General features: G+C 45.3%; 1 protein-coding gene across 3 annotated transcripts; it reads right to left on the bottom strand.

Moving 5' to 3' along the window:
• Nucleotides 1-53,666: 53,666 nt before the first annotated feature.
• On the bottom strand, nucleotides 53,667-143,727 carry NOL10 (nucleolar protein 10). 3 transcript variants are annotated; one of them, XM_070799138.1, is made up of 22 exons: nucleotides 143,533-143,727; nucleotides 139,067-139,112; nucleotides 136,744-136,842; nucleotides 133,660-133,737; nucleotides 132,401-132,438; nucleotides 131,232-131,368; nucleotides 130,441-130,506; nucleotides 128,784-128,844; nucleotides 126,807-126,892; nucleotides 124,853-124,931; nucleotides 123,533-123,682; nucleotides 120,631-120,697; nucleotides 113,107-113,159; nucleotides 88,898-89,024; nucleotides 85,017-85,096; nucleotides 84,723-84,821; nucleotides 83,601-83,690; nucleotides 75,434-75,607; nucleotides 74,935-75,182; nucleotides 60,353-60,455; nucleotides 56,139-56,299; nucleotides 53,667-54,509 (listed from the first exon to the last, which is right to left on the bottom strand). In XM_070799138.1, exons 1-22 carry the CDS (start codon nucleotides 143,596-143,598, stop codon nucleotides 54,119-54,121), a joined length of 2,499 nt encoding a protein of 832 aa, XP_070655239.1. In that variant the 5' UTR covers nucleotides 143,599-143,727; the 3' UTR covers nucleotides 53,667-54,118. The 3 variants fall into 3 exon arrangements, with proteins under 3 accessions (XP_070655239.1, XP_070655240.1, XP_070655241.1); XM_070799140.1 differs by lacking the exon at nucleotides 56,139-56,299 and having other exon boundaries at nucleotides 54,219-54,509; XM_070799139.1 differs by lacking the exons at nucleotides 136,744-136,842; nucleotides 139,067-139,112; nucleotides 143,533-143,727 and adding an exon at nucleotides 134,601-134,749.
• Nucleotides 143,728-144,179: the final 452 nt, after the last annotated feature.

Genomic DNA, 144,179 nt, shown 5'->3' with positions numbered 1-144,179 from the left:
GCACATTCCCAGGGTATCTGGGGATGTACGTGCCTGTTGTCCACTCAATGCAGGTGTGCTTCATATAAGGCCATTGTCTGGTAGCTTGTGTGACGGTGGCATTTCACCCGTGTATCAGTCTGCATGGGCTGTTACGACAAAATACAGGAGACAGGGTGTCTTGAGCAACTGACACTGATTTCCCACAGTTCTGGAGGCTGGAAGTCTAAGATCCAGGTGCTAGCAGATTCAGTTCCTGGTGAGGGCCCACTTCCTGGCTTGTAGACGGCCACCTTCTTGCTGGCTTCACTGATGGAGACAGCATGATTGTCTGTCTTTTAATAAGGACCCCAATCCTATCGTGGGGGCTTTACATTCACCATCTCATCTAAACATAATTACTCCCAAAGGCCCCAGCTCCAATACTGTCCCTTTGTGGAGAAGCGCTTAGAGCTTCAACATAAGAATTTGGGTGGAGAGGTGACAGGACCTTGAGTCTGTTCAGTTTAGTTCAGTTCATTCGCTCAGTCGTGTCCGACTCTTTGCGACCCCATTAACCGCGTCACGCCAGGCCTCCCCGTCCATCACCAACTCCCGGAGTTCACCCAAACCTGTGTCCATTGAGTCAGTGATGCCATCCAGCCATCTCATCCTCTGTCGTCCCCTTCTCCTCCCGCCCCCAATCCCTCCCAGCATCAGAGTCTTTTCAAATGAGTCAGCAGTTCGCATCAGGTGGCCAAAATCTTGGAGCTTCAGCTTCAACATCAGTCCTTCCAATAAACACCCAGGACTGATTTCCTTTAGGATGGACTGGTTGGATCTCCTTGCAGGCCAAGGGACTCTCAAGCGTCTTCTCCAACACCACAGTTCAAAAGCATCAATTCCTCTGTAACAAACTGCATTCAAGCCTTCCTTCTATCACAAATTATACTGTTGCCCCCACCCCACTCCCCATGCCATGGGATGCCCCAAAGCACATTGCTTATACACTCCTTAATGTCTTCCTTCCTGCTCTCGCAGGGCACTTTCTTTGAATTGATTCACTCGTTGATTCAGTGAATAAACACAAACAGTACAGTGCAGAGCACAGTGGTCCTGGATTCTTCAGTCTCCAGGGCAGGGCCATGCCTAGGTCACAATTTACCCCTGCTTCAGAAACCAGTACTCGAGAAACCAAGCATCACACTCGGAGAGTTGGAGAACTCAGGTTTATTAAGCCGGCGGTCCCAGAGGAGTTAACACTCCAAGTTCTGAGCCCGAACAAAGGAATTACAGAGTTTTTATAGACAGATGGTAGTGGGCAATACTAGTTGTTAATAGGCTAGTTTAAACTAAGGGGTTTTGTGTGTGCGGGAGCAGCAGTCAAGATGGGGAAGGGGATGCCTGGCCTGAACAAGCATGATTAAGCAGGTTTGCAGGGGCTGGGAGATTGCAAAGAGCAGGACAAGGGTGAGGGAGATAAACTCCCGTTCCTAGTATTGCAAGTCCCCACTTTCTGAGGCTACGTGACCTACATGATCTAGACTTTGCAAGGGGCCAGCTGAGTTACAGAGACAGAAGGAGAAGGAGGTTATGTAAAATTTCAACTTTTCACCCCCACTGCCTACCCCAGGGCCAGGTGCCCAGTAGGGATGCCCCAGTGGACGGAGGAGCCAGACAGGGCACTCCTGGCAAGAGAAAACAGCCTGCGCAGCTGTGGCAGGGAGAGCGGAGGTAAGGCCCGCCTGAAGGGCCAGAACCGGATGATAAGGGCCCGAAAGCCAAGCCCTGGGCTTGGTGCCTGCAGAGTCGTGGACCATTCTTTCGAGCAGAAAATTTATGCCATCTGAAGGACTTTGGAAAGACCCCGCCCAGGTGAGGAAGGACTGGGAAGAAGGAGACCCACAGGTGGTCCAAGGATCCCTGGGTTATCACAGCCTTTGGGGTGGTTTTGGCAAATCCATCCCCTTGTGAGTTTAGAACCAGACATCACACAACGCTTGGCCCTGAATGGCACCCAGTGGACCTGGGGAGACTAAGACGGGCCGGCCCGCGTTGTACAGAGCCTGCCCAGTCCGAGCTCCCCGGCACTCTGCTTCCTGTTGAAGAACACAGCTGGCGTTACCCAGGAAGGCGGGAGGGTCGGTGAGAGAGGTGCTCCTGGTCCAAGGCAGAGTAGCTATCAGCCACGAGGAGGGAGGAGATGAAGGGCGTGTCGCTGGGGGGCTGCCTGAACAAAGGCGCAGGTGCGTGAACAATGTGACGGGGCAGGCAGCCAGGACCAGGCGTTCTTGTTGTGGGGAGGCCAGCTGAGGCTGGGGACGTGGACCGGCCCCTGTCAGGCAGCCGCACTCACCCTGGAGGGAGCAGGGGGCATGTCTGGGTGGTGCTGGGTACTGGCCTGAAGGGGGGCATTCCAGCAGGGTCCTGACTGATGCACGGGCAATGGGGACGGACCCGTGGGCAGTGGCATGGAGGGAGCCCTAAGGCAGGGAGCACAGAGGAGCCAAAGGGAAGAAGGAAATAGGAAGAGATCCCTCAAATTTAGGAGGCAAAATTGGGAGGGGAGGGTGATGGCCTGGGTGTTGCATGTGAGAGTCTGCGGGCAAGGAGACCGCCAGGGCCCTGGCTCAGAGGGTGTTAGTGGGAGGGCCTGGGGCAGGAGAAAATGTCAGGAGGCAGTCCTGGAAGAGATGTTTTTGTGGTGTGGGTGGGACGTCCACGTGGAGATGTCCAGCTGCCCAGGGGACGGACACCACTGTGGGGAACCGAGTAGCATCTGAACGTGGAAGTTCAGAAATCACCAGCAGGCAGGCAGGAGCCCCAGAGCCTGAGCAGAAATCAGGAGGACTCGTGGGCTCAAGACAGAGCCCCAGAGCTGGAATATTGAAGAGGACAAGGCGTAACAAGATAAAGCTGGAATGACCCAAGGAATAGGAAGGGGACGGGCAAGTCCTCCTCTCAGGAGAGTGTGTGGTCTGGGACTTCCATAGTAGTCCAGTGGTTAAGAATGTGCCTTGCAATGCAGGGAAAACAGGTTCACATCCCTGGCTGGTGAACTAAGCTCCCACATGCCTAGGGGTAACTAAGCTCTAGAATGAAAGCTGAGCACAGAAGAATCGATGCTTTGAACTGTGGTATCGGAGAAGACTCTTGGGAGTCCCTTGGACTGCAAGGAGATCCAACCAGTCAATCCTAAAGGAAATCAGTCCTGAATCTTCATTGGAAGGACTGATGCTGAAGCTGAAGCTCCAATATCTGATGCAAAGAACTGACTCATTGGAAAAGACCTTGATGCAGGCAAAGATTGAAGGCAGGAGGAGAAGGGGACGACAGAGGATGAGATGGTTGGATGGCATCACCAGCTAGATAGACATGAGTTTGAGCATGCTTTGGGAGCTGGTTCTGGACAGGGGAGCCTGGTACGCTGCAGTCCACAGGGTTTCAAAGAGTCATACACAACTGAGCGACTAAACTGAACTGAATTAAGCCCAAGTGCTGCAACTACCCGAGTCCCCCACTCCGAAACCCCGTGCCCCACAAGCAGAGAGCCCATGTGCCGCAACAAAAATCCTGCATGACACAGCCAAATACATAAATAAACAATTATTTTTTAAAAAGAAGAAGACAAAGAGAGCATGGTCCACACAGTCACATGTGATGCAGAGATCTGGGGGAAAAAAAAAAAGACTGCCATCCTGTGCCCTTGGGTTTGGGTTCCAGTTCTGCTTACCTGCTCTGTGATGCCGGCAGATTGGTCAACCTCTCTGTTCCTGTTTCCCATTCTCAAAAAGCATAAGACCTCGGGAAGTGTTGCTGTGAGGGTGCTGGCCTGGTGCAGGCCCTCTCTGAGCAACCCTCCTCCAGGGTTAGCCATTATTGTTGCTGGCTTGGAAAGAGGCCTGCAGATGAGTCAGGGCCTTACCTGTCCCCTCTCAGCTCCCTGACCACCCTTCCACACTAGGCTCTGATGATGCTGGAGTGGGAACCCTGCCAGCCGCTGTGCCTACACCCCCCACTCCCCGTACTCCCTCTGGCCCTGGGAGGCTGGAACACAGGAGAAGCGCAGAAGGGACCTCCTGTTTGTTTTCCACATGGGTCAGCGTCAATTCAGGAGCAGCAGGGGCTGCACAGCCTAGCCTATAACTTGTAGGCCCCCTGACTGCCCACGTGCCTCTCACCTGCCTCCTTCTGTCCTTCACACACACGGGCAGCCTTCAGGCCTTTGAATCATGCTCCTTCCTCCATGACAGTCCCCAGACACTGCCTTGGCTCACTTCCCCACCTCCCACCTCTGCTCTGCCGGGACCCCTGTTTCTCAATGCTGCCCCCCTCTCCCCAGCAGCTCTCCAAAGAAGGCAAGGGCAGAGAAAGAGAGAATGAGCCAGGCAGTCAGGCAAGAAAAGGGAAATCTATTAGAGGGAAAAGAGAGGGTGACTGGCTCTTAAGGAGAATCAATGTCCTCCCTTTCTGGTGGAGTCCTCCTTATACCCCACAATGAAGAATTCTCTGCAGGGATGGTCACCTAGCCAGAGGTCTGGAACCTGGATGTCGTACAGCTTTGAGAAGATAGGCACCAGTGAGATAACAGGATGCCATTTGGGCACTTTGATCAGTCTCACGGATCACTGTGATTTTATCCTTCATATGCAAGGTCGACGTAACGAGCCATCTTATCACTGAGACCCCATGTGGGCCCTGTCACCTCCCACCTGCTCTGGCCCCTCTATCTTCCACGGCCGGCTGTTCCTTGGGACTTTGCTACAGGTCTGCCCCAGCTAGAGCGGGACTCCCCTAGGGGAGGGGTCTTTCTCGTCATGCGCACAGATGTATCTGCAGCATGGAGACACTGTGGCTCAGGGGGGTGAGTGTTCAGGTAACATTATTGAGTGAAGAACCAGTGAACGAATGAAGGAGTGAGGGTGTGGGGCCCCCTACTCGAGCAGTCAAGAGTCCGTGCCCTGGAGGGACTGATGGTGCAGGAGAGAAGGGGGGTGGGCATGCGGAAGACGGGCATCTCCCTGGAATGAAGCGCTACATCCAGGGAGGCCGGGTAAGCCAGGAAGGGGCTTCCAGGCCCCAGCGTGGGCAGGGGAGGATGGAGGGAGTTAGCAGGGAGGAGGGGAGGCAAACACACAGGGAGAGGTGGGGGGAGCGGAGTTGGGGGGTCCAGAATGACCAGAGCGGAGGCCAGGAGGCTCAGGCAGGACCGCGGCCTGGGTGGAGAACTGAGGCCCCAGGGTGAGTGGCTGCTGATGCTGGGGTCATTGCTAAGGTCAAAGGCACCGTGCTGGAAGGGACAGACCCCCCTCACGGATGTCGTAAGGCCCCTCTTGCAGGGGCCCGTCTTGCCAGGTGCTGGTGGCTTCTCATGGCAAGTCCAGCCTGCTGGGAGTGTGCTGCAACTCGTGGGCTGCGCGTAGCAACTCCTGGGTCTGGGGAGTGGTGGCAGAGGGCGTGACCCCCGCAGGGGTGATGGGGGGGTGCACACTGACACAGGGTCAAGTCCCCACCCCAGCAGACTGACCTGTGGTCCCAGGGAGTCCACATCACCTCTGGATCAGTTTGCTCTCGCTGCAGTAAAAACTGACTCTGGATTCGAAGTAAAAGTGAAAGTCGCTCAGTCATGTCTGACTCTTTGCAACCCCATGGACTTATAATTCATGGAATTCTCCAGGCCAGAATTCTGGAGTGGGTAGCCTTTCCCTTCTCCAGCGGATCTTCCTGACCCAGGGATCGAACTGGGATCTCCTGCATTGCAGGCAGATTCTTTACCAACTGAACTACCCAGGTTATTCTCACAGGTCTGGAGGCCGGAGGTCCCAGACGAGCTTGGGGCTGAGATCAAAGTGTCAGCAGGGCCGGTTCCTGCCCTGCTCACCAGTCTCTCTGAATCCAGCAATGTTGCCCAACGCTACTCACAATAGGTCTTTTGTGGGGCGGGCCAGCCTGTGCCAGCCTGCATTTTATACAAGTGAATATTATTATCTGCAGTTTTTTCTGCAAGTGGAAAGTGGGTCTACGAGAAACTGAATGATTTGCCCAGAATAAATGGAGTGGCGGGATTCGAACTCAGGGCGGAGCACCCAGCCTTGCCAGAGCTCTGCAGGAGTCCCTTGGCTGTCTGGGAACCTTACACCTGAGAGCAGGCTGCCTCTCCTGATGGCCTAATGCCCCTGTGGCAGAACTGACTCTCGTTTATGTCTCTGTGGGCCCAGAAAACCGGCCTGTCCTAGTTTCCCTCTTTAGAGAGAGAGAAAAGCCTTGGAGTCCATAATAGAGACTCATATTTATGCAGCTCTTTCCTTAAGTGCTTTCCATGTTGAATCTCATTCGAGGGGACTTCCCTGGGGGTCTAGTGGTGGGGACTCAATGCTCCCAGTGTAGGAGGGGGCACAGGGTTCGATCCCTATCAGGGAACTATTAATAAATCTCACATGCCACAACGAGAAATCCCACATTCCGCAACTGAGATCTGGTGCAGCCAAATAAATAAATAAATAAAATAGAAATCATCTCACTTGAGCCTCATGACAACTATTGTCCACTCGGAAGATGGGGACACTGAGGCATCCAAAGGCCAAGCACTAGGTACCCGAGATCACAGCAGAGAGAGCACTGCACCCAGGCTTTCTTATTCCTCCTTCCAGTACACGGGGTGGGTCCCACAGAGGGGTTGTTTCACAGCAAGATGAGCTGCTAGCTCCCTGCTGGAGCCTGACCTTAGCCAGGCCATGGCCACACTGCTCTCCGACAAGCCCAGGGGGTTGTCCCACCAAGACTCATACCTGTGTGGAGACAAGCATGCAGAGAGACCAGCCCTTGGGCAGAACTGCTAGCACCATTCAAGGCGCAGGGGCTGGCTTGGATGTCAGGCTTGCTTCTTCAGCGGCAGCACCTCCGGCGCCTGGGTTCCCAACCTGGCCGTCAAAGTCAAATTTCAGCTCCAAGTAAAAATGTGTCTGCGTTATAAACCTTTGAAGATACAGGTTCTTAATGAAAATGCCAAGAGAAGCCAATTAGAGTGGCATGAACAGTAATCACTATAATAAGGGTAATTGAGTTGGATTTATTATAGCTGACGACGGGCTTTTTTTTCTTTTTTTCTCTCAAGTAGAGAAAGAAAATAATTTACCAATATTAAAACATGATTCAAGTTTTCCTTCAAACCCCTGAAATTTGGTTCAGTTTCTGCAACCTCATCTCAAATGTGAGGCTGGCAGAAAATAAGAAGATAAAGTCACCACTAGTGAACTTGACTTTTTTAGGTAGAGTTCTTATCAGAAGCAAAATTAAATGAATCCAGGAGAACTTAGCAGTAAGGGAGAGTGAGAAGAGAAATTGGAAGTCAGGCTCTGTCATTGTCTGTGTGATTTAGACAAGTTCCTCAGCTTCTCTGAATCTTAGTTTCTTCATCTCTAGAATACTTATATAATACTAACTCTGGAGGTTTGTTGGGAAAATTAAATTAAGCTAAATTACATTCAACTTAATTGAAGAAGGTATATAATATGCCTGGCGACATCAATAAATGTTAACAACATTCCCTAATACCAGGGAACTGTCTATGAAGAGGGCTCAGGGCTCCAAAAGTCTTGCCACTACTTTTTTAAAAAAGCAAGATAGAAATGTCTCTCTCATGTAAAATTCTACAGGTAAGTAGTCCCAGTCTGGCAGGGTGATTTCACAGCCTACAGGGACCCAGATCCCTTCTCTCTTGCTGTTCTGCCACCCTCAGCAAGATGTTTTCACCTCAAGGCCCAACATGGCTGCCAAGCTCCAGCCATCATGCCCTGTCTCTAGTTAGCGAGGAGTAAGGAGCACAGAGGGGCTCTCTGACTCTCATTGAAGGACACTTCCAGGAAGCCACACACAACACTTTAGCTTACAAACCTTTGGACAGAATTTGTCACATGCCTCACTTGGCAACAAGGGATTCTGAGGAACATAATCTTGATTGCAGCAACTGTGTGTCCAGATAAAATTAGGATCCTTATTCTTAAAAATAGTGAAGGACAGGGAAGCCTGATGTGCTGCAGCCCATGGGGTCAGAAAGAGCAACCAAACAACAACAATGCTAAGGAAGAAGGGGGACAAATACTGGGGAAATAGGCCATCTCTGATCTGTTGCCCCATATGACAGGCTGGCTGTGTGGGCTGATGGGATAATGCACATGCATCCCTAAATCAGTGTCTTCAGCCCCCCTCATTACACAAGAGCCTCCAAATCTCTCACATCTGACTTCCTTGGCCCTAGTCAGAGCCTGAGACCAGCTAGCTTTCAGAGGTGGAAGTTGTGGAATGCAGGGACCAAGTGGCATTTTTATGTAGGCATTTATCTGGCAATGGGAATTTACCATGTGCCAGGCACCACAGGTATCATAACCTCTCCAAAAATTTAGGATTTTTTTTTAAGTGAATGCTGCTTTTAGATAATGTTTATTGATGTGGGAAAATCCACAGAATAATATATTCAGTTACCAAAAACAAAACAACAAAAAAAACCCAGCATAAAAAACAGGAGGCAATGTGATTTCAGTATGACTATTTTTTCCTCTTTCCTTTTTATTTTTAAGTTGTAAAAGTATGATAACACATTTACAAGAGACTTGGAAAATACAGCACAAGGTTTCATAGAATTTTACTATATATTACAATTATTTTTAAGTAGATAAATTAAAATTTTTAGTTGGAGTTTCAGAAACAAACTCTCAAAAATTAATAGAATGAATATACAGAAAAGCAGAAGGATATGGCAGACCTAAAAAGCACCATGAACCAATTCGGCATGATTAAGATTTATACAAATTTTACACAACAGCAGGATACAAATTCTATTCAAGTTCCCATAGACTCTAAACTAGGAGACACGTATCCAAGGACATAAAACAAGGTGCAAAAATTCCATGGTCTAAAGGTATTGAAATCATAGAGAGTCTATTCTCTTATCACTGTGGAATTATGTCAGAAATCGATATCAGAAGTTATTTGAAAATAACCCAAATATTTTCAAATGCAATGTGACATTTACCAAGAGATGATTTTTTTAAAAGTGACCTTTATACACTGAAAAACAAAGAAACTGGAGGTAGACCCTACACCTCTACTGTGATTGCTCACATGTGCAATTATGAGTGATCTTTGTCTCCTTCATTCACTTTCTCTATTTTCCAAGTTTCTCATGAGCATGGATAACTCTCATAATCATAAAAGCACCTGAATTATAAACTTAGAGTGGTGCTCAGGGAATGGTACCCAGGAGACGGCCCAACAGGGCAGGTGGAGGCAGGAAGAGGAGGGGGGAGACCTGTGCTTCTTTGCCCCGGGCTGACTTTTGGGTTTGGGACAAACCCCTGGGGACCCAGCTACACCTCCTGCCAGTTGGAAGATGGACACTGCAGCTACAGGTCATGGGAGGCCATGGCCGGAAGGACATCTCGCTGTCAGTTTCTCACGAGAGTCCAGCACTTTGGGCTGTGCTGTCCATAAGCTAACTGAACCTCAAATCAGATGTTTAGTGAGTTCTGCGTTACTGCAATTCCTCCATTTTTCGAGAACTCTCACCAAAGGCTGCTCTCTGCTCTCTCTCTTGGGTGCAGGGCTTCTGATTTATTTTTTGCACAGAGGGCTTGTTGGTGGCTCAGATGGTAAAGAATCTGCCTGCAATTCTCCCTGCAATGCAGGAGACCCAGGTTTGATCTGGAGCTCGGGAAGATTCCCTGGAGAAGGATATGGCAACCCACTCCAGTATCTTGCCTGGAGAATTCCATAGACAGTGGAGCCTGGCTACAGTCTACAAGGTGGCAAAGAGTCGGACATTGTGCAAATGTCCAACTAGCCATAAACTGCGGCTAGTCTAGACTGAGCGACTAGCACTGGGGCTGCAGTGAAGGATGCAAGCTCCATGGGCAGCCTGAAACCCCAGGGGTGGGAGGTAAAAGTGTTCAGAAAGGTGAGCAAGGCCAAGAATACGCGCCAGGTTCAGGTCCCAGCTCTGGCCTCAGTGTGCCCACCTGTGCAGTGGGAGCACAGGGCTATGCTTCCCAGGTTCTTCCTGCTGGAACAGTGCAGACTCAGGCTGGCCCGTCCCTGGATTCAGAATGCCTGGCCTCAGAATCAGATCTATTGGAGGGTTCACTCTGGGGTGACCCCTGGCCTAATCAGAGCCGTTTCCTACATTCTCGCCTCGCTCCTTCCCCTTCTGGGTCTCCTCCCACCACGTTCCCGGTGTGTGGGTGGGCCATGCTCTCCCCTAGGACTCGGGGCACAGGGAAGGTGGAGAGAGTGTGGGGGGTGGTCTGGGGGGAGTGGAGTTGGGGTGCATACAGGTCAGAGGACCTCAAGTGTGGCCGAGGTGGCCACCCAGTCTGGAAATGAGAAAGAACTCCTGGGATGGGGCCACCTCTCACCAGCTCAGCCATGGAGGACACCTTTGCCCCCAGTGAAGAAAGGTGTCCTTCTCTGGGAGCAGCGCTGGGGGACCACTCGCAGTCCTCCTTCTATTATCCAGCCCTAGGAACCACTCCCAGCACTACCGCTGTGGCCTCTGATGCAGAGATTTTTTTTTTTTAAAGGGGCTGAAACGGGCAAAAGGCACTTTAGACAAACAAGCAGAAGGGCGTGAGCCCCGCTGTGGAGCTCCGAAAACAGCAGCTGCGGGGAGAGAAGCCGCATGACAGCTCTATGTTCTAGAGTTGGTTCCAAAGCATCTTTGACCTGCCAGTGCCTGGTCCTGTGAGCTGATGTCGCATCCTGAGGGATCATGGCTAATGGATGGGAGGGCCTGGTGAGGACAGATCTGCCGTCTCCTCCCCACTCTGTCTGGTGCCCCCTCCCCTTCCCCTGCAGATTCCTTGATCCCACACATGGAATTCCCTTCTCTCCCCTTGGCCCAGATGGCTGGGGCTGCCACCAGGCTCTGCCTACCCTCCCCCCCATCCTCCCCCCACCCACCCATCGGGTATAATAGCTGCATTCTACGGCCTGGGCCGGTGTCATCTCCTCATCACGCCCAGGGCAGCCGGGAGCCAGCCTCTCTGACTTCCTTCCTCACTGCGTCGCTTTCCCTTTAATTTACTCACCGTGTTCCTGCCAGAATCATTTTCTCCTGTAATCACTACGGCCGGCTGGCTCCCTCAGACCCGAGGCCCCCAGATCCGGCCCTTTCTGGCTGTCTCCTCCCCTCCCTGAGGGAAAGGTGAGTACCCAAGAGGGTCCAGCACCTCCGAGTGGTACGTGTGCGCGCGCGCGCACACACACACACACACACACACACACACACCAGCCCCTCTGCAGGCCTTCTCTGGGTCTTGTGGTCCCAGATGCGCTCCCCTGCCCCAAGGGTTGCGCCCTCAGTGTTCTGAGGGCTGCTGGTTGGACCTGACTTCTCACAGTTCTCTCTCCAGCTGCATTTCCCCCAGGGCTTTCTCCACTTTCCAGAACAAAGCCCACAATGTTGGGCTCAGTGTTCTGTGTTTAACTTCTTCTCAAGTAGGGCTTCCCAGATTGAGTATGATTCAAGCCCCAAGAAACCTGGATCTTGCCCATCTCCTGTGTGTGTGCAGCTACCAAGGAGCATGGCCTGGAGGAGATGGGTCCAGTGAGCAATATTTCAACTGGAATTCATGGCCTCTCATCGGCTAAGGCACCGAGGCTCGGAGAGGTTCAGAGAACCAGGCCAGTTCTAAATCCTGCATTTTCTCTCTCTTCCTCTCTCTGCAAATAGACGGCTTGGGTGAAAACAGGGCAGCCAATGTACAAATCGGCCCACAGACTGTTGTCCCCTTAGCGTTCTCCTTTACCTCCCCTATGATCCTCCTTCTGGCCTCAGCTCCCCTTAGGAAGCTCTTAGATGTATCTTTATTTATTTGTTTTTCCTCCAAAGGAGTACTTGTATCATGGGGTTCTTTGTCGCCGTAACACTGATTCTTCTTGCTAGTTCAAACACAAAGATATTCATCACAGGGCATTGGCTAGTTTAGTGGGTTTCTGGACAACCAGGGAACCTGGCTTGGATGGGTCTAGCCTCACAGTTGACGGGGACCGCCTGGTGTGCTGCTCAGCCTCCCTGCAGATGGGGTCCCCTGCCTTCAGGGCTTTGCCCACGGAAGTCTACAGTGCCAAGGACTCTACTCTGGCAAGTGCTGGCATCAGCTGGTCAGGCCGAGCCATCCTTAAACCAGGCTCAGACATCCCCTCTCAGTCCACCGGTGTCCTGGGCTGAACAGTGTCCACCCTCAAAAGGATACTGTAAAGTCCTAACCTCCAGAACGTCAGAATATGACTTGTCTAGAAATAAGTTAATTAACCCACATATTTAGTTTTGTGGTTATCACTAAGTCGTGTCCGATTCTTTTGCAAACCTGTGGACTGTACCCACCAGGCTCCTCTGTCCATGGGATTTCCCAGGTAAGAATACTGGAGTGGGTAGCCATTTCCTTCCCCAGGGATCGAACCTGCGTCTCTTGCTTGGCAGGCAGATTCTTTACCACTGAGCCACCAGGGAAGCCCGTATTCAGTTCAGGTGAGATTGTATTGGAAGAAGGTGGCCCTTCCTCCAATAATGACCGGGATCCTGATAAGAGGAGGAGAGACACAGGCACACGAGGAGACCACAAAGGCAGATGTTGGAGGCAGAGGTTGCCATCTCCAAGCCGAGGAAAGATGAGGATTGCCGAGCACCACCAGAAGCTGCAGGAGACTAGGAGGATTCTCCTCTGCAGTTTCAGAAGGAGCACTTTGATTCAGACTTCTGGCCTCCAGATCTGTGGGACAATAAATTTATGTTGTTTTGAGTCTCCTAGTTTGTGGTTTCTTTGTTACAGCCACCCTGGGAGAGGAACATGACTGGCCACAGGGACCCCCCAGCGGGACATGGGATGGGCCTGGGGTGAGGCTGTAGCGCTGCAGGAGCTGGTGCACTGGGAGGGTAGCCACCTGTCCATTCAACTTACCTGCGCCTCCGGGATCTTCTCAAGCCCAGTCGTGTACAACCACCTCCCTGATGATTAATTACTGCTGGGCACGCCCAACCTATAGCTCCATGGCTCAGACCACACTCAATTCAATATACTCGTGCTGGCTCATGGTTACTTGGCATCTCCAGTGGCTGACATTCAGCCTAGGACCTGTTTCTCAAACGAACAGTTACTTGCTGATGACAGATGAGAGCATTGCTTGGCTCTGAAATGCGGCATCTGTGCTGTGGTTCCTCCATCAGGGCTGGTCTAGGACCTTTCAAAGCCTTCTGGTGTCACACGGACACTTGGGCATCCCTGACTCTGCTGGACCATCAGGGCCAAACGGCAGAATTCCCTGCCTGGAGGCCTGAGTCATCCAGGAAGCCTTGTTTTACTCTGGCCACAACACTGAGAGCCTGTGGTTAAGGCTATTCAGTAAGTGGGATGGAGTAGCCCGTGGAAATGGAATATATGTTGTCTCCAAAATCCATGGGGATTCCCCATGCTCTGTGCCTCTTTCTCAGTGTGGAGTGGATGTGCCTACCAGTTTCAGAAACTTTGCTCAGATAGGAGGGCTTTGTCAAATCCTCTGGTACACACGTGTTTTCCTAAAGGATCTAGATGACACCTGATCCTTCCTGCCCACCAGGTCCCATCAATGTAATGGTCCAGCCTGATAATTTCTGGAACAATTCAAAACCTAAAACTGAGCAGGACTCTGTGAAGCCTTCCCAGGGACAGACTCCTCCTCCTCACTCCCCCCTCATTTCTGGCCTCTTGTTGGTAAAAAAGCTTTCGCCTTCTAGGTCTTCCCCAAATTCCAGACAGCAAAGTTAATCAGAGACATGAGAAAATGCAGAAACAAAGGAAAACAGTCAAGCAGGACAAAAGAACAATAGTTTAGCCATTAAGAAAAAGGCAAGGATTTTTAGTTCCTCCTCAAAGGCTGTAGATAATATCCTGAGCCATAGTCTTGAGTTGTTTTACAGATACTAACTCCCCTGGTGTCTTAGTATTAAAGAATCCACCTGCCATTTCAGGAGATGGGGTTCGATCCTTGGATTGGGGAGATCCCATGGAGAAGGAAATGGCCAACCCACTCCAGTATTCTTGCCTGGGGAATCCCGTGGACAAAGGAGCCTGGCAGGCTATAGTCCACAGAGTTGAAAAAAAGTCAAACACAACTTAGTGACTAAACCAGCAACCCTCGCATCAAGTGGAGAAATTAGCTACATGATGACCACCAACATGTAGCCCCAGACCAGTTGGAACCAGAAGGTTAAAGATTGAGAGTCCCAAGACGACACCACCCTTATGGCAGAAAGTGAAGAAGAACTAAAGATCCTCTTGATGAAAGTGAAAGAGAAGAGTGAAAAAGTTGGCTTAAACCTCAACATTCAGAAAACTAAGATCATGGCATCTGGTCCCATCACTTCTTGGCAAATAGATGGGGAAACAGTGGCTGACTTTATTTTTTTGGGCTCCAAAATCACTGCAGATGGTGAATGCAGCTATGAAATTAAAAGACACTTACTCCTTGGAAGAAAAGTTATGACCAACCTAGACAGCATATCAAAAAGCAGAGACTTTACTTTGTCAACAAAGATCATCTAGTAAAGGCTATGGTTTTTCCAGTGGTCATGTATGGATGTGAGAGTTGGACTGTGAAGAAAGCTGAGCACCGAAGAATTGATGCTTTTGAACTGTGGTGTTGGAGAAGACTCTTAAGAGTCCCTTGGACTGCAAGGAGATCCAACCAGTCCATCCTAAAGGAGATCAGTCCTGGGTGTTCATCGGAAGGACTGATGTTGAAGCTGAAACTCCAGTACTTTGGTCACCTGATGCAAAGAGCTGACTCATTTGAAAACACCCTGATGCTGGGAAAGATTGAGGATGGGAGGAGAAGGGGACAACAGAGGATGAGATGGTTGGATGGCATCACCAACTCAATGGACATGGGTTTGGGTGGATTCTGGGAGTTGGTGATGGACAGGGAGGCCTGGGATGCTGCAGTTCATGCGGTTGCAAAGAGTTGGACACTTCTGAGCAACTGAACTGAACTGAACTGAAACATCATCACCAACCAATCAAAGAATCTCCACGAGCTGATGAGGCACCCCAAGACCCTCTCTCTCACCTGACCTCTGCAAACCCTTCCCCAGAAGTCATCGGGTAACTCAGGTTTTTTGTGCATGAGTTGCCCATTCTCCTCATTTGGCCCCACCCTGAGCTCCTTGCTTTCAACACTGTACTTTCCTTCACAACAACCCATGTCAGCACGTTGGTTTTACTATGTGTTGGATGAGCAGACCCAAGTTTGGTTTGGTAACAGTCCCTGTGACCAAATCATGCAAGGACTCAGACAGCAGTCTCATGACAAAAGAACACTGTAGACCTTGCAGGTAACAGACCATCTCTGGGCCCTCTGCATATGTAAACAGAGAAAGGGCCTTTCCCAGGTCAATAATTGCCCACCGATGCCATAGCTGGAGAAGTTTACTTCATCAGAAGGAGCACAGTGAGAACAGAAGCTGTAGTTTAAGTAATCTGATTAAACTTCAAAAATCCACTGTCATCCTTCAGGATCCTGAGATCTCGTCAGTTCAGTTCAGTTCAGTTCAGTCACTCAGTTGTGTCCAACTCTTTGTCACCCCATGGACTGCAGCACGCCGGGCTTTCCTGTCCATCACCAACTCTCAGAGCTCACTCAAACTCATGTCCATTGAGTCGGGGATGCCATCCAACCATCTCATTCTCTGTTGTCCCCTTCTCTTCCCACCTTCAATCTTTCCCAGCATCAGGGTCTTTTCCAATGAATCAGCTCTTTGCATCAGGTGGCCAAAGGATTGGAATTTCAGCTTCAGCATCAGTCCTTCCAATGAACACCCAGGACTGATTTCCTTTAGGATGGACTGGTTGGATCTCCTTGCAGTCCAAGGGATTCTCAAGAGTCTTCTCCAACACCACAGTTCAAATGCATCAATTTTTAGCACTCAGCTTTCTTTATAGTCCAACTCTTACATCCATACATGACTACTGGAAAAACCATAGCTTTGACTAGATGGATCTTTGAGGACAAAGTAATGTCTCTGCTTTTTAATATGCTGTCTAGCTTGGTCATAGCTTTTCTTCCAAGGAGCAAGCATCTTTTGATTTCATGGCTGCAGTGATTTTGGAGCCCAAGAAAATAAAGTCTGTCACTGTTCCCACTGTTTCTCCATCTATTTGCCGTGGAGTGATGGGATCAGATGCCATGATCTTAGGGTATTGAATGTTGAGTTTTAAGCCAGCTTTTTCAATCTCCTCTTTCACTTTCATCAAGAGGTTCTTCAGTTCCTCTTCACTTTCTGCCATAAGGGCGGTGTCATCTGCCTATGTGAGGTTATTAATATTTTTTCTGGCAATCTTGATTCTAGCTTGTGCTTCATCCAGCCTGGCATTTCACATGATGTACTCTGCATATAAGTTAAATAAACAGGGTGACAATATACAGCCTTAATGTATTCCTTTCCCGATTTGGAACCAGGCTGTTGTTCCATGTCCATTTCTAACTGTTGCTTCTTGACCTGCATACAGATTTCTCAGGAGACAGGTAAAGTGGCCTGATATTCCTATTTCTTGAAGAATTTTCCACAGTTTGTTGTGATTGACACAGTCAAAGGCTTTGGCATAATTAATAAAGCAGTAGATGTTCATCTGGAACTCTCTTGCTTTTTCTATGATCCAATGGAATTTGGCAATTTGATGAGGTCTCTATAATTAATCTGCATCATTTGAGTCTTGGATGGTGAAAATTACCTCTCTGACTTGACCAGGGATGCAATCTTGCTTTGATACTTTTTGTAAGAAGAGGGAGCTTCAGCTACAGGCACTTAGCTGGTTGCTGGTGACCATCCTCATCCTGGGAGATGGGAAGCCAGTGGGGATTCCAACTGTCTATCCATGGGGTCCCAGATCCACAAGGCCCTTATGATGGAATCAGTCAAAAACCTGTTTTGTCACTTGACCCCCAGAAGCCAGTACTCTGACTGGAGGGCTGTAGTCACCAGATCCTACTAACTGGTCCTTAGTCCTGAAAGCTCAGAACTAGTGTCGGACAAACCCCTAGAATCTTGGTTCCAATCGCTCCCTCCACAGATCAGATCAGATCAGTCGCTCAGTCGTGTCCGACTCTTTGCGACCCCATGAATCGCAGCACGCCAGGCCTCCCTGTCCATCACCAACTCCCAGAGTTCACTCAGACTCACGTCCATCGAGTCAGTGATGCCATCCAGCCATCTCATCCTCTGTCGTCCCCTTCTCCTCCTGCCCCCAATCCCTCCCAGCATCAGAGTCTTTTCCAATGAGTCAGCTCTTCGCATGAGGTGGCCAAAGTACTGGAGTTTCAGCTTTAGCATCATTCCTTCCAAAGAAATCCCAGGGCTGATCTCCTTCAGAATGGACTGGTTAGATCTCCTTGAGCTCCCTCCACAATTCCCCTGTTAATGGCTATGGCCTCCTGGGTGATGTTTAGGCAGGTTTACCTCAAGGAGTTTCCTCTCTCTAAATTCAGGGGCTCTGTGGTGTGGGGGGGCTGGTGAAGTACTGTGAGTTTGCATATCGATGACTCAACCCCAGTCTCCACCTGTCAGGCTCGACATGTCCTCGGTCACACAGACCAAGGAGGGCTTCAGGGGCTGCTCATCTATTTGTGTCCCAGGCGTCCCAGGATGGCCGGAAGTCAGGTGTTGCTACTTGATATCCCATAATTTCCTTTGAAATCAGAGCTCATCTCAGCAACAGCAAATCCTACAGCTGCCCAAGCAGCTGGGGGAAGGCATTCATGACATCTCTCTTCAGGACGCTGGCACTGCCCAGACAGCAGGTAAAGGGAGGCTCCCCTACGTCCTCAGAGGGGACAGTGAGGGGTGGGGTGGGGGGCCTCAGAAGGCAGATTACCCACCGGGTATTCTCACATTAGTGCAAGGAATCTCCAAATGCTTGTCTCAGGCCAACACTGGGTCTAGTTCCCAGTCAACGACCCAGCCAACAGCATTGTTCCCAGTGCCCAGGCTAGCCCAGGGACTCCAAAATTTTGCTCAGTGCAACCACATTAATAAAAATCAGCAATCTAAAATTCTATTTCTTTCTTCCTAGTCTAATTTTCTCAAGTCCATTCTTATATATATTCCCCAAGTTTTTAACAAAACAAACTGGCAGAGGTTTTTGGTAGAAGAGGATGATGCTCTATTTCCTGAAGACCATGCTCATCTTCCTGTATCTTGCTGGGTTATTGGTCTAAAGGGACGAGCAGTGGGGTGAGAGAGGAAGGGTTTTTTCTAGCTGAAGCTTTCTCTGACCTCTAAGGAATTTTTTGTGCATGTGTAGTTGGGGATGGGGGGAGTGTCTCCTTGACCTGAAGAATGAGAAATATATGGTCTCTTTATCTTTCATCTAAGCAGGATTCAGTTCCTCCTTGCTCTTGCTAAGGGTATATCCATCTACAGGGGACAGATTCCAGCTTCTCAGCCAGGGTCCCATCTATCTCCTGCCTCACCTTGACCTGACCCCAGTCACCCAGTCAGTGTTGAGGTCCTAGGTCTGGACCCCTCAGCCCTAAGGACCCCTCTGGGGAGCCACTCGGGAGCACAGCCTGGAGGGACGTGGCCTGGAGGAGCCGGGGGTAGGGAGGGCACTTCCTATGGCCACTGGAGACTTGGCCCCTGGGCTGTTCCCTTCTTGAACTTCTGTCCCTAAAGGTTCAGTTTGCAACCATTCAGAGGGTGGCAGCATTGACACCTCTCCCAGGGACCCAGGCATCGTCATCTACTGTTCCTTAGACTCGCCTGACCTCTTTTTGGCATCCTATGTGATGTCTCACTTTCTGGTCCTGAAAAACGGAACTGACACCCCCTAGATGTCAGGGGCACAATGAGACGGTGGGCGTGAAACTGTCTTCCACAAGAAGGAATGGCAATGGGGTGATGAGGAGGCTACCGAACCCTTTCCCAACAATGCAGACTGAAGGCCAGAACTCGGGCCAGCCCAGCGCTGGGAGCAAACACCAGACACCTCTGTCATCTCTGACTCCAGACTTTGGTCCAAGACCAACCTCAGTTCAGCTCTTGGCTTTTAGCTCAGTCATCATGTGGCTTCAGAAAGTCCTCCATTCCCTCTGAGCTTCCACCTCTTGTCAGTAGAAGTGGGACAAGAATCTCTAGTTCAGAGGTTATTACAAAAAGCAGACCAGACAGTGGGTCTACAGAACCTTGGAAAATTCAACTCGGGGGCCACTGCCTCTGATCGGCTTAAGGCTGTATCAGTGCTGCCTATAGTACCATCCATCAGTTCTGAGGAGCTGCCTCTCCAGGAACTTTTGCTCTTTGCAGAAGGTAACTATCATCAAACCAGTCAATCCTAATGGAAATCAGTCCTGAATATTCACTGGAAGGACTGTGCTGAAGCTGAAGCTCCAATTCTTTGGCCACCTGATGCCAAGAGCTGACTTATTGGAAAAGACCCTGATGCCAGGAAAGATTGAGGGCAGGAGGAGAAGGGGACAGCAGCAGAGGATGAGATGGTTGGATGGCATCACCGACTCAATGGACATGAGTTTGAGTAAGATCCAGGAGATAGTGAAAGACAGGGAAGCCTGGTATGCTGCAGTCCAAGGGGTCGCAAAGATTTGGACATGACTGAGTGACTGAACAACAACTTTCAAAGTAGGAATATCCACACCGAGTCTGGTGAGGACACAGGGGTTTGCATCGGGGAGTGTCCAGATCTGGGGACCTGAAGGGGTGAGAATGATTCTCTCGAGGGGCTGTAAACTGCCCCTGGAAGGTGAACAGTGAGAAAATGATTCCGGGCCGTGCTCCGTCAGAGTGTGTGTCCAGAGGCGGCGTAATGTGTCTGTGCGGGAGACAGAGCGCTGCCCACGCGGCAGGGTGAGGGCCTCTCCAGGCGGGACTCGTTCCCTTCTCCTGCTCCCAGGCTCCCTTCCCAGGGTTCATGCCAGTGAATGAGTGAGGGAAGGGCTCAGGGAACTTCATGGAGACCCCACGAGTCAACTGACTCTTAACAGTTTTCTCTATACTTAAAGGCCCTAATAGTTGCCAAGACACCAACCTGCTCCCAAGGAGAGTAGGACCAGATCCTGGAAAGACACCAGGCGCCACCACTGAGTCTGGGTCTCAGAGAAATGAAAACATACGTCAGCACAAAAACCTGTACATGGATGTTCATAGCAGCATCACACCTAACAACCAAAAAATGTGGCTTCCTTGCCCCTTATTGTTTAAAATGATGTTTCTTTTAATATTGAAAGCACTTCCATCTGCAATGAACAAAATTCCCTCCAGGGTTTATTTCTACAATTGCCCATAGAATGCTCTGTAAGTTAGTGGCATAAGAATCCAGATAAGCAGATAAGAAAACTCTGGGACTGCTGCCTTATTTTAGAAGGGTTTTTACTAAAGGATTCAAAAGAGGCTATCTCCAAGTGGTGTCCTCAGCTGCTGCTTGTACAGAGGTGCAGAAGCTTTAGAATTATTTCCAGGGGTCCTTGCTTAGAGGAAAGAGCAAACCAAGGCGTGTGTGTGGGGTCCTGGGCGTCCACCCACTGGGACTCTGGGTAAGGGAGGGAGCCCAGCAATACAGTCTCAGGAGGAGGTCATTTCCAGGATTCTGGACTGGAAGGAGTCAGAGAGCAAGGGAGAGCAGAGAACCCTGATGTGGGGTCAGGGACCTGGTCAGGCTCCTTGCCCTCTGGGACCCCATCTCCTCACCTGTGCAGTGATGCGGCTGGGCCAACTCAGGGGGCCTGCCCTCTGTCACGTAGTGATGGAAACCTCTTTCACTGCACTCATCCCTGGCAGGAAGCAAAGCAGGGGTGGGGGCCAGAGCCTCTTTCTGACCCTGTCCCTGGCCTCCCAGCTCTTTCAGGCAGCGCTGCCTTGGGGCTGTCTCTCAGGCTCTGGATCCAGGAGGTCCTGAGAGCTTCAGGGGTCCCTGAGAGGCAGATTTCACGCTCTGAGCTGTGTAGAACTGATGGGAAACATGTTTGGGGACTAAGAAGGAAAATCAGGATAGGAGATGGGGGAAGAGAAGGGCCTTGAAGGAAGGCCACAGTCCAAGTCCTCTGCGGGCCCAGCAAGGCTTCAGGGCTGCAAACAAGCGTCTCCGTGTCTGTTCCACCTGAGTGTGTTCTGACATCCACACCTCCTTCTCAACTGTCCTGGGCCCTGGTGGCTCTGCTGGTATGTCCGGTTTCCCAGGAACATGGCGAGAGCCCTGAACAGACCCAAGTCCCAGAGTGTCCTCCCGTCTGGGGCAACTGGGTGGCCTTTCTTCAGGCCATCTCTGCTTCTCTCCCTGGCAAGTGATGAAAGCTTAGGTTCTGCTCTTACAAAGGTCAGAAAAAAGCTTGTTTGTGCCCAGGATGGGTGATGGGCTGAGCAGCAGCCTCCGGAGGAGAATGGGAGGCTTAGTGGACCCGCCCTGTTCAGAGGACAGAGGTCACTTCTCTGCCTACAGGTTGCTACAGCAGACAGGTTGCCCACCCTGTCCAGCCAAAGGAGCCTGACCTCTGTCCTCCAAGCAGGACATTGACAAGCTAGAGGGCATCCTTGAGGATTGGCCAGGATGGGCGCCCTGTGACCCTGCTCTGGTTTAATGCTCTGTTCCTGCCATCTGGTAGCTCAGGTGGTAAAGAATCTGCCTGAAATGCAAGAGACCCAGGTTCGATCCCTGGGTTGGGAAGATTCCCTCCTGGAGAAGAGAATGGCGACCCACTCCAGTATTCTTGCCTGGAGAACTACATGGACAGGCCATGGGGTTGCAAAGCGTCTGACGTGACTGAGCAGCCAACACCTTCACTTTCACTTTCCTGCCATCCTGAAATTCATAACAATGTTTTAATAAGGGCTTTACCTCTTTTATTTTTTGGACTGATGTGAGAGAGTAGGAAATATATATACTGATCTCTGCCCTGGCACAGAGCTCCTAAGACCTTTGAGATGGTGATAAGAGCTTTTCGAGAGTTTTTTGTTCCAATATTTGCCCTTTGATCCCGCTCTCCTGACACGACTTCTTAAATAGCTTAAAACTTCCTGGGTGATAACAGGCGTGTTTTGGTCGAAGGAGGTGACTCTTGGATGATTCCTTGGTGAGGGCTGGTCACCCCCCATCCAGAATGAATGAACAAGCCATGATTAGAAGCTTGGAATTTTCAGCCCCACCTCCCCAGCTCCTTCTCAAGAGAGGAAAGAGGCATTGGAGATGTTAATGATCAATCACGCCTGCACAATAAAAACTTCCATAAACATCTCAAAAGTACAGAGTTCAGAGGACTTCCGGGTTGAAGGACAGGTGGGGGTGCAGTGGGGAGGGGTGGCTTCTCATCCACCCCCCCACCGACACTCCTCACCCTAAACAGCTCCGGGATCTGGATGCTCCTCTGCGTCTTTGATCCCATCCCTTCATCATAAACCAGCAAACAGCAGGTGAACTGTTTCCCTGGGTTCTTCCAGCCACGCAAGTAAATTAATCAGAGGAGGGTGTCCATCAGAGGCACAAGTGACGCCCTGAACTCACAACTGGAGCCCAGGTGGGGAGTATGAGTCTGTCCTAAATACTGAAATCTACCTGCAGATTCTGTAGCAGGGCCTGAGCGCGTGGCGAGGAGGGGCATGGTCCAAAGCAAACCCCACCTCCATCCCCGACCCCAACCCAGAGCCAGGCCTGTCACCTCGGAGCACAGCTGTCAGAGGAAGGAAGGGACCAGCTTCTGCAGAGCAACCCTGAGGTGTGGAGGCTGGCAGTTGGAACCAAGGGAGGGGGCTGCAGAGCTCCAAGCTGCAAGGGCTTCACCCCAGGGATGGGACACCTGGCGGACTGATATCGGGATGTTGTGCACGGAACTGGGTCCTGGAACGGACACCTGGAATGGCCTTCCTGGACCTTGAACCCCAGTCAAAGGCCACCCGGGGGATGGAGAGACCGCCACCAGAACCCAGAGGCAGGGGTGGCAGTGATGAGGAATCCTCGCACGTACAGCGAGAGCCATCGCCCTGGCCTGCTTCACAGGCAGGAGGCCTGATCTTTCCCAGGCACCCTTCCTCACATAGGAAGCTGGCGAGCTCCCAGACCCGGCGTGGGCTGAGCCGAGCTGGGCTGCAGCGGCCAGGCCTCCCACACACCCTCCAGTCTCGTCATCGGCGGCCAGGCCGCTGCTTCAGATTTGGCATCGCTCCTTCCTGGCACTTAGATAGACAGGCGCCTCCTGTCTGACGGCTCCTCTGCTATTAAAGACGAACCCAGCTTTCCCCTCACCTCCCCAGTCAAGCCCCAGCTGTGGCACACCAACCAGTCCTCGTGTGCTGGCCACCGCCGCTGTCTGCTATTTGCTTAGCTGTTACCACCCATGGGCCAGCAAGAAAAGAAAGGGCTTTTCCTATCAGGACCTTCAAGATGCGAAAACCATCAGGCCTGGTGGTTTAGAAACTCCTTTCCTTGGAACCTAATATTCTTTTGACGTCTCGTCTTTGATCTTGTTTCTGGAAAATCTTTCTTTCTTGAACTGGTGAAGATGATTCCAGCATGCTTAGAGAAGGGAGGCTCTGCAGACAAACTGGAGTTGGGGGTTGGTGATTTCCAAAACAGAAGCAGACTCTTTCCTTCATTTCTAGGGGGTGAAGTGATGCTGACATAGGGGCAAGACGTCCAGGTTTGCCCAGGACTGTCCTAGCATGACTGTCCACAGTCACCCCAGGCCTCTGGCCTGGAGAGAGGGTCTGGGAGCCCTCAGAGGAAGTGGCAGGGAAGAGGGTACCTTGAGGACAGGGCTCAGCATCCTTGCCCCTCTCCCTCCCACCCCATCCGTCCCCCAGCACTGCAAGGCCATGCCAGGCAAAGCTGGCTTGGAGACACTGGCCCCGGAGCCAGTGATGGGTGAACAAAAACAGATTCTGCTTTCCCAGCCGCCACCCCCCACCGCCCCCTCTCCCCCATCTCTTCCCACTGATGCCTGCCCAGCAGTCCTTCCCACCACCATCACTCAGAAACCCTCCTCCAGCACTTCCTGTATCCTACTCTTCCCACTGGGTATTGTGTCTGCCCCGGGGGAGAGAACAGTGAAACTCTCGGGATTTCCCATGTGCCAGGGTGTCTTGCTATTCACGGTGGGCCCCTCGGACCATTCTGATGGTTTATGCAAACCAATGGCTCAGGACAGGGGCTGGTCACAGGAAGACAACCGCTGTGTGACTTGAGCCACAAGATACCAAATTCAAGCTGGGGCGTGGTGGTGGGAGGGGGTTGCAGAGGCTGAGTTGACCACACACCCATGGGTCAATCATGCCTAGGGAGTGGAATCCCCCCAGAATGCTGGACTCCGAAGCTCGGGTGAGAGTCAGAGTACTTTTGGACAATTGTCATACTCGGCTGCTGGAGGAACGTCATGACCCGAAGATAAAGGAAGCTCTGGGCTCAGAGCCCTTCTGAACTCACCCCCACACGCCTCTTCCTCTGGGCAGCTCTAATTCATATCTTGCTGTCATAAAACTGTAACCATAGAGTCTAGCACTTTCCTGAGTTCACTCAGCTACTCTGGGGATTATCAGACCTGAAAGAGTCTATGGGAACCCCCGAGTTTATAGCCAGCTGGTCTGAGCTTGCGGTTGGTCTAAAATGAGGTCTGTCTCGTGGAGTCGGGGCACTTAATCTTGAGTGTGGCTGAGCCCAGGGAGCACCCCTTCCTGAGGCTTTCTCTTTTCCACAGCACCCCACCAGTTAGAGCACCCCTCTCACTGGCTCCCTGACTTCTGTTTCATCTTTGCTCTGTGTCATCTTTCAACCTACTTCCAGAAACCCAAATGTTGGGACTTCCCTCGTGGTCCAGTGGCTAAGACTCAGTGTTCCCAATGCAGAGGGCCCAGGTTCAATCCCTGGTCAGAGAACTAGGTCCCACATGCCGCAACTAAGAGTTCACATGCCGCAACGAAAGATCCTGCATGCCGAAACTAGGACCTGGTGCAGCCAAGTAAATTGATAAAATGCTTTTAAAAGGAGAGGAGGCTTCAAATTAAAAATACATTAAAAAAACACAAACCCCAAACCGCAATGCTTACCAGGCCCCTTCCTTCTTCTGCCCCTTATCGGCCCCTGTTACCTTCTGGGTAAGGCCGAAACTCCTTAGCCTCGGCTCTTGCTGACTTCTTTTCCGCCCAACTCAGTCCCAGGAAACTTCCCTCTGGTTTCACTGCATTCCTTGCAGTTTCCTGAATCTTAATTGCCATGACAGATATCATAACTTCAGCCAGAACCTCACCTCCTCCTGGAAGTTTATCTTCGACTCTTTTCCCATGACTCATGACTGATGTAGGTGCCCGCTTGTACAGGTTCCAGCCCTCGTCATCAGCCAGTGGTACTTACACCAACACTGGGACTGTCTGTCATTTGGACTGATGGCTGCACCATGCACTTGCCCTTCTCAAAGGCGAGGACCACGCCTCGTGGCTTCAGCCTGTTCCCAGCATCTGGAACTCAGGAGGCTCCTAGCACATGCCTGTGGGATGAATGGGTGAATGAGTCACTCAACCTCGAGAATCTCCACTGGCTCGATCATCCAAAGAAAGTAAGATGTACAAATATTTATTGTTCTAGCTGACGCTGGTCCCACACAGCCTGCATGTCAGAAGGTTGTCCTGTGCATAGTATACAGGGAGCTCTCATCCACATTCTATCTCACATTTTGTCCCTTTTTAGCATCATGTGACATTTGCAAATCCCTGGTATCCAGGGAATTCATATGGATATCTGGATTACAGAATCTGATATTAACTGAAGTAACTGTGTTAAAATGCAGAAGTGGTTTTAAATATCCCAGAAAACAACCAAAAAAAAAAAAAACCACCAAAACCAAAACCCCCTGAAAAACCTCAAAGTGGAAATAATCCTGATATACAGCTCCAAGTGAATAGATACGGTATGAAAAAAATAAAGATTTGGTCTCTGTCCCAAGCTCCTGGCTTGGAACTCGTAAAGTGTTCCAAGTGTCCAGTATGATGCATATTTTGTATGCAAATGCGATAACTCTTACAGGGCCCGCTAGATCATTTCAGGATGGATCACCAGAAAGACTAAGCCATGATTAGGGAGTTGGAACTTTCAGCTGCAACCCCTGATCTACAAGCAGGGGAGAGGACTGGAGATTGAGTTCACCAGTCGGCCTCCAATGGCCAATGGTTTAATCAATTGTGCCTATGTAGTGGGACCCCCATTACAAACCCTTAACCAATGGGGTTTGGCAAACACATCCCTGTACCAGCAGGCGATGGACCCCCATTCCACAGGGAGGAGGCCCCTGTGTTCAGGCTATGCCAGACCTGGTCTATGCTGTTCATTTGTGCCCATTACCATGAACTGTGAGAGTAAGTAAAGCATTTCCTGAGTTCTGAATTTAATTATCAACCCCAGGCACTGTGGAGTGGGGAGGGGGTTGTGGGAAACACCTGAATTTTTATAGGCACTGGGGCCAATTCGTGGGCTACCTGGGGTCCCCGTATGTGACTGGCATCTGAAATGGGGCCCATCTAGGGATTCCCTGGTGGTCCAGTGGTTAGGACTCCACGTTCACTGCTGAGGCTGTAGGTTCAGTCCTTTGTTGGGAAACTAAGATCCTGGAAGCCGTTCAGCTTGGCCAAAAAAAAAAGGTACATCACGTCAAAATTGGACTGAATTGGTAGTGCCCTGCACCCTGTCTCTCCACTAGCACCAGAGAATTGGAGAGTTAGTTATTGGTATGGAAAAAAACAGCTTTTTGCCATCATTTTCCACAAATGATGGCAAAAAAACACTGCATAATAGGTGCAGAGCTGACAGACACCCAGCCAAAACAGTGCAGACCTAGTGATCTGAGAGAGGAAGTCAGCCATTTTTTAAAAACCATCGAGACCCTTTGAAATGTGGATTCATATCGATCACTCTTGCTGACAAGAAGCCTCCTTCCAAGTTCACGGTTATTATGGGACACTTCTTTAAGTAGCCACCCATTTGAAAACTAAGCCCCCAGAGCCCGACACACCTCAAACTTTTCTCTATAAACTTTTCTTTACTCAACCTAGTTCTTTGCAAACTCTTGCAAATGTAATGAAAAATATCTAGAAGCTCCTTTTGAGTTTTATTTTAGTAGAAAAAGCCTAAGAGACATTGTTTAGTTGCTCAGTCGTGTCCTACTCTGCAACTCCATGGACTGCAGCTCACCAGGCTCCTCTGTCCATGGGATTTCCCAGGTAAGAATACTGGAGTGGGTGGCCATTTCCTCCTCCAGGGGATCTTCCTGTCCCACGCATGGAACCTTCATCTCCTGCATTGGCAGGCAGATTGTTTACCACTGAGCCACCAGGGAAGCCCCTAGGAGGAATTCAGTTCAGTTCAGTTCAGACGCTCAGTCGTGTCTGACTCTTTGCGACCCCATGTATTGCAGCATGCCAGGCCTCCTTGTCCATCACCAACTCCCGGAGTTCACTCAGACTCACGTCCATCATGTCAGTGATGCCATCCAGCCATTTCATCCTCTGTCGTCCCCTTCTCCTCCTGCCCCCAATCCCTCCCAGCATCAGAGTCTTTTCCAATGAGTCAGCTCTTCACATGAGGTGCCCAAAGTACTGGAGTTTCAGCTTCAGCATCATTCCTTCCAAAGAAATCCCAGGGCTGATCTCCTTCAGAATGGACTGGTTGGATCTCCTTGCAGTCCGAGGGACTCTCAAGAGTCTTCTCCAACACCACAGTTCAAAAGCATCAATTCTTCGGCGCTCAGCCTTCTTCACAGTCCAACTCTCACATCCATACATGACCACAGGAAAAACCATAGCCTTGACTAGACAGATCTTTGTTGGCAAAGTAATGTCTCTGCTTTTGAATATGCTATCTAGGTTGGTCATAACTTTCCTTCCAAGGAGTAAGCGTCTTTTAATTTCATGGCTGCAGTCACCATCTGCAGTGATTTTGGAGCCCAGAAAAATAAAGTCTGACGCTGTTTCCTCTGTTTCCCCATCTATTACCAGTGTGCAAATGCTTAAATGGCTAAAATAATGGAATACAAGATGGTAACAAACAAAAATACATCCCTTTGTCAACAAATACCATCGGAAAATGCCTAGAAAACATGAGTGGAAATTCGAACAGACAATCATTAGAACAAATTACTCAGTGGTAAGCTTGCTGTATACAATTGGATAAAACTATGGATATTGCTTATGTCTCTGGAAAAGGTCATGTTTCAAGAACGAGGTGCACAAACAGCTACTATTTTCTCCTGAGCCTTCAAAGAAAGACTACCCGGGAAGGTATTTTCTCAACCCTAAATGACCTCTTCAAAACAATGTGCTATTGAAAAACTCTGTGAGCAATTGGAGTTGCATTTTATTTGGAATTTAAAAAAAAAACAGAATTCAGAATCAGGTTACAAAGATAGGAAAGCAGGGAACTCACTGCCCTTATCGTTAAGGAAGGCAGAGAGTGACACCAAAGAGCAAGGCAGCCAAAAGTGGTTAATTTTGTTAAAAAAAAAACAAAAACCTTTTAAACGTAGCAGGAGATTTTCAATAATTTGCAATGAGATAAGAGTGAACAAAATCTTCCATTCCACAGATATCCAAAAGTGATCAGGTGACAGAACACTTAAAAGACCCACTGAACTGAGAACAGACAAAAAGCGAGTGTCCAAAATGTGGAGGCTTTCTCTGCTCACATGACGATCACTGAGCAGATACTTCAGGCCTAGACACATGTGTGCACACAATGCGTCCCTTCAGGAAAAAACGTGCTGTCCTGATGATTCTAAGAAAGGACTTGCTTTAGTTTGTGCATTTGAGCATTTGAAAATGGAAAATGTTCCCATTGCTTTGTGATTTTTGAGAGGGATAACTGATGATCAAGTCATCAATAAAAAAAAACTTCCATATCTGCACACTCCAAAAAGTGGAGTTGGGAACAACAGCAAAGACACTTGGGAACACAATTCTCTGTTTTAAAACCATCCCTATAAAGAGCCCTAGTGGGTTTTGAGTATATTTATTAAAAGTGTAACCAAAAGCCTCTGGTTAGTTTGCCACAACAACAGATATACAACAGGGAAGATGGAAAGTTGTTCACTAGTTTTTAATGACAAAAAAAGGGTCTTTATGTAATTGGTGGATTTATTTACTCATTTATTTGGCCTCACTGCAAAGCCTGTGAGATCTTAGTTCCATGACCAGGAATTTAACCCACGTCCTCAGCAGTGAAACCGCAGAGTCCTGACCCCTGGACCAAGGAAGTCCTTGTAAGTGGTGGATTTAGAAGAGAAGCATGAATTTAGAAAGTGCAGCCCTTATTTGTTTGTTTGTACTCTACTGTTATTTATTTATTTCACTTCGCATAATGTCTCCTCATTGTACCAGGTGTCAGAACTGAAACTTTCAAACTTGTCTCCCTCTAGACACCACCACGCCCTTGACTGTTGCAGCCAGGCTAACCTATTGTTGCCCAAAATGCCTTTCACATATGTGCCTCTGACCCACTGCTCATCCTATTTCTCCCTTCTGGAATGTTCTTCCCTTGTTCCCACCAACTCAAGCCCTGCTCATCCTTGGAGCTCAGCTTGACCCTTCCCTTCAGGAAGCATTCTTGGATCATACCCCAGAGGGGGCTTTCTCTTTCCTGGGGTCCCTCAGCACTTGTAATCTGCATGCAGCATGCTGGGCTGTCCCCTGTGTGTGCACCCTGCTTCTCAGTCTCCAGGGCCTGCTCTTGAAGGAAGACTTGGCCTTGTGTGTCCCTGAAACCCCTGTGAGCTCTACCCTAGACCACCTGCACAGCAGGGGCCTGAAAAGGAAATCCAGAAATGCATAAACAGGGGCTTCCCTGGTGGTCCAGTGGCTAAGACTTCACGCTCCCAATTCAGGAGGCCTGGATTCGATCCCTGGTCAGGGAACTAAGATCCCACATGCCACAGTTAAGATCCGGAGCAGAAAAAAAAAAATATGCATGAATCATGGTACATTTCCTAAGTACCGCTGCCTTTGTAAGCCAGTTAAGGAGACACTTTCTGTGTCTGTCAGCCCAGTCAGCAGTCAGGGGCTCCCAGGCCTGGAGCAGACACACCTCAGCCTTGAAGACTAGGAAGCCCCGAGTCACACTCCAGCTGGGCCCCTCCATGGCTGTGTGACCTTGGTGGGTCAGCCTTGATTTTTTCATCTACAAAATGGGCAGCTGCTGTAGGCTTTCTGGGGTCATTGGGCACAGCAGTTGGACACCACATGTGAAGCATGCCCCACGGTCTGCAGCGCTTAAAGGCGCGAAGTCTACAGTGGGCGGGGGACTTGGACACAATCCGCGGTGACGGTGCGCCTCCGCTGCCCACCCAACCCAGGGCTCTGGCCACGATGCCCACCCCAGAGCTCCGCTGTCCCTGGCTTTCTGTGACGGGAGCCCCACTCAGGGGCTGCAGGAACAAACTGAGTGTGGAAAACAAGAAAGAGTCTGTGGGGTCCTTTCACTGTGGACGCCATGTGACGGTCATAAGACCCTGGCCTCACCCCAACCCAAGCCACATGCCCACCACTGCTGACTGGCTCTTTTTTTCCCAGGAAGAAAAGAACTGGAAAAAAACTAAAGTGTGAGGCTGGGCTCCGGGTCAAGGGACTACAGGGAGGTGCTGGGATCCGAAGCCCCCTGGTGCCCAGAGGCAGGGACGTCAACATCCCTGTGGTCTGAGACTGCGGCTTCCACTCTGACCTTTCTCCCCAAAGCCAAGTTCTTGTAGCAACTGGAATTCCCAAAGCTCTTCTCATCAGTGGCCCTTTTAGTTGACCCCATGGTTGGAAACAAGCCTCATTGTCAGAGAAGCCTTCGAGAGATCGTCCCGGGGTTTTCTCTCTAATTGTTAAAGGTTTCTTATTTATCTATTTATTTTTATTGAAGTTTAGTTGATTAACAATGTTATGTTAATTTCTACTGAACAACAAATTGACTCAGTTATGCATATATATATTCTTTTTTATGTTCTTTCCCTTACGGTTTATCCCAGGTTATAGAATATAATTCCCTGTGCTAGTACTGTAGGACCTTGTTGTTTATGCATTCTATATATAATAGGTTTATTTATTTATTTTTATTGAAACATAGTTGATTTATAAGGTTGTGTTAATTTCTGCTGTACAGCAAAGTGACTCAGCTATACACATATATACGCTTTTTTTAAAAAATATTCTTTTCTATCAGGGTTTATCACAGGATATTGAAAACAACAGTTTCTTTTTAAAGAATCTATCTAAAATGTTTCTTTCTCAATGGCAGAAGTAGGCAAACTGGCTTTGAAGAACTAGAAACAATAGGAATGTGTACAGAGGAAAATATAAAATTCCTCCCCTCCGCCTACCCCAAGCCAGAAGGACTGCCTGTGTTAAAAAGAGCGGCTGCCTTTCCCTGCAAAGGCAGCTGGCCTCGCAGCCCTGACGCCCTGCCCTACACGAGACGTTTCTTCCCCCAGGCTGGCTGTGGGCCGGCCTGGCCCTCCAGCTCCAGCTCCTCCCCTGTGTTGGCAGCGTGTGCTCCCTTCACCTGGTGGCCCCTTTCCCCTGTCCCCAGGGCACCACAGCCACCGGACCAGGAGCCCTGCCCAGGCCCGGACAGCTGACCCCAGACCTTCCTTCCTGGAGGCCCTTCCTCACCGGGATGCTGACCCGCACATGGCTGGGGCCAAAGGCTTCACTCAGCAGCCTCTGGAGGAAACTTGCCATCTGGAAAGACTAGTGCTAAGAAGTGAGGTCATCCGGATCTGCCATCAGCAGAAACTGGGTCAAAAGTGAGCTTGACATCCCTCAAAGGGCCTGTCTGGAACTTAAAATAGGGAGCTTTCAGAAAGAAAAAAAGAGAAGGGTTATTGGACACAGCAGGAAGTCACGGTATAGATTTTGTTACTCCCTAAGGAACAGGATTTTAAAAGGTTGGATGAAATAAAATCAAAACACTAACTGCTACATACTAATAACGGATACCATTTACAATAGTATCAAAAATATATAATGTGATAAATATTGCTATAACAGCAACCATACTATAATATATAAATGTGCCAAAGTAGCATGTTGTACACCTTAAATTTGCAGTTATATGTCAAATATATTCAATAATCTTTTTTAAAAATATGAGACACTTGGGATATTTCTGACAAAAACTATAAAAAAAAAAACCCTAATATCTACAAAACATTGTGAAAGAAATGAAAGATAATCTAAATAAATGGAGAGTTATATTGTGGGAAAAAAACAAACACTTATTATGTGCTAGCTGGATTGCCCAAGTGGCACAGCTGGTAAAGAACCCAACTGCCAGTGCAGGAGTTAATAAGAGATACAGATTCAATCTCTGGATCTGGAAGATCCCCTGGAGGAAGTCATGGCAACCCACTCCAGGCACTTCTTGTTGCCATATTCCCTTGTCTAGAACTTAGTGACATGGTTATACCTAGCTCCAGGAAGTCTGGGAAGGGTAGTCTTTATTCCAGAAGGGCATGTGCTGGCTAGCGTTTGGGATTTCTATTGGCCAATGGGAAGAGGCGGTCTTGGAGCTGTGGTTACTATGTTGTGATAGCAGAAGGAAGTGCGAAGGTCTGGGAGACTGACCTGGGAGAAGCTGGGCCGTCAGGCCCCTTGACACCATGCCTAGCACACACAGACCACTAAGCTCTGCTTAGTTATACAGATTCTGAGACCCTTGGGCCGAAACGCCTGGAGGACACTTGTTCCCACTTCAGACCTCCTAGTGACATCGGTGGCCCCTCATGTGGCTGCCCCTCTTCTGTTTGAGCAGACCTGTGACATGTTGTCATCTCCTCCCAAGGCAGTTCTCACTTCTTTGACTTCAGTGGTCCTTCTGTAGCTTGAACTTAAGCAGGCCCACATTTTCTCAGTTCAGTTCAGTCACTCAGTTGTGTCTGAAGCTTTGCGACCCCATGGACTGCAGCACGCCAGGCCTCCCTGTCCATCACCAACTCCCGGAGTTTATTCAGACTCATGTCCATTGAGTCAGTGATGCTATCCAATCATCTCATCCTCTGCTGTCCCCTTCTCCTGCCTTCAATCTTTCCCAGCATCAGGGGGTTTTCCAATTTCTACCCAGGAATAATTAGGTTAAATTAAGACCCAAATGGGGGTATGGGTGTCATGCCAGGTGGGGGATGAAGAGACCATGAGAGGGGACTCCTCAGTGTGCACAGAGACCTCCGGGCACTCGGGGCTTAGTGTGTGTCCTGTGGGTGTCAGGAAGGGTCTCCCCTCCCACTTAGAAGTGAGAGGAGGCAAGGAGGGGGCTGCCCAGATGAGGGGGGAGAGACAGGCTTGGGGTGGGCTTTACCCCAGGGTCGCTGGTCTGTGAGCATCTTTAGTAATGGGATACACCTGAGTGCAAGCCCCATGTGGTGGCTCCACTGAGGTGAGCCAGATGGGCGGGGTGTCCCCTGCCCAGCTTCCCAGATCCCCACGCTGCTGCAGGCAGTGGGGAGCCCCCGAGCACCCCTGAAATGATGCTCCCCTTGTCCCATCAGACCCAGCAGCCCTACAGATCATCTGACAAAAGGCCCAGAGCAGGGAGACAGCCCAGCCCTATGGCCACTTCCTGGGGGACCAGCCAGGCCTCAGGGGTCAGGCGGCTGCCTGCACAAGCCAGCTTTTTCCACGTTGACCCCTGAGAGTTCCTCCGCACAACCGAGAGGAAATACTCTCAACGCCAGCTGTCCGGGATACACGTGTCTGCAGCCTTTTTCCAGGGAGGGAGCTGCGGCTCACAGGAAGGAAGCCCAGCCCGCAGGAAGCAATACTGTGGCATCACTGATTTCTCAGTGGCTGAGTCCTCCAGTCCGTGAAAAGGACTTCACAGCGCATCTGTCCCCAAACATGGGCTTCGCAGCGGTCCCCAGGGGACTACTGCCCTGCTCCTCCAGCAAACAAGATGCAATGGAGGTCTGCAGGCCGGCCACATGCGTCTCCCCTCCTGCACACACGCAGCCTTGCTGCAGCCCTCTCTCACCCAGGGACCCCTACCTTCTGACCGGAATTACAAGGCAAGCTCCATCAGCCACACATGGTCTTTCTGTCCGCTCTCCCTGAGGACCACAGGAAAGATCACGGATACCACCTGACCCTGCAGTGCATCCTGTCGAGGCCTGGGCCCGGGAGGGTGGAGATGGGTCCAGCCCCCTGCCCCGGGCCCTCCTAGGTACATTTTTTCAAACCAAGTGACTCTGTGTCGGCTGTTTGGTTGCCTAGGGACTACCGTAACAAAGCACCACAAACCGAATGCCTTAAATGACAGAAATTCATCAGCTCATGAGTCTGGGGCTGGAGGACCAAGATCAGTGTGTCAGCAGGTTCCTCTGGAGGCTGTGAGGGAGAATTCTTTCAGGCCTCCCACCCCCTGCTGCTGGTGGCTTGCTGGCCATTTCTGGCATTCCTTGCCTGGGAGAAGCAACACTGGGATTCGGCCTCCATCTTCTCACTTCCTCTCCTTGGGTCTGCATGTGTCCAAAGTTCACCCTTTGTAAGAACACAGTCATCTTGGATTAGGATCCACCCTAAGGACCCCATTTTAACTTGATCCTCTGAATGACCCCATCTCCAAATAAGGTCACATTCATGGGTCACACTCATGGGTCTTGCAGGTTATAACTTAAACATGTGGATTTGGCGGGGAGAGGGGGGACAATTTAACCCACAATAGCAGATAAACTGGGCTTTTCTGGTGGCTCAGGGAGGAAAGAATCTGCCTGCCATGCAGGAGATGTAAGAAATGCCAGTTCGATCTCTGGGTCGAGGAGATCCCCTGGAGGAGGGCATGGCAACCCACTCCAGTATTCTTGCCTGGAGAATCCCACGGACGGAGGAGCCTGGTGGGCTACAGTCCATGGGGTCGCAAAGAGTTGGACACGACTGAGGGATTCAGCACACATAGCAGATAGGCCCCCTAGCCACTTAGACTATCAGGCCCACCAGGGTGCAGGCTGCAGTTTCAGTCCTGGGCTACAGGCAGTTATCCAGGAAGAACAAGAGGGAGACAAATGTGAACTCCATGGCCAGGTAACAACAGGGAGCCCGAGGGACACAGAGAGTCTGGTGAGTAAGGGCAGGGGAAGTGCTGAAGTCCCCACATCGAACCTGGGCCTGGGTCCCTTCGGGGAAGTGAACCCCTCCATCCTCAAGGTGAGAGGCTGGCATGGGAGGCTGGTGTGGGAGGCTGGCGGGCTGGAGGCTCCCTTCACTCGAGGGGCACCCGCAGGTTCCCCCAGCCCTGGCCACACAGCCAGCTGCCCCGTCTCGAAGATGCAGGCGGCCTGGCCATGGGCCACCAGCGTTCGGAACTTTCTCCACTCAGTGAAAGCTGGAGCACACCGCTCTATCCAGTGTTCTAGAAATACAGATTTTCCACTGTGGTGAGCAGCTCCCCAGGGATGATAATAGGAAAGTTGTTCAAACAGATGACAACAGTTGTGGTTCGAACTCCTTCAAGTTCTTCTGTACCGAGGGGCTGAGCTCCACCGTAGCTGAGGAGACGGTGAATCACGATGTGATTATATAAGGGGCAGTTATTAGGGCCAAGCAGAAGCTTTGGGAGACGGGGGTCCTTGCATCTCTGCCCAGTGGCTCAGGGCTTTCTCAGCCCCATCCTGGTGGCATGGCCAGGCTGAGCAGAGGGATCGAGCTGGCACTCACTCCTGGCAGCCACAGAGACCCCAGCAGCCCCTTAAGTGGCATGAAGCATCCGGTTCCAGTCCAGGACCTGGATCCATCATGTCTGGCTTGCATCTTCCCTCGGACGTGCTGCTCACCGCTGCTTCAGAGTTTCTGCAGAGTCTACAGGTGTGTTCACTCGTTGAAAACCCCAAGTGGTGACAAGGAGCCTAATCTATGGAGCCTAACTGTGGGTGACAAACACCCACGAGATGAAGAATTGGGATGTCTGCACGGTTGGAGGAATCTGACAAATAGACGGGCTGTGGCTCCGATGGGAAGGTCTACCATGTCCCTTGAATACACCACACCTTGTGCAATAACACTGGTTTGGGTTTTGCTCTTTTTCCATAACTGGTATTTAACATCCATACTCATTGTTTCCCTGAATGATGAAACTGGATCCACAGAGATCCATCAAGCACTGCAGACAAAATTCCTCCCAGAGAGGGGAGATGGGTGCAGGTGGGTGCAGGGAGGCACATGCAGTGCAGGAAGAGAAGGAGGCAACGTGGGTCTGCGGGGGCACGGTGGGGCTGAGGGGGTTCATGAGACGCATGTGCATGGTGGGCAAAGCAAAGCAGGAGCACAGTGTTCTGGGCCAGAGGGGCCATGGTGGCCCCCAGCTCACTCCACCTCGGCAATCTCACAACAGCTCACATCCTTCAGTCAAGCCAACAAAGTGAGGTCAACTTCAAGTTCTCAAGACTGAGGACGTTGGCCCCGAGTTATCAGAGCTTCCAGATAACAGGAATTGGTCTTCTGCCCTCAGTTCTCAGTAGAAAACGGTCCAGAACAACTAGGAGAGCCTCCGCACTTTCACTTCTGCAAAACGGTGGGATCTGACCCTGGGGTTTCCACAAGTGGAAAAGCACTGGCACCGTGTCTGGAATATTCTAGGTGCCCTGCCAGCAACAGGCCTCATTATCAAGTTTGCTATTTATGCTCACAACCTCCCAAATGATCTGGTCAGTGGCACTGAATTAAGATAGTTCAGTTCAGTTGAGTCGCACAGTCGTGTTTGACTCTTTGCAACTCCATGCACTGCAGCACGCCAGGCCTCCCTGTCTATCACCAACTTCCAGAGTTTATTCAAACTCATATCCATTGAGTCGGTGATGCCATCCAACCATCTCTTCCTCTGTCATCCCCTTCTCCTCCTGCCTTCAATCCTTCCCAGCATCAGAGTCTTTTCCAATGAGTCAGCTCTTCACATCGGGTGGCCAAAGTATTGGAGTTTCAGCTTCAGCATCAGTCCTTCCAATGAACATTAAGGACTGATCTCCTTTAGGATGGACTGGTTGGATCTCCTTGCAGTCCAAGGACTCTCAAGAGTCTTCTCCAACACCACAGTTCAAATGCATCAGTTCTTCAGCGCTCAGCTTTCTTTATAGTCCAACTCTCACATACATACATTACTACTGGAAAAACCATAGCCTTGACTAGATAGACCTTTGTTGGCAAAGTAATGTCTCTGCTTTTTAATAGGCCATCTAAGTTGATAAGATATGCTGCATGCAAATTATTGCATAAAGACAATGGTGCTCAGAATCCGAGGATCATTTTCGAGCCCACAGCAGAGCTAGAAAGTTGAATGTGGAAGCAAGCAGACAGATCTGTGGTCATGTGATTACAAGTTCCTTTACACACTGCAGTGCATGGACTCTCTAATCACTGTTCACCCCATGTTCTCCTCTTTTAGGAGAAGGAAACAGGCTCCCATCTGAGGGGACTCTCTCTGAGAATTGTGGTCCCCTTCACTTAGAAGCTTTGGTCCTGTGGTATGAAAAGCCACCGTGACCTCAGCTGGTGCACAGGGGCATGGAGCAGAGGGCAGGGTTCTGCCTGGAGCCAGCCTGAGGCCACAGTGGGCGAGGTGGGCTTCCTACTTACTGGGATGCCTCTGTTTTTACAATCAAGTCTTTTGATTTAACTGGGGTAACAAGAAAGGGGCTTCTCTGGTGGCTCAGACAGTAGAGAATCTGCCTGAAATGCAGAAAACCCAGGTTCAATCTGTGGGTTGGGAAGATCCCTTGGAGGAAGGTGTGGCAACCCACTCCAGTATGCATGCTTGCCTGGGAAATCCCATGGACAGAGAAGCCTGGCAGACTAACAAGAAAAGTCCTGTGAGTAGAGTTTCCTTGGCTGGTGTGAAGGGTGTCGAGACCAGACTGCCCAAAGATGTATTTATTGGTTTTACTGGACGTGCAGTTACCTTCAATAGGACTGGGGTGGAGGGGCAGTGGTCATGGTATTGCACGGGCTCCACTCCAAGTGAAGAATCACAAATTCACCTGTGTGTGAAGAGCCCTCCAGATACTGCTATGCAGAGATCAGCGACTGGAGGCTGGAGCTGTAAGCCACCCTGGATGGAGAGCCCCAGCTCTGGTCTCCAGTTTTCTCTCCTTTCCTCCTGTTCCCAGTCCGGCACCGTGAGACACCTGGGTAACCCAGATCCCCTTTCCTGGAGCATGAAATGCCTAAGAATAATGGCAACCTACTCCAGTACTCTTGCCTCGAAAATCCCTTGGATGGAGAAGCCTGGTAAGCTGCAGTCCATGGGGTCGCTAAGAGTCGGACATGACTGAGTGACTTCATTTTCACTTTTCACTTTCATGCACTGGAGAAGGAAATGGCAACCCACTCCAGTGTTCTTGCCTGGAGAATCCCAGGGACCGGGGAGCCTGGTGGGCTGCCGTCTATGGGGTCGCACAGAGTCGGACACGACTGAAGTGACTTAGCAGCAGCAGCAGCAGCAGTCAGCAGAGGTATGTGCACACCTTGATTTCTGCTCCCAGGTATGTGTGTACAGACAGATACAAATCAAATAGAATAAGGGGTAGATATCCAGTATAAAGAAAGCTGAGCGCCAAAGAATTGATGCTTTTGAACTGTGGTGTTGGAGAAGACTCTTGAGAGTCCCTTGGACTGCAAGGAGATCCAATCAGTCCATCCTAAAGGAGATCAGTTCTGGGTGTTCACTGGAAGGACTGATGTTGAAGCTGAAACTCCAATACTTTGGCCACCTGACGTGAAGAGCTGACTCATTTGAAAAGACTCTGATGCTGGGAAAGATTGAGGATGGGAGAAGAAGGGGACAACAGAGGATGAGATGGTTGGATGGCATCACCAACTCGATGGACATGGGTTTGGGTAGACTCCGGGAGTAGGTGATGGACAGGGAGGCCTGGCGTGCTGCGGTTCATGGGGTCGCAAAGAGTCAGACACGACTGAGCGACTGAACTGACCTGATCCAGTATATTGGGGACTTCCCAGGTGGTGCTAGTGGTAAAGAATCCACCTGCAGTGCAGGAGATGTAAGAGATGCGGGTTTGATCCTTGGGTTGGGAAGATCCCCTGGAGGAAGGCATGGCAACCCACTCCAGTGTTCTTGCCCGGAGAATCCCATAGACAGAGGAGCGTGGAGTCACAAAGAGTCAGAAACAACTGAAGCAAATTAGTATTCAGACATGCATCGAGTATATAAAACTACAACTTAACAACAACAACAAAAAAACCCAAACTACCCAATTTAAAAATGGGCAAAGGACCACGGTGGGAAGCCTGCACAGCAACAAAGAATAAAACAGAGCAGAGTAATTTTCCCCGTGAACAGCACAGGACGTTGTCGCCTGTACTGAGAATGGCATCTTCAGTGAGCCTTTGGCAGAGCAAGCCTTGCCGCGCACCAGGGCCTGAGCCTGGGCTGGGGAAGAGTGGGTGCTGTGACAGAGTAGGAGGCTGGCTCGGGGCCCCCGCTGGGCTGCGGGCTCCCTCAGGTCCCGGCTGCGCTAGTGCATGCCAAGAGTGGGAAGGACAGAGGGGAGCCTAGAGTTGAGTCATCAGCAGGATGTACACAGATCCACGGAGGGCCTCCAAACTTGGCAGCCGCCGAGGAAATGATTTTCAGTTTTTTTGTTTTTTTTTTTTGACTCTCATCTCACCTAGACACTCAGCTGGGACTCTGCTTCCTATTTCAAGATGTTTCCAAGCAGTTGCGTTTGCAGAGACCTTCATAAACACACGTCCAGGGGAAGGAACCAGAAGAAAGCAGGCTTTCTCCAGGCCTGCCGGTCAATTCCCTTGGCCCCAACATGCCTTGAGTGTTTTAACAGGAACATGGTGGTGGAGGCCAACCGAGGGGGTCAGGAAGCCGAGAGACTCTCTGCGCTGCTTTCTGGACTTGATCTCTGGCCATGAAACGACTGTAAACAGGAACAGGAATCAGAAGACTTACTGAGCATCTATTTACCAGCACCTGTAGGGCCTCCCTGAGAGGCTGGCAGAGGAGGAAGGAAGGCCAGCCTTCCCCCGCTGATGACAGTTAATTGTCCCCCTTCTCATGTGGCATTTCCAGGTTCTCAGGGGGAGGCTGAGGACTGGTGTCTGGATGGGGCCTCTGATTTCTCTCATGGGCCATCCAGCTCGCTTCCCCCCAGCCCCACCCTCCCCAACGTGGCTGGGAGGTGGTCCCCGAGCGAGAGCCCGTGTTGCTTCCAGCCTGCAGAGCCGAAATTCTTGAGCTTCCACCTCAAAAACCATTCACCACTTCGCCTGTTCTATGGCTTTGTTGTATTTTTTTTTTTAAATACACTTAGTGTTTTCTAATAGTTTCAGGTTTACCAAAAAATTGAGAATATGATACAGGGTGTTCCTGCACCGGTTTCTGCTCTTGGAAGCATCTTAGATCCACATGGCACATTTGTTATAGTTCATGCCCCAATGTGGGTACGTTATCTTTAAGTCCAAAGTTTACTCAGATTTCCTTGGTTTTATTTATTTATTGTCCCCGAGGCATGTGGGATCTTAGTTTCCCAACCAGAGACTGAACTCGCTCCCCATGCAGTGAAGGTGAGGAGTCTTAACCACTGGAACACCAGGGATGCCCCGGATTTCCTTGGTTTTAAATTGAAGTCCTTTCTCTGTGCCAGGACCCCAGCCAGGTCACCACACGACCTTTAGCATCATGTCTCCTTAGGTTCCTCTTGGCCTAAGTTTCACCTGGATTTTTGTCTCCCTCCTTAGACTGGAAGCTCCTTAATGGCAAAAAGTGCCTCCCAACCCCTCACAGTACCCCCAAATATGCTTTGCCCATCGAGAGGCCCAGAGACATGGAAGGGCTGTGCCTGGAACCTTGGCTGTGGGTTGTGGCTGTTTCCTCCCAGCAAACATCCAGACAATAAGATCAAGTGAGTAACAACAGCAGTCATTTCCGGAGAACCGGGGTTCTGGGGGAATTTCACTTTCCTTGTTACATTTCTATAACGTTTTGTTGTTGTTGTTCAGTCACTAAGTTGTGTCCGACACTTTGTGACCCCATGGACTGCAGCACACCAGGCTTCCCTGTCCTTCACCATCTCCTGGAGCTCGCTCAAAAACTCATGTCCATCCAGTTGGTGATGCCATCCAGCCATCTCATCCTCTGTCGTCCCCTTCTCCTCCTGCCTTCTATTTTTCCCAGCATCAGGGTTTTTTCCAATGAGTCAGCTCTTTGTGACCAAAATATTGGAGGTTCAGCTTCAACATTAGTCCTTCCAATGAATTGTCAGAGTTGATTTCCTTTAGGATTGACTGGTTTGATCTTCTTGCAGTCCAAGGGACTCTCAAGAGTCTTCTCCAGCACTGCAGTTGAAAAGCATCAATTCTTCAGCACTCGGCCTTCTTTATAATGTTTAAACCACTTTAAATAATCAGCATGTATTTCTCTCCTAATTAGAAAGAATAAGGTAAAGTCAGGTTGCAAGTTGGGGCCTGACAGTTTAAGAACACAGCCTGGGCAGGTTCTCTCAGCACTGGAGGTGCCCAGATGTCACCCCCTTGACAGACGAAGAGTCTGGTGCCCCAGATATGGGGCAGCTGCCTGGGGTGACCAGCGGGTCCAAGAGGAGCCCAGAGCACAGTGGGCTGGCTCCTTCCAGTCCTCACCCAAGCAAGGCACCTGGAAAGACAAAGACTTCAAAGCTGTTGGATATGAATGAAATCTGACACATGCCCATGACCGTTTCCTCCTGAAGCATTCCGGGTCCCCATATTCCATTTCTGAAAAGAAACCCTCGTTGGGATGAGCGAGGCGATGCGGTGATGGAGGAAGGAACGCTTGAGGTGGCCAAGTCACACTTGGGCTCAAGATGCTGCCAGGCCGCCCTTGCTCCAGAATCGAGGTACCCCCCCACCCCCACCCCACCGTGCCCCCAAAGAGGCCTTCCACCTCCCAGCACAGCTGCTGCCTGTCATTCATGTCTGTGCCTGGAGACTTCAGACTCTATTCCCCACTCTCCAGGGCGCCCTGGCACTCCTCACCCCAACCCTGCCCTGCATTGCCTAGCCCCATCCTGCTTTTCTTGGTTCACTTGTGTCCCCACGGAGGGAAGGACCTGGCCTTATCTGTCTCTTACATGTCCCCCGTCTCCCATCCACTGTCTGGGGCAATGCCAGGCACACACTTGAGGGCTCGAACACATCTTGCCTGTAGAGTTCAAAAAGTAAACTGATGGAACAAGTATTTTCAAGTATAATTGACAGAAACTCTGAAGCCTCAAGCCCTGTTTAGAGACCATGTCCTAATAAGGGAAGCCGGCAAAATAAGCCAGGTCTCTAGGGCCAGATTGCCCTCAGCTTCGGGGGCTTCTCCTCCAACCCAACACAGCCACGCCCACCTGGCTGCCGTCCGCATTAGCCCTGACCTGGTGACCATCTGCCCAGCCAGGGCCCTCGGGGAGAAGTGGGCGAACAATGAGGTTTTTCCACCAGACATTCTGCAGCGTAGATATGATGGAAATATTTTTGAAAACTGCTGAGCTGCAAGTCCGATTTATTGATAAGCATTGTGTGTCATTCTTTAAACTGCAAATATGCTTTTAGAAAGAAATTGGGATTCTGAAATCCAAATGAGAAAGGACAGAGATGAATGTGTGCAGGAAAGATTTTCAAATTCACCCAAAACTTAGGCTTTATTCTCATCAAGAAAACCACACAGAAAGGAACAGAAGGCATTTTCCTATTCGGGGTCTTGGCAACATCCCAAGCAAGGGAAGGGAGACCCCAGTGACTACCAGGCAGAGGGAAGAAAGAGATTCAGGAAGTGAGTTCTTGGGTCTTTATCCAGAGCCTTCTCTGAGATGGCCCTTCAAAAACGGAGGCGGGGGCACTAGTGGCAAAGAACCCACCTATCAGTGCTGAAGACGCCAGAGAGGTGGATTCAACCTTCGGGTTGGGAAGATCCCCTGGAGGAGAAAATGGCAACCCACTCCAGTGTTCTTGCCTGGGAAATCCCATGGGCAGAGGAGCCTGGCGGGCTACAGTCCATGCGGCTGCAAAGAGTAGGACATGACTGAGCGCACAGGGGACTCATGAGGAAGAGGGAGTGAGCATCTGGTGAGGACTTGGCTCTTGCCGATGAAACAGTGGTGGCACAAATGGGGTCAGGCAGTGGGGAGTGAAGCCTAGGACTCCATCAACTGTTTCCATGGTGATGGAGCCTGTGACCCAGGCGTGGATCCCACTTCACTAACATTTGAGGCCGAGTCTCCACCGTGGTGCCACCTTGTCACACAGTCAGGTGGCTGTCCTGTGGGCAGAACCCACCGGAAGGTCGCTCCTACAGTGTTGCTCCTTCACGTCACCTACCTGGTCCACACTGGGCCAACTGTGCTGGCCAGACTGGCGAGGGGAGAGGGGAGGGCAGGGAAGCAGGGAGAGTGTTTGTTGTTGTTTACTCACTAAGGTGTGTCCGACTCTTTACAACCCCATGGACTGTACCCTGCCAGGCTCCTCTGTCCACGGAATTCTCTAGGCAAGAATACTGGAGTAGGTTGACATTTCCTTCTCCAGGGGATCTTCCCAACCCAGGGATTGAACCTGCATCTCTTGCATTGGCAGGCGGATTCTTTATCACTGAGCCACCAAGGAAACCCCGTGGGTGTTTAACATCCACCAGATCCTATCATTTTCTAGGCAGTGTCTGCTTCTTTGGGCTTCCCTTGTGGCTCAGCTGGTAAAGAATCTGCCTGCGATGCAGGAGACCTGGGTTCAATCCCTGGGTTGGGAAGATCCCCTGGAGAAGGGAAAGGCTACCCACTCCAGTATTTTGGTCTGGAGAATTCCATGGATTGTATAGTCCATGGGGTCACAACAGAAGTCTGGTTCTTTATGCACTTTATCTCATTAAATGGCCTTGGGAGGTAGAAACATGTATGTCCATTTGACAGAGAAAAAAATCCAGCACATTTCTAGATGTGGTAACCTGCAAACCCAGCTGTTTCCTTAGCTGGTAGTACCTGGGGACCCGAAAGTGGGAGGCACCGCTGTGGGCAAAGTCCATGCCCAGGAAGGTGTTGCTATGGTTAACAGTAGCAGGAAGGAGCTCAACCCACGTGTTTGATAAAGCTTGCTAATCTCCAGGCTAATCTGATGGCCTTTTTGCACAGGTGCCCCCCCCAACCCCTGGCCTTACCTGAGGTCACCACTGTCTCTAGAGGGTCCAACAGGAGCCAGAACAGGGGGAGACGTGCAGTGTGTTCTGTCCAGCTCCCTTTCCCTTTGTCAGCATCAGTTAAGACAGGGCTGCTCGGGGTGGACACAGCCCATCTCCTGGGCTGCCAGAGCTGGGTGAGTTAATTGGAGGGTTTAGGGTGGAGACGATAGATGGCCCTGTGAATGGACACGCCAAGGTTTAGAAAATAATAACATGAATTCCTTGGTGACCAGTGGTTAGGACTCTGTGCTTCCAATGCCAAGTGTTTGGGTTTGATCCCTGGTCAGGGAACTAAGATACCACATACCATGCTGCAGGGCCAAAAACAGTAAATGAAAATTTAAAAAAGGATATTGCTAAATTTAAAACACAACCAAAAAGAAGAAGAAAAGTAATAATAAAAGCTGAGGAAGAACAGAAAGTGAGGAGACACGAACAGAAGCCTCAGATGGTGTGGCCCCTGGGGACTTACCCTTAGGGTGAGCGGGTGGGTCTGAGCCCCCGACCTGAGGTTTTTCATATAGTTTCATGGAGGGTCTGTTACTCAGCTCTCCTTGAAGAAAGGAGAACATGCTGGCTTCCCTTCATGTGGGGCTACATTTGACTACATGAAAGGCAAAGACCCTACTTCCAGGCCAAACCCTCAGGGGAAATAATTATTTTCCAGCAGACGTTTCTTAAATGACTCTTCAAAGATCCATGCCCCATTTCCCACTGGTAGCAGGAATGCCCCCCCCACCCCCGCCATCCTGGTGGCTGAAGAGAGAGGCCCACGGATCTGGAACCATCTACCATTACCGAGGGCCACCATGTCTGCCAACCGGGAGCTCTCATTAGGGAGGAGAGCTGAGTGTCAGCTTGGCTGGGCCGCAGGTACCAACCTTCGGTCAGGTGTGTATGTGCGCGCGCGTTCGAATGGGGTAGACCGGGTGAAGCAGCTGGGCCTCCCCAGGGCGAGTGGGCCTCATCCGGTCATCTGGAGCCTGAACCTAACAAGAGGGCAGAACTAGAGGGAACTCCTCACGCCCGACTGCGAGCTCGGACACTGGTCTTTTTCTGACCTTTGGACTCAGACTGAAAAACTGGCTCTTCTTGGGAAAGACCCAAGCCAGCTTGCTGGCTGTATGGCTTGGGACTTGTCAGCCTCCATCATCACATGGGCCAATTAACTGCTAATAGTAAATCTCTTTATGTAGATGTAAAATCTCCTATTGGTTCTGTTCTCTGGGGAACCCTGACTAATAGAGTCAGCGTGGTTAATAGCGTGACCATGTCTCCAATTTATGCAGCCCAACAAACACCCAGAGCCTGTGGAGCTCATTAACTCAGAATCATTAATTAAGTGCCTGCTGTGTGCATGGGAGAATAACCACACAGGTCTCGCCACAGATGCAGAAGTTAACAGTCACAGCGGTGGCTGGCTGTCCACAGAAGACCACTAAGGCAAGTAAGGAGTCGGGAGCTTCTTGGTTACAACAGAAACCAGCGAAATAGAGTTCAATTATTATTGTGAGTTATAGCCACGCCTCTTCTACGTGTGTTTTTCAAACAAACTTGTTGTCATGGTAACTCTCTTAAAACAAGATGCAACAAGGTTTAAAGAGCCTGAGAGCTAATTACAATAGTGCTTTATATTTAGTTACACCTTTCTTCTGAGGAGTTTAATGGACCTCATTCATTAAGCTCCATCCTCTGAAGTCTTTAGGGGACAGATATTATTAAACCATTTAACAGACATAGACACCAAGGCACGGATGGGTTAAGTGACTTGGCCACTGACGGGCAGCTTAAACAGGAGCAAGCCTGGGCCAGACCCACGTCTCCTCTTGTTTCCTTCTGTTTTCTCTACTCATCCGTCTCCAACGGGGGTTTTGTAAGCCCTTCATCATGAAAGGCTCAGTTTCCCAGAGCGTGATTGGGGGACCCCAGATTCTGCCACCATCCCTGTGCAGAAAAATCTGCCCAGCCCAGGAGGCTCAAGGATGGCAGGGATGGGGGGTGGGGGGAGGAGAGGCAGGGCTGTTGGGGGCCTGCGGGAGGTGCTGCTACCCGGACTCTCAGCCCGTGGAGCCAACATCCAGAGGCATGGGGGGCTCACACACTTGGCCAGGGCGCTGGGGCCTCAGGGCACGCCTGACACCAAGCGGCTCCCGCTTCAGTCACAAGAGTCTGGCATTGCCAGCCACGCTGGCCAACACGCTGTACCGTCAACATCCCAGAGAAACCCTGTTCTGGGGCCTCTGCTCAGCAGCTCTTGGAGGGGGCCCAGATCAGAGGAGCAGCTATGATGTCAGAAACCAAGGGGCTCTGCTCATCTCAGAGCCGCCAAAAGACAATCTGATTCTCAAGCTCTCTGAGGGCTTCTCCAGCCTCTCTGCCTGGAATGTTCTTCCCCTCCTTCAAGCCTTTTTCAGATCTCACCTTCTCAACAGGGGCTATCCTGACCAAGCCTCGTCAGCCCAGTGACGGCCCCTTCTCACTCCCTGCCTCTCCCTGAGCCGGCCCTCATGGCTCTCATCACCTTCACAAAGCTTGTGAGGTATTGTCTGTTCCCTCCATGAAAATGCAAGTTCTGCAAGAAGGTAACCCTTGCACAGTGTCATCAATAGATACTGATAGGAACCATGATTTCTGACTCAGGCTATTGGATGAGCAACAAGGAGGAGGAACAAGGGCCAGGGGGTCCCTGCCATGTTCTGGGCGTGTTGACTTGAGACTCCAGCAGGCACACAGATGAAGGGTGAGAAGCTGTTGGTAGGGAACGTGGTCCTGAGAAAGGAGGAGGAAACCTGGGCGCGCCTGCACCTGCACAGGTGGGTGAAGACGAGCCAAGGGCCAGACGGCGCCCAACACGCAAAGGAGTCAAGCAGCAGGAGGAGAGGGTCTAAGATGCGGAAAAATTGAGAGAGGAGCCCCTCTGGTCTACAGGGCTTCAGTAGAGGAGTGGGGCAGGGCCTCAGGGGAAGGGAGGCAGGGAGGGGGACCTTCAACTCGCCTTTCAGAAACCCAGGCTGGGTAGGAGGAAAAGGGGAGGAGGGGGAGGGAGGTTTCCACTCAAATTTTAACTCACAATTGGAGCATCTGAAACAGGAGGAAGGCCCCTCGTCAGCCGGGTGTGTCAGCAGAAGCTGGACCTTGAGTTCAAAGGGACAGGACAGGGGAAATCCAATCAGGCAGGTGTGAGGGCCTGCTGAACATGAAGGTCGGTCCCGTCAAATCCCGAGAGCCTAGGATTCGTGATGCTGTCCTGAGTCTGAAAGAAACCCAAGGCTACTAGGAAAATACAGTTGGCCTTCCTCCCACCCAACAGGAAAGTGTATGGCCCTCCAACTTTGAAGTACCATCTGGGTTTCCATAATAGGCTCGGGTCTGGATTCCAGCACCGTCAGAAAATAACAACTTCCTGCCCAATTAAGACGTGTGTATGGAAGGGTGGAGGGGAGGGGTTGGGGGGCAGTGGGGGTTGGTAGGCAGGAAGGCCTGGAGCCCATGGGTGATTTCCAGCCTCTGCAGGAGTCTGAGCAGCAGGACACCCCTCAAACACCCTGAGATGTGTCCCTCCCAAAACCTGGCTCCAGGACATTGTACCCCCAAGGGCAAGGGCTGAATGTTTTCTAATGAATTTCCATTCACCCAGGATGTGCTCATGATGAAGGTTAAGTCTTAAGTAGGAGGCAGGACCCTAATTCCCAAAAGAATTCTTTCAAATCTGTTAGACTTTTATTGCACTAATTTCAGAAAATTTACATGTGGATAAAAAAAATGAATTTCAAGAATAAAAACTATTAGGAATGGGGACATCCCTGGTGGTCCAGTGATCAGGAATTTGCCTTCCAATGCAGGAGACGCAGGTTTGATCCCTGGTTGGGGAACTAGGATCTCACATGCTAGAGAAAACTGCATGCTGCAACAAAGATCCAGTGCAGCCAAAAAAAAAAAATCAAAACTGTTAAGACTGGAATTTTCCTTACATGTACAAAAAGGTGTGCAGTATTTGGGCTTCTGAGGTGTGGTAAAGAACCTGCCTGCCACTGCAGGAGACACAAGAGATGTGGGTTTGATCTCTGGGTTGGGAAGATCCCCTGGAGGAGGGCATGGCAACCCACTGCAGTGTTCTTGCCTGGAGAATCCCATGGACAGAGGAGCCTGGGGCTACAGTCCATGGGGTCACAAACAGTAGGACACGACTGTGGGACTGAGTAGATTCTAAATCAAGCCACTGTATCAGCCTAATTAAAAGGCAACTCCAAATATAAGGCAGCACCATATTTTGCCAAGGAAAAGAAAAAAAAAAAATTCTGCTCATTTGGACAGGGATGTTGAAGAAACAATCAAGGGTCAACTTATAGTATTTATACATATTTGCTATTGTTTAGTCACTAAATCGTCTCAGACTCTTTTGCAACCCCATGGACTGTTGCCTGCCAGTCTCCTCTGTCCATGGGATTCTCCAGGCAAGAATACTGTCCATTTCCTTCTCCAGGGCCAAATGTATTTCTTACTATGGGACACAGTGAAAAAAACATTTGAAAAACACTGAGGTAGAATTATGGAAATTCAGAGGGGTAATAAAATCAGAGGAAAAGCAAAAGCCCAGGATTCTCAACTCAACTCGATGTCCTGTGTTTCATTAGTCCGAACAAGCGATGAGTGTTCTCCAAAGGTGCTCATGGGGGTGGAGGGGTAGGAAGGAGACAGAGGAAACCGATGGACAGTTCCTGGGGATTAAGAGATTCACGGAGAACAAAGGCTCTGAAATCAAGGGTGAGCTTGGTCATAAGCACAGAAGTTCAGGGCACGGTCAGCGGGGAAAGAAACTCACCTCAGCCCAGTGAGAAAACAAGCAATTAGAACACCCACCTGCTTCCCTGCCGCCTGCCGATCTGAACTGCCTGCATCCTCTGACCCGTGTCGTCTAGGTGAGGTCCGTGCCTCTGTGCACTCCAACCTATCCCTCTTTGGCTAGTGAGGTCTTGCTAAAATATGTCTACAGATGCTTCCCAGGGTAGCCAAATCTAGCAGATAAGAATACAGGCCACCCATTACATGTGATTTTCAGATAAATGATTTTTTAAGGTAAATATGCCCCATGCAAATTTGGGACATATGTATACCGAGTTATGTTTGCCTGAAATTTAAATGTAACTATATTTTATCCAGCAACCCTACTTGATACTCCATCCTCTCAAAAGATGGTACCTAATTTCTCTTCCACTTTGTGTGCACCGTACTTAGTGACTTACCAGCCACGGATCAGAGAAAAGGTAAGTGATGACGTGCCAGCCCTGCTGCTGCTGCTGCTGCTAAGTTGCTTCAGTCGTGTCCGACTCTGTGTGACCCCATAGATGGCAGCCCACCAGGCTCCCCCATCCCTGGAATTCTCCAGGCAAGAACACTGGAGTGGTTTGCCATTTCCTTCTCCAATGCATGAAAGTGAAAAGTGAAAGTGAAGTCACTCAGTCATGTCCGACTCTTAGCGACCTCTTGGACTGCAGCCTACCAGGCTCCTCCGTCCATGGGATCTTCCAGGCAAGAGTACTGGAGTGGGCTGCCATTGCCTTCTCCATGCCAGCCCTAAACCAGATCTAAAAAGGACTGTGGCCTTGGTCTCGGTCTCTTTTGCTGTCTTGGATCCCTGGCTCTGGGTGAGGGGAGGACACCCATGTGGCCCTATGGAGAGGCCCGTGTGGCACAGAGCTGAGGCTTCCTGCCCGTTGCCACGTGTGTGAACTTGGAAAGGGGCTCCCCTGGCCCCAGTCAAGCCTTTAGCTGATTGTGGAGACCAGCAGTCAGAACCACCCCACGAAGCTGCTCCTGAGTTCCTGATCCCTTGATGCTGTTGGACAGCTGTTACTTTAAGCTACTATGCTTTGAGATAATCTGTTACACAGCAGTAGGAACCGCCTACTGATGGATCTCAGGCCAATGACCATCCCCTGTCCGACACCACTGTCTCCTTTTCTGGATTATCCCCAGAGGTGTATAGTCATGCTGGAATCTCTTTTTCAGAAACTCTTGATCTCACGTTTTTTATTCTTCTGTACACTGAAATTCCTACTAACGGTTCTATAGTCACTATTTCTGATTCCCTTTCCCCTCTTTTTTCCAGAGCTATTCAAATAGGCATTTCAGCCTGAAAAAGCTCTTGTCAAGTAAGAATCACTCCTTTTATTTAATCCAAAATCCAACCTACAGTCCCCATCTAACTTGATACAACTATTCATTTGATAAATATCTATTAAGTAGCTACTGTGTAACAGGCATTGTACTAGATGACTGACAGATCAGATCAGTCGCTCAGTCGTGTCCGACTCTTTGCGACCCCATGAATCGCAGCATGCCAGGCCTCCCTGTCCATCACCAACTCCCGGAGTTCACTCAGACTCACGTCCATCGAGTCAGTGATGCCATCCAGCCATCTCATCCTCCGTCGTCCCCTTCTCCTCCTGCCCCCAATCCCTCCCAGCATCAGAGTCTTTTCCAGTGAGTCAACTCTTCACATGAGGTGGCCAAAGTACTGGAGTTTCAGCTTCAGCATCATTCCTTCCAAAGAAATCCCAGGGCTGATCTCCTTCAGAATGGACTGGTTGGATCTCCTTGCAGTCCAAGGGACTCTCAAGAGTCTTCTCCAACACCACAGTTCAAAAGCATCAATTCTTTGGCGCTCAGCCTTCTTCACAGTCCAACTCTCAACATCCATACATGACCACAGGAAAAACCATAGCCTTGACTAGACGAACCTTTGTTGGCATATAGCAGTAAACAAAACAGACCAGAAAAGGGGGAAAAAAAAAACCCACTCCTATCTTTCCTTATGGAGTTTACATTCTGGTATGTGTTGGTGGGGGGGGGGGCAATGGGACACACAATAAGTTAGTAAAGCATTATGCATATTTCTGGTAAAATGACATGATGTCTGGGATAAAATAGTTCAAAATAAAAGGCCAATGGATAGGAGCAGAGTGGAAAATAGACGAGCTTGTGTCATTGTTATTAATCACTTTCTAAACTTTAAAAAAAATTGTTTTTATTAATTTGTTTTTGGTTGCACTGGGTCTCTGTTGCTGTGAGCCAGCATTCTCTAGTTGTGGCAAGCAGGGGCTACTCCTTGTTGCGGTGGACGGGTTTCTCATTGCGGTGACTTGTCTTATTGCAGGGCCCGGGCTTTAGCTGCAGTACGGGGGCTCCGTAACTGTGGTGTGTGGGCTTAATTTCTCTGTGGCATGTGCAATCTTCCTGAGCCAGGGCTCAAACCTGTGTCTCCATGTCCGCTACATTGGCAGGTGGATTCCTATCCACTGTACCACCAGGGGGAGTCTATGTTGTTAATTATTGAAGCTGGACAATGATAGGTGCACGGAAGCTCTTTATGCTCTCTTTGGCTTTGGTTTGGGTTTGAAATTTTCCATAAGGAGAAGGGGGCAACAGAGAATGAGATGGTTGGATGGCATCACTGACTCAGTGGACATAAGTTTGAGCAAGCTCCAGGAGACAGTGAAGGACAGGGAAGCCTGGCATGCTGCAGTCCATGGGGTTGCAGAGTCACACATGACTGAGTGACTGAACAACAACCCCAGGATGGTCCTGATGGTAAAACCCAGGCCCCCAGCTTCAGGCTGGGCCTCTGGCTCGTGGACACCCTGCCAGCACCTTCTAGGTGGAAGCCCAGGAGAAGCGCGGTCATGTTCTCAGGCTTGTGAGGAAGCGATCAGAAATCATGGAGCACAAAACTCATGTGACATTTTAAAAACACAAGGTACTTCGAAGATAACATGGGGTTTATAGCAGGTGCTCCAGGAACAGCCACTCTGAAGAGGAGGGGCTGTTTCAAGGGGTCCCTAGGGGAACAGTAGGGCCCGGAGGATGCGTTCTGCAGCTTTCTATCTACTCGGCAAGTTGTCTTAAACGTCCCTCACAGGTTCAGCTCAGGCTTCCATCTGCCCTTTCAGGAATCCCCCAGAGCGAACGCTGAGGGACACCTCACCCTGGGAACACCTTGGTACTAAGGAACACGCTGAGTTCAAAGGGTGTGTGCAGCGTGGGGGCAGGACGGTGCTGACAGCACTTCACGGAGCATTGCAGAGCCTCACTGTGCCAGGTGCTCACGGACGCGCGGGCCCAATGCGCTCCTCACCGAAAGGAAGGATCGGGCCCACTTTCAGGAGGAAACAAGACCCAGAGAAGTTAAACAGCCAGTGGACGCCCAGGTGGTAGCAACAGGGCTGGGACTGCCCACCGGGTCACAGGCTGGCCCCGATGCCCCCGGCTCAGGCATCCTGGATGGGCCCGCACCATCGCCCTGAACCTGCTGAGGCTCCAGACTTAGACAAGCCCTCACTTCACAGGCGAGCGAAGCCCCTTGGCCAGAAGCAGCATTGCTTCTGCAAACTCCCCAAAAGGTGTACTGGCTCCCCAAACCACAGGGAGGACCCCAAAGAAAGAAGGAAAAGGTGGGGGCGGGGGCCCGGGAAGGCCAGGTATAGGTGCAGAAGAGCCTGACCCCAGGACACAGGTCTGGAAATAGGTCCCTCAACCCCAGGGAAACACGCCAGCCGGCAGCGTCCTTCTTTACCTTCTTCTCATCTTTACCTTCTTCTCAAACAATGTGGGAGACACAAGAGTCACAGGAAGCTGGAGCCCCGAGAAAAGACCAGGAGACGGGCCGAGAAAGGAATGGTGGGGGCCCTCTGGTACCACAACACAAGTCATGTTGGCTGCCCAGGTAACTGGAGGCTCTGTCTGGTGACGTGTCTGTGTGCATGCGCACACACACCCTCCAGGTAACAAGTCTTTCTGGTGATGGGTCTGTGTACACACACACTCCACCCTACCCCACCACACAGACATATATACTCTCTCTTCTTTTTTTTCCTGGAAACATCCTCTCCCTCTCAGACCACAGAGGACCCTCTGGGTAACAAGATCTCTTTCTGGTGACATGTCTGTACACACACACACCCCCCACCCCACCCCATCACACACACAGACACACACACTCCGTCTCTCTTTCCTTTTTTTCCCCTGGAAACATCCTCTCTCACACCACAGAGGGCCCTCCAGGTAACAAGAGTCTCTTTTTGGTGACGTGTCTGTACACACACACACACACACACTCTGTCTTTCTCTCTCTTTTTTTTCCTGGAAACATCTCTCCCTCTCAGACCACAGAGGTCACAGCCTGACCCGTGCTGTTCCCAGTCTGCAGGGCAGCAGAGACACGTGGTGGGGGCGGGGCTGTAGGAAGACAGGAGCGGAGACCGAGGAGTCGGAAGCAAGGTCCCAACAGGAGGGAGACGAGAAAGGAGGAGGCCAGCCTGGGTGCAGAGGCCTGGACCCCGGTGGCCTGAGGCGGTTACTCTCCAGCCTGGCTGTGTTCATTAGCGCCTTTGCCTTTTTGCTCCTGGCATCTCAACTTAGATTCTATCATTTACAACCCAAGAGTCACTATCTCAGGGACTCTTCACACATTCGCATACAAAGAAACCAAAGTCATTTTTCAAATTAACTCAAGGAATGGGTTTCTCTTCAAGAAACTGTTCAAATGAAAGCATTTATTTTTATACATGTTGTCTCCAGCCAGTGTATCTCTAATTGCACTTGAGACACTGGGGGAAAAAAACCTGTATTTAACCCTCTGCCAAGTTAAAAGAATATCCAGTAGCTTCCACTTTCTGTTTTAAATGGCTATTACCATTTAATTTACATTCCCTTGGTATAAAAATATGTTTAAAAAAATCCCAGACCAACACATAAACACACTTACCGGCACATTCTTAAAAACACAAACCTGACCGAAGCCCATAGTCGGGAGAGACGGGAGTGGCCTCTTGGGGTGGGGGTGGGAGCCCAGCGGAGTTGTGGGTGGCAGCGGGCAGGGCAGACAGTTCCAGAAAACCCCGGGCCCTGGTCTGCAGCCCAGGAGACCCTCTCAGTTCACGGGGCACATCTCACAGTATTAGAAGACAACCACCTCTCACACTGGATTAAAACCAGGGGGAAGGAATAATGTTCTCAGGGAGCCATACGGCACAGAGGTGCCCCGGAGCGCCACATGGCCAGCGGGCCCAGCCCCAGAGTCTGACCAGAGGCCTGGGGACCACGGCCCGGTCTGGACTTCTCTCTGCAAATGCGAGGGTTCCCAGGGACTTGAGGGCTGCCCAAACCCGGCTGTGGCTAACATGCACAAATGAACGACGATCCGGCAGGGGAGATGCACTGAGCTCCTCGGGGTCACACGCAGGGCCTGCTCCAGAATCAGTGGAATGGCCGCCCCCGCCTGGGCCGGGACCTGAGATGGCCTGCCGAACGGCGCACAGCCTTCCTCTCCTGCCGGTGCAGTTTCTCAGCCTCCTGCTGCTTCTTCTGCTGCTCCGACTGAGAAAGAAGAGTACATGAGGGGAAAGAAAGAGAAAGGACGTGCCAACACCCCTTTCCAAGGGGCCATCGGAATGCCAACGGCACGACCAGCACCCTCAGCCTGGTTCCGGCAGGGACAGTGCCAGCACCACGGTCACTGTGAGGCCCAGAGCCTTAAAACCCCGGGGCCGGGGCACGGCCTGAACCACGCAGCTCGAGGCTGGCTCCTCAGCCCACACGCCACACAGCCCCTCACGGGGGAGCCCGCCTGAGGAAGACGTGATGGCTTTCCAAACGCCCACGACTTCTCTTGTGGAACTGTTCTTCGTTGACAAGCCAGAGCCATTCATCAGTTTACTCACATTGTCTTAACGACAAAAAAAGTCCTTCTGTGCCCCCAAACTGTGTAATAACCCACCCATGATTAACAATGCAGTCCCCCGGAGCTGGTTCCAAAGAGAATCAAACTCCCTTGAAAGGGAGAGAGCTACCACTAAACACTGATAAAGGCTCGGCAGACACATCAGTCAATCGCAAGTTCACGGCCGGAAGGGGCACATGAGTTCTGGGACGGCTGCTTTGAAGGCACTGTTCTCAGCACTCAGGTGAGAAAACCAGACCTCCTCCAGATGGTGTCACTCGTCTCCAGACGGTGTCACTCGTCTCACAGAAGAGAGCCACATTAGTGCAGAACCTGCGCTGAAGGGAAGCGACGCTTTGGAGTTCTAAGAATACAGCTCCATTCCACCGAGTCTGGTTTGGAGAAAACTAACCCCTAACTGTGAAGCTCAAAATAAAAACCTTAGCTGGTGGAACTGAAAGAAGGTCCAACTTTGACAGCAGTGGCGGGGCAACCACTTTCAAAGTTGCAAAATGGCGCCTTAGAGACACCTGCACGGCCTGCCGGCCTGTGACCCGCCAGCTCCAGGCACCTGGGGGGTACTCATTCATATGTCTGCCTTGAAGAACAAGTCTCTGTGTTCACTTATTGCCGGATCATTCCACTTCTGTAAAGTGAAAGAGCTGGGAGGTGACGGAATCATGAGAAAAGAACATGATTTATAAGACCAAAAACTGATGACTCTTTCCTATTCGAGGAAACCCTTGGACTGAGATTCTGAAGCGTCGAGCACTTCTCCTATGTGCCATTTTTCAAAGCCTTTTCAAAGTGACCCGCCCAGTGTGCTCCTCTGTAGGTCACCCCGGGGCGCGGTCCTTCCTGCCTGAGGCCAGCCCTGATCTCTCACTACAGGATGAGGAACCTCTGTCAGCCCCCTTCAGTCTGCCTCTTCCTGCAACGGACCACAGTGACTCTAAAAATAGAAACGGTATGCCGGTCTCCTGCTAACTAGACCTTTTCAACCGCTTTCCACGGTTCTTAAGACCACGGTTAAAATTTAACCTTGGACACGGCCCTGTTGGACAGCTCTACGTGCCTCTCCAGCTACGTGTGAGGCCACAGTTGGCAGCCCCGTGATGGCTGTGCTTCTCACACGTAGGCTCACTCCCACCCCACAGTGAGGCTGGAGGCTGGAACCCTGCCCGCCCCTCAGGGCTCTGCCTGCCCCTCACCCAGCTGTCCCTCACTCCTCCACTGGGCCGGGCCCCTGACACTCCCAGCCCTGGGCCCCCAGGAGCATGTCCCACATTACGATGAGGTGACTGTATGTGATCTCCCTCCATCCACGGGACTGCGACACCCACGGCCACGTCTGTCTGTTCTGTGTGTCCCTAGCACGTGGCAGAGAGCAGGCTGAGGCTCCTTTGTGAATGAAGAACTCAGAAACCCGAGGGAAACTGCAGGCTCCCTAGCAGACCAGATAATGGTGTGTCAGCAAGCCCCTGAACACTGCTTATTTAATATTCTGTTTCTTCATATTAAGAAAAGTGAAGTGTCCGACTCTGTGCGACCCTGTGGACTGTAGCCTACCAGGCTCTTCCATCCATCGGATTCTCCAGGCAAGAATACTGGAGTGGGTTGCCATTTCCTTCTCCAGGGACTCTTCCGACCCAGGGATCTCCTGCATTGCAGGCAGACACTTAACCTCCTAAGCCACCAGGGAAGCTCTCATATTAAGAAGCATCCCTTTAAAAATGCCTCTGGTCCAAGTAACTTTGGGAAATGAGGTACTAAATAAAGATAAACAGGGAGTGCTGGGGCTTTTAAAGTCATGAGCTGCTCTGCGTCTTTGATACGGACATCTGTCGTGGATTTCCCTTGGGGGTGTGGTGGCAAAGCCAGCTTCCAGGAGCCCCACCTACATCTCCTGGAGCACACTCCACAAGTCCTGGCCCGTGGAGTCCCCACAAAGGCAGGTGTCTACGTGTGAGCTCAGAGGTAGCAGCGATCCCTGCAGAAAAACCTCTGTCCAGAAACATGTGTGTGTTCACTTGTGTCTGACTCTTTCGTGACCCCATGGGCAGTCCGCCAGGCTCCTCTGTCCATGGGATTCTCCAGGCAAGAAAACTAGAGTGGGTTGCCATTCCCTACTCCAGGGGATCTTCCTGACCCAGGAATCAAACCCAGGTCTCTTGCATCTCTTGCACTGGCAGGCTTTACTATTTTACCACTGCGCCACCTGGGAAGCCCCTGTCCAGAAAAAAACTGTCCTTATCCCCAATCTAGAGAAGAGCTGTATCTGCAAGATGCTGCCACTGCGTGACCGATTCGTTACGAGTTAAGAGCCAACCAGCTCCTTCTCCTCCCTGTTCCTGTCCTGACTCCTTCCCCACATCCATGGCAGTCCTATCTCGGGACACGGGGGAGGCTAAATGCAAAGCCCACACCTGCACCAGTACCCGGCTGGCCCAGGGCCCCTGAGGGAATGAACTACAGGGTATTTAAAAGTAGAATCTGGGACCTAATCCTAGTTTTGCCACTATGCAATTTTAAATAATATTAAAGCATAGGTTTTTCTCCTTCAATTTGATTCACATTTTAGAAAGTATATATGAAAATACTTGGAAAACTCGAGATTTTACCTGAATATATCACATACCTAGTATAAAAGAATTTGTATTTAAAAAAAACCCCACAACAATAATTCCATAAAAATTCTTAAATAAAACTAAGATTTAATAGTTGAAATTCTATTAGTCAAAGGATGAAACAGGCATAAGCCAAATGCCAACTGATGCATTCCCCAAACTAGTTTCAAAGCCTCTGCTAGACTCAACCGCAAGGCTGTTTTAAGTATTTTCACTTAAATGTTTCGTTTTTGTGTTGCAGTTTAGTCACTAAGTTGTATCCAACTCTTTGCAACCCCATGGACTGTAGCCCACCAGGCTTGTCTGTCCAAGGAGTTTCCCAGGCAAGAATACTGGAGTGGGTTGCCAATTCCTCCTCCAGGGGGTCTCCCAGGCCAAGGGATTGAACCCATGTCTCCTGCACTGCAGGCAGATTCTTTACGGCTGAGCCATCAGGGTAGCCCTCTATTGTTTTTTGGGGGGTGGGGATGGGGGAATCAGAGCCATCTTATTTCCAGTTTACCACAAATCATAAACTGATACTGACCTCAGTACCTTTCAACTGGGGAAACGTGGTGCGCTTGCGTCCTCCCAGCTCACCCCGTGTGGCAGAGGGAGCTCGGGGCCGGGCAGCTGGGAGCTTGCGAGGTCTTCCCACAGGAGACCTGCGCCTGCCGCCCCCTCAGCGTCGTGAACTTCAGAGGGAATTAGGAAACGTTCGAGGGTACACAGAGAATCTCTAAGAAACTAGGCACAACGAGTTAGTCTGAACACACAGCCAGTTTTGGCTTATTTAAATGAGAAATGTAAGATGCAAGTTTGCTGTAAATGGAGACAGTTAACTGAAAAGCTTCTTACACACAGAATAAAAAAGTTCTAATGGGAGGAGTGGGAAGAGGAGGATTTGGGAAAAGGTAATCAAAAGTACAAACTTCAGTCACGAGATAAAGGAGTATTAGGGGTGTGATGTACAGTGTGAAGACTACAGTCAAAACTGCTATATTACACACAGGAAAGCTGTTTAGAGGGTAAATCCTTAGAGTTCTCATCACAAAGAAAAAACAATATTTTTTCTTTTTCTGCTTTTTTTTTTTTATCTATATAAGATAATGAATGATAACTAAGTAAAAAATATCCTTATCATTTGGCAGGCCTTCTGACGACATCAGAAAGAACTGTCAACAACCAGAGATGAATGAGCGGACGTTGTGAACACATTTCTCCGAAGGAAATGTATGAATGGCCAATAAGCACATAAAAAAAATGCTCTACCATTGTTAGTCATCAGGAAAATGTCAATCAAAACCATAGTGAGATACCACTTCACACCCACAAGGATGACTACAATAAAGACCGACAGTAACAAGTATTGGCAAGGATGAGGAAAAAACAGAACCCTCACAGACTGCTGGTGGGAATGGGCAATGGTGCCATCGCTCTGGAAAACAGTCTGGTTGTTCCTTAAAAAGTTAAAACAACAAACAACCCTAATGTCCACCATCAGATTCAGGGATAAGCAAACTGTGGAAAGGGCTTCCCAGGTAGTTCAGTGGTGAAGAATCTGTTGCCACTGAAGGAGACATGGATTTGATCCCTGGGTCTGGAAGATCCCCTGGAGAAGGAAATGGCAACCCACTCCAGTATTCTTGCCCAGAGAATCTCATGGACAGAGGAACCTGGTGGACTACAGTCTATAATATCGCAAAAGAGTTGGACTCAACTTAGCGACTAAACAACAAAAAACTGTGGTATATTCACAGAATTAAATATTACTCAGTCACAAAAATGAATAAAGCTCTTGTACATGCTGCAACGTGGATTAGCCTTTAAAAACATGCTAAGGTAAAAGAGGCTAGTCACAAAAGAAAACATGTTGTGTGATTCTATATATATACACAATGTCCAGAACAGGCAAATCCATAGGCTGGGACATGAGAGGGTGGGGTTTCCTTCTGGAGTGATGAGGATGGTCCAGATTTAGATGGTGATAATCGAGCACAGCATTTGGTGACTACTAAAAACTCTGGGAGTTGATGATGGACAGGGAGGCCTGGTGTGCTGCGATTCATGGGGTCGCAAAGAGTCGGACACGACTGAGCTACTGAACTGAACTGAACTGAAAAACCCTGAACTGTATATTTTTAAAAGGGTGGATTTTAGATACTTGTATTATATCTCAATTTAAGAAAAGGATCAGAAGCGAAGTCTTTGTCATTCTTTTCCTCTTTGTGACAACACATATTAAGCGAGAGTGACTAAATGAGAAAAAAATTTTTTTGAAAACTAAAACCATGGAGCTTCTTCACTCATCTGTTCATAGCAAATATTTAAAGCAGCTTATTCCTCCTTCATTGTATGTCAGGTGTCATCAAAGGTGGATTAGAAATGACTGTGGTTAAGTCAGTTTAGAATGGGACCTACTGCGGATAAAGTAATTTACCTCCTGAAACTACCCACCCTGGGCAAGCTGACTGCACTGTGATGAACACATTAGAAATCACCAGTTCTTATCATCTTCAAGTCCATGTGAGCCTCAACTATTCTTTCACAGTGGTGGATGGTCAGGACTTCTGTTTTACAAGGTCCCACCTCAGGTGGCCCAGCAAGCCCGAAACCATGCTGCGGCTCTTCACCAACAGTACCGAGCCTGGGGTCACGGGGGGCCTGCCTCCCTCGGGACACCAGACGGATGCCTGGCTCTGCCAATGCTCTGCCCTGCAGTGTGCTTGCAACCCAGGAGGGGCTCCGGCTGCAGGCAAAACATGCCCAAACAGCACACACTCCCTCAACAGGGGGAAGCTTGGAAGGCAGCTCTCAGGTCAGACACACACAACACTGATGGAAGCCTCGTCTTCCTTCTGTGAATTAAAAAAGAACACGAGAAAGCAACTTACCTTCTTTAATGTAAATGTCAGTTGTTTGCTGCCAACCGTGGTGTCGGATACACTCAATGTTCCGTTTTTCGCTTCAAGTTTCAACCGGTCTTCAAGGGTTTTACTGCAGGAAATTTAAGAGAATGACACATTAATTAGGGTTATGTTTTGATTTCCCATTAGAAACAAGCTTTAATTAGAATCGATCACACAAAGAATGACCTTTTACACATGTGGTAAAGACAGAAAATGGCATTTGTTTAACACAATCAATGGACAGAATTGCAGACACTCAAACCGTCATTACTCAGACTCAGCAAATATACAGTAGAAACAATGGCTGTCCCAAACACCCATTAATTAAGTATTTTAAGTGGTGGTTCCAAATATTTCAGTGCTTGCTATTTATGTTACTAAATCACATTTCTGAAGCCAAAATGCAAAGGAGCCATATTTCTGAAGCATGTAATTTACTGTAACGGTCAGAGGCACTTAAGCTGCTAAAGCATTTTATATTAAATCCAGGCACCAGTTAGGTATGTGAGCATCTCAGCAACTCATTCACCTTCTACACAGCAGTGAACACAAGCAAAGCCTTTTGGGTCAAGCCACAGAGAAGTGCTAGGAGAACTCTGACTTTTCCTTCACTCGGTCTTAGCTTGTGGACCACACTCATTACCCAGAGTACAAGCAACTTGACACGTGAGATCATCTGATGACATGGAGAAAACAAAAGCAATCACACTGGGGATTTGACTCAGCCTGATTCAGGGCTACCTCTCCTTTCAACTTCGTACGTGACTTGCTTTCTGACACAATTTACCCCCAATTCAAATTTCATTTCTTGATCATGTTTCTAAAGTCTCTCTCTATAATCTTTGTCCTTGTTATGGTCTGCTGTGCCTGGCAACTCAGTGCATCTACGACAGTCAAGATGTTGATTCTGAATTTAAATTTAGTACCAGTTATATAATACTTCATTCGGACACGACTGAGCGACTTCACTTTCACGTGTTCTTTATAAAAGCAGATCAGCGTTAACTTGCTTTAGAGAGAAAAAACAGAACTAAGCCTAAAGATAGACATTTCTAGTAAGTTTTAATGTTAGCTCTAGCCCTTCTGCATGTGTGCGTGCTCATTCATTTCCAACTCTTTGTGACCCCATGCACTGAAGCCTACCAGGCTCCTCTGTGCATGGGATTCTCCAGGTTAAGAATACTGGAGTGATATGATTCAAGTGAGGAGATGCCCACGTCCAAGGTGAGAGAAACCCAAGTAGGACGGTAGGTGTTGCAGGAGGGCATCAGAGGGCAAACACACTGAAACCATACTCACAGAAAACTAGTCAATCTAATCACACTAGGAACACAGCCTTGTCTAACTCAATGAAACTAAGCCATGCCCGTGGGGCAACCCAAGACGGGCGGGTCATGGAGGAGAGATTTGACAGAATGTGGTCCACTGGAGAAGGGAATGGCAAACCACTTCAGTATTCTTGCCTTGAGAGCCCCATGAACAGTATGAAAAGGCAAAATGATAGGATACTGAAAGAGAAACTCCCCAGGTCAGTAGGTGCCCAATATGCTACTGGAGCTCAGTGGAGAAATAACTCCAGAAAGAATGAAGGGATGGAGCCAAAGCAAAAACAATACCCAGCTGTGGATGTGACTGGTGATAGAAGCAAGGTCCAATGCTGTAAAGAGCAATATTGCATAGGAACCTGGAATGTTAGGTCCATGAATCAAGGCAAATTGGAAGTGGTCAAACAAGAGATGGCAAGAGTGAATGTCGACATTCTAGGAATCAGCGAACTGAAATGGACTGGAATGGTTGAATTTAACTCAGATGACCATTATATCTACTACTGCGGGCAGGAATCCCTCAGAAGAAATGGAGTGGCCATCATGGTCAACAAAAGAGTATGAAATGCAGTACTTGGATGCCATCTCAAAAACGACAGAATGATCTCTGTTCATCTCCAAGGCAAACCATTCAATATCACAGTAATCCAAGTCTATGCCCCAACCAGTAACGCTGAAGAAGCTGAAGTTGAACGGCTCTATGAAGACCTACAAGATCTTTTAAAACTAACACCAAAAAAGATGTCCTTTTCATTATAGGGGACTGGAATGCAAAAGTAGGAACTCAAGAAACACCTGGAGTAACAGGCAAATTTGGCCTTGGAATATGGAATGAAGCAGGGTAAAGACTAATAGAGTTTTGCCAAGAAAATGCACTGGTCATAGCAAACACCCTCTTCCAACAACACAAGAGAAGACTCTATACATGGACATCACCAGATGGTCAATACCGAAATCAGATTGATTATATTCTTTGCAGCCAAAGATGGAGAAGCTCTATACAGTCAACCAAAACAAGACCAGGAGCTGACTGTGGCTCAGACCATGAACTCCTTATTGCCAAATTCAGACTGAAATTGAAGAAAGTGGAGAAAACCACTGGACCATTCAGGTATGACCTAAATCAAATCCCTTATGATTATACAGTGGAAGTGAGAAATAGATTTAAGGGCCTAGATCTGATAGAGTGCCTGATGAACTATGGAATGAGGTTCGTGACATTGTACAGGAGACAGGGATCAAGACCATCCCCATGGAAAAGAAATGCAAAAAAGCAAAATGGCTGTCTGGGGAGGCCTTACAAATAGCTGTGAAAAGAAGAGAAGTGAAAAGCAAAGGAGAAAAGGAAAAAATATAAACATCTGAATGCAGAGTTCCAAAGAATAGCAAGAAGAGATAAGAAAGCCTTCTTCAGCAATCAATGCAAAGAAATAGAGGAAAACAACAGAACGAGAAAGACTAGGGATCTCTTCAAGAAAATCAGAGATACCAAAGGAACGTTTCATGCAAAGATGAGCTTGATAAAGGACAGAAATGATATGGACCTAAAGAAGCAGAAGATATTAAGAAGAGATGGCAAGAATACACAGAAGAACTGTACAAAAAAGATCTTCACGACCCAGATAATCACAATGGTGTGATCATTGACCTAGAGCCAGACATCCTGGAATGTGAAGTCAAGTGGGCCTTTGAAAGCATCACTATGAACAAAGCTAGTGGAGGTGATGGAATTCCAGTTGAGCTATTCCAAATCCTGAAAGATGATGCTGTGAAAGTGCTGCACTCAATATGCTAGCAAATTTGGAAAACTCAGCAGTGGCCACAGGACTGGAAAAGGTCAGTTTTCATTCCAATCCCTAAGAAAGGCAATGCCAAAGAATGCTCAAACTACCGCACAATTGCACTCATCTCACACGCTAGTAAAGTAATGCTCAAAATTCTCCAAGCCAGGCTTCAGCAATATGTGAACCGTGAACTTCCCGATGTTCAAGCTGGTTTTAGAAAAGGCAGAGGAACCAGAGATCAAATTGCCAACATCCGCTGGATCATGGAAAGGGCAAGAGAGTTCCAGAAAAACATCTATTTCTGCTTTATTGACTATGCCAAAGCCTTTGACTGTGTGCATCACAATAAACTGTGGAAAATTCTGAAAGAGATGGGAATACCAGACCACCTGACCTGCCTCATGAGAAATTTGTATGCAAGTCAGGAAGCAACAGTTAGAACTGGACATGGAACAAGAGACTGGTTCCAAATAGGAAAAGGAGTACGTCAAGGCTGTATATTGTCACCCTGTTTATTTAACTTATATGCAGGGTACATCATGAGAAACGCTGGACTGGAAGAAACACAAACTGGAATCAAGATTGCCAGAAGAAATCTCAATAACCTCAGATATGCAGATGACACCACCCTTATGGCAGAAAGTGAAGAGGAACTCAAAAGCCTCTTGATGAAAGTCAAAGTGGAGAGTGAAAAAGTTGGCTTAAAGCTCAACATTCAGAAAACGAAGATCATGGCATTCGGTCCCACCACTTCATGGGAAATAGATGGGGAAACAGTGGAAACAGTGTCAGACTTTCTTTTTCTGGGCTCCAAAATCACTGCAGATGGTGACTGCAGCCATGAAATTAAAAGACGCTTACTCCTTGGAAGGAAGGTTATGACCAACCTAGATAGCATATTAAAAAGCAGAGACATTACTTTGCCAACAAAGGTTCGTCTAGTCAAGGCTATGGTTTTTCCTGTGGTCATGTATGGATGTGAGAGTTGGACTGTGAAGAAGGCTGAGCACCGAAGAATTGATGCTTTTGAACTCTGGTGTTGGAGAAGACTCTTGAGAGTCCATTGGACTGCAAGGAGATCCAACCAGTCCATTCTGAAGGAGATCAGCCCTGGGATTTCTTTGGAAGGAATGATGCTAAAGCTGAAACTCCAGTACTTTGGCCACCTCATGTGAAGAGTTGACTCACTGGAAAAGACTCTGATGCTGGGAGGGATTGGGGGCAGGAGGAGAAGGGGACGACAGAGGATGAGATGGCTGGATGGCATCACTGACTCGATGGACGTGAGTCTGAGTGAACTCCGGGAGTTGGTGATGGACAGGGAGGCCTGGCGTGCTGCGATTCATGGGGTCACAAAGAGTCGGACACGACTGAGCGACTGATCTGATCTGATGATTCACGTTGATGTATGGCAGAAACCAACACAATACTGTAAAGCAATTATTCTTCAATTAAAAAAAAAAAATATTGGAGTAGGTTGCCATTTCCTCCTCCAGGGAATTTTCCTGACCCAGGGATCGAACCCCCATCTCCTTTGGCAGGCGGATTTGGGAAGCCCTCTAGAAAAGGTTAAAGCAATACCCTCACATCCCTGGGATGAATCTGGGAGAGGAGAGGAGAGGGAACCAAAAAGAATAAGGTTATATCTTCTTTTCAGTTCCTTCCTCAAAAAAAAAAAAAAAAAGTAAAAACACTTTCCTTTCCAATACTCCTTGCACCAACTTAAAATGAATGCACCCTTTTGTAAGTTAAAAGCTTGGCTGAATTTTAAAGAGACTGGTGGTGGTGGTGGTACATTGTATGAAAGGGTCGTCTTTTTCCTGAAATATGATCTTTGGGACTAATTACTGAGAACACAGCTCCACGAGACAAAGTGATGCGCCTTTGAAATTCTGAAAGCCAGTGTTTGATGTTCACAGCTTTGAAAGCTCTACTCTAGTTTACGACTACTAGTTAGTACTAAATATACCTTCCTTATATAATTTGAGACACAAAGTGGTTAGCATAAAAGTGGCAACTCTTTTCTAAGCAATAATGCTATTAAGAAGCACTTTTAAAGTACTTTTCATCTTCAAAGTTCCTAACAGACTAACTAATTAATCCTTTCAACATCCCTGAGACAGAATATAGATGGCAAAAGGGAGGTAAGATATTCTATGACTTGCCCCAGGCCACAGAAGGATTGAGTCTAAAACCAGGATTCCAATTTAAGAATTTTTGGTTTCCAGGCATGTGTCAGACCATGCTTGATTTATAAAGTTTTGTTCAGGAAATGTGTCCATTAAATATTCTAAATGACAAGCTTCCACATGACAAACTGAGTGAAATGAAGGTTTGGTTTCGCCTTTTGTTTTTTTTTTAAAACCAGAATTCAAAAGTAAAGTGTAAACCGACTCCAGCATATGTGTGACTCATGTCAGCCTCAGCAAATGCCTTTGGTTGTTCATTTCATTTTTGTTCTTTCTTTTCAGGGCTATAAACGCTGAGATTTTACAGGTAACAGGAATTCTGAATAACTATGGAGCCACTGAGACAAGGTGGTACACAGAGAACACTAATTTGGGAAGAAAAAGACTTTTCAAGTCAATTGTGGGAAATTACTACTCTTCTCAGGATGACCTAGCTCCTCCATGACAGGGCAGAGCGGCTCTGGTCTCCTCTCTGGGTACCTGACCGTGCGCTTGTAGAGACTTGTCTGGTCTCGGCTCCCTGGAGAGACCTGAGCTTTGGAAGGAGCCGTGGCAGAGGATCAGACGCGGGGGCCAAGGGCAGAGGCTTCTGCAGTAAAGCAGGTCCCACTTTCCTCCCTTCAAAGTCAGCCTGCGAACGTGGCTGCGAACCAGCAGTCCCCGAGCCTGCTACCCAAGTGTGAATTCGGTCAGAGACGATGGAAGACCGGGCCAGACACCTGCAAACTGTCTACTGTGAACAAAGAGGAAAATGCAGGAGCCTCGGTGCTTGTCCTCCTCACACTCGCCCAGGACGGCTGGCCCTCCCAGTCCCACGCCCCTCCCTGTCTAGGCTTCAGGTCAGCTGGCTTCTGGCTACTTTGTAATTGATGGTCAAGTTAAGAATTTCAGGAGGAAAAAAAAAAGCTTTTTTCATGAGATGACTGCGGGGACTGCCAAGAAGACAGATACGACATGGGCTATAGCAGGTGGAAAGTGAGAGAAGTACTCAGCACAGGATGGAGTGGACATGGGGTCAAGAACCTACATGATCAGTACGGCTGTATAAGAAGAAAGAAGAGTGGGTATAAACTCCAGGGGGAAATACTAAGGTATTTATTAGATGCTCCAGGATAGCTGAATGATTTACTTCTTTGAGGCTCTAAAACACACATGCACTGATATTTAATTACAAATAATGCTCCTTCTTGGAGTTCTTAAAATCATTTTGTGAGGAAAGGGAGGGAGAGAGTGGAAGAAATCCATAAAGGCACAGAGAAGAGGTAAGTTCAGTTCAGTTGCTCAGTCGTGTCCAACTATTTGCGACCCCATAAATTGCAGCATGCCAGGCCTCCCTGTCCATCACCAACTCCCGGAGTTCAACCAAACTCATGTCCATCGAGTCGGTGATGCCATCCAGCCATCTCATCCTCTGTAGTTCCCTTCTCCTCCTGCCCCCAATCCCTCCCAGCATCCGAGTTGAGTCTTTTCCAATGAGTCAACTCTTCGCATCAGGTAGCCAAAGTACTGGAGTTTCAGCTTTAGCATCATTCCTTCCAAAGAACACCCAGGACTGATCTCCTTTAGAATGGACTGGTTGGATCTCCTTGCAGTCCAAGGGACTCTCAAGAGTCTTCTCCAACACCACAGTTCAAAAGCATCAATTCTTTGGTGCTCAGCTTTCTTCACAGTCCAACTCTCACATCCATACATGACCACTGGAAAAACCACAGCCTTGACTAGACGGACCTTTGTTGGCAAAGTAATGTCTCTGCTTTTTAATATGCTATCTAGGTTGATCATAACTTTCCTTCCAAGAAGTGTCTTTTAATTTCATAGCTGCAATCACCATCTACAATGATTTTGGAGCCCCCAAAATAAAGTCTGACACTGTTTCCACTGTTTCCCCATCTATTTCCCATGAAGTGATGGGACCAGATGCCATGATCTTCGTTTTCTGATTGTTGAGCTTTAAGCCAACTTTTTCACTCTCCACTTTCACTTTCATCAAGAGGCTTTTTAGTTCCTCTTTACTTTCTGCCATAAGGGTGGTGTCATCTGCATATCTGAGGTTATTGAGATTTCTCCCAGCAATCTTGATTCCAGCTTGTGCTTCTTACAGCCCAGTGTTTCTCATGATGTACTCTGCATAGAAGTTAAATAAGCAGGGTGACAATATACAGCCTTGACGTACTCCTTTTCCTATTTGGAACCAGTCTCTTGTTCCAAGTCCATTTCTAACTGTTGATTCCTGACCTGCATATAAGTTTCTCAAGAGGCAGGTCAGGTGGTCTGGTATTCCCATCTCTTTCAGAATTTTCCACAGTTTATTGTGATCCACACAGTCAAGGGCTTTGGCATAGTCAATAAAGCAGAAATAGATGTTTTTCTGGAACTCTCTTGCTTTTCCCCTGATTCAGCGGATGTTGGCAATTTGATCTCTGGTTCCTCTGCCTTTTCTAAAACCAGCTTGAACATCTGGAAGTTCACGGTTCACATATTGCTGAAGCCTGGCTTGGAGAATTTTGATGCAAAAGTAGGAAGTCAAGAAACACCTGGGGTAACAGGCAAATTTGGCCTTGGAATACGGAATGAAGCAGGGCAAGGCTAATAGAGTTTTGCCAAGAGAAGGCACTGGTCATAACAAACACCCTCTTCCAACAACACAAGAGAAGACTTTACACGTGGACATCACCAGATGGTCAACACTGAAATCAGATTGATTATATTCTTTGCAGCCAAAGATGGAGAAGCTCTATACAGTCAGCAAAAACAAGACCATTCAGGTATGACCTAAATCAAATCCCTTATGATTATACAGTGGAAGTGAGAAATAGATTTAAGGGACTAGATCTGACAGATAGAGTGCCTGATGAACTATGGATGGAGGTTCGTGACAATGTACAGGAGACAAGGATGAAGACCATCCCCATGGAAAAGAAATGCAAAAAAGCAAAATGGCTGTCTGGGGAGGCCTTACAAATAGCTGTGAAAAGAACAAAAAGCAAAGGAGAAAAGGAAAGATATAAGCATCTGAATGCAGAGTTCCAACGAATAGCAAGGACAGATAAGAAAGCCTTCCTCAGCGATCAATGAAAAGAAATAGAGGAAAACAACAAAATGGGAAAGACGAGAGATCTCTTCAAGAAAATTAGAGATACCAAGGGAACATTTCATGCAAAGATGGGCTCGATAAAGGACAGAAATGGTATGGACCTAACAGAAGCAGAAGATATTAAGAAGAGGTGGCAAGAATACACAGAAGAGAAGAGGTAAACTGATGGAAAATAAAGGGATCACTCCTTCATAGTCTGCATTAAAGGGGATACAAAGAGAATAGAGGGATAAATCGGCAGATAAACGGTGAATTTTAAGGACTTTGTTTTAAACATGTAACTTTGTATCACATAAAGGTCACTGAAAACTCTGAGTCCTCCCAGTGTGCACACATCGCTTCCCAGTCTCCAATGCAGCAGGTGTAAGCTCAGGCAGCCACCAGGTGTCAGCCCAACCTTCGCTCAGTTAAAGTCTGAGAAGGGTCCACTGTTGTTGCCAGTGTAGGGGAGACAGGCACATGAGGCCTTTCTGGAGGACAACCTGGCCACACTGATCACACACACCTATTATGACCCAGCAAATGCCATCGTCAGGTAATATGGTCTAAAGATTCTTGCACGTGGAGACATATTTATAACTGTGAAAATGGGAGAAAAAATCAAGAAACAATCTAAACACTCAAAATTAGGTATTATGGCCCATCCACCTTATGAAATACTTATGCAGCCATAAGGCAAACCTGCATGCACTTACAAAGAAAACATTTCAAAAACTTGTTTCTCAATGAAAAGAGCATGTGACTTGGCAATGAGATTAGTGCAATCCACAAGTGTACACATGAGTGTGTGCATACCTGGGAGTGACCAGGAGGTCACTCAGGACCTCAGGGAGGGAGTGTCGGGGGAGAGAGGACTGTTACCTTCCATCCTACCTTTGTATTTCAGCGATAGCATGCTTGTGATAATAAAGTCACACATACAGCGATGATAACATGCTTGTGTATCAGTGGAGTACCGATTACTGGAGTAATAAAAGATTCTCTTTTTTAAAAAAAGAGGAAGTTTGAAATGAAACTTCTTTCAGAATTAGACTTGTAGTTCTTATCCACTATCAGTAAGAAGGAAATTAGCTGACGAGGAAAAGCTGGCCACAGTTGTTTGATTCAAAGAGGATAGCAAACATGATAAGCAACTCACCACGAGATACCAAAGTACCTGATGAAGATGAGTTCCTTGAAGGCAGAAAATCTCTTCGCAAAGAGTTGGACACAATTTAGTGACTGAACAACAACTACAACGACCACAGAGTAGGTGCTTCAAAGAATGTTTTCATGAATTGAGCTGAACGGGCCTCCCAGCATGTAGTATTTATCACCTAAGAAGAGGAGCTATTCTCTGTTACCAAAATCTGGAAAGCTATCCTAAGGACTCTTTCTCCTGGGTTTACCTACAGACACCTCCAGCATGTACATCAGGTGCCCCAGACCAAGGCTACCCCGGTAACTGAAGGGGGTCACATGCCCCAATTCCCAACAGAGGCCAGTGTGAACATCCTCTCTTTCTACCTAGAAACAGAGTCACTCCCACCCATCCTGACTTGTCTCCCTGGTTTCTGAAGATGGACCATCTCTCTAACTGGTGGCTCCTGGCCCCATTGACTCCTGACTGCTCACCCAGTACAGCGCTGCCAATTCAGTCCAGTCATTTCTCCACCCTGCCCTTTCCATGATTAATTCCTCTCTGCATATTAATAAGACATCTCTCAAGCCTAAAAACCCTTTCCTGTCAAGCTATTGGCCTTGGTTCCTTCCTTTCACTGCCAGTACCCTGAAGGAACCATCTACACTAACTGTTCACAATGTTCTTTTTTCTCCCATTCCTTCCTTGATCTTGACACTCTTCCTACGGCCAAGCTTCCATGTTGGGGACCCCCCTCTACCCGACATCGGTACCATGCCCTTCTCTGTGACATCCTCTCCATGCTCGGCTCTTTCCAGATTCCCCCCCCACCTTTTGGGCAACTCCTTAGTACTGTTTACTGCCCACCTTCTCCTTCAGCCCTCTAAATCAGACCTCTTAGCCCCAGGCTAGCAATATATTCCTGACACCTCTAAAACCGCATCTATTACTTTGCATGCACTTGTATGCTTTTAGAGAAGTCTATGGTTTTCACCATAGACTTAAAAAAAAAACATTTGTTGTTCCCAAGGGCTTTATTCTGAGCCCTTGTTTTCCTGTACGTGCTTCTGCAAAATCTTTTTATGCCAGGGTCTCAACCCCACAGGGAGGCTGGTATCTCTTAAACCAGGGTCTCTGGCCTACCTCCTACATTCCCATTTGTCAGCTGAACATGACCAGGAGGACACTTGGGTCTTGGGGACTCAATGTGCTGAATACCCAGCTCAATACGTTGAGCCTTAAATTTGTTTTTCATTCTGTATCCTTTATCTCAGTGGCAATACTGCTAGACATTTCAACATCGCCCCAACTCCTTTGATATTAAATTAGTAATCAAACGGTGTTGTAGTGTGCGTCTTATTCTTAGACACGCTCAGGAGTAATCCGGTTCAACGTCTGTCTGCTCCTCTCCACCCCATGTCGGGCATTCATCACTTGCCCCTCGGACTGCTTTATTACAGTTGGCTAGCTGATCTCATGGGCCCAGTTTCTCCCTGCATTTTCTCTCTAAAACTTCAGTATTTCACTAACAGTTTCTGGGAAATAGGGCTTTGTTAAGCCTATCCTTTTATTGTCTACAACAAACATGTACCGCTTTTACTGTGTTAAATATTTACATAATTGGGAGGAGGGACTGAACAGATCTGATCACGATAATCTTAGCCCCAACCACCCCTGGCTCGCCCGTACCTCAGCCAGGGCCAGGGCCTCACGCGCCTGCCTCCCTGGCTCCCAGGCTGCGCTCCCTGACGCTCACTTTGTGCTCTCGCAGCACAACCACAGCTCTTCCCTCGCCTCCAAACAGCAGTCCTGTTCATACGGCCCCTTCGGCCAAGAAAGCCAGCTTTCCCACCCTGCTCTCCATGTTCATCCTTTTTCTTTCAAAAGACCAGTTTCAATATGACTTCTAATTAAGACTTCAGTGAACCTCTAAAAATCCACCCCCTTTCTTCCTCACACACATTCCCAGGGCCTCCAGACGGCTCACAGAGCCCCGGAGAGAACAGCGGTGCTTCCGGCATGTGAGCCGGGCCCTTCCTTCCCACCCCCGGGGCCCAGGACGGCACTCTGCTCACCCGGGGCACGAGACAACTGTCTGACTGATGGATGGGTGGGTGGAGAGGCTGACAGGTGGATGAATAAACTCAGGAGGAAAGCACAGCGCACTGGAAGGCACATAAGAATGTGCTGACAGACATATGTGTTTACGTGAAGCTCTTGTTACCAGGCTAAGCAATGGAGAGAACTTGCTCTGGTTTTAAAAACTGAAGTGGTTTTAAAGCTGAACAAGTCCAAGTGAACTTTCAAACATAACCCACCTGACTCCAAAGCTGCGTTTTGCTGATTGCCTTGTGGTAACTCCAAGAATAAACATAAAGAGTCACTTTAGCTCTCTGAAGGATAATGGTGCAATGCTTCATTAAATAATATTAGAACATTACAAGTTCGGGATTTGCCAAAATAATCCAGTCAAGACTAGAATTCAACAAGGAGTGTGCGCCCAAACGCCAGCAAACTGCGGGCTATTCCTACCACAGGGTGGTTACTTTAAGCAATGGGACTTTTAAGCCTGTGTAAGGATTATCACTCACACAGCTCTTCTTCTCAAAACAACTGCCTAACTTTTTGACACTTACCTTATTAAGAATGTGTAACTGCAGTGTATTAGCTTGGCTATCATTTATTGTTAAATACTAAATGTACATCCCTTTTGTTTTCTACATAAATATCCTACCAAAGCTCACAGGCAAAACAAGAATGTGAGACAGTTTGGTCATGTCTCCCACCCTCAAATTGCAGCTTTCTGTTACCATACACTGAAAACGACTGCTCCCGGATGGTCCTGGTCAGTGGTTTTCGGGTAAATGAGTTCTTTTTCAGCAGATCTTGGAAGAGTAACTTCCAGGGCTGCCTGACAAGGAGTCAGTGCATAGAAGATCCACACCCTCACAAGGATTTATCAAGTGCCTACTCGGGTCCAGATACAGATTCAGGAGCTAGCGGTAAAGTAAATAACGCAAGACAAAGACACGAGATAATCTAACAATGAAATTCACTCCATAGAAACAGAATACTGAAAACAAGCAGTCTTCCCTCTGCTTCTAACTAGGACTCCAGGTAAAAATCTAAGAATGACAGCTACATAAAAAGTGGGGTTGCACACACTGCTGATGGAGACATAAAGTGAAGCAGTCTTTTTGGAAAAAAGTTTGGCAGTTTCTCAGAAGGTCAGACATAACGTTACCATGTGACCAGCAGTCCCACTCCTAGGTATGCAGCCAGGAGAAATGAAAGCATATGTCCATGCTAACACATATACAAATGTTCACAGCAGCACTGAAAAGTTGAAACACCACGCATACCCATCAACTGATATATGGATAAATAAAATACAGTGTTACCCATACCCTGGAATAAAACTGAATGGAATACTCACACATGTTACCACATGGATGAACATTAAAGACATCATTCCAAGTAAAGGCAGTGGGACAAGATGCCACATATATGATAACACTCACATGAAATATCACAAAAGACAAACCTATAGAGCTAGAGAACAGGTCAGTGGTTGCCTGGGGTAAGATGAGGTGGAGTAAATGGGACTGACGGACGGGGTAAGGAACTCTGCTTGTGGGGCTGTGATGAAATGCTCTAAAACTGACTCTGGTGGTGGCTGTCCAACTCTGTGACTATACCAAAAACCAGTGGGCTATATGCTTTATGTATGTGACTGTTATGTAAATTATATTTAAAGAAACTTGTTACCAAAAAAAAAGTTAGGTTGGTAGGTAAAGAAAATCTCTTCATGAGATATTAAACCTATTACTAGGTTGTTCGTCTACTGATGTATCTTCTGTTAGGCAGAGCCAGAATTTCTAGATGCTCCTGGATCTAAGTTGAAGGATTCCCTCAACATTTCGTGTCTCAGACATTTGCTAGAAACTGGCAAAATAAAGATGAACGGGCATCTCTCTATTCCAGAAACAATTCAGTCTATCAATGTCCTCCCCACCTTTCCCCTCTTCTTCTGTCTGAAAAAGCACAATTTTTAAACCAGGAAGCTGGGGGTTAGAAAAGCACATGTACAGAACTGGTACAGCCTCCATCTGACGCCTCATCTGCCTTGCCTGGCTCCCCCTGCCCTTTCCCCGTGGCCCCCCAGACCTTTAGGCTCTTCTTACAAGACTGTCTACTCTATCACATCCAGATCCTGTATATCAACACTTGGCCAAGAAATTCTCAAAGCAGAGAATTTCATGTGACTCTCATGTGACTTAGAGCTTATAAACACTGGGGGCTTAAATACCTAACTCCTTACTTAGACACCTGACAACTGAGACTGTTCAAATAATACCATTTCTTTTTAATGATGACTTTTATTTTTTTATTTTTACTGTGGTAAAATATTTAACCATAAAACTTACCATTTTAACTATTCTTCAGTGAACATTCACACTGTTGTGCAACCATTACCACTATCCATTTCTAGAACTTTCTCATCATTCCAAATGCAAACCCCATAGCTCATTAAGTAGTGTCTCCCCAGCCCCCAACCCTGGCAACCACCATTCCACTTTCTGTCCCTGTGTACTCACCTATTCCAAAATACCACTCTTTCTGATCTCTTTGTTTTCCTACATAAAGCTAAAAAAATTCCTGGCAAATTTTCCAAATGACCTTTTAAATACTCAGATAACCTACAATGAGAGTAAACATAACTGAAATATTTTTAAAATAACTTTTTGTCAAAGAAGCTGTTACCTCTTTAATTGCTATCATCATTTTTAAGAGTGTGGGTTTTGCAGAATCAAAGTGCTCTAATGTACGTATTTACCAATGCTCCTGGGGTCACACCCTGCATCTTACTCTATGTAAACTAGGCCTCAAAAAGTTGTTCAGAATCACCACAGTAAGGACCAGTGCGTGTCCCCTCTGGCCTTGAGCTGTCACATGAACTCCAAAGATCAAGATGACCCCTTGAGGGCACAGGGCCAGCCAGGAAGAGCAAGGCTGGACATCCAGCAAGCCAACATCAGGGGCAGCATTACTCACTTCATCAGCTTCTGTTTTGTGGCCGAATCTTTGAAGCTTCTGAATTCCTCACCAGCTTTGATCTCATAGAACTGCGGCTTGAGGACCGTCTGCTGATCCTCCCGGAGCTGTTCCTGCCTCTTCACTTTTTCCTCCTGTTGGAGAAGCCGGCGCTGTTTCCTGACCTCTGCGACCCAGTCTTTTTCATCATCTGAACTCTCAGAACTTTCTGCATCACTTGGTTTTCCTTCCGGTTCTTCCTCCTCTTCCTGAAAATAAAAATAGTAAGAAGCAGCTCCTTTCCCTCTGCCAAAAACATCGACCCGTTATTTCCTTTTAAATAGCATTAGCCTATCAGAGTCTATCAGACACTGCATGCATTGGAAAAAAATGTCTTTAATAAAAGAAGGTATATTCCTAAGCTGAAGGTCAAACAAATTACAGCTTTATTCAATGACTCTTCTAACCTATACAGAAAACTAAATATTACACAAATTCTAAATGATAAACAGTACATTACTTTTCCATGAAGTTCCTGTTGTTCTAAGAGTCTCAGTTTCTTCTTCCTTTTTTCACTAATTTTGGAAACAAGTGGATTCAAAAGCCTAAATTCTTCACTCTCTTCGTCTACTTGGAAGTCAGGGTTCTCAAACATAATTTTAAATCGATCATCGGTGAGAATATTAGGAAGGCTCTGTAAGAAAAAGAATATCAAAATTTAAAGTTAATATTAGAATAAAATCTGCCCAGGAAGATAGCTTAAAAACATCTTACTCAACAATTTATTAAAAAGCTACATAAGGCACTATTAAATTATTATGAAATTGTTAAAAAACCAGTTTCCAGGCCTTCCTTCTTGCTTATTTCTTACCCACAATCAAATCCTATTAACCTATTTCACAGCAGATATGTATTACTTGGCTGCTGCACACAATGAGCTAAGAATGAGTCTTTTGGGCTAAATTTACGCTTAATATGTTGGAAAGAATTTTCCTTAGTTAACATTTTTTTGATGTAAAAACATTTCTCAAGGAAATACATGGTTTTGAAACATGGCTTTCTAAGCATGGCTACTACACTGAATGAGAATCAGTGAGTCTGTCAACTTCAGATTCCAAAACTGGGAGAGGAAGCATGAGCCAATAATAAGTTAAGAATTGACATGGGGTGGGAAGCTGATGGTGTCAGTTTACTGAGTCTGAGTTATTGGAAACATAATGGATATGTCCTTACCTTACAGGATAGCCTCATCAATTTTACCCTAGGCCATTGCATTGTTCTCAAAGATACAGTGTACGACTGAGATTTCAACATAATAAAGCTTTACGATTGAGACCCATTTGGATAGCTTAGGACTGACACTGAATTCCTTTTTATTTGTATCACTTCTGAACAGAACATGTTCTAGAAATGTACTATAAACTTAGTGAAGTGAAAAGTCGCTCAGTCATGTCCGACTCCTTGCAGTCCATGGAATTCCTATACAGTCCATGGAATTCTCCAGGCCAGAATACTGGAAGGGGTAGCCTTTCCCTTCTACAAGGGATCTTCCCAACTCAGGGATCGAACCCAGGTTTCTCACATTGCAGGAGGATTCTTTACCAGCTGAGCCACAAGGGAAGCCCAAGAATACGGAGTGGGTAGCCTATCCCTTCTCCAGAGGATCTTTCCGACCCAGGAATCGAACCAGGGTCTCCTGCATTGCAGGTGGGTTCTTTACCAACTGAGCTATCACTGTAGCCCAACTATAAACTTAAACAGATGATACTTGTATACACTCAGGGCTTCCTACTGTCCTTATCTGCAGTAGGCTTGGAAACAAGATAAACTAACCTACCTGACAGGGTTTGTAGACAGCCTAAGGAACAGGCTGGAAAAAATGAACCTGTCTGTGGTGACCCCTGGATCTACCTAACAGACTTTATCTTACTTCCTGCTTCTCCACTACTGAGTAAATATGGCTCTAAGTTGTTGAGTCAGAATGCTGTTTTTGTATAACAACTACACAAAAAATTGCCCAAGGGTCCGTCTAGTCAAAGCTATGGTTCTTCCAGTAGTCATGTATGGACATGAGAGTTGGACTATAAAGAAAGCTGAGCACCAAAGAATTGATGCTTTTAAACAGTGGTGTTGGAGAAGACTCTTGAGAGTCTCTTGGACTGCAAAGAGATCAAACTAGTCAATTCTAAAGGAAATCAGTCCTGAATATTCATTGGAAGGACTGATGTTGAAGCTGAAGCTCCAATACTTTGGCCACCTGATGCGAAGAACTGACTCACTGGAAAAGACCCTGGTGCTGGGAAAGATTCAAAGCAGGAGGAGAAGGGGTAACAGAGGATGAGATGGTTGGATGGCATCACTGACTAGACGGACATGATTTTAAGCAAGCTCCAGGAGCTGGTGATGGACAGGGAAGCCTGGTGTGCTGCAGTCCATGGGGTCACAAAGAGTTGGACACAACTGAGCAAGTGAACTGAACTACACAAAAAAATTGGCAAACCATGAGACACTAAGGAACTTGGGCTATTTATTACCTGTATGTACCTAAAATCTGACTAACCTTTACTAAAATTCTGTGATATGCTGAATTAATATTTGAGACACACTGAAGGCTCCTCTATTATCATTTCCAAGACAGATTTAGAAACAAAGAGATATGTCCAAGGCACTCACTCATTCACAACTTGACTAAAAAACAAACCAGACTCTATGCTACAAGGTACCTTATGAAGGATGCTAAGCAGACATGACAGTACTCTAGGAGTAGAGGGGTAAAAAGTAATTCCAACAATAGACATCTCAGTGGGAAGGGGGAGGGGAGAGAGGAGCACATCGGGGAGGAGGCTTGAAAGAAGGGTACTTTGCAACAGATAGGAATTTGGGAAGAGCATTTCCAGCCTCCTGAGGAGTGGTGAGCAGTTTGATAATGCTAGGATAGTGGCAAAATTTGAAAAAAACAATTTTTGATCAGGCCAGATTGTAAAAGATTTAAGATGCCGCGACCTCACTCTGCAGTAAGGGGAAATGACTAGGGGAAAAGAGGGTAAGGAGGAGAAAGGTGACAAACAGAACAGTGAGTCAAGAATCTCACAACAGAGAAGCTGCTTTGTGATTCTGCAGCCGATGGTACACGCTGGGCTAATGAGACAGAACTCAGACGCGAGCAAGACACGAGAGGCCACTTGAGGAAATGGGAACAAGGACAGGGCCTGAATCAGGGCAACTGGAACCCAAGGTCAAGATACACGAGTAAGCCAGAATTGACAGATATCTCTATGGAGGAGATGGGAGGAGGAATACTGAAAAATACCGTTAAAAATTTATACCAAATGTCTAGTTAAAGTGACTAGAAAGCTGGGGAATACCGTTAAGTTAGGATCTATCATTGGAGATGATCAGACAAAAAAGACATAGGGTGGAATAAAGGGCAAGAAATTATGTACCCAAGAAACCAAGACGTCCCCCAGTGGCTATAAGTATACCATGATACATTCAGACAACAGAGTATTATTTAGCGCTAAAAAGAAATAGGGTATCAAGCTACAAAAAGACAGAGAGAGACCCTTTCTAAGCAAAAGAAGCCAATCTGAAAAGCTACGATCTCAACTAAATGACACTGAAGAAAAGGTAAAACAATGGACTCAGGCAAAAGCTCAGTGGGTGCTAGGGGTCCAGGGAAGGGATGAAAAGGTGGAGCTCAGAGGGTGTGGGGAAGCGAAAATATCCTTACCTTCTAATAGTGGACACGTGTCTCAAACCACAGCATGAACAACACCAAGGGTGAACCCTAATGTAAACTGTGGGCTTCAGGGGATTATCACGTATTAAGGTAGGTTCATCAGCTGTAACAAACATCCTCCCTTGGTGGAGGATATTAACAGCGAGGTGGGTTGGGGCTGGACGTAACACACGTGTGGGGGGCAGGGGGTATGTGGGAAATCTCTGTACCTTCCTCTCCCTTTTGCTGTGAATGTAAAACTGTTATTAAGAAGTGTCTTTAGAAAAATCCAGTGAATGAGAGAAGTTAAACAGAGAAAAAAAACAAAATTATGTTCCATTTAAGACTGGTTAACTCAGTGTATGCCTGGATTCTGATGGATGCCATCAGGTGTCTGAAACCACGCACCAGGGCTCAGGAGAGAAGAGAGGGCTACACTGGATACATTTTGGAGTTACCTGTAAACACAGAGCAGGTGATACTGCCCAAGACTAGAAGAACAGCTATTTGCTAAGTATATATTTTCAGGTTTTATAGTTACATATTGTCAGGTTTTATATAGATACAAAATGTAATGTATATGTATATAAAATGTATATTTAGATATAAAATGTATAACATATGTATGTGAAGTTGCTCAGTCACGTACGACTCTTTGTGATTCTACTGACTGTAGCCTACCAGGCACCTCCGTCAATGGAATTTTCCAGGCAACAGTACTAGAGTGGGTTGCCATTTCCTTCTCCTGGAGATCTTCCCAATCCAGATATCAAACCCAGGTCTCCTGCATTGCAGGCAGACAGATGCTTTACTGTCTGAACCACCAGGGAAGCCAATATGGACTGGAAGAAACACAAGCTGGAATCAAGATTGCCGGGAGAAATCTCAATAACCTCAGATATGCAGATGACACCACCCTTATGGCAGAAAGTGAAGAGGAACTCAAAAGCCTCTTGATGAAAGTGAAAGCGGAGAGTGAAAAAGTTGGCTTAAAGCTCAACATTCAGAAAACGAAGATCATGGCATCCGGTCCCACCACTTCATGGGAAATAGATGGGGAAACAGTGGAAACAGTGTCAGACTTTCTTTTTCTGGGCTCCAAAATCACTACAGATGGTGACTGCAGCCATGAAATTAAAAGACGCTTACTCCTTGGAAGGAAGGTTATGACCAACCTAGACAGCATATTGAAAAGCAGAGACATTACTTTGCCAACAAAGGTTCGTCTAGTCAAGGCTATGGTTTTTCCTGTGGTCATGTATGGATGTGAGAGTTGGACTGTGAAGAAGGCTGAGCGCCGAAGAATTGATGCTTTTGAACTGTGGTGTTGGAGAAGACTCTTGAGAGTCCCTTGGACTGCAAGGAGATCCAACCAGGCCATTCTGAAGGAGATCAGCCCTGGGATTTCTTTGGAAGGAATGATGCTAAAGCTGAAACTCCAGTATTTGGCCACCTTACGCGAAGAGTTGACTCACTGGAAAAGACTCTGATGCTGGGAGGGATTGGGGGCAGGAGGAGAAGGGGACGACAGAGGATGAGATGGCTGGATGGCATCACTGACTCATGATTGCTCTCTTATTCAGCATTTACTTTGTTACAAATATGCAGATACTCTTTACATCTCCTCCTCCTCTCCCTGAGTGCTCTCTTGTGTTTGACTCTTTGCAACCCTCTGGACCGTTGCCTGCCAGACTCTTCTGTCCATAGAATTTCCCAGGCAAGAATACTGGAATGGGTTGCCATTTCCTTCTCCAGGGGACCTTCCTGACCCAGGGATTGATCTGATCCAACCCAGGGTCTATGCATAATTATGTCTTTTCCCTGGGGAGATAAATAATTACTTAACATCTAAGCTGATGCTGGTATGGAAGAATCCTTAAGTAGGACACTTCTCCCACAGTCTCTGAACCACAGAACATACCCTGCCTACGGATGTCATGCATGACAGTGCCTGGCTGGGCTGCTGCAGAATTCGAGAGAAGTACCTTCATACAAGACTTTAAGGCAATGGTGAAAATTTGGCAGAAAAGGCCAACGGGCAAGAAATGGCCCTTGTAAGAAGGTGGCTTAGCTACAACACATACCCTTATAGATCAAATGGATCACCATTTGCTTGCCTCTCCCAAAGTGCTGTACCTACTGGGAGCGCAATATATAATAGCTGAAAGAATAAATGAATTGATTCTTAATTAGAATTAACACCATCACATTTCTAAGTTTGGATAAGGTCCAGATAATTGCTCCCCGACATTACGTGGTGGGTCACCTGCCACTGGAGATCTAACATGAAGTGAATGGGAAACATCTTTTTTAGAATTTAATTATGTTATCAGTGAGAGCAATATCTGGGAACACATTTCATTGTCTGCCTCCATGAAATTTCAGCTGGAGTCAAAGCAGGCCATAACTGCACCGTACTGACTTTTAAATCAGAAGTTACCAGAGCTATTAAGGCTCTTAAGAGTTTGAAAAGCTGAGTTCAAAGACAAGACTAATGAAGTGCTGATGGATTTAACAATTCTTTCAAGTATTCTTTACAGTTGTAATGAAGGACTTTTTTCTTAATTCAGGAACAGTTTTTAAGGTCTTTGTTTTTTGATTTTTGGCCTCACCTTGCTGGATCTGAATTCCCTGGGATGCAATCCAGGTGCCAGCAGTGAAAGCACCAAGTCCTAACCACCGGACCACTAGGGAAGTTCCAAGGCCATCTGAATCAGATACAACTGTTACACGACAAATTAGACACGCTCTCTAACAACAGACTTTTTGTTGTTGCTGTTGTTTAGTATTTAGTAGCTAAGCGGTGTCTGACTCTTTGCGATCCCATGGACTGTGGACTCTTTGCAATCCCATGGACTGTGGTCCGCCAAGCTATTCTGTCCATGGGATTTCCCAGGCAAGAATACTAGAGTGGGTTGCCATTTCCTTCTCCAGGGGATCTTCCTAAATTAAATATTTCTGGAAAGAAACTGAACTCCAATAATGAGACCTGACTTGGGTCAGCAAGCCACTGAAAAGTCAATGACAAACACCCCTTTCTAGCAGTATTCTAGAGTTCACACCACTATAAACACCATGCTTCCAGCTTCTAACAGCTAAAGGGAAACTGATGGAAGAAGAGAGGGATTTCTCAGGTTCTTCCTCTTTGCACTTGCAGTATGAACAGCACGTAGCTGGATGCTTCTTTATAGGATAACCCTATAAATTGTTTTAAAGGCACAGACAACCATGACTTTCCCATGGACTCCGCAGGTCACTCTGCATGTTTTCAGCTCTTGGGGTTGTTGCTACCATCCTGCACCCCTGGGCACAGCAAATGCCAACTGTGTTCTCCATCTCCTTCGGCCGTCTCTAACCTCAGCAAGACTGTGAAGAAGGGGGGGGCGGGCAGAGAGAAAGGGGACTTCTCCCACATCTTCATAATCATAAGACCTTTAAGAAAGGCTCCTGCACACTGTGTAAACCATGCTGCACAAAGTATCAAAATTAAACAGTAATTTGTGTCGTATTCTCTGTAACACTGAATGTCATACAGACTCAGATGCATAAACTGTAGATAGGAAAGAAGACCTCTGCGGTGTAAACCAGCTCCTCTCCCTTCGCACTGCAAATGAGTGTAAATCCAAAGATCGTATCCGTGAAACTTGGGGAATGACCTATAAAGCTGACAAGTTACCTCCCTAACCATCCTCGGGCTGCGTTAACAAGAAAATCACTGGAAGCATGCCAAAGAGAACGTCAAGGGAGCCGGAAGCACCTAGTTTTGAACACTTAAAGATCTACACATACGTGTGATACACTGATGAAATTAGGAAGGTACACAGCCACAAACACAATCACAGCACCAAGAAGGCCCCCCCGTCCCCACCGCAGTCCTACTTTTCATCTTAGAGAAGAACACGCTAGACCCAGTGAAGCTCAGGGTCACCCACAATGACACAATTGGTGAGCAAGGGGGACCAGACGCGAGACTCTTCAGTGGCAGCCCCCTGACACTCCTGAAGAAGAGTTGTACAAAAATAAATACACGAAGAGCTCACTTGTCTCCATTCACTTACCTGGTTAAAAAACTAGAGAGAGAACTGAGAAAGAATAAACACTAACAAAACTCTGGACAGCTCGACACAGCTGGCCCAGATACACAATTTGCCATCTACTCAGGCAAGTCCTGCAGGCTCTTAGGAGAGATGGGATCTTTACAACTCAGTCCAGAGAAGAGTCTGGCCCACTTATCTGCCTGCCTGATCTAAGCCGATGGGGAAACAGCACAGAGAGGAATGAGGAAGCTCTCACTTCTGTGGGAAAATGAGAAAAAATCCGCCTCCTGTCTTGACACCACCAGCTGACCCTTACTTAATTTATGACTGACCTTTGTCCATTTTACATTAGGGATAGAAGGTAGAAAGCAGTTATTCCTTAGAGTGCATGCGCCCAGTAATGCCAAGTCTAAACAAAAGCTGGTTAGTTTTTCAGTTATAAACAAACCTAGTGACTACAAAGAAAAACAATAAACAAACTATTTAACAATAAAAGGGTTATTTAAAATATATCCACAAGATAAAATATGCAGCTCTCAAAATATTTATAAAGACTGTTTAGTAAAATGGGAAGCCACGTGTTATTTTACAGACCCAAGATAAATATTTTATATATATATATATGGTAGTATCTTATTACAGTTTATAATTTTAAGATAAATAAGACAGGAAGGAAATTCACTAAACTATTAATGATGCCTTTCTCTGGATAGAAGTACATGAGTGAAAAAAAAAAAAAAGAAGTACATGAGTGACTTTCTTCTTTATACTCTTTATCTGTTTTACAAACTTTCCATATTGAGCATATACTATCTAATAAGCAGAGGGAACAAGGAAAACCAAACACATTTTCAAAGTAAAAGGATATAATCTACTATCAAGAAAACAGAGAAATAACTTATCAGTATTTTCTTTGCCTTGTAAAATCTTACCTTAACTTTCTTTTTCCAGGTAGATTTTTGTTTCTCCTCCTCTTCCTCAATTAATTTAAGTGCCAACTCTTTGTTAACTTTTGGCAATTTCTAGTGGAGAAGAAAAAAATAAAAAGTTGTACTGCAATACCTACAATTGAGCTTTGAAGGTTAAAGCAAAGAGCAGCGACAAAGGGACTCTATGTCCTAACCTGCCCTGGCCAATACACACACACATATTCACTCCTTGCACCTAATAATCTGGAAAAAGGAAAAGCTTGCTACTAGTCTCTGCACTGAAAGTGTGTGTGTGTGTTTTACAAAATGTTCAGTTGGAAATGATCATATCCCTTGGTGGTCGATCTCGATCAGGCCGGGAAGGCAGGAGGAGACGGGGCTTCCGCTTCCCCTCTGCTGGCTGCAGGGCTGGTGTCGTGCGTCAGTGGTTCTGTCTCCTGGCAGCAATGACGTGGCTCCAGCAGAGCAGGGAGTCCAGTCTGTGGCTCCCCCACACTCCCGGGAACAGCCTCGTCCTACCTTGAGGGCCCCACCACCAGCTGTCAACCCTCCTCCGAGGTCCGAGTCTAGGCCCGCCTGTCTCCTACTGCCCGGTCCTGGCGAGTTAGCTGCTCCCTGCAGCCGCCGCCTCCTTTATGAGTACCGCAGTGGTTTTGCCTCTTCACCTCTCTAATACCCGGGTAACAGTTCTTTTACATTAAATTCTCTCTGATAATAGAACTAGTGTGGCCTGATTCTTGTCTGGGCCCTGGCATAGTCTGATGACCGTTTCCCATGATCCAAGCAGCTAGCCTAAGACACTCCCACGTGTCACCAAGAAATGGGGATTAGCAAAGCCCCAGCACTCCAAACTAAAAACATCTGTTTGAAAGCAGCATCATATTTTCTTGGTAGGACCGACAGTATCAGCTCACCTGGCATTACTTGCCACAACACCGTTACCTTTACCATAAGGATGAAACTAGAACGTCCACCCTCACGACACATAAAACATGTCAAAAATATTAGTAAATGATGTAAACTAAGAATGGGAAAAGTAAGAAAGGGATGGCAAGCTTCTCCGAATAATAAAATAAAAATGCAGAGCCTTTCTCTAGTAGCTTCAATGCTGACTCTAGTATTTACCTTTAGTTGCACTCTTTGTGCTCGTGTTTCTTCTATCTTCTGCCGGATCTTATCTTTCCTATATTCTTCATAAGCAAATGGATTTACCATCAATTTCACCTTTTTGAAGTAGAAGAAAATGAAACACAAGAGAACTAGATTCAGTAGCATGTCTCATATACAGCATGAATATTATGCCAAAGGATAGATATTTTACAAATCTTAAGTATGTTTTATAAAAATATACGTAAGTAGAGAAGAAATGGCCACAAAGTGACTGTCAGTCACCTTAAATAACCGTAGCTTTATACTTACCTTGTGGTAGAGCCTTATATCCACGAAAAATCCATGCATATATGCCCGAAGAAAAGGTGATCCAATGAGATGTGTGAGCCCTGGGGGAAGTTAACCAGAAGAGGGCAGACCTTTATGAAATCCTGATTAAAACTCAGCAGTTTTTCATGGACTACAATTTGATTATAATTTCACTTCTAAGTAAAAATGTAAGGATTAGAACCACTAATCTTCTTTAATAACTGCAAAGAAAAGTTTAATCTACTTCAGCAACATTATCTTACTTATTTTTAACGTAACATTGTACTAAGCATAAAAATGATGGAAAGGTATTCATGAGCTATAACAGACTAGTAAAGAAGGGCTTCCCATACTACTGGTTCTCAGGTTTTTTTCATTTCATGAAAGTGAAGTCACTCAGTCGTGTCACTCTTTGCGACCCCGTGGACTGTAGCCCACCAGGCTCCTCCGTCCATGGGATTCTCCCGGCAAGAATACTGGAGTGGGTTGCCATTTCCTTCTCCAGGGAATCTTCCTGACCCAGGGATCAAACCAGGTCTCCTGCATTGCAGGCAGACGCTTTACCCTCTGAGCCACCAGGGAAGCCTTTTATTCCATAAGCCAGTTTTAAATCTAAAAATAATACTGAGATTCAACACTAGGTTGTCAACTTTCATATTGCCAAGCAAGAACAGGGCCGGGGTAGGGGCGGGAGTGAGGTGGGGGAAGGAGATGGCCCGTAATTTCCAAAAACAAAAGAAAAACTGTGTCACAACAATAATGTAGGAAGGGTATGTGTTCCCCCGAAACAGAATAACTGGCAAATGTATACCAACACATGTACTATATACACACATACTGCATTATGGATGAATGAAAAGTCCAATGCCAGTGAGTGTCTAGCAGCCCTGCTTTAAAGAGTATCTTTCACAGGGTTCCCAAGATTTAGTAGATTTCATTTACAATTAGTGGTGCTGGGGGTCACCTAAGGATGCCCTGCCTATGTCATAGAAATTATTAACTGCAAATATTTACACAGAGAAAGGTTACGAGAATATTCATCTTCAGAATAAGATCACCTATGAAATAATTCACATGAACAGCAGCTTTAGTTGGTATAATACTAAGTGACTAAAGTTCCAAGGAAAGCGTTACCCTGAGATCCAAATTTTAGAAATAAACAACCCTCCAGGGCTACAAATAATGTCTAGGTAAAAATCACATAGGTGTACAAAACCTAAATAGAACAACATGAAAAGGTAAACCTAAATTTAGGATAATTTCATAAGGTAATTATAAGCCTTGGTCAGAAAAGTACTTTCCTAGAATGTTAGGTCAATAAAACTCCATTGTTTGAATTAGCACAGTGGAAACTTAAAGGGGCAGTGGGGCTGGCTGAGCCTTAATGAAATGTCCAAACGCACAACAATCTGCATTGAGGTTCCTGCACATGTGTTTTTATAGTTTTTTATTTCCTCTATTAAGTATACAGAACTTATATTTGTGGCCCAGGATTACTCCCATTCCAAGTTAGGTCATGAATAAAATCCAGCAGGAAGTTTTTCATATTAAAACAATTCTAAGGAGAGATCTGGCATCAGGTTTTCTCATCCTTAGCTCCAGAGAACACTAGTCCCAACAGATCTTGGAGGAAGACAAGGTTCTGTGACTAAGTAAGTTTCCTCCCTCCTGGTGATTTACAGTGTATAATGACATTAAAGGCTCAAAGTCCACAGTAGAGAAACTGAATTAACTTGGTTAAACTGAACATTCCTCAAACTTATTTGCCCCAAATCTCTTAAAATGATAGGTAACATTATGGATTGTTTAAATACTGTACTGAGTAATTTTCAGGCATGATCTGATTCATTCTCTAAGCAACTTGATGGGTAGGTGTCATTATTATTATTATTTTGTAGATGAGGAAACCAAGGCACAATGTAGTTAAGTAAACTGGTCAAGTCACAGAGCTATTACGCGGTAGAGGTGGGGTGTGAGCCCATGTCAACCTCTCTAAAGCCTGTATTAGCCACTAAGCTGCCCACCTAGCACTTCTTACAGAAGCAGGGATCCACGAAACACATTTTAGGAAATGGCATGGTACGGGACATGCTAAAGGCCATAGCTAGGAAATGACAGAACTTACAAGTTTTCAAATGCTATAATCTTAAGAAATAAGAGAAGTCAGTTACATGGCCTTATTTTTACTTTAACACAAGCTACTTATGTTAAACCAATATAACCAATGGCTAATTTATATTAAAAGATAATAATCTACATGAAGATGATTTCTAGTATAATTTATTTTGTTGATTATTATATCTATTTCCATAGTCTTAAAAACAGGCAGTGTGGGGACTTCCCTGATGGTCCAGTGGCTAAGACTACATGCTCCCAATGCAGGGGACCCAGATGTGAACCCTGGCTGGGGAACAAGATCCCACATGCTGCAACTAAGAGTTCACATGCCACAACTAAAGATCCTGTGTGCTGCAACTGAGACTCTGTGTAGTCAAATAAATGCATAAAAAAATTAGCATCTGAAGAAAAAAACTGGCAGCATGAATGTATTTTAACAAAACGTATTTAAATCTTTGTAACTGCCTTCCTCACCCAAAACAAACATAGTCAAGAGATTGAAAAAGCACCCAAAATATACTAAACACAGTAGTTTTTAAAAATTCACAAAATAAAAATGTCTTTTTATTCTCCAGTATAAGAATGTAGGTGAGTGTCACACAACCATACTGTAAAAATTATGCTGGAGATATTTAAGAAGGCATTTCCACAGAAAGATCTATTTTACCTTATTTCATCCATAAGTCACTTTTCTAAAGGCTAAACACAACTCTTTTCTTTTTAAACACATTAAAATTTAAGGAATTATTTTGGTGGTAGCTGGCAGAAAATAATTTTTCCTGAATTAATTGTGCTAAATTATATGGTTTAAATATAAAGTTTAAGACTCTGGTCTAATCTGTTACATGATTCTATTTTCTTTTAACTTTCAACTGCTATTGTATATCTCTCTGTTCTAAAGACAACTAAGCTGCCTAGGCTTGCAGAGAATGGATCCTCTTTTCCTATTCTCAATAATTTTCTATGCAGCCTTTTCCCAAGAGAACAAGATTAACAAAACCTACTCTCATCCTGCAAACTAGTGCTAGTCAACTAAGACAAGTATGGTCTTCAGGGTATCAGAGTATGGCTGAGGCTAGTTAAGAGCACAGACTCTAGGTTTAAATTCTAACCCTCACATTTACCACCACTAAAGCCTTTGGGAAGTTACTTTAATCTTTCCATGCCTCAGTTTCTTTGCCTATAAAATGAAATCATAATAATATCCACTCCACAGGTATGAGGATTAAATAAAATGTATATATAACATTCAGAATACTGCCTGGGCACATGTAAGCCCTATTTTAATGTTGGCCATTATTAAGAAGCATTTTTGGTTTGTATTCTTTAAACCCAAATAACAGTTAAGGTTCTACATATTTGAGGATTCATCTCATGGTTTCTAAGTTGTGGATTAGGTCTATTAATAAGCAAACCTACAAGAGAGACAAAAATCATTTACGTGCAGTCTCTGAGATTTCTCACAATCTTATTATATTCAAATAGTACTTGAAAGAAAGTCACTGCTTCCTGGACTGGTATTTTCCTATACACAGGTGGTAGGCTAAAAAAATTGTTCCTCACTTAACATACAAAAACACTTCAGTAGATTGAACTTATCTGAATCTTCTAAGTAGACACTATATGTTCCATGTTTAATACCTGATTTGTCAGAAAGAGAAGATCTGCAACATCAGATAAATGTGACTCCATCACTTTTGATGTTCAAAATTCAAAACAAGTAGAAATAATTTTATAAACATTTCATCATAATTTTCTTTTACCTAAATTTTCAAGGTCTTTCTTGGTGACAAATTTGTAATCATCATAAACTGTGCTTTCTGGGTTCTCTTCTAATTCCTCTGTCAAGTTGTCCAAGAAGGAGCACCACCTGGGAGCAGGACCCAAAACCTGCCGGGTTGACGAAAAGTTAGCAGGTGTACACCCTCATCATATCAACTAAGAGCCAGTTATTTTACAACCAGTTTCCGTAAATATACTTTTAAAATCCTTGATTCCATCAGAAGTACTGAGAGATAAGTGCAAAATGCATCATCAAGTCTGTAATGGAAGAGAATAAACAAAGCAGGAAGAAGCTTAGGCTTACAAGGGAAAAAAAATCTCAGTCTGGGATACAATGATATAAATGAATATTCTTACATGAGAACTATGAAAAATAAATAATAATTCAGGTACTAAGAATAACATCCATCTATATAGTTCCACCACCTCTCTCATTCAAAACATAAATAGAATTTACAAAGGCATACACTTGGCATAGCAGATTTTTTAAGTTTGTCATGCATGACAAACAAAAGTCTAAACAAAAGGAGAATCATCCTTTCTTAAAGAGTTTTCAACTAATGACTTGATAATTACATTCTATCTTGTATGGTACATTTCATTTAATTGATGAAAAAATTAAAATCCTGTGTATAGAATTCTTCAGATTTAACCTAAAACGGGTGGCCAAGATCCACAATTAGTCCCAACGAAAGGCTGAGAAACAAAGGATTAAAGAGGATTTATAACCAAGTAATAAAATATGGATACTTCAATTTGTAACCCAATTACTTCCATAAAATAATGATTGTTTTTCACTTTTTTGCCCTTGATACAAATCTTTCCCACCAGATGCCTCACCCACTGAGGTCAACATTTATCCCAAAGGAAATAACACTCAGCAGGAAAGCCAAGCTCATGGTAGAGGCTTTCAGAAGAGAGAACTCTGGGCTCTTACAAAATGGATCTACCTGCCTGTGTATTCTGTAATCAATTAAACAGGGGGGAAAAAAACCAAAACTCATAGTGGAAATTATTAAATCTAGCTTAAACTTTTTAGAGAAAGGAAGGCAGGAGGAAGAGAGTTAACATCAAAGAAAAATGGCCCCTAATATTCTCTTCAACCATTAAAAAAAAGAAAAAAGCAGATGTTAGATATAGCCATACTAATTTAGTTTTATTATTTTGCCTGATTAGAAAGAGAGTGATCCCACCACTCCTGCCAAAGGCTATGGGGCTCATGAACAAGAAAAACAACTCTTAATGACCATTAAAAAGTACCACTGAGAATTTTCTTACTAGCATAATCTATATAATTCTTAAAAACAGAAGGAAAGGTCTTGATATACTAAGTGGTTTGACTAACCATAAAAGACAAATCTTCAAGAAATGCAAGGCATTAAAAAAAAAAAATCAATGTAGACCACTTTAAAGAAACTGTTCTAAAATTAAGCAATTTTAGGACAGTTGCTTGAAGTCAACAAATACTGATATTAATTACTACTAGATATAAAACACTGTGCTAAACCAAAGTCCCCGACCATGGTCTTATCCCCCAAGGAGTTAAAAAACCTAACTGGAGCAGACAGTGTGTATGAGTGTGCACACGCATGCACATGCACACACACTCAGCTGCTTAAAGCAACGGACTGAGATTGCACTCAGTCCATGTGGAAGACAAATGAGGGCCAGATGAAACAGGCTGGGCTGGGATAAGTATATCTGAAAGGACTTCCGGATGGAATGAACATGTGAGCAAGCTGGGAAAACTACGGGGCATCTTCTGAGAGTGCGAGTTTAGGCACCGGAGCTACAGAGGAATCTGCTTTCCATCAGTCACAAATCTGCAAAGTGCCGCTCTACCACGTGCTGCTGTATGACCCAGGTCAGCAGTCTCCTCTTTCAGAGAGGAACAAGGTGTATTCACTATTAGCACTTTTCCAGGACGTAAGATCCAAGGTAGGTTCTCACGGGAGGGTCCAAACTTCACCTGTTTTAAGTGCTTAATTTCCAGTACCTAGAACATTGCCTGCCAAGTAGCAGGTCTTAAGTGTTTCATAAATAAATCGATTCATACATAAAACACATATGAATGCATTTAAGATTTCCAAACAAGACTTAAAGGGTCTTGTCTGGCAAAAGTATTTTTTTAAATACACAATAGTTTCACATTTAAACCTTAAATCAGTCATAAACATGGGGTTCAAAGACAATGAAAAGATAGTACTCTGTTTACTGACTATTCTTGGGGGAGGAGATGTAGGAGTATCAAAATATCAGACCAGATCTGAACTTACTTTCACGTGGTTCTTTTTTATTATGTTTCTTGATCGTTATCTGGATTCTAATGGAATTGTTTCAGATTGCCTCTCTAGGGACAAGTCTGGCTAGGTAAATAATCTCTGCCATCAAATTCACGACCATCAAATTTTACAGGAGGAAATAGTTCCATCAAAAACAAGAAAGTCTAATGGGCTGATTTTATTAATCACGTTTCCCTACTTCCTACTCAGAGAAAAAAACATCAAAATGATGATAACAAAGTTGAAATTACTGATTTAGCTGGCATTAACTAGAGGTTTTATCCACATAAGAGCTTTCCGCAAAGGTCTACCCCCAATTAATTGCAAAAACAGTGGTCAGCTTAACCAACAAAGAGGGTTTAACCACATCATGCACAGCTCTGATGTATCTGTAATGACCACAGTATTCATTCATGTGTAAAAACTCCTCACCGTCCTTACTCATAAAATGTTAATCCTTCAACTAAGATTTTAAAATAAATCAACTTATTCTTAAAATTCATGCTTCACAACTTGAAGAAAACATCTTTTTTTTTTTTTAACAACAGACGTACTATTACTACTATCTCAAAAGTTTCTAGGTTTTCTGTAGTATCATATTGTTATATTCTCTACTGCGGTCAAAACTGATTATTCTTTGATGATCTACATTTTTATGCACTGTAAGAGTTTGTTTCAGAAACTTGGTGAAGATTCTTCTATTTTAAACTTCAGTGATCTGTCAATGATCTTCCACTGTTTATTCATAAAGAATTTTCTAAAGTCACAGGTCAGTAAAAGTACAGAATTGGAAACTGACTCAACAAACTGCTATAAAGGATACTGAGGTGTTTCTCGGCAATTTTAATGACAACCAATTTAAACAGAAATACCAGTCCTCCAAAAGAGGAGAGAATCTTTATCGGCCTGCTATGGGACGCCCTTGACTCAAATGCAGCCAAGTATCTGCTTGCTCTAATCCAATTGGGCAGAAGAACCAATTTGAAGGTACATGAAAATACATGCCACGTGCCCAAGATTATCTGTCTGCATGATTACAAGCTACCTGTAAGAGGTTAACCATATACTCCTAGTTTAAAACCGCAAAATTCTCATATATTCTGGAAATGGACAAAAATGATGAAGAGTGGGGAGGAAAGGCAATGAATAGTAAAATTCTCAGAGAGTTGACAGAAAACAGTATCCCTTCCCTTCTTCTTCTTTTGAAAAACCACTGTGAAGCACCTAAAGCTGGGCTAAGGCAGAACTAAGCATTGAGGATTACTGGATGGATGGTTTTAATAGATCGAGGGTGATTAACAATTATTGACAATATTAGAGACAAAGAACCAACTGTACTAACTCAATATAGATGACAGTTTTTTCCATTTACTTATAACAACACTGAGAGTATTTCCTACTATTAATCTAAAAGTCACTAACAATATAGAACAGCAATTAAATATGAAATTGTTATCTTGAGTTTTAAACTAATTATCTACAAAACAGTTTAAAAAACTTTAGTTTACTCCATTTAGTAGAACTATATCAGCATACAATAAATAACTTCTTTCTTTTTTCACAGTAACTCTGAATCAAAATGGGAAACTAACTGTATGTAAAATACCCAAGTGGTCTAATACATGTATCAGTTAAAGTTTTCCCCTACTAGAATTTTAACCCATATCTAATGTGGACTCTGTTACTCTCACTGTAAGGCAAATATTCTTTATTAGAAACAGCTGGGGCCAAAAAGCATCTGAAACTCACTCAGAACCTTAGGCTTTTCAAAAGGTAACAGAGTATGTATACTGCATTTATATAAAGTCTTCAGTGGTGTCTGGGTCAGTGGTCCATAACTAAACACATTAAAAGTTTTCTGAGGCAAAATCCATACATCTTCATGCTAGTGATCTGGATAAACAGACTAGAAAGACTCTTGCCATTACATGTCAGATTTGAGTCCTAATGAAGCATTTCTGATTTTGCCGCCAATGAGTTATAATAAAACAAAACAAAACAAAAAAACAACTAAGAGCTTTTTGGACTTCAGAATGGCAGATCAGAGATGATGGAGTATACTGTACTGTAAATATCATTAACCACTATTAATGATAATTTTTCTAAATGGAAAGCCTGTACCTTCAGAAGGGGAATGGATTTTGCCAACTAAGACGACCAACCCTGCATACATAAACTCAAAGGCAAGCTTCCTTTTCAAACTTTCCCTCCATTATTAGCTGAATGACACCACTAGCACCAGCATGTATTTTCAAATTCTGACAGCTGGGGATTACTAATAACCGATCATAAATAAGCCTAAGACAAGAGAGACAGCTGGGTGAGCCAAGGGAGTGACCATGAATTTGAGCATGTAATTGCATTTGCAACATAATGAGCTGCCTAATTGCATATCCAAGTTTACATGCATTTGTGTGAGTAATTATGAGTCATTTAAAGGTACCTTACTTGTAGTGCTTTGTTCTCTCATTCCTAAAAATCAGATTAGCAAAAGAGCGATTTAATTTTAATATTTAAAAATATTAATTTTAAAAAAGAGAAAAATTATTATCTGCCATGGTTTCAATTCTCATTCCGTTTTTGAAAAGTAGGTTTAGCCACTGAGATAAAATGATAATAAAATAAAATAATTGTTGTTTAGTTGCTAAGTCGTGTCCGACTACAACCTGCCAGGCTCCTCTGTCCATGGGATTTCCCAGGCAAGAACACTGGAGTAGGTTGCCATTTCCTTCTCCAGGGCATCTTCCCCACCCAAGGATTGAACCCACGTCTCCTGCATTGGCAGGTAGATTCTTTACCCCTGGGCCACCAGGGAAGCTCGATCATAAAATAAGGCCAGGTGAAAAGGAAAAAGTAAGATCACTTACGCCACCCTACCACCATCAGCCGACAAACACTTTAGTGGCACACTAACTATATATTACCTCCTCTCCCTCCCAAGCCTAGTTAAAATGACAGTAAATCAATATAAAAGATAATAACCCGCAAGGACAAAAAGAACAAAAGAAGAAAATACAGTGGTTAACAGATTTAACACAGTATAAATTACAGAGGTAATAACAAAGAGGAGACTAGATTCTTTCCTTAGAGTCCTTGAGACCCAGCACTCCCAGGCTCCATGTATCTGGGAAGATGGGCCCAAACAGAGGGGAGATGACAGAGTTGATGAGGCCCCTTAAGAAACCAGAGGATCATTCCCTGGAGACAGTGAAGGAAAGCTGCTCCATGTGAGTGGATACCCGGCAGTGGTGACTTGAGCTGTAGGGCTGGAGTTGGCAAACTAACTGGCAGCCTACACAAACTCCTGGAAGGCTAGGAGCCACACTCGTGCTGCTGGGCTTCCATCCCTGCCAGTCGAGACCCCCAACACTCCTGGTGAGAAACTGGTGGATTCTCTATAGAAAACTAAAGATCCCCAAAGAGAGCCTTCCCGATGTCCCTATCTGGGAATTCTCCAATACAGGCACAGACCTCATTTTATTGCACTTTTATGATACTATATTCTTTAGAAATTGAAGGTATATGACAACCCTGCGTTGTCAGATGACAAGCTGTTGATCCCTGGGATCAAGAAGATCCCCTGGAGAAGGAAAGGGCAACCCACTCCATTTTTCTTGCCTGGGAAATCACATGAACAAGAAGCCTGGCAAGGCTACAGTCCGTGGGGGTCACAAAGAGTCAGACACAACTTAGCAACTAAGTACAAATGTGCGTGCTCAGTTGCTTTCTTGGCATCTCATGGACTGTAGCCTCGCCAGGCCCCTCTATCCACAGGATTTCCTGGGCAATAAAATTGGAGTGGGTTGCCATTTCCTTCTCAAGGGGATTCTTCCTGACCCTGGGATCAAACCCTATCTCTGGCATTGGCAGGTGGATTCTTTACCACTGAGCCACCAGGAAAGCCCCCTCTTTTTCAGCAATAAAATATTTTAAAATTAAGATAAGTACATTTTTTAGACGTAATGCTCTTGCACACAATATAGTATAATGTAAACATATCTTTTATATGCACTGAAAACTAAATGCATATATCCACTGGAGATCTACTGACTTTGAGCTTGGTGATATTCAGAACATGCAAGCTTAGTGAACACCAAATAGTCCAGCTAAATTGAGGAAAAGGGCTTAAAAGAATTACTCTCAAGTGAACCACAGCCAATTCAAGAGAGCAAAAATCTTATTCAAAACCATGACATTCCTTCATAAACCAAATATCTTCAAGTTCTCTTTTAAGTATTCAAAGCTGTACTATATTTAACCTAAGTATTTCTAATTTGAGTTAGAATGAAAAACTGTTCATTTTTGCTTTTTCCAAAAATTGCAAACAGTCATTAAATAGTATGAAAAAGTCCTCAGCTTCCATCTCCCTTCAATGCTCAAGATAAAAGGAAGAATCTTAACATGGTCCCTCTTTTTCAAAGTCCATTGTTAAATGGGACAAACGTGCTCTCGTAGGGTCTCCTCTCCATTCTGTATGTGCTGCCCTCTTCATTCTACCCTAGACAGCCAGACTGTGGCTCTGCAGCAAATATCACTGGATGTTTATCAAGTTACACTTGAAATTCCACGCAGTTTCCTCAAGTTCACATCCAGAGTCTACAGCTCCAAAGACTCCAAGCAATGTTAAAATCCTCTGCTTCCAGTCTTTTCCGGTCCCAATTTCCTAACTATGCTAAAAATGCATAACCTTGACGGCTATGTCTGCACATAAGAATACACGCAACAGCCCCATGGGTGCTAAAGGCACTTGGCCAATTTAATCATTTGAGAATGTATTTATCTTTTTGATCACACACCTGGTAACACCCACTCTCCAAGATCTTGTTTTGTCATTTTATTCCTGCCAGGAGTTACACAGATGGTTTTAGTGTGCTATCCTGGTTACCACATCAGCAGTTTCCTGGTTCTATCCTACTTCCTTACAGGCAAAGGAATTTATTAAAAATTTTTCAGCATATTCTGATGCCTTCTAATTCTAAAGTCCATGTAAAATCTAAAGGTATCCTGAAGAAACTTGGCAGAGACATAGGAAGAGTAAAATGTTTTAAAATTAAGGTTACACTCCTCAACACTGATATTTTTTTTTTTTTTTGGAGGGGGGGAGTCCAAAAAATATTTTGCCCCAACATTTAGCAGTTAATATGTATCTACAAGGTGCAATGTGGAACTAGGAAATCCTGAAGAATGTACTTTAAATTCAAGCAAAAGAAGATTTTCCATATATTCCCAAAGAAAGCCAAAGTAGAGCATTATATTGACAGAGCAAAAGAGGGTAGAAGAACCCAAGTTCAATTCATAATTGAATAAAATGTAACAAACCATAATGCACTTAAGTAACTTTCTACAACCCAGGTGGAAAGTCTATTTCAGATTTTACATATGCATGTTCCCCACTATGATGACAGACCGGATTCCTACAGATGACAATATAACGGCCCTACTAGGATATATGGTATGTGTGTGTATGTACAAGGTTGTGGGAAGGATGTAGTATGTATATTGTATTAATCTTTTTTTTAGTGAAGTCTTAGGATAGATTTCAAAAACTTGACATAAATCTAATCATTTTCAAAAAGAGAAGCGCTTTACAAGGAAAAGCATACACATAATGACATCTTCAAACTCAGAATGAAAGGAAAGCTATGTCGTTTGGTGGGGGGAGTGATGAAAGGGAAAAGATCACCCCCTGTAGCAGAACCAAAAACTGGACTCCAAAAATCGGACTCCATGGCAACCAAGGCAAAAAGTGATGTATAATAAGGTAGAGGGACATTATTTACTTGATAAAAGAAGCATACTGAGATGTCTGGAAAGAGAAGCTCTCTTTTAGAACTAAACTTGAGAAGCATTTCATAGATCTCTCTCTAAGGAACTCTAACTGGACAGTATTTCTTTAAAACAGGTTTACAAAAGAAACTTCATATGACTGTTAAACATCAAAGAAGCATTAAACTATAATTTATGAAGGTCCAAGTAACATGATCCAAGCAAACAGCTTGATGACCTGACTTGACTCTGTGTTGTCCAACACAGGAGTCACTAGCTACATGTGGCTGCTTAGACTTAACTAAGATGGAATAAAATGTAAAATTCAGTTCCTTAGGCACACTGAGCACATTTTAAATGCTCAATAATCACACATGGCTATTTGCTGCCATGTTGGACAGAGCAGATCTTGGAACATCTCCATCAGAGAAAGTTTTTCTGAACAGCACTGGTTTAGAGAACTCAAAGAAATGAGTGGTGAATACCCATTAATAGGAAACTAGGCAAATAAATTATGACATGCTTATATAACGAAATATTGTGGAATCATTAGAAAGAATGGGTTTACTTTATATTTATCTGATCTGATCAGAATAATATTGATAATACCATTACATGACAAAAATCTCTCTCAGAACAGTATGCACCATGAGATCCCGATTCTGCAAAATCACAGCTGGTGTGCGGGCAGGGCTTGCAGGGCAGGCCTGGAGGGAAAGACAATGTGCTCCGTCTTGTTAACAACAGTGGTGGGAATGGCAGTTACAAAGGACTACTTCGGTTTATACGTTTGACTTTTTTCTTAATAGAGCATTTTTCCTAAAGTAAAATAACGTTCCCAAAAGGAGAGAGGCACACATACAGATGGAGTTACCAACTGATCAACAAGCCACACAACATCAAACTGAAACATCAATTGTTTCAGATGATCTTTACGAAGAAGCAGGGGTCCAGCCTATAATTCAGGGTTGAGGCCCTTAGTGAACTTAGTGTATTTGTGATATTGACTGAGAAGAGACCTTTATGAGAGACAAAAGCTCTTTTTTCTCTCCAGGAAATTCAAGAACTTAACTCACTCACAACTTTCATTGTGAGAAACGACCCCAGAAATGCAGATGGATACCACTCTAATGGCAGAAAACAAAGTGGTACTAAAAAGAGCCTTCTTGATGTAGGTGAAAGGAGAGAGTGAAAAAGCTGGGTTAAAATTCAATATTCAAAAAACTAAGATCATGGCATCTGGTCCCATCACTTCATGGCTAACAGATGGGGAAACAATGGAAACAGTGACAATTTTTATTTTCTTGGACTCAAATTACCGTGGACAGTGACAGCAGCCATGAAATTAAAAGACACTTGCTCCTTGGAAGGAAAGCTATGACAAGCCTAGCCAGTGTATTAAAAAGCAGAGGTATCACTTTGCTGACAAAGATCTGTACAATCAAAGCTATGGTTTTTCTAGTAGTCATGTACGGATGTTGTCGGACCATTAAGAAGGCTGAGTGCCATAGAATTGATGTTTTCGAATTGTGGTGCTGGAGAAGACTCTTGACAGTCCCTTGAACTGCAAGAAGATCCAACCAGTCAATCCTAAAGCTATGGTTTTTCTAGTAGCCATGAACAGATGTAAGAGTTAGACCATAAAGAAGGCTCAGTGTCTAAGAATTGATGCTTTTGAACTGCGGTGCTGGGGAAGACTCTTGAGAGTCCCTTGGACTGCAAGGACATCAAACCAGTCAGTCCTAAAGGAAATCAACCCTGAATACTCATTGGAAAGACTGATGCTGATGCTGAAGCTCCAATACTTTGGCCACCTGATGCAAAGAACTAACTCATTGGAAAAGACCCTGATGCTGGGAAAGATTGAGGGCAGGAGAAGAAGGGGGCAACAGAGGATGAGATGGCTGGATGGCATCACTGACACAATGGACATGAGTCTGAGCAACCTGCAGGTGACAGTGAAAGAGAGGGAAGCCTAGCGTGCTGCAGTTCATAAGGTCGCAAAAAGTCTGACATGACTTAGCCACTGAACAACGACCTAATGATCACCAAGCCCTAAGGATGTATTACCTCCTTATTGTCTCTTCTGTGTCTTCCTTCACCATGCATTGCCAGTATCTCAGAGGGAGCTCACAGAACTTTTCCTGATCAATTACAATCCTAACTCCTGCTTCCCTGGTGGCTCAGACGGTCAAGAATCTGCTTGCAAGGCAGGAGACCCGGGTTCGATCCCCGGGTCAGGAAGATCCCCTGGAGGGCTGCAGTCCGTGGGGTCGAAAAGAGTTGGACAGGACTGAGCAACTAACAGGCATAACCCCTGCTTCAAAGTCCCCCCTTCCTACAGGCAGAATAATCTTATCCCCATATCTGATCTCACACCCCTGAATAAAACCCATCAAAAGCATGCCACACCACTTTAAACTAAAACCAAAAACACTGTACAAAGGTTTAGATATAGGCCTTTTTATCTCTCCAGTTTTACTTATCTCTTGCCCCTCCCTACCCCTGGAAAACCTAAGCTCCTTCCCAGTGCACTGAACAGATCTGAGGCTCAAATTTCAATCCCTGTGTGCAGAAAGCTCTCTCTTTCTTTCTACCCCATTCACTGGTTAATTCCTACACATCCTTCAAGATTCAGTACAGGGACCTCCCTGGTGGTCCAGTGGTTAAGAATCTGCTGTGCAATGCAGGGAAGTCATGGGATCTTGGCTCCCCAACCAAGGAATGAACCTGGGCCCTTGGCAGTGAAAGCATGGAGTCCTAACCACTGGACCACCAAGGAATTCCCTCCATTTAGTAATTGTGGCCACATGATGCGAAGGGCCTACTCACTGGAAAAGACCCTGATGCTGGGAAAGACTGAAGCAGAAGAGGATGGCAGAGGATGAGATGATTGGATGGCATCACTGATTCATGCACATGAGTTTGAGCAAACTCCAGAAGATAGTGAAAGACAGGGAAGCCTGGCATGTTGCAGCCCATGGGGTCGCAAAGACACGACTGAGTGACTGAACAGCAACAACAACAATTTTCAAAACTACCTTCTAGAGCAATTTAAACTGCTAATAACACAAGTCAATCCCACAATCACCACCCAAAAGGGCATGGGGGAAAAGCAGATGACACTGAAGCAAGGAGATGGATAGATGGAGGCTCATTATATCCATCTTTCCTCTTATGCATATTTGAAACATATACATAACAAAATTTTTTAAATGAAGTGTCAATACTCATTCCTTCAAATCAGCACATGTTCAGTTAGAGCCCACAAAGTACCAGACACGGTTCTAGTCACCAGGGATACAGCAGAAAGTAAAACACACAGAAGTCATGCCCTGAGCGTGCTGACATCTGGGCACATGTGCACTGGAAGACAGACTTGCCTGGACTGTGAGAGGACACCAAACCCAAGTAAAAGGAAGTCCAAGTCTTAGAACTTTCTTCTTGTTTTCTGTATTAGCCTGGCCTTTTAAAAGAATGTAGCCCAAATTTCTTACCTGTTTGTATAACTTGTCTTCTATTTTTAAGGTTAAAAAAGAAAAAACAAAACACAACAACTCCACAGTAGGTAATAGGCGTATCTGTCAAAGAAAGTGCCAGAGGATTCAGACTATCAGGCAAACTCAGAAACTCAAAACCGACCCCTGGCTGTAAGCACTACCTTCTACCACCACCGTCTAGGTGACCATACCAACAGGCCCCTGGAGTACCACAGTGATTCCCATCTCTCTCTTGCCCGAAACAAGAATGGTAAAGAGATGAACCTGGTGAGCACCAAGATGGAAGGAATCACCAGAGCTGGAAAGGCATGATCTTTGGTCAATATTTGATTCAAAACTAAACCAGCATCTGAATAGGAAGCTTTCAAGCAAACAGGCATGCCAGATGTGCAACCGTTTTAGCAAAAACAAGTATCATCTAAAAACATATTAACAGAATAAAGTTAATGTCATACATGCGTCAAATATTTCCATATGGAAATTATGTTCATTTTTGCCTCGCCGGAACTGAAATTAACTTTTGAAAATGTGACAGGATGTTCAGAAAATTACTTCCTGAGTGTTACACATTAATGCTCTCTGTGTGTCTGCTATTCTGGTGACCCAATAAAATGTGATGGGAAATGGAGAGGATTTCCTTTGTTGAGAAAAATGCCAAAGATACTGTTACTGCCTGAAAGTGTTTAGATTAAAATAGGAAGTCCACATTTCCCCCTTGTAAAGACACAAACAACTTGTTTGTATTAGAACAGAATGCTTTATTAGCCACCTGACACTCATGCCTTACTTCCCATTTCACAATTTTGAACATATAACTGAAAGATTACAAATAGAACACAACACCTTATAAAGCAATTTCATGCATAAGAGAAAATTCAATTACAAGAGATCTGCTGTGAGGTTGGGTAAGTTAGAAAAGAAGCTCACTCTGCTTTTCATCCCTCTCTTTTTCTGTTAATTAGAAAAAGTAATGAAAATACACGGAGCTTGGAATTAACTGCCACTAACCTGCTGTTCTTATAAGTGCCTCACTTATTTTTCTCCATAAAGTTAGGTCTATCACCTTCCATAAGATGTCTTATCCCCGCAGATCTTTCCTATGGGCTTGGCTTTATCTTTTAAATGCTTTTCTTAGAGAACAAAATTAAATGTATGTTCCATCTACATTATCATGAATCAAGACATCTAAAAAATACCCATCTCTGAACTCAGAGTTAAACTCAATTTAAAATGCATCAGGTTTTTCATTCACATTTGTCTTCTCTTTCCTTTTCCACTGCCTCATGTATTCGGATAGCTCTTCCCACACACTCAGTAATGAAGTTTCTTCCTTAATCTAATGTGCCATCATTTTCTTTACCTCCCATGGGGTGCCTTTCTTTTATGAACTTATTCTTTTCCTAAATCCTATAAACATGCCTTCTCTAGATGGTGCCTGATAACATAATTTCTGAACTCTTTTTCTGAGCTTTCTCTAATCCTCTATCTGTGAAATATTTCTCAATGAACAAGCATATTAACAACCTCAAGAACACCCCTTCACTGTATCTCTTGTCCTTCCCCAGCCCCACTCACATGTGGAATCACTGCCAACATCCTGCTTAATTTATTCCTTTGAGTTAGAGCTAAACAAAACCCCCAACCCCTTTTTCACAGATACCATTGCAAAGCCCTATCTCACTCATTCTGAACTTGCTAACTATATTTAAAATTTCTTTCCTTTCTTCTACTCTGACCACTGTATTTAATACTTCTGAGCTGTAATTTCACTGGTTTAACTTCTTACATAGAGACCAGGTTCTAAAGTCAAGCAGCTAAGATTAACAAGATGGTGCGAAAGAATCTGCCTGCCAATGGAGAAGACCCAAGAGACTCAGCTTTGATCCCTGGGTCAGAAGATTCCCTGGAGGAGGAAACGGCAACCTACTCTAGACTTCTTGACTGGCGGGCTACAGTCCACAGGATCGCAAAGAGTTGGACACAAATGAGCAGAACACAGAACAGCAGCAATTAAAGTCAAACCTGAAAATCCTTCGGGTTGCCCTTCAGTAAGTCTAAAAAAGCACATGTGCCTCGGGTGTTGACCAGCATCAGATACAGTGGGCAACCTGCAGCCAGGGCCCTTGTCACCGAAAACTCTTATCTTAAATTACCAGAACCATCCTCAGTATGGCAATGCTATAAGAGATATTGGGAACAAATATCTTTTGAAGAAAACACTCAAGCAGTCCCTTTCAAATCGCATGCCTCATCTCAACCATATAATAAGTGATCTCTACGAGTTTATAATAACATAGAAAAACAGGAAGTGAGAAAAAAGCAAGATATTAGATTATTATCAATTTAAAACAATGGAAAAAATAGAGCAAAATGTTAAAATGTGTTTGCCCTTCCCTGACAGCTCAGTTGGCAAAGAATCCACCTGCAATGCAGGAGACCCCAGTTTGATTCCTGGGTCGGGAAGATCCATTGGAGAAGGGATAGGCTACCCACGCCAGTATTCTTGGGCTTCCCTTGCGGCTCAGCTGGTAAAGAATCCGCCTGCAATGTGGGAGACCTGGGTTCAATCCCTGGGTTGGGAAGACCCCCTGGAGAAGGGAAAGGCTACCCACTCCAGTATTCTGGCCTGGAGAATTCCAGGGACTGTATAGTCATGGGGTCGCAAAGAGCTGGACACAACTGAGCGACTTTCACTTTCACTTTGGTTAATGGAATTGTGAGTTTTCTACTTGTCTTTATTGGCCATTTTCTATAGTGTGCTTTTGATAATAGAATGTGGGAAACGGACTTCAGTTTTAAAACTCAGATTTTTAATTTAAGCAACCAAATTTCATCACTGCTTTCTGTTTCAATAACAGCAAAACCAAAGGCATTCAGTAGTGCTCTCTCCACCTCTAGTTTACATGACTTGTAACAGACTGAACAGTATCAAATCATATTTTTCACATCATTTTCTTCACTCACACCTGTGATTTTGTCACAACCTTTTCAGTATATATTTATTTTGTTCAATATCACATTCTTCCTAAAAGCCCACATAAAAGCCCACATTCATATAATGCTAAATATAAAATATACTCTTTGCCACTGGACCCATCAAATTTTACTCAATGCAAAAACGTACAACAGCAATAATCAGCTGAACATCTGTCAGGCAGCAAGCACCATGATAAATGACTGTCTACTGCACACAGCTGTCTCACAAAATCATTCTTCCTTTGTAGCTCAAGAAACAGAGGCTCAGTCAGGATAAGTAACTTGTTCGAGGTCACCAAATTCGTGTAAGTGGCAATCCAGAAATTCAAACTCAGGTCAGATGAATTTTAAAATTCCTTCCATAACCAACAGGGAATGACGAAATGTCTTCACAATCCAGCTCTGGAACTAGCTTGTCATTTGACCTTGAACAAATGACTCGGTTTCTCAGCTATCAATTAAGGGGCTGGACTAGATGACCCCAAAGCTCCTGACCTGCTCTAGTGTTCTGTGCTTCAAAAGCTTCCCCTGTTCCTTTGCAGCATGTGGAGAAACCATTTATTGTGGAAAACATTTCAGCATTTATCTGTCCAGTTCATGCTCTGTCTTGTATGTCCTCTGATGCTAGAAAGTTCCCCAGATACATCTGGTACTGCCTCCTTAAACCAAGAAAATATGCTGCAATTGGCACTAGAAAATAGGAATTTCTCAATTAAAAAAAAAAAAGAATAGGAATTTCTAACAAAACTACTTCTGTCACTATCTCTAATATCTCTCTGCTTAAATGAGCATCTGAGAGGAAAACGTCATCCGTCACTTCTAGGATTCCATGTGAACATTAACATATTCAGGGCCATTTCAGCGTATACTAGTGGGTCAAAGAGATCTCACATCTGGGGAATCTCTGACATCAGATTAGTAAACATAAGAGCCGTCAGTCTTGGCTTTGAATTGTACTGGATCAATGGTCCATACTAGAAGCCAAATCTTAGAAAGCAGCAGGCACGGCACTTCCAGCAGCTCCAGCTAAAAGCACAGGAAGAAAAATGATGCATTTCCAATCATTATAATGCATAAGCCCATCCTATCCTAGATGGATCACAATAAACAGTGGAAAATTCTTCAAGAGATGGGAATACCAGACCACCTGATCTGCCTCTTGAGAAATGTGTATGCAGGTCAGGAAGCAACAGTTAGAACTGGACATGGAACAACAGACTGGTTCCAATTAGGAAAAGGAGTTTGTCAAGGCTGTATATTGTCACCCTGTTTATTTAACTTATATGCAGAGTACATCATGAGAAACGCTGGACTGGAAGAAACACAAGCTGGAATCAAGATTGCCGGGAGAAATCTCAATAACCTCAGATATGCAGATGACACCACCCTTATGGCAGCAAGTGAAGAGGAACTCAAAAGCCTCTTGATGAAAGTGAGAGGGGAAAGTGAAAAAGTTGGCTTAAAGCTCCACATTCAGAAAACGAAGATCATGGCATCCGGTCCCATCACTTCATGGGAAATAGATGGGGAAACAATGGAAACAGTGTCAGACTTTCTTTTTCTGGGCTCCAAAATCACTGCAGATGGTGACTGCAGCCATGAAATTAAAAGACGCTTACTCCTTGGAAGGAAAGTGATGACCAACCTAGATAGCATATTCAAAAGCAGAGACATTACTTTGCCAACAAAGGTTCGTCTAGTCAAGGCTATGGTTTTTCCTGTGGTCATGTATGGATGTGAGAGTTGGACTGTGAAGAAGGCTGAGCGCTGAAGAATTGATGCTTTTGAACTGTGGTGTTGGAGAAGACTCTTGAGAGTCCCTTGGACTGCAAGGAGATCCAACCAGTCCATTCTGAAGGAGATCAGCCCTGGGATTTCTTTGGAGGGAATGATGCTGAAGCCAAAACTCCAGTACTTTGGCCACCTCATGCGAAGAGTTGACTCACTGGAAAAGACTCTGATGCTGGGAGGGATTGGGGGCAGGAGGAGAAGGGGACAACAGAGGATGAGATGGCTGGATGGCATCACTGACTCGATGGACGTGAGTCTGAGTGAACTCCGGGAGTTGGTGATGGACAGGGAGGCCTGGTGTGCTGCGATTCATGGGGTCGCAAAGAGTCGGACACGACTGAGCGACTGATCTGATCTGATCCTAGATGCAAAGCCAAAGTTCCCCCACACATTTCAAAAGAGGTACAAAAGAAGCTCAATGTCCTTACTTTCATATTCTCCTTCTATATTTTTTTAGGAAAGAGTTTATCTCACAACAGCACCAGTCATACATCTTTTGGATGAGGCATTTCTTTTAGAAATCTGTCAGCCTTCACAAACATAATGATTGAAAGTGAAAGTGAAGTCGCTCAGTCATGTCCGACTCTTTGCAACCCCATGGACTGTAGCCTACCAGATTCCTCAATCCATTGGATTTTCCAGGCAAGAGTGGGTTGCCATTTCCTTCTCCAGGAGATCTTTGCGGCCCAGGGATTGAATCCAGATCTCCTGCACTGTAGGCAGACGCTTTATCATCTGAGCCACCAGGGAAGTTCAGAAATGCATAAGGACTGCATGATCCCAAGATTCTGTGATCGTTCTGATTAGAACATACTGTCAGAGCAAAGGAACTGATCCTTATCCTGTTGTATAAAAATTACAGTCTAGCACTTATGAGTCATGTTCTTAACTTTTTAACTTCACTAATGGTAGCAGAAAAAGGCAGATGCTAAATTCAAATGTGGTATAAGAAGAGCTAAAAATCACTGCAAAGCAGCCACTGTAAAACATATGACCATTATCTAAGATTCTTCAAATTACAGTTATCTGATTATCTCATATATGTTTTATTAATTTTTCAGCACATATTAATCGAATGCCTACAGCATAAAAGGCACTGCTTTTGGTGGTAGGAATATAACTGGGAAAAAAAGAAACAATATCCCTGTGTCCATGTTTTTTATATCATAATAAAGAAAAATACACATTCATTACATATTTATTCATGTTTTTTATTTATATAAATATATAAATAAGTAAGTAAATATAAGGAAGATTTTGTGCTTCAATGGAAAGTTATGTATAATCAAGAGTAGGGGGTCCACAAACTTTTTCTTAAAGATTTCGGGGCTTGCAGACCACGGGGTCTTTCTATCATAATTACTCAACTTTACCTCTTTGGTCAGAAAACTGCTGTAGACAACACATAATAAATGAATGGCTGCACTGTTCCAAGGCAGTAGGCATTTAGTTAGGTGTTTAGTTTGCCAAACTCCTGGTCTAAGAGCATGCCTTTCAAGATTACCTGATTCTGATTCCATGGGATACATTTTACAACTGTGTGAACTGTAAGTAACTGACAGCAATGCAAGATGAATTGCTAACAGTCATGCGAAAGAATTCTGTCATGGACAGATAACCCTCCATACCTTCGGAAAAGCCAATCTATTCATCTGTACATTCCCAACTCAGCATCACCTTATTCCACGTAAATCTGTGCTATTTTAGACTTCACCTTTGATGACACATGCCTGGTTCCTTTAATAAGTTAAATGAAATTTTTAACACGTTTTTTTGAGATCTATGTGAAAGTCATGACTTTCCTTTTTTCTGAAAATTATTCTTCAACAGTTTTTGCCATCTCAACATAAGACACACAATGGACTCACCTGAAAGTGTCAGAAAGACTTTAGCACCAAGAAGAACAGCCCAAGCACAGCTTGTTCCCTTGGCACCAGATGAATCCAAAGGAGAGCTGCATGGACTCTCTGTTTCTAACTTTAATTTTCTTCTCTACTAATTCTGTGTTTGGGATTAGTTTACGACCTGTAAGTTATTCCCTGATGCTGGCAGCGATGACGAGGGATTTGGTCTTTTGCTCTAACCACTTGTCGATCTCTGTAAACGGATAAACGTTTTCAGAGACCTGTTCTCTGATGGTTAGAGAAAACGGAGTTTCCTGTGTTTTAAACTTTTCCATTTTGTAGGGCATTCTAAGTTAATGATAGGAGCTAAGATGTTATTGAGCAAAATGACAAGCCCTTGGGGGCTGTCAAGGAGAAGACTGGTAGACTCTGACTGGCTGCTTTTATATTTTATCATCACTATTCTTGGCCACGTTAGGCTGCATACGGAATTCACTGACCAGGTGAGGAACCCCCTGCAGTGGAAGCATGGAGTCTTCACCACTAAACCACCAGGGAAGTCCTATTTTTATATTTTAAATTAACCTGGCTGTTGTATGAAAAACAGAATGCAAGAGAGACAAAGGGAAAGAGGAAGGACCCGGTAAGAGGCCATTAAGGTAACCCAGATGTGTGGCAGAAGCAGAAGTACTGAAAAATGGCTGGATTTGAACCAATACTGGAAAAAGAGTTGATGTGAGGTTTAGATGGACTGGACAAGGACACACGAAGAGGACAGGCGAGGAAACACAGCTGTGCCTGTGCTCTGGGCCGAGGAACTGAGTAAGCAACGAAGTGAGAAGAGGGGAGGGTGGGGAGCTGGGACCAGGAATTCTGCTGTGGACACATAACTAGAGGGCACCAATGAGACGTCTAGTGGAAAGGTCTCCACCTCCATGGCCCAGCAGACTGGTGGGTATGTGACTCTGCAGCTCCGAGGGGAAGGAAAGGCTGGAGACAGAAGTTTGGAAGTCCGTAGCACACAGGTGTCCCTATGGAGCCTGGGGGACAGGTGAGCTCCCTGAGGGGAAAACAAAGAGACAAGAACTAAGCCCCAGCACCAAAGGGAGAGCGCCGAGGCTCAATCACTGGGCCCGAGAGCAGGAAAAGCCACGAAAGCAGACTGACTGGAAGGGCTACCTGGGCGACAGGACGACAACCAGGAGAATGTGGCCTCCAGAAGCCAGCATGGCCTGGCCGAGAGGGCTAAACGCCGCCTAAGTGATCTGCAGATGAGATCTACTTTATGGGAGAAAGCACGTCTGCCTGCACAATGGACTCTGCACGAAAAGCAGAACCTTCTGTCGGCCAAAGTTCTCTCTACCGCCTGCCTCGTTTCCAGAGACTGTGGGAGAGAGACCAGTCTTTCACCATCTTGCCCCCAGAAGTGTGCTGCAATCATAAGACAAAATAAAAGACCAAGTCCCTAGCCCCAAACTTTAAAACGAGGAAGACAGTATCTATATAAAAAGGAGACACTAAATACTCTGTAAGGTACTGTCAAATCTAATGCTAAACTAAAATAATGTATTTGCCAAACGGACAGCTCATAAAAATGTTACCATCTTAAGAGGTGAAGGTAAGGAGTAACTGCAAGGAAGCACTATGTAACTATGTCCTTCAGCCTTCTGGAAAATCATGCCAAAACATCCCAAGCAGTAATGCCTTCCCTGGTGGCTCAGTGGGTGAAGAATCCTCCTGCAACGCAGGAGACACAGGAGATGCGGGTTCAATCCCTGGGTCAGGAAGATCCATCCCCTGGAGAAAGAAATGGTGATCCACTCCAGTTTTCCGGCCTGGAGAATCCCCATGACAGAGGAGTCTGGTGGGCTATACAGTCCATGGGGTCACACAGAGTTGGACACAACTGAGTGACCGAGCACTCCCATCCCAAGCAGCAATGACGTGTGCTTGTGTGTTACAACTAAGTGAAACAAGTGTCCTTGAGATTTTATGCTTCTTAATACACAATCATCTCTCTTTTCAAAGAGTTCTGTACATTTCATGCATTATGCTGAGTAAGTTCCAGTGTTATTTCTTAAAAAAAACCAGGAGCGCTGGTGTGAGTAAGTATAACTCTGTGTTCAACTCTGCCCTACATGCAGGTACTCTGGTTCCAGGAGTACTTTCCAAATTTAAAAAACTTATGTGTTTAAAAAAAAAATCATACATCCTCAATCAATTGACTTTTAGTCTTCTAATTCAAATAGCTTCCTAATAAACAAGTAATTATTCTTTTTCTCAAGTTTATGCATTCGTGTGTGTGTGTACACGCACTAAGTTGCTTCAGTCAGGTCCAACTCTTTTTGACCCCGTGGACTGTAGCCCTCCAGGCATTTCTGTCCACGGGATTCTCCAGGCAAGAATACTGGAGTGGGTTGCCATGCCTTCCTCCAAGGGATCTCCCAGACCCAGGGATAAAACCTGTGTCTCTTACATCTCCTACATTGACTGGCAGGTGAGTCCTTTATCACTAGCGCCACCTGGGAAGCCCTTACGCATCCATACACATTATCAAGCATGCCAGGCATCACGTGTCCGTCATGTGTGGTCTCGGAGCTCACTGACCCATGGGGCCTTGGAGCCCAGAAGCATTTCCAACAGGAACAGTACTCGGCACCCTGGCAGGTTTGGGCTGGGTGCCACAGGACTTGGATTCCCTCTGGAGCCCATGCAGTTGCCAAAGGTGTTAATTAGGAAGAACCTACGATTAAATTATATATCAGAGGAACCCAAACTTGAAAAACTGTTTCTGGCATTAGTCCTGAAAGCTTCAGCTGAATTAGGCCCTGGAATTTAAAAAGCAAACAAACAAAAGAACAGATCCTGGTCTCTCAGAGACAGAAAAAGAGAACACTGAGAAAATGGGGAAAGAGCTGGAGAAAACCCATTTGGTCATAAAAGACTAGCTAGCTATTGGGATAAGTAAGTGGCAGAGACCATATAAATCAGGAAGTGCATTTACTCTAAAAAGATTTCAAGTACTCAAGAAAGATGGTATAGAGTACACAGGCAAAAATTAACAAGCTGAAAGAACATTAAGCTGTCTTCATTTTCAGCACAGCCTCAAAGCGGGGGTGGGGGAAAAAGGGTTTTCGTAACTGGTTTATAAGACGTTAATACAAATCGTTGTCCAAACTGCCTATATTTGGCATGAATTGCATATTCAACACACACTTCTCTGGTTCTATAGGCCTCAAATAAATCTCTGTGAAAAATGTCAGCCTGGTGAGTTTGATAAAAATCTTAGCAAAGACGGCAGGCTTTCAGACCCCTGGGCTCTTTTGCTCTGAAGGAGTGTCACGGAGAACAGGTTCCAAGTAAAGACAAGTGGCACCATAAATCCTCACGGTGTACGAGGCAGCAGGGCAGAAAGATAGGTTAGGGAGGAACACTTAGGTACAAGCTGCCACACAATGCTCAGCTGAGCAAGAACAACTCTGCACTGACCGTCCCCATAAGCTCAGCCACTTGGGAGCAGTCTCTGGGTGGCTTTTTGACTTTGCTTGGTTACATCTGAGCTACAGAGTTGAAACTAAGAAGATCTTCTAAGATAAGCTAACGCTGATCAAAAAAGCTGCTTCTCACCACCTGGCCAGCAACGGGTCCCCTCTTGTGTGAAGCTCCCAGTGCTTGGAACAAAAAAAAACCCAGCCTGAGAAATGGATCCAGACAAACAGAAGTGAGCGGGGGTCTCCTCCAGTTCTATCATCCCCTTTCTCCTCCTGGTTCAAGCAGTCACCTCCGTGCCCACACATTCACCAGGGAGAAAGCGGCTGTCGCGTGTGGTCCTTTCCTCTCCCTTCCCCCCACGTCCAGGCAACGGCCAAGCCTATCTTACAACTGTTGTCAATTGTCCCAGTTCTCTCCACTGCCACCATCTTTGCACAAGCTGGTGAAATGGCCTTCCTGCAAAAACAGAACCGCCCCACCCCGCTCCACACAGAGGGATGCCCAGCCGGAGGCTCCTCATCAGCTGAGCAGACTCCTGATCCGGCCTCCACGCCCTGCTCAGTGCTCGTTTGCCCTCCCACTGGTGGATTCTACACACTTCTTACACGAAGAAGGGCTCTTCGACACGAGACATCAAGAACTTGTAGGCAGATGCTGAAGATCAAACCGCAGAACACCCTCCTGAGAGGAAGACAGAGTGAGACCTCTCCCAGGAGAAGTTCAGAGGGGGGCAAGCTGATTTAGTCGGCCTCTCCTGACATGCCCAGATGGGCTGACGCTGTGAGAAAACTCAGTGCTGGACTGAGGGAAGGCTCTTCTTGTGACAGACACAAGTCTTTATCGGTGGATGCCTCTGGACACGCTGCCTGGCTATTCAAGGAGGATAACCCCCTGGAATCACTGCCTGCCAGATCAGACTTCTCTGAGACTACCCTAGAACCTCCCAAGCCCCAGTTTCTAAAGGGGAGGTCTGGCAAAGGTAACACAGGGACCATGTCTCTCCTGCAGATCACCACAGCCTGTTCTTGCTGCTTCTGGGTTAGATCTGATCTAATCCCCTCTCCTGGTGGCAGCCAGAAGTTAATAATCCTTCAGAAATGCAGGTCTCATCCTATCACTCTTGCAGCTGCACCACCACACCCAGCCCACAGGATCATCGTACCCTGGCTGCAGAGCACCCCTTCAGCCTGAGCTACCCCGTCCCTCAAGGGCAAATGCCCAGCCATGTGTGTTACCTTCTTCTGGATCTTGGCAGACAATGTTCCCTTTACTTCCAAGACCCTTCTCCCATTCTGCACCCCACCCCCTTCATCTAGAACACAGAACCAGCCTTCCAGTCGTTCCTCGGAAATCAATTCCTCTGGAAGGTTTCTGCCAAGTATCTGCCATACTTCCCACTAGTTTCCAGTTCCAGGCTCCTTACTTCAGTTAAGAGTGTTCATCACGCTGACCGGAAACTGTCTACTTTCTTGTTTTACTTCCTAATAATGACCTCTGCAAGGAAAGGGGTGGTACCCTATCCACTGTTACACTGTCAACCCACAGCACTGGGCCTGACACAGCTGATACAGTCAATAACCAGTTACCGATTGAATGAAGACAAAGACACACAAACTAACAGGAAGACAGAAGCAGTATCTCTGAGAGGCTGGGGAGAAAAGGAACAAATGACAATTTAGGAAAATGGAAAAGCTGCTGTTTGAATGACCTTCTTCACCATCAACCAAAAGAAACACCCCAAAGTGCTTTCAACAACATAGCAGGTTCCTGAAGCCATAGAAAGGCAACATTAACAGAGTATCTTTTTTTGGGGCACGGAGAGGGGCGAAACATACCCATGGTTGAACTATTTCAAAAGAACCATCATAAATATGAAGAATCTTCATAACTGGAGGCTAACGTTGATCACAGAGCGTTTACTTCCCCAAATATCTGATCTTCCACACTCCCCATGCTCTTCTCCGCAAATCTCAGAAAAGGAGATGTGTGGTGACCAGAATCTAAGGCCAACTTTGCAGTACAGGCTTTTCTGTTTAGGTATAGGTAGGGAAGTGTCTGGCATATGTAATGGAAGAATGCTTTAAGGAAGGAGAAAAAAAAAAGGGACAAGATAATAAACTGCATGCCATCACGGATCATGGCAATCTAAGATGGTTTCTTATACACAGAACCCATTTTTAAAAGACAATGCGATGACCGAAAGAGTCCTAGACTTTTATTTTAGAGGATTAGGTCTCTTGATCACTAATAGCCGGAAGTTTCTGAAACATTCTAAAACAAAAAACAAATGTAAATCTGAAGAATAAAGATGAATTTCTACTGACGACTTTTAATGGGATGTTAAGTAGTTTCCCATAAAAGAATGGTTAAACATTCATTACTTTATTGGCTCCAGGAAGTACAGTGATTTGACAAGTGAGCCACTGTGTCTAATTTACACAGCCACATGCAGGCCCAAAGTCCCTCGACACAGCCAGCTTAAAAATACAGTGTCTTTCCTTGTTCTATTTTTACCGTAACTCCTTTTTGTATCACTTACCGGAATGTAATAGATGCCCATCTTGGGGGCTTCATTGGCGGTAAGAAGCATTCCTAAAAATAAACACAATGAAAAAGGTAAACATAAGGGAAAATAAAAATACTCTTCCTACTTGCTTTATATTTTGAAATGAGTGAAATGCTCAGAACACGATGAACAGCAGAAGAGTAAGACCAGCAGCCAGGCACCCTCGGAGTCAGGCTGTGGGCTATGGTCCCTGACCCTCCTGGATGGGGCATCTGAAGTATCAGAAAGACCAGCTTCCCCATCTGCAAAACACTCAGGCTGTATCAGCTAAGTGATTGAGTGGTTCCCACAGAGAAGGGCCACCATTTTTAAGAGTTAAGTTTTAAGCTTCAGATACACCAATAAAAGGTAGATTCGATGCACTATTATGTATTATGAAAGTTAAGAAAGGTATCTTTCTGTTAATCAGGAATCAAAGAACCAAAGTAAAGCATTTCCCACAAAATGTCAGAGCAAAGTAGTTCCTCATGTTTGAATTAAACTTTACACCTTAATAGAAAACAAAATGGCTTAAGAGGAATGCTACATGTAGCTACACTAGAAAAGACCCAGATAGAATCTGACAGCCTTTACCAAAATGATTCACCCAGAGAGTGGCTGATAATTTAGTCCAGGGATCAGTGCTCTCAGAAAGTGAGAATGGAGTGAGGGACAGCCTGTGGCATCCAGTGATGGCTCCCCTCAAACCCCAGGAACAACAGTAATGAATCCACTGCACTTCAGCACAGAACTGGGGCGCTCAGCCAGCTCAGCCCTGGGCTCAGGTCTCTGCCACACAGCCAATCCGCTGCCCCACCCCACCCTGCAGGGGCTCTCATGGCAGCTCTGACCCTCTCTGCCCTGTTCCAGAACGATGAACCGAAGCAAAACTAAAGTCAGTCCTTTGTAATTTACAAAACACTTCTGTGTACTTTATCTTGGTGAAGACGTGACAACTCTCTGACATAAGGACTATCGTACTTATTTACAGATCAAAAAATAAAGCTCATATGTACTGAGTTACAAGTGCTAAGCAGAACATTCAGAACATTACAAGCTACAGAACTTAAGAGCAAAATTTCAGACAAGAGCTCATTTTTTTAAATACCTTTACATATCAACTTACATTACCTTCATTTAAAAAATCTATTTGTAAAATACAACAGAAAAATCCACAGAAAGCACACATTTGGATTACCAGACCCTCGACCCAGGGATCAAACCCAGGTCTCCTGCAAGGCAGGCAGCTTCTTTACTGTCTGAGATGCCACGGAAGCTCACAATCCTAATTAAGTACACCAAACGCTAAGGATGGTGATGTAATTCTGTGATTTAAAAAGTACTTTTGTGCTGCTCTTCGGTTAGCACAAAAGCTTGCCAAAGCGATGCTCTTTAATGCTGTTAACAGAAATATGATGCTGAGGTAGAGGAAGTTCACTGATAGAGAGCAGGAGCTCAACGTTCTGCCGGCAAAGCCATGTTACACACATCAAGTCCAAAGGGGGAGTGAGTCCTGAGCTGCAACCAACCTTCCCTAGAACACACACACACACACCCTTCACCAGAACACACACACACACACACACACACACACACAACCTTCACAACACACAAACTTCACCACAACACACACCCTTCACCACAACACACACACATAGCCGAGGAAGCAAGAGACACACACGCGCATACAACCTTCACTACAACATATACACACAGCCGAGGAAGCAACACACACATACACACACACACAACCTTCACCACAACACAAACACACAGCCGAGGAAGCCACACACACACACACACACACTCACTCACTCACTCGAGGAAGCAAGAAATGTACGTCTAAATGAAAGTCAAGTAAAAATCAGACACTTTCTCATAGCTTGTAGCCTCCACAAACTCTTTCATGTGGGAACTTTTTCTGGCCTTGGAGACAACTGCTCACTGAAGTTCACACAGGAAGAAACCACCTCTAGTGACCTGCGCTTCCCAAGTCTAACAGCCCCATCAGAACTTCTCCAGGACCTTTAGACAGGGTTAAAGAAGAAGGTCTGGAAATTGAAGAGACATCTTACAATCAGAAAGAAGGCTCCCAACAAAGACATCCCCTAAGCCCAGCCTCCCTGGCTCAACCCTGAACACTCAACAGCAAACGCTTTACAGGGAAACACAGTACACCCACCAAACAGACCACAGGAAAGGCTCGGCGCTGATCACACAGGAGAATCCAGGCCGGATGCGGCAGACTGTCTCCTACAATGAGCAGGACCTCACCTGACCAAACATGGCCAACAACACAAGCTGACCTACCGAGAAACCAAAGTCGGGACAGTTAGGACCAAAACAAATTATAAAGGAGAAAGCAACCTCACACAGCCCAGGGAACACGAGGAGTTTCTAACAAGAGGGAAGCAGGAAAGTCAACCCAGGTATGGAGTTAGTTCAGCAGAAATTAAGACAATCACAGGTGAAAGGCGAGAAGAGGGTGAAGTACTGAGCCAGGCACTCTACCTCCACAGGTGAGAAGGTAGCTCAGGAAAGCAAGACCGTTTGCTCAAGGTCACCACCGAGCCAGCTGATACTGGACTGATTCCAAAGCCCGTGGAACATGGGACTCTAAAACTCCAACGACAACTAAGATAAAGTGAAAAGACTTCTTGCACGATCAAATAAATCATTAAAACACACAGATATAAACACCATATAGTAACATGACAAACGTATTTAATAACAATGTCAAACTGAAAAGCAAAAGACAATTACACATGGTGACAATTTAAAACACACGAACAAGTGATTTATAAGACAAGAATTTCTGGGAATTCCCCAGTGGTCCGGTGTTTAAGACTACACTCTTCCAAGGCAGGGAGTGCAGGTTCAATCCCTGGCTGGGAAACTAAGATGCCACAGGCCGCTCAGTGTGGCCCCCCAAAAAGAATTTCTCTAATGGAAGGAGTAATGACACTTGTGAAGAGATTGTGAGATTATGGCTTTTCCTTTAAATTTCCTTACAAGGGGGCGACAGAGGGTGAGATGGTTGGATGGCATCACCGACTCAGTGGACATGAGTTTGAGTAAACTCTCAGAGATAGTGAAGGATGGGGAAGCCTAGTGTGCTGCAGTCCACAGGCCCGCCAAGAGTCGGATACGACTGGGCAGCTGAACAACAGCACCAACAATAAAAATGGGAACCTTGGAAGAGAAGGCAGAGATCATCAGCACTGAGGAAGAGCCCACAGCTCCAGCGTGGACAGAGTGTAGGACACGACGTGCTCCTCAGAGACACGCAGAGAACAAATCTCATCTGTCCAGGCTTTGGGGGCGAAGGACTCAGGGAAGGTCACAGCTCTAAATCAGAAACATTGCTCAAGCCAGGACGAACTCAAAGCGTGCTTCCTGGGCCAGTTTGAAAACTGCCGTCAAGCTTGCCGGTGAGTGTAGAAACTGAAGAATTTAGAAACATGTATAGCAACTCGACCTTGCGGCGAGTTCCAAACGTGTAACCCTTTTTCTACTAATTCACCTTACTTGACAAAAGTATCCACCTGCAATGGATTGGAAATTTAAAAACAAAACAAAAAACATAAAAGGCTTGTACTTCATCAGATACATCTGAGAATCACTGCCTGGAAACGGAGGGCATCGGGTCATAGCTGGAGCGGCTCAGAGCAGACAAGCTGTGCGGAACTGCCCTGTGCTGGAAAGGACAGGACACGCCTTTTCGTGCGGTCAACTCCTACAGAAAGTGGGGAGCCTGCTGTTTTACTACACATGGCGCCAAGGTTAGTGATGGGCCACATCTTATTTCTAGGCAGGCTACTGGGAGGTTGCTGAGAGAATAAAAGGCGACTTCAGGTCTGATGATACAGACCGCCTCCAGCAGGCCTAAAAGCAGTGAAAAACAGCCTGGATCACTGGTACAATTCTGAAGCCTGAGTAGCCTTTCTGAGTGGACATCTCCTTCTCCTTCTCCCAGTGGTTCTGGATTCCACAGGTCGGGCTGGGGCTCAGCAAGCACTGCGGACCGGGGTCGTGGGGCCGCGACCTCAGTTTCCCAACCTGCAGGGCAGCACCTGACATGGAGACTCAGCACGAGCAACTAGAAGCTGAGGCCACTAAGACAGAACCGTTTCTCAACGTTCTGAGCAGTCTGAGTATCAGAAACACACGACAGAACAGCAAGCAATCATGATTCGGCTTTAATTACTCCAAAACGAGTAAGTGAGAAGATAAAGAATGCTTACGCTCATAGTGATGAAGCAAAAAAACCTAACCAGCAATGTGAATGGGACAGGAGAGTAAAGCGAGGGAAAGACAGCAAAACCTGTGAACCAATCACGCTCGGTCCGAACCCCAAGACAGCCATGGAGAGACTTGCCTTTCTGGGCTCACCAGCTTGTGAAATAAATTATCTGGCTAGTGTTTGTGTTTGATTAAGCTCTTATAAGCTACCTGACAATAAAGGCACTCTTCTGACCAAAACACCATCTTAAAGGTTCTACCTGCCAGGAAAGCATCATGTATAACAGAAAGAACTGCTGGCCATCAAGGCAGAGCCGTTACGCTTCTCCTTGCTCGTTCTGGGATGACCAACAGGATGGGAAATGACATGGAGAACCCGTCAGCCCTGAGCACCACCCTTGTCCCAAATATTTAACCCACAGTGCACTGGGCTGTTAGATTTCACTTCTATTTTAGAACAACAACAAAAAATACAGGGGCCGGAAGAACAAGTAAAGGACACGAAGAAAAATAATCACAGGAATCCAGGATGCAGAACATCTTACAAGACTACAGCCCTGATGGCAGAAAACTCAAGTGCCATGGAGGAAGGGGAAGAAAGGATGGGAGAGAATTCCTGATTGAAAGAAGCGGAAAACACAACTACTAAATGTAATCCACAACCTTGGTGATAGACTAGTTTCAGATAAATGGGCTTAAAAAGGCATTTGGTGGACAAGCAGGGGAATGTGAAAAATTAAAGGTATTATTAGGAAAGGACTGCTTTCTTACGTGGGGTAACGGTATTTTTGGTACCAGAAGAAGGTTTCTACTCTGGTGAGATTGCAGTCACATTCCATGCCTGCAGTTGACTCTGAACACCTTGCACCTTATCAGTATTCTATACTATCAAAGCCCTCCATGTCTGGACTAGCCCTGCCCAACAGAAATACCATGCAAGCCACGTAAGTGACTAAAAATCTTCTGGTAGACACATTAAAAAAAAATTTTTTTAACAGGTAAATTTGAGTATATTTTTATCAACCAGTAAGTCTAAAATATTTTCACTTTAATATGTTATCAATATAAAAATTAAAGATCTACTTCACATTCTTTCCTGTTTTTTGGTACATGTGAAGTCTGGTGTGTATTTTATGTTTAGAGCACATATTTCAGATTAGTTACTCCGCAAGTTCTCCGTGGCCACAGGTGAGCACAAATCAGTCAGCACAGGTCAACAACTTTCGTCACCATCTGCACCCTTCAAACCCCCACTCCTTCAATCCAACTAACCTCTTGTTCTAACTTCAGCTTCACCCGATTTTACTCACCTTTGTATCTAGCCCCAACCCCATTTTAGACCACTCAGCATCTCAACCTATGACCCAGCACCTTCATTAATTTCTGAATTCATCACAATTTGACTCACCCCTATTATAAGAAAATTCTCCCAACGATCACAGATGAAAAGCTAATTACAAAGGTTCAGGGTGTCTCATCTTTCTCAGGAGAGTACCCTGTAACTTAAGAAAGAGCACAGGCTCCAAGATCAGGGGAGGCTTGCTCCAATGGAGCCTCTGCCACACAGCGGCCGGGTGACCAACCCTGGGCACGTATCTCAGTTTCCTCACCTCCAAAGATGTAAAAGAGAAGGAAAGGAGAGGGGAAGGGAAGGGAAGGGGGAAAGGAATGGTAAGGGAGTCACTAACTCTCCCGCGTTATGAGAGGATTAAGTGACAAGCACGACGACATCCAGACCCACAGCACAGGGCCTTCCTGCCCCTTCCTGCCTCCACTTCTGTGATGCTCTGCTCACTGAGCAATGCCCGGGCAATCACTTCTCTCTACTTCAATAGCTGCCGGTTCCTTCACTGTCACTCTGTCGGCCTCTCCGCTGGCTCTTCCCTCTCATCTCCCTTTCCATACTCAGGTCCTGCTGTCTTGCGGTCTCTCCACTTTCCCCATCGTAATTGCCTCCACTGCCACTTCTTCTGCAATGACCTCTATTTACATGTCTTAAAATTTTATGTCTGCAGACCTGCTTTCCTTGGGCCACGCTACCTACTGTGCCCTGGATGTGGCTCCCAGGATGAGGCTGTAGGTCAGGGCGGGGCTCCACAACCACTTGGGAAGCAGGTGAAAAATAGCCCATTTCAGGGCTCTCCCCCAGATGCTCTGAGTCTGCACACCTGGTATGGGGCTGAGGAATTTGTACTTCTTAAAAAGCCCCCAGGTGATATTGGTGGGCAGGCAGGTTGGAGACCCTCTGCCAGACACCATCACTGCCTCACTGCCACCTCAGACTCAGATGCTCAAAGAAGACAACACCATCTTTCTCTCCGAGTCTGCCCTCTCTCCTGTGCAGCCGATCTCAGCTCTACGTATCTCTTCCTATTCATTTTAGCTCAAAACTGATCTACCTTCTGCCCAGTGGACAGAACCACCTTCTGTGAGCATGGTCTGCATCGGTCCTGACCACAGACAGCACCCAGGCACTCAGCGTGGTCACTCCAGGGCCCCCACCCCACGCACCACCTGCTTCCCACCCCACTCCTCCCACAGACCCCACACTCTGGCACACGGGGCTCCTCCTGCCCACCATGTCTCTCACCCAGCACCCACACTCGGAGCCAACGAGAACCTCCCCTCCGCCCTCCTCTCGCTGCTCTGCCTGGAGCCCCTCGCCCTCTGCCGTCACAGGGCCAGTGTGCACCTCCGGAGCAGAACTTCTCCTGTTTTGCCTGGTATCACACCATCAGAAATATCTGTGTGTGTCTGTCCTCAGGACACAACCCTGCGGGAGAGTGACAAGTGTTCTCATTTTCTCTCCTTCCCCAGAATTCTTCAGATTTGCTTGAAGGTGTTATTAAATCTCGAAATCTACCAGGTACTTTACAGAAGAGTCTGCAACGCAGAATATACTCGACATGTGGCTTCGCCAGCCTTGTGTATCATCAGGCAACTCCAGGCTCCTCCACATCCCTAACCTCAATCTACACAAAATTACTAATCCCATAAAAGAGCTAAAGTGCACACTAAAATAGCACCTCGCCTGCCACTGACCCACAGACTGCCACCAGCTTCTCCTAACAGCTAGGCTGGCTGAGGACTGAGTCACTGAGCATGTCACTTTCTGAAGCATCCACATCACTTCCTGTTCTTAATTTTTCAAGTAAATACAATACCTAAAAACTGTCTTAACTGAGCCAAACCCTGTCTTAAGAAATGAGTTTAAAACCCTGTAAAGCAAAGCCTAGATTCATCTCACAAAATGGCCTGCCGCTCCGTAGTGCATACCTGAGCTGGGGTAGAGGCAGACATCATTAAGGTCATGTTCTGGCTCCAAGGAAGTAAATATTTTTCCCTAAAAAAGAAAGCAAAAGTGAACTGTTAAAACAGTTAAAGGAAGACAACTTTTGGCAATGTATATACAGGAAGTAAGCTGGAGACATAACTCCATATATCCTGCTTATGTGAGAAAATAAAATCACCTAACAGAAATCACAGAATTAAGGTTAAAAAAAAAAATCTTAGAGAATTTCTTTTATCAATTTATCAAATCCTCTCATTTTATTTTTTATCTTTTTTCAAATCCTCTCATTTTAGAGAGGAAGAAACCGGGGCTCAGTAGGGAGAGCTGACTTTATTGGGAAAAGAAATATGAACTTTTAAAGATAATGTCTACACAACAGGCAAGGGTAAAGTTTAAAATAAAACTGTACGTCAACTTAAACACGTCCACAATCTGAAGACACATCCTAGTTAAACCTGCCCTCAAAGAAACAAAGAAGAGGTGGTCAATATGGTAAAATGAGGCTGGTATCTGCCATCCTGCGTTGCTAGGATTTGAGGAGGATCAAATAAGATAATGAATACAAGATAATTTAACAAAATGCTATAAATACATAAGGTGCTAGTTATTATACAGTGAAGGGTAAAATATTGTATTTTAAATGTAGGGAAAAATATGCCATATTTTAAAAAATTAACAAATTAAGTGAAAGAAAAAAGAAGATAATAGATGGGAGTGGGAAAGGATGATGAGAAAGATAAACAAGGAGAGTGAGTCAAGCAAAAGCAAGTAATCTGGGTGTTGGTCAAGAGGGCGTATTCAGTCATTACAACAACGCCAAGGTAAAACTTACTGTACAACTACAACATGACTTCAAGAACTGATGTTGAAAATGTCTGCCAGCTTTTGCATTTATTAACCCATTATTAGAGGCTCCATGGTGGTGGGGGGGGGGGGGTATTAAAAAACTAATTTCGTGCTCCATGAAAAACAGCAGCAAGGTTCTAATTCAAGACAGACAGTGAAGCTCACACAGTTACCTCCCTTTTGTCTCAAGTTTCCAATGAAACGAAAACGGAAAGAGAGGAGGAAAAAGGAAGGGGAAATCGGAATAACAATAGCACAGAACAAAAAAGAGAAATCGTGAAATCCACATTGGGGAAAACTATGCCCATTGGAGGGCTGGGAAGGGGGCATTCTGACTGGTTAGTCATCACCTTTAGGCAGAATGGGAGCCAGGCCATGGAAAACTTACTCTACCAGTGTGTTAGGAACTTTCAAACATGGAAAGTCTGCATTTGTAGAGGTAAAAAGAAATATTGTTTTAAAGTACACTAGTTTGGATTGTCAGAAAAGAGTAGAGAAAAATCCAGGCCTAAGACACCATGAATCTTCAAGAAAGCCCTCAAAACCCTCCCAACTCAAAGCGAGATAGTCGGCTCCTGGGCAATGAAGTGTCAGGGGAATTCTTCCAAGGACTGATGAGAGCCAGAGGCCCTTCCTTTTCTCTGTAAGGAAGTCTCAGGAGGGCCTGAGAAGGTGATGGGGCTTGAGAGACAGGACACGCCCCAGGGATAACTCAGTCTCCACAAAGATTCAGAGGAAAACACAGAGGGAGCAGAGTAAGGTCAGTACTTTGAGAGCTGACAAGCTGTCCCAGCAGCCAGGGATTCCCATCACCAGCTGACCTGTGATGAGGCTGCTGGTGGCCCCTCTGCCCTGTGTAGGGGAGCCCCACAGGAAGGACTCACGCTTGCCCTCCAGCAACTAATGCTGAGGCTCTAGGCCCCTCACACTCTTTACCTCAAAAATGAATCTTTCTATTTACAGTAACACTTTAAAGATGCTAAGTCTGAAATCAATAAATGCAAAGACTCTTAAAAGCGATTGCTACACTGAATAAATTTTGTCCCAGTAGATGAACTAACCTTTTACTACTCTCTCCAAACAGGAGAATCAACAACATAGGGTTTTGATACTTTTTAAACAACATTTAAAAGGGCACAGAATATCAAATATTCTTAAGAAAAAATTGCTTTTAAGAAAAACACTATATAAGAAATTGGGCTTCCCTGGTGGCTCAGATGGTGAAGAATCCGCCTGCAAAGCAGAAGACCTGGGTTTGACCCCTGGGTTGGGAAGATCCCCTGGAGAGGGTAACAGCTACCACTCCCCTATTCTTGCCTGGAGAATTCCATGGACAGAGGAACCTGGTGGGCTAAAGTCCATGGGGTTGCAAAGAGTCGGACACAACTGAGCGACTTTCACTTTTACTGTAAAGGTATCATATCTAAAATCTATTTGTTGACACAAGGAAAGGGTATGAAATTGAGATGCATAATAACACCGATATGGGAAGATTAGTGCGTGTGTGCTCAGCTGTGTCCCACTCTTGCGACCCCATGGACTATAGCCCACCAGGTTCCTCTGTCCATGGTATTTTCCAAGCAAGAATACTGGAGTGGGTTACCATTTCTATCTCCAGGGGATCTTCCCAACCCAGGAATTGAGCCTGCATCTCCTGTGTTAGCAGGCAGATTCTTTATCACTGAGCCACCAGGGAAGCCTGGAAATATTAGTAGTAGCTCATAAAAAGTTTCCTAAGGTTGTAAAAGAGCCCCAAAATCTAGGGGGTTTCTCATGGATCAAGTTTTTTTAAAATAATGATTTATATCTACCTAACTGAACATGTAAAAATGCGTGCCAGTTCTAGCAAATGAGGAAAAGTTCTTAACAGGAAAAAATGACCTTGAGGACCTGGAAATAACTAACTTCCAGGGAAGGGCCTGAATGGATACTTAGTATTTTTTTCTCAAGAACCCACATAACTCAAACAAGGCAACTGGAAAGAAAAGGAACATAAGGAAAATAGGCAAGTAAGTCATTTTAACAACAAAAAATACTTACTGAGTTCTTATTCCACATTTTGATAATTCGAGAGTCAGCGGACAAAATCAAATCTAAGGAATCCTGGAAGTGAACTGATTTAATGGGCAACCCATATTGGTGATCTTTAACTAGCAATGGCTTATCAGATCGAAGATCATACAATAAAACCTAAAAGAAAAAAAAAAGGTATTTCTGTTTAAATAAAATATTTCATCTTAAAAAGAAACTTTTAAAAATGAACATCCTCACTCAGAGTACAAAGACTCTAAAGTAAGTGTCAGCCAGCAAAAATACTCCAGAAAAATCTCTTCAATTACCCTTCCAGGGCATGGCTCTATGGATTCAACCCTAAGAGTAATTTTTAGGCACACTAAGATTGAGAACTACCTGGATATGTTAAGGAAGGAACCAAAAGGAAGAAGTGCACAAGAATTTGTGTCATTTATGAATTTAATAAACACTGAGGGCCCAGTATGTACCAGGCACTGTCCCAGTGGCTGAAAGAAACAAGAACAAGAATCATCATGAAGGCAGGGGTGGTAGATTAGAGTCAGACGCTGGTGGCAAGGCTATGACTTTGGGGGGTGGGTGGAGGGTAGTGTTCTTTTCTGAGCTCTATCCTGATAGGTGAGGGGCATGGGGAAGCTGGATCTCAGATCCAGGTGACAGATGACACAGGCACTCTGCTGGAAGCAGGGCTCCCGCCTGTGCTGAGGTCTGGACAGACTTAAGTGTGTGGGCTCTGCCTGGAAGGAAAGGGGGAAAGATGAATTTAAATCTCTGAAGCTATTTCATTCATACTCCTCAGACTAGTCAGCATTCGCTGAGGCATGTCCCACTGACCACTCCCTGCACAGGATGTGGGAGACAGTGCTGGGTGGGAAAAAAAAAGCTCCTTGGACAAATACCTTTTGGAAACACCGACTCAGCACATTTCTTGTCTACAGGGATTCTCAGAGCCTCCACTATATATTTCAATGCACTATAAACCTCAAAGATAGGAATCTGGAGAATCCCAAATTTTTGTTTTTCCATAGAACTCTGTTTCACACACTCGAGAAAACACTGTTCTAAACCAAAGTCAAGAGGACACCTGAGGCATAGCCCCACTGCAGCTTCTAGCTTGAGAATCTCTCAGACCCACCATTGGGGCCAGAAGCAGAGCTTCTCAAGGTCCTAACAGAACACGGCAATCTGAGTACCCTTCTCCGCGCTGGCCAAAACAGTAATGCCTCAGTATCTGGTCACACAGCGAACAGACGAGTGGGTGTTTCCCGTGATACACACACCTCTGAAACAGTAACTTAAAAGCGAAGTTTCCAACTGAAACATATTTACCTGCCCTGTGGATGTTCCAACGGCCATGGTCAAGGCACCATTAAATTTCAAAGCAGAGATCGTTGGCAAACTGTTTATTCTGAAAGGCAAAATATTTGTGTTCCATGCATATATGGTCAAATCTCCTTCCAAGGAACAAATTATTACTCTTCACTTCTAATGGAGAGGATCACATTTCTAGTTTCCTATTTAAAAGAACTGTATCCAAACTTTCCAAGTCCAAATGAAAACTAACCTTTATTTATAAATGTAACCTACCTGAAAAAATTTGCAGGTTATCTTCTTTTAAAACTGTAAGAAACATTCTTAAAGTAACAACAAGCAATAAAAGTTACTGAAAATATAAAACCAACTGAAAAGGACCAGTATGACAGTATCTTTCATTTTGATTAAGCCAGAATGAGGTATTTACAGAAATGTCCCTTTTTTGGCTTACGAGGAAACAGTTTTATATTCAAACATGGGTATACCCATTTTCACTTTTAAAGTCAATGATGTCAAGCTAAAAAAAAAAAAAGACTAGTCCCCAGATGAGAGCCTAGAATCTCTAAAAGTAACAGAACAATGGATGTTTACAGCTATTAATCTAGAATATACTTCTCACTCAGTAACCAAGAGTAACTCTGAGGTGGGAAGGATCCTAGATGACGAGTCAGAAGCGGGCCATAGTCCTGATTTCAACAGCTGTTGTCTCCATGACCTTGGACCAGAACCTAGAGTCCAGGCGGCTGACTGCTGGCATCCTCAGGCCGCTTACGCCACCTAGAGCCTCAGCCTGCAACTACGCTGAAGCATCAGGTCCTCTCGTTAGCATCGACTTCCGTCACTGACTTTTCAAACTGAACTCCAGAACCATTTCTTGGTGAGGTGATACTGTTTTTCCTCATTTATTCAAACCTGTTTGTTTCTTAATAAAATGTTGTCCTTTTCTTCAGATAGTTACTTATCAAGATTAACCCTTAATATTTTACAATTTTTGTTATAAATGAGAACTGGTTTTCACTGTATCTTTCTACATGGACTTTGCTGATAAACATCAAAGCCATTGATTTTGTACATTTATTTTGTAACCAATTTACTTAAATCTCATACTAGCTTTTATAGTTTTTCAGTTCATTCTACTGGGTTTCTCAGGCACACAATCACAAACATCACCTGTAAACAACAAAGCCTGTCCTCCCCTAGCCAATATTTAACTCATATTTCTTTGACTGTATTGGCTTCTCCTTCCAGAAGGTCACCTATGTCCAATAACAGAGGTGACAGCTTATAACACTTGTGTCGGAAAAAAATAAAGCTAAGCATAAAAAAGTAATAAATAAAATCACCCAAAACTAAATCGACAGGTAAAGCTACTTTCAACACTACAACATATCCAGATTTCTTCCCAGTATACATATAAGTTCACTGTTTTTCTTATGAAAATGTAATAACACTCAATAGGTAACTGTGTGGTTTCCCTGGATTCCACCACCAGATCCTACAGAATGGGAAATATAAATTCTTGCAGCGTATACATTTTAACTCAGTTCCACGGTAACTAAATGAAAAAGGAATTCCACTAGCTTCCCCACTTAGTGAGCTTCCACAGGAAAGGATTTTTCCATAAAACAATTACAAAACCACAACCTCGGAGAAATGTGTTTTAAGAGTGTCATCCTTCAGCAACTGCTTTTAATTTAGTATTGACACTGTTGTTGCTGTTCTTCTGTCGCTAAGTCATGATCCACTCTTTGCAACCCCATGGACTGCATGCAGCATGCCAGGCTCCTCTGTCCTCCACCATCTCCCAGAGTTTGCTCAAACTCGTATCCATTGAGTCAGTGCTGCTATCTGACCATCCTGTGCTCTGTGACCCCCTTCTCCTTTGGCCTTCAATCTTTCCCAACATCTCAGCATTGATACATCTGTTTAAATCAGAAGTTGGTGAGTATTTAAACTCACTTCCACTTACTCTGAATCAGCCGTGACGCTACTCAATGCACAGTCTAACACACCAACTCGGCCCCGAGTCCTCGGGTCCCAACACTCTACTCGGCCCTAAACAAACAGAACAATCGTTGTAAATTACTGTTGCTACTAGGAAATTTTCAGAAAAATACTCCCCAAAAAGAAAATGAAAAGCCTTACTGGTTATCATGTGCAGATTAAGAACTTAACATTTTTAACTTTTTACTTGTACCTTTGCATCAACTGCATTTCTTTTATAATTTAAAAAAGGAAAAATAAAAAATGATGGTTAAGGGAAAAAAAGGTCCAAAATGCAATGCATGATACCTGACTGGACCTTGATTTGGTTGGTGTGGTAGCGGGGAGAGGAGTTATGAAAGATATTTTGGTATAACGGGCAAAATTTAAATATAAATATTATTGTATCAATGATAAATATTTAATATATGTACCACAATAACTGTCACAGAAGAAATCAAAATCTAACATATAATATCAAAATTAATGTAAAAATGAATTTTAAAGTGGTCTGACTGTGCATCTCAAATATCAAATCCCTACAGGGTCACAAAGGGTTGAATATGACTGCATACACACACACACAGTAATCAAGGAACCCAAGGAATTTGGGCTGGGTGGTCTGCGCCTCCTTCAACAAGTCTCATGACTGGTCTTAAAACAGTTGGTGAAAGAGAAGCCTGCTCTAATTCACAACTTCTCTTACACAGCATGTTTCCTGATGTCTAGCCTAGCTTGCTCTGTAAGGACTCTATTCAAATAAACAAATTTTTCAAGGAAATGATTTTAAAATTTCCCCTTTGTAATCTCAAGGAAAGTAATTAGCGAGATAATGCTTCACTGGCCTAACTTTGGCATACTAGTTTTTATAACACAGTCAACATAGTTTTATATATTTCCATTAAATCAACCTTAGGCGATCCATTTCAAATCTTCATCTTTTAACCTAAAAATAATTTGAGTAAAGAAATCTACATTTCATCCATATGAATTGGTTTAATAAACTACAATACATCTACACAATGGAATCTTATCCACCAGTTTTAAACATTTACCTTAGTTTTACAAGTAATTACAAGCACCAGTGTATAAACATGTTCATTATATAGCATTACATTAAAAAAAAATAGGCAAATGAAGAACCACAGCATAATCTCAATTTTGTGAAAAACATTCAAAAACATGTTATTAACACATACGAATACCTGCATATACAAAGAAAAATAAAAACGAAAAAAGAATATTGCAAGCCATTAAAGAATCACCTGTGGTGTAGGACTTGATGACTGGAAGGTACAGAAGGGAATTTGTTAACAATACATTTTTGACATATTTACCTTTTTTATTTTTACTGTATTTAACAATATTGTAATTTAAAAAAGCAAATCTAGAAAAACTCCTAAATATGAAAGACACTGAATCAAAGGTGTTAACATAGTTTAAAATGAAAACGTAAAAAAAAATAAAATAAAATGAAAATGTGCATAATTGAGTGCTACTCTACAGGACGTCCAGATCACACTCCACGTCCCCTTAGTTTATAATGCTCTCATGTAGCACAGCGCCTCCACACAGCTAGCAAGGTAAGTTTTACCATCTCCATTTCACTGATGAGAAAAATAAGCCTCAGGGAAAGGAATACAGTCATAAAACTAACAAGGAGCAGAGAGCTGCTGAAGAGCAAGAGTGGTTGCCACACGAGCTGGGGACTATCAACTTCACCCTCAGTGATGACGGCCCCCCACCCCCAAGGCCAAATGCAGCCCCAAGCGGCACAGTCTGCAGCAAGAGCACAGCTGTGTCTCCCAGGAACATGACCCACCGTTCACATGAAAAGCAAACCAGGGGCTTGTCTCACCATCAGCACCCTGCTCTTAGGAACCAAGTAACCCTGTCTTTACATGAAACTCTGTTAGCAAATGCAGGGCAAATGTTTTTCAAAATGAAGTCAATGTATGCTTACCTCTATCGTTCCTGTGGCAAATAAGCCATGCACTGAATTTATGTCACAAACATTATTCTCCCTAAAACAGTAAAGTGATAAGGGAGAGAGTTTTAGCATCGGCTTTAGGGGGAGGGACACTCCCCTAAACTTCCTAAACAAACAGGAACCCACTGCCATGGAGAAGGCCGCAGCCAGCAGGTTCTCGATCATCTGCATATGAAAAGCACCGAGGCAGCACAAGGCCCAGTGCTGGGCACAAGGGCCCTGGAGTTTCAGACCTCGGGGTGACACTCCACCTGCCAGGGGGTGAGACACCAAAGGGCTCGCCCTGGATTGTCAGACCTCGGGGTGACACTCTACCTGCCAGGGGGTGAGACACCGAAGGGCTCGCCCTGGATTGTCAGACCGCGGGGAGACACTCTACCTGCCAGGGGGTGAGACACGGAAGGGCGCGCTTCAAAACCACTATCCTGCCACAAGATCAAATTTCTCAATAATCTTCCCCCAAAGCAAAATAACACAGGCTATCAAACACCAATCTGGAGGCTTGACCAGCCTGTTGAGTCCACCGTGCTAGGCTTGAATTTTCTTTTCTCTGCAAAACGGTGTTCACCAACTTCATATAGTCATCATGAGGATTAAATGAAAAAACTATAACATGCTCAGCACAGTGTCTAGAGTTTATAAGACACTCAATAAATATGTTGCTATTATAAACAGCAAATTCTGGAAGTAAAGAGCAGATAACTCTTTTATTATTCAAGGATGCATCATGGTGTTACAATTTAAGAAAATAAAATCGGTACTTCAAACCAATGTGAAAAAAAAAAAAAAAGATAATGAGAGTTTACTGGTTTTTATCATTACCTGTTCATCCAACCTTTAAAAATCCCTTTCAAAGCAATAAGGAAATTCTAGCAAGCTCTTTATATACCTAGATGAGAAGTAATCCAGCTTCCACTCCATACTAGCTGTGTGACCTTAAACAAGCTACTTACCCTCTCTGAGTCTCAGCTGTACTATTTGTAAAATGGTGGTAATAACAGTAGCTATACTGTAAAATTTTGCTATAAGCTTCAAATGAGTGAATATATATAAAATCCTGAATATAGCCTGGCACATAGTAAATGCATTCACTACTGTGTTGCTGTTGCTACTACTCAGCATTAATATTATGACAGATTCATTCCTAAAATATTTCTCTATGAATAAAACAAAAGTAAAGACTATAACACATGATAAAAAGAAAACATGAAAAAATCTTAAATGTCCACTAGCAAAAACATAAAAAATAAAATTTAAAAAAATGGTACTCTGAGTTAATTCAAAATTTCCCTACCAAAAAAAAAAATTTTTCCCTACAAGAGAAAATATCAGAAAATTAAATCATGAATGAAAATTTAAAGAACACAGCAAAAAACAATAACTGAATTTCTGGGCTGAGTTAAAACCTTTTTGGGTAGATAAAAAAAATTTTTTTTTTAATTTTAAGACATCACTAGGTCTTTCAGCGATTTTTTTTTGTGTGTAGGAGAAAATTCAATGTTACTCTTTTACCTAAGCTGCCCAGAGAGCTCTGATTAAATGCAACACAGGCTATGTGACAACAAATTGGGAGTCTGGCTCCACCTCCTGGCAGAAATAAATACAGCTGGATTCTTATAACAACACTCACGCAGCATCAGTCTGTAGAGGATTCAGGTACCGTCCTTGTTCCAAGTTTAATCTATAAACTTCAGAGCTGCCAAATAATAAAAGAGTTAAAAATCCAGTAAACTAAAGGAACTTTTCTTCAAGTAAGGATAAATTTTTAGAAACATATATCTGTCATAAGGCATTGCTTCCCTTTGTAACACTGATACAAAGATGTACTCTAAACCTAAAAGAAAATCACCTTATTTGTAAATTTGTTCATGCATAAGAGTGATTTCAACCATCCGTGTGCCAAGGAAAAATTATGAAGTTGTTAAGTAGAATATTATTTACAAATAACAGGAGGATACAAGATCCAAAATGCATCTGTAAGTGTATATAAGAACAAGACTACAATGAAATAACAGTAATATACTAATAAGGCCTTCCTCTGCGTGGCATAATTATAGGATAGGTGACTTTTCTCTTCTTTATTCTTTTTCATGTTTTCTCAATTTTCTAAAATGGATAATCATAAAGAAGGTAGCATCTAAGAATAAAATGCTTTACAACGCATGCATTGGGGCTAAGATACTGATTTCCCACCACCGTCGCCCCACTGGGTTACCATGTCTCTAGATTTAGAGCCCCGTGCCAATGAAAGTCAAGGATGTGACCCTTAAATGAGCCAGTCACTTTGGAACTACCCTCTTTGAGCAGCCAGAAGGCAGGGATAACGTCTTATCCTTCTTTTAATCCCTCTCCTCCATATTAAGAACAGAAACCGTTTGGGAATCTGGAAAGGAGAAAACAAAGGGTGATGAGACCCCGTACCTTGCGCCAACGAAGTACAAGTCACAGGACGGGTAGTGGTAAGAGAAGTCTCGCCCGAACTTTGGTATTCTGGTTTTGTAGTAGAAACCTGACTGTGAATGAAATTCGACGTATCTATCATTATGCAGGAAGACAATCTGAAAATGAAACAAGAAAATTAGTTTACTTAGATTTCTAGATAAAGTGCTTATTTCATCATCTCTGAAACTGGCAAAGCAAGAAAAACTCTCATTTTGTCTTTTCTTGCTCTCTGTAAACACATGTGTATAAACACAACTTACCATCAAGGCTAAGAAATAGGTTACGAATCAACCTCTCCATTAGTTACTTAATGCCTTCCTGCATTCTAGACAGGTTTTTTGGCAAACTTTACCTTGTAACTGAAAGACTTACAAGCAAACTTATCAGTATCTAGAGAAAATTTATCATAAAATTGAATATTCTGAAACATATGATAAATAGCTACCACAGGCTATGGAAACTGTATTCCATAGTTGCCAGAACTGAAGACTATATATAAAACACACCAGCTCTGAAATTTCGATTTTCCTTCACAGTAACACCTGACATCACTAAAAATTTTTCATTTTGAATTTAATAAGGCACTTCTACTGACAATCCTGTAACTGCTGAAAATGACCACAGAGCTGAAAGATGCATTAATGGCACCAAAAATTTAAAAAAGTGAATGTAAACATATAAGCTGTGTCTTGAACTGCTTCAGTGTATACCACAACCACTTACTTGCACAGTTAAGAATAGTAAACAAACAACCTGCTATTGTGCTTTTCACATATGAATAAGAAACTGAAAGCAACCCGGCAAACAATACTACTTTAAATGCAATAATGAAAATCACACATCTAGGATATAAGATGGTCTAAAAAGATGACAGCTACCAATTCTTAAAAATATAGGTCACATCTTATTCATACATGCTATGGAAAACTTATTTTGATACTAGACTTGCCAAAGACTATCTCCATCCCTGTTGTCACATTCACAAGACAAACTAAACAGATATTAATAGCAAAGAATAGGTCTTATTTTACTGCATAGCTACTTTAAATTTAACAATGGAAATACCATAAAAACACTTATCATAGAAATAAACTCCACTCATTCATTTCTTGAGCACAGGCAGTACAAACCAATGCTATAAAACATACCTTTGAATAGTCATCAGACAAAGTTTCAAAGGTGACAACTGAAAAATAAGAAGTAGTAAGAAAAATATAATTATCAATATTTTTAATAAAAATATACAATTGATGCAGATTCTAATTCAATACAAATATTATACACAAATGCTGGGTTTTGCTTCCTTTTTTGCCATCTACATAAAACAAGAACAAAGATGTCATACTATATTGCCCTCAAAACACCAAGTGGGGGGAAAAAAAAAACCACCAAGTGGAAAGTTAAACATTTTATAGTTTCTTAGTACAGATCAGCTACATTTTCTACAGAACTGAAGCAAATTAGATAATAAATTCACAAAATATAATGATTCGTAAATTTTGCCACAGTTTTTCTGAGATGTTCAAATAACAAACATTAAAAGCTCAAAAATGTTTGCTTGAAAAAAGGTAAGAGTAACTTTTTACTCATTCATAGCATACCTGTTAACAAAACTGAAGAGTGAAAACAGTTACTATTAGCAGCACATGGAGTTTGTATTGCCTTTTTTTAAATAAAAGAGTGAAACAAGTTAGGAGAATACAAATTCCATTAAGGTCTTTTCCCTCACCTCAAACATGGGGCCATCTCCATGTTGGAGATGAACTTTCCCATCTCAACCTGCCCCTCGTACCAGGCAGAATTCTAAGAACAACCCCACTGACCTTCCCCCGGGTACAGTCCCCTGCTCTGGAGAGTGTGGGTGGACCCTGTCAACATGAGGAGACACCACTCTTGTGAGTACATCACATTTTATGGCAAAGCTGAGATTTATAATTCTCCCAAGCCCTTTAAAAACAGTGAGTGTTTTCTCCAGCTGGAGGCAGAAGAGGCAGATTCAGGGCACAAGGAACTGCTGCTGGCTTGAAGGAGGCAGAGACCAGGTGAGGAGGCACACAGGGGCCTCCAGAAGCCGAGTGTGGCCCCCCGGCTCACAGCCAGCAGCACACGGGACCTCAGCCCAACAACCACAGCAAACTGCGTTCTGCCAACCACCTGGAAGTTTGAAGATAGATCCTGCCTAAGGCCTGTGGAAGAGTCCCATCCCGCTGACACCGTGAGGTCAGTCCTGAGCACAGAACACAGGCGAGCCTGCGTGGACTTCACCAACAGAGCTATGAGTAATGAAATGAACTTTTCAAAGCTGCCACATTTACTGTAACTAATACACAAGCAATGCCCAGCTTAAAAAGGAGAAAAGTACCCAAATATAAAAACTATTTTCGTGAATTCAAATATAATCTCTTACCTTCTGAATCCAAACACCTTTCAAACTTCAAGGATAATTGGTAGGTGTCATAACATCGAACTCGAGGTTTATATGTTCCTATAAAAAATTCGATGGGATGTAAAACCTAAAGGACATACTTTTTATTACCAATATCCTGCAAATATTTGATTATACTTTTCGTTTAGAGGTTAAGCAGGATAATTATAAGCTTACCAAACAAAAAGAATTTAAAGCAGCCCTTTCTAACATGTGAAGGGAAAAATGAGCAAAGGATATAAACAAGCAAGACACAGAAAATGAAATACAAATAACTAATAAACTTCACAAATACTTTAACAAAGTAGGTTTTTTAAAAACTAGTTTTTATCTATTAAATGGCCAAGATGAGAAATTGGTTAATATTTGCATTTAGGTGGATATTAAAAAAAAAATCTACTCTCATACTTTGGTAACAAGCATGAAAGTGAAAGTTTGAAAGTGTTAGTTGCTCAGTCATGTCCAACTCTTTGCAATCCCATGGACTGTAGCCCACCAGGCTCCTCTGTCCATGGAATTCTCTAGGCAAGAATACTAGAGTGGATTGCCATTCCCTTTTCCAGGGGATCTTGCCAACTCAGGGATCGAACCTGGGTCTTCTGCACTGCAGGCATATTCTTTACTGTTTGAGCCACCAGGAAAGTACAGTGACAAGTTTAAATTGTTACAAATTCTTTGAAGGACAATCTGGCAGTATTTGTAAAATATGTGATATTCTTACATCTTAAGTCTTTATTTCAATTTATACAAATTTATTCTACAGAAACACACCCATAAGTGTACCAAAGACATGAAGAATGTTCACTGAAGCATTATTTACAAATGGCCAAAAGACGAAAGCAAATTAAATGTCCACCTAGAGGGAAACAATTACGTAAATGATGGTAAATCATTATACGACTTATAAAGAGGATAACACAGACCTGTAACCACTGACATGGAAGCTGTCAAAACACAGCATGAAGTGAAACGCAGAGTGAGTGCAGCAAGAGAGGTGAGCCCTGCAGGGTGATGCTCGTAATATTAATACGATCCGGCTTCCGTAAAACCCGACTGTGACAGTGCTAGTCCTCTGCACAAAAAAACGATGGAGGAATAAGCACAGAGACACCTGGTATATTCTAATACAATTTTAGGGTCTTTCACATTTTCTCCTGTGTATTTGTTACATTTTTTATAAGATTATCACATTTGCAATCAGGAAAAGACTGATTTTTAAAACCAGTAAGGATATTTCTATATTTAAAAATTTCTTAGCCATGCCCTACTACATGTGGGATATTAGTTCCCAAGCTGGGATCAAACTCATGCCCCATGCAGTGGAAGCACAGAGACTTAACCACTGGACCATCAGGGAAGTTCATAAACCAATGAGGATACTTCTAAAAGAAAGCGATGAAGTAGTTCTGTATTTTCTGACATGGATCAAAGCCCAAGATCTCACTTAAAAATAGTACATAGCATAGCATGGGCTTCTCAGGTGGCACTAGTGGTAAAGAACCCACCTTCCAATGTAGGAGATGTGAGAGATAAGGGTTCGATCCCTGGGTCAGGAAGATCCCCTGGAGTAGGAAATGGCAACCCACTGCAGTATTCTTGCCTGGGAAATCCCATGGACCAAGGAGCCTGGGGGGCTCCAGTCCACAATGTCAGAGAGTCAGACATGACTGAGTGACTGAGCACACACATTATAGTACAATATATCTACACATACATACTCTCTACGTAACATATATGTTATATATGATCTACAACTGTAGTCTGTATCCGGAACATAGAACTGGAGGCTGAAACACATGGATAGTGTTAGTAATGAGACAACCACCAGCACAGAACAAAAGAGAATAGCATGGAGATGTATAAAAGCTGTCAAAGAAGAAAGTGGTTGGAAAAGAGATATAGATGAATGTTAAGACAAAAACAACAATAAAAAGTAAGTGGACAATACCTAGAATATATGGAGCAAAATCACAACCAAAAGTGGTTGAGTAATGTTGCTGTAAAGGACAATGCATTAAAAGTTCCCTATATTTTATGGCTTTTTCATACTGATGAATTATTGCTAACACAGGTCTTAGTAGCCTAAGAAATACTAGTACATGATAGAGAAAATCATTATGATAAAAATGATCTTTCCTGGGACTCTCACTCCTTGTTGGCGGGAGTATAAAATGATCTGACTACTCTGGAAAAATACCTAGCAGGTTCTCATCAAACTAAATACACACCTACCCTATGACCCAGCAAAGTCCTCAAAACAGACTTGTATGAGATGGTTTATAACGCTTTATCAATAATAGCCAAAGAATGAAAATAGCTCAGATGTCCATCAACTGAAGAATAAACAAAGTGTGGCCTATTCCTCGAAGGAAATATCACTTGGTAACAGCAACAAAAAAAGAACTATTCACACATATAATGACATGAATGAATCTGAAATACGAAGTCCTAGGTGAAATAAGTCTTACACAAAAAGAATACATAGTACATGATTGCATTTATATAAAAGAGTCTATTTAAAACAGGCTAAATTTGTCTGTGGGGAAAAAGTAAATCACAGAGAGGTGCCTGGCTACACATGAGTGGGGGCAGGGACTGACTGTGAGGAGCATAAGAGAATGTTCTAAGTGGAAGGAAAGTTCTGGATCTTGCTGGGGGTTTGGGCTACACAGGTATATACATTTGTTCAAACTCATCAAAATTATTTACTTATGCAAATTAAAAAAAAAGCCATAAACAAATATTGAACTCTAGTTAATGACATACACACTGAGGTATTTAGGGGTGAAAGATACTAACATCTGCAACTTACTCTGAAAAGCATCAAAACACAGGGTGGACGGATGGATGGCAGAAAGATGGATAACAGACAGGTGATAAAGCAAACACAGCGAACTATTGAAGCATCAAGGTGAGAGGTAAATGGCTGTTCACTGTACAATTTTTCCAGTATTTCTGTATGTTTGAAATTTTTTAATAATAAAATATTAGAATAATTTTGCCTTTTCCTCTAAAGCATTTCCTGGTATGAAACATATGTTAAATTATAACAAAAATGATACTTACCAGTTGCTAAAATATACTGCCCATCTTTTGATACCTTAATAGTGGTACAAACAGTAGGCATTTCAAAATCCTGAATAAGTTCAATTCTCCTACGGACATCTGCAAAGAAAGAAAATACATAACTGGTTTAATGGCCACATGCTTATTCTGTGTCGCAGGAAGACAGAGTGTGTGGAGCAGTCCCTATAAACAACAAAAACCCAGGGCCTCTCAGCCTTGGGAAGGCACCAACACAGCCGCACTACCAGCAAGATGTTCTCCCAGCTCCTGCCTTATTTTTCTACACCATTTTATTTGTACTTTTCAAAAAGCAAAGAGTATCACCGTTAATGGGGTTGGGGGTGGGGGGTGGGAAATGTCCGTAATAGCGCCATTAAGCATCCAGTTTCAAGCCCCGGATTAAAGGGGACAGAATAAACATTAAACCACTACTATTATTCTATCATGGATCATGGCTTAATAAGCTTAAACCTTTAAAATCTTTAAAAATTTATATAAGAAACTGGTACCAAGCTGCCTTTTGCCTCTCCTTGGCAGCACTGATCTGCAGCCAATAGGATTCAGGCTAGAGAAGACTTACAGCAATCTCTCTGGGTTAAAACGCTAAGATGGACTCTCAAAAACAGGTTCCCAAACACAAGGGGGTGTGGATTCTGGCTGGCTGCTGTATGTGCCCTCTGCAAGGACCGCGTATGACTGTCCGGCCCCTCATTGCCTCGGTCACTAAACCTGAACCTAAGATTCGAACCAGCTAAGGAAGAGTGGGCCACACAGCTTGGAAGACCGGGATAGTTTTGAGATGGGTTAGAAAGTAGTCAGTGAACTACATTTTTCCTCTAAATAATCTGAGTCTGTTTGCTTACACACTTGAACACTGGAGTGGCAAAGAGAGAAACAGAAGAAATCAGAATCAGTAAGCATTGTGAGAGCAGCAATTGCTCTCTTCCTTTGATTTAAAGTTTTAATTTTCTAATTATAAAAAAAATTAAATGATTTATCATTTTTGTTTGTGCTGGGTCTTCTTGCTGAGCACAGCTTTCTATAGTTGTGGCTAGAGAGGGCTACGCACTAGGGGCAGTGTGTAGGCTTCTCGTTGCTGTGACTTCTCTTGTGGAGAACGGGTTCTAGGTGCACGTGCTCAAGAGTTGTGGCGAAGGGGCTTAGTTGCTCCACTGCATGTGGGATCTTCCCGAACCAGGGATCGAACCCACGTTCTCTGCATTACAAGGCGGATTCTTAACCACTAGACCACCAGGGAGGTCCTTAATTTTCTAATTTTATAGATACTATATAAAGCCTACTTTTCCAAGATGCTTGCTTTGAGGTATTTATCTCACATCCAGAACCCCCTTCATTATCTTAGGTCTTTGATTTGTAGAAAATACCTTGAACAAAATATATGGGAAGTTAATCATTTTTCATACATGACAAGTTGTAACAGAGAAAATTTAATAAAAGTCTGTCTGAAATGATTTAAGTTAAAAACTGATCTTACAAGCCTATCTTCCCTGCTGTCATAACTTAAAGAATCAAAATCTTCTACAATGATCTTTCAGGGTTCATGTTTATATGTCCTGTATATAAAACTACTTTGTTCAAAAAAAAAGGTCCAACGTCTCTATATCTCAAAAACTGACAGATGGATTTAGCAAACGGAAAAAGATTTTAATATGCTGGAAAATAAAGCGATTACAGAACAGTTAGGACAGCTAGACCTTCTAGGACTGCTTCAGTGGGTATGGCAAGACTGTAAGGCCCTGGCTAGTCTGTTAACCTGAGTCATTTCTCAGCATTATTTATGCAGCTGGGGAGCTTTACGAGGGAGTCTCCTCTAGACAAAGAGCCAGCTGGCTTACCGCTTACTTTAAAGGCAGTGGACCCCTATATTCAGTGTCCTCAGCCGCAGCACAAACCTACTGCATGTGGAGCACCCATACAGGCCACCCGGAGTGCCCCCATGGGACTCTGGGCAGGGACGTGATGGAAGAATGCTGGTGTGCAGGCTATCTGCTGTGCCACACGACTCAAGGGGTCCTTGTCTCTGACCCAGGAGTCTTATGACTTCTGCCATCATCCATGAAACAGTAAGAGGCTTAACTGACTGCCGTGTGAGTTGGTGAAAATCAAACCCCAGGCCCACAGGTGACTGTATTTACCACAACAAAAGTTTTCTTCAGAGGGAAAGGGCAAGAATGTTTATTTCCCACCACACGAATTCCACTGTTTTTCTGAACCTTCACTTAAATATAATACGTGAGTAAAAGCATTATAATAGGGATCACAAATGTGGCTGAAATGGGAAAAAAAAATAAATTATACTCACCGACATCTTTCTTCTGAAGTGCCCTCTTCTTCCTGTCAGAAAGCCACTTAAAGAAAAGTGAAGAGACTTCATTTTAAAACACATTTACTTGAACGGTCTCTCTGCTTACAAAAAATAATACGTGCTCATATTTAAAAACTGAAACTTAAAGAAATATGTAACATAGAAAAGGAAAATACTCTGTAATCCTAACCCTACTGTTACATCCTGGAATACAGATTTTTCCTGGTATGCATTTTCCTATACTAGACAATATATTTTAAGAACCACCATATTTTTACACAAGAGAAAACTAGCTCATCTAATCAACCTAAGGGAAAGGAGTAAGCCTCAAATAGTATGGGTTATAACTAATATATGGAACCACCTGAAGTGAAATTTTAAAAAGCAAAACATTAAATGGAGAAACTGTCTCAAATAAATATATTTTTTACAAAACAAAAACCTAGATAAATAGCTGAGACTTGATGATAAATAAATGATACTTTTAAAACTCATATTCACAGACACCACATTTTGTTCTGTAATTACTATACCTTATTTTAGCTAGCAATATAATCCCACTGCATGAACAGGTCCAATGATGAAGCACCATAAAGTACAATTACCTTAAAGTCAAGTCTCCATTTTCAACTAGGGGCAATTCTTAAAGCGTATTTGGTTGGCACAATGGGACAGGGTGGGCACTCCTGGCATCTTGTGGGTAGAGGTCAGGGATGCTGCCAAACCTCCTACAATGCACAGGACAGCCTGTACGCTAAGCACTGTCCCTCCCAAAATGTCAATAATCACAAGGTTAAAAAAACATATGCTCAAGAAATCAAAGAAAACCAAGAGAAAGATTAACAGATACCACTTCTAAAAGCACAAACCCAATGTAGAGCCCATGTTAGACACCGGACATTATAATCTTTAGGGCTCTGTGGTCACGCAGACCCACTCCTAAAGACACTCGCTGTGATGTGTGATACCTGAGGAAGGGTGGACACTGCAACACGTGTCACTCTTTGAAGGGCCTGAGTCCGAGCCAGAGTTCTCCTCCTGTCTTTGTCTTCAGAGCACTGATTTGTGGGTTTATACTAGTCTTTGTGATTATATTGTTCTGATTTCATTTGAGGCAATAATGTTTCAACTAAAGGTGATGTTAAACTGTATTTCTGGGCACTCGATACGTTCTTTTACATCAAACTAACGCAAGCAAAGGGCTTCCCTGGTGGCTCAGTGGTAAAGAATCCACCTGCCAATGCAGGAGACTTGGGTTCGATCCCTGGGTCGGGAAGATCCCCTGGAGAAGGAAATGGCAACCCATTCCCACATTCTTGCTCTGGAAAATCCCATGGACAGAGGAGACTGGTGGGCTGCTGTCCACAGGGTTACAAAGAGTTGGAAACAACTGAGCAACTAAACAACAACAAAAGACAAGCAAAACAGAGGTGTATTACCAGGGCTTCTCCTTTAACAGGGTATTCAGGTTCCTCTTCTCAGAAGTTATGCTCAAGAAGAGGCCAGTTCACTCAACAGCTGGTCTCATACATCATGAAAAGTGAAGGTGAGGTCTCTCATTCGTGTCTGACTCTTTGTGACCCCATGGACTATACAGTCCATAATATTGGAGTGGGTAGCCTTTCCCTTCTCCAGGGAAAGGAGAAGGGAATCCCTTCCCGACCCAGGGATTGAACCCAGGTCTCCCACATTGAAGATTCTTTACCAGCTGAGTCACCAGGGAAGCCCAAGAATACTGAAGTGGGTAGCCTATCCCTTCTCTAGCGGATCTTCCCATCCCAGGAATCCAACAGGGGTCTCCTGCATTGCAGGCAGATTCTTTACCAACTGAGCTATGAGGGAAGCCCAATGCTATGATTCCCATGCTATGAGGGATGCTCATACATCATGACCATGGGGCAAAGAGAAGGGGATGGAGACTGCCTTCTAAATGGGAGCCTGGGACCTTAAAGGACCAGAAATTCTGTACCACAGGGATGACAAGAAGGAAAGACAATTTATGCTGGAGTTTCTGTACAAACTGACAGCACTCCAGGACAGCACACTAGACAGAGTCTGTCCGGTACAAGAATGAATCAGTCTAAGTTTTAAAAGTTCACCAAAGACCTGACAGTTGTCACTGATTCCGGGCATCCTCTTTGTGTTCTATAAAATCACTGCTAATAGACAATGGCACTTTACCAATGCCAAATAATTTAACCTGAAACCCAGCAAAAGAGCTCCGGAGATGCTGATGATCTAAATCTCCCACTAGACAGGCACCCTGCCATCACTGGGGGGAGAAAAAAAAACAAACCCTAGTGGATCTTACATTTGAAGTAGGTAGAGCAAAATAGTCAATTTGTTGATAAGTCAGATTTACTTTAAAAGAAGATTCAGAGATTCCATTGGCAGGATACACATACCTGTTTACTCAACATTTCCATCTGATGTTTATTAGAACGTCAAAACTTCAATATCAAGAAATAAAATCTTGATCTCTTTTGCCCACTACTTTCCCCCTGACCCACAACGTGCTCAATTCTCCATTTCAACTATCAGCAACACCGTGCCCCCAGTCATTCAGATCCAAACACTAAGAGTCCTCTCTGGATTCTTTCCTTCCCTTCACCTCAACTCCCTACTGCTATTCAACCCACTAGCAAGCGCCACTAGCCTATCTCCAAAACACCTCCTTTACCCCACCAAGTCTTAGTATCTCCTTTGCTACCATCCTAGCCCAAGCCACCAGTCTCTCAGCTGGACCATCTAACTCATCCCCACTTACTCTCCCCAGCTGCTGTAATCTGACACGGAGTAGCCAGTTTGAAACCCAACAATAGCTTCCATAGGCATTAAGAATAAAACCCTAACTTTCTACCTGAGCCTACAAGGCCCATCTCTTCAGTCTCATCTGCCCCGACTCTCCCACCCCACTGAGCATTCCACAGCCACCACCGTGATGCTTCTGTGTCTCCAATGTGCCAAGTGCATTCCATTGCGGGTCACTGACACCTGTTCTCTCAGCACAAAAAAACTCTTCCTTTCCCCTTATCTTCACAAGACTCCATCCTTTTCATTATCCAAGTTTCTGCTCAAAGGTTGCCTCTTATAGAGAAGACTGCCCTCAAGGCTTTAGTCCAAACCACTTTCTCTGAACACTTCATCCACAACAGCTCTCTTATAGACACTCAGCATTCAAAGCACTTATCGGTATCTGAAGTTGTTCTATTTGCTTACTTATTACCTTTTTCTCCAACAGGAAACCATATCCGACCGGTTCGTCACGTATCCCAACACTTAGCTCAGGGCTGCCTGCACGTACTCACGTCCCAGGAAATGCACGGAGGAAAAGAACAAACTGAGAGGGATCGTGCTGTGTGACAGCTGGAGGAATTATTTAACCTGAATTCTGAGACGAAACTGATCCTTGGCTTCAAACCTTTTAGGGTCGGACACAAGAAAAAGCTAAATTGATTCTGATTCCCAAGGGCAGAACTCAGACCAACAGCAGGATGTAGGAAGGGCCATGTCTAACAAGTAGTCTCAAGTGGAAAAGACCTTCTGCCAAATTTTCTTCTCACTGGTAGTGCTTCCACAGTGGCTTGACCATCACTCTTAAGAAATAACATCGATGTGTCAGAGCCTAGGTGTGTGACCCCTGGACAAGTCACTTTTCCCCTCCCTGGAACTTTGCATATTTCTAACATGAAAAGATTGGAAGAGAACCACTGACTTTCCAAGCCCCTTCCAGTTTTGACGTCTAAAGACTCAATGATATTAAGTTAACTTCAGCAAGGTTCAAAAATATGTCCATGTCATAAATTCTGCAGCTGCAAAGCCTGCATTTCCCTTCACTGCTGTATTTCTAGAACTTGGCATATAACAGAATTTCAAGAACAGCTGAAAAAAGTCAAAGTGTTAGTCGCTCAGTCCTATCCGGCTCTTTTGCGACCCCAGGGACTGTAGCCCACCAGGTTCCTCAGTTCGTGGGATTCCTCAGACAACAACACTGGAGTGGGTTACCCTTCCCTTCTCTAAGGGATCTTCCGGACCCAGGGATCAAACCTGGATCTCCCGCATTGTAGGCATATCCTTCACCGTCTGAGCCACCAGGGAAGCTGATGAGGGGCATTTAAACGGGGGAGAAATATCTGTCAACCAAACTGTCCACGTTTTCCTCCTTGGTTGTAGCAGCGATTCTGAACATCCATACAAGTCCAAAGGGACACTTCCTCTGTCTAGAGAACTTTCCCCCAAAATAGTTCAAGAAAAACTCATCCATCCTGATTACCCCGAGGCCCAATTTCTGGCGCGCTAACAGCGCGGTCGTCGTCTCCCAGCACCGATCAGCTTCCCCAGGTACCATCCCTCGCCTCTGAGCCTCCCCCGGCCCGGGGCCGGCCCGGGGCCAGCAGAAACTGCCAGGGACGGAGCGGAGGAGAGAGGGGCATCCGCGAGGAGGAGGACCCGACCTGACTCACCTCGGGAAGGGACTTGCCACAGCTTAGACTGTAAATCTTCACCTCGTTGAGGCTGGAGACCTGCATGGCGGCGCCGAGGAGGGAACAATCCCCGTTCCTGTCCGGGACCCTCTCCACGCGGAGCAAGCGAGCATGAGAAACTTAAGAAAGCCTCCCAGAGCGCCTGAGCAGCGTCAGGCGCGAGCGCCGGCCAGCGCCGGCGCTGGGTGATTACGCACTTCCGGGTGCCGGGGAAGTTGGGGCGGGGGGTGGGAAATGGCCGATTCCGGAAGTGACGGAATTAGGGGAGAGGATCCGGTGAGGATTTCGGAGAGATGGCAGCGTCCTGGGAGCCATGTGAAGATGGGGAGGGCCGAAATCGCTCTCCCTCCTCACGGCAGGGAGACGCAGGAAGCTCTTAGGGTCGCTGCCCGGGCCGAGGCGTCGAGGTACCCCGGAGGGCGTGGCTGGCCGGGCTGACTGGAAGCCTTCGGGAATGGGGCGAGTGGCTCCCAGTCAGTGAAGCCAGGTAGAGAAGGAGACCTGTGAGCAAATGCGGAGTGAAAGTAAAATTCCGTTCTCACCGGTGTTTCTGCAATCTTCCCATAGAAATAAATGCTTTTGGAGATGTATTTAAAAAAGAAAAATTGGGGGGGGACTGCCCCGAC

Source organism: Bos indicus, chromosome 11 (genome assembly GCF_029378745.1).
Source record: "Bos indicus isolate NIAB-ARS_2022 breed Sahiwal x Tharparkar chromosome 11, NIAB-ARS_B.indTharparkar_mat_pri_1.0, whole genome shotgun sequence".
In the NCBI taxonomy this organism is placed as follows: domain Eukaryota; kingdom Metazoa; phylum Chordata; class Mammalia; order Artiodactyla; family Bovidae; genus Bos; species Bos indicus.
Note: the sequence above shows the minus strand (reverse complement) of the source record. Positions and strands in the feature narration are given on the sequence as shown.

What these genes read in the sequence shown, in the direction of transcription:
- NOL10 (XM_070799138.1), bottom strand. Translation starts at nt 143,598, where the DNA reads ATGCAGGTCTCCAGCCTCAACGAGGTGAAGATTTACAGTCTAAGCTGT. An exon ending in TTGTACTTCGTTGGCGCAAG is followed by an intron (nt 130,507 to 131,231) that starts GTACGGGGTCTC and finishes ATTATTTGGCAG; the next exon opens with CTCTGAAGTTTATAGATTAA. An exon ending in TTGCCACAGGAACGATAGAG is followed by an intron (nt 126,893 to 128,783) that starts GTAAGCATACAT and finishes CTGTTTGTTTAG; the next exon opens with GGCCGAGTAGAGTGTTGGGA.